At 41.9% G+C, this 121,896-nt stretch overlaps 1 long non-coding RNA gene across 1 annotated transcript; it reads left to right on the top strand.

The window, feature by feature from the left end:
- The first annotated feature begins 4,407 nt into the window (after positions 1–4,407).
- Positions 4,408–91,947, top strand: LOC141571809 (uncharacterized). Its single transcript, XR_012496865.1, has 3 exons — positions 4,408–4,511; positions 90,536–90,870; positions 91,761–91,947. It is a non-coding gene; the product is annotated as an uncharacterized LOC141571809 (long non-coding RNA).
- Positions 91,948–121,896: the final 29,949 nt, after the last annotated feature.

The raw sequence follows: 121,896 nt of genomic DNA, 5'->3' as shown, positions 1-121,896 counted from the left end.
GAACCGGTGACCTCAGACAAAAGCCTCTTTTGTCATCTCACCCTCCTGTATTGCAGGTAAGTGAGATTAGGTGCAGTAAGAGGTCACACAGCAAGCTTATGGCAGGTGATGTCAGGTCCTAGCCTTTTCAATCCAGTCCAGCTTCGGTCACCTGACACAAGCAAGGGTGCTGTGACAGTGGGCCTGCCACTGACTTGAAGATCCGTGAATAATCATTATGAAAGTCAGAATGTGATCATAGTCACAAGAAATAAAGAGTGTTAAGGGAACACATTCTGGGGTGGAGGAGGCAGTCAGGAAGGGATCGGGGAAGGACTGCATTCGAGTTGCGTCTGGAAGGAAGCATAGAGTGTAGGATAAGAACCACTGGCCATGAACTTCTAATGTGTCCACACATTGCCGGCACTGCTTCTTGTGTATTTCGCTTTTAGCTTTCTTGACTTCTCACTGCAATCGGTGATTTGCACCAAATTTACACAAAAGGAAATGAGACTTCGTTGTTTTCAGTCTAGTACTGTGTCTGGAAAAAACAATCCTTTGTTATTTGGTTCTGGCTTTGAACATGTGACTTGTTCCATGTTTCCCCAAAAATAAGACCGGGTCTTACAGTACTTTTTGGCTCCATTAGGGCTTATTTTCAGGGCATGTCTTATTTTTTCATGTACAACAATCTACATTTATTCAAATACAGTCATGTCATCTTCTGGAACATTGCCATAACGTACTAAATGCTTCTGTCCAGCTGACAATCTTAACTGGGGCTTATTTTGGGGGTAGGTCTTATTTTCGGGGAAAAACAGTATGAGCAGTGAAGTGCCTTCCTAAGTGTTTTCCTACAGCTCCAATCTTCCACATAGAAGGCAGCATTCCCTAAGGTGTGTCTCTGTGGTGGGGTGGCTAGCTGAACTAGTCACAATGGTGACAGCCAGGGACTGCAATCGCAGGAGGCTGGCCTACCTGGAGACCTCCCCCGACCCCTTCTCAATAGCTGTCAACAGAGGGAACAAATCCCCTCTGCCCCAGAGCAGCCAGGGCATTGAGTGGGCCAGAGATAGTAGTGAAAGGACACAGGAAGCAAATGCATTTGGTACAAGGCCAACATTTTAATGTCGTTAAACAGGAAGTTGGGGACAGGCATTGAAACCCACCTCTCAGGAGATATAATAACTATAGCCTCTACTTGAGGGATTCAAGCTACAATCAGTGACAGTAGGTTTGGGGGAGGGAGCACAGGAGGTCATCTGGAATATGACCGAGCTTATGATGTTTTCTTCTTGTCATTGATATTAAATAATGGGATTCCTCGGCTTTGTCATCTTGAGTTTGGCAAAAGGAAAGTATTTTGTTAGGTTTTTTTCTCTATGTGTTGAGGACTGAGGCTGGCATTTCAACATCAGAAAAACTGAAGAATAATGGACAGAGCATCTGACCCTTGAGACCCAGGACACCAGGCTGCTTATTTTGTTCTGCCCCGGATTTGCCAAGTTCCTTTGGGCACTCCAGGCCAGCTCCAGGCCTTCAGTTCCAGCTGACCTTCTCTCTGCGGGCTTCTAACTCCCAGATTCCACAATCCTCTATCGCAGAGCCAGGCAGCTGGCACAGGAGCAGTAGACAGTGAAGGTAGCCCTCCAGGAACAGCGTGTGCCTTTGAATTCGGGTTAACATTTGTGCTCCTGCAGCAGTTGGACCAGCTCATTCCCTCAATTAGAAAGACAGACTCCAGTGTCAGTGAGACGTGAGTGTGAATCCTGAGTTTGCCACCTGTTAGCAAGTTATTTGATCTCACGTATCTTTTTTCTCTCCTGTAAGAGGAAAAGTCTGTAAAACTGAGATAATAAGCGCCTACTGTTGAGACTTGCTTTTAGGATTAGATGAAACAGGTAAAAACAAATTGTGCTTGGCACCTGGCAGAACACCAGGTGTTCTATTAAGGGTACTTACTGCTACTGCTTGTAAAGCTGCTGCTGCTGCTAGGTCCTACTTCTCTTACCACTCCTCTTAACACGTTGCGTACGGATCACGAGAAGCTTCACGAGGGATTTAAACCCCGCCATATGCAACATGTTAATTCCGCTACTAGAGTCCCTACCATGTTCGAGAAATCAAATTAGGGAGCACGAATAAGAGGACGAGTTAGAAGTCTTCCCTGCTCTCAGGAAGCCACAATCGGACAGTGTTACACAAACAGGCACACCCATCTGTACAGAACCGACTGTCACTAAGGCTATGAATACAGAGGCCAAGAAAATGCCCTAGAAGGTGCTTCTGACTGGGGCATTAGACAAGCCTCCTTGGGGATGTTGCCTTTGGGCCCGGTGGGCTTTAGACTGGAATGATAAAGGCATGCCATGTGCTCAGCAGTCACTACCTCCACACGCCCTCCTGAACACACCTGAATTATGTGTAGTCTGTATTGCTTTCATTAGGATCAATGTCGTTTTCACCTTCCCAGATTTCAAGCACTTCAGCACGGTCACTTTTCCCACAAGGCATTCAGTTCAAGACACATAGAAGAGGTAAATAAATATGTTAGTGACATTATACAGATCGTGTTTATTTCCTTGCTGGCCAGGCTATTGGTTGGTTCATTATTCCCTAAGGAGGAGCCCACAGGGAGAAAGGCAGGGTCACCAATGAGAGTTGGGTCATCGGTCCAGCTCTTCAGCAGCCACTCGGTGGGACAGGTGGGTGCTGAGTGGCATTGGAGCAACAGGTGCCACCCTGGTTACAGATTCTCTGCTCAGGTTTCATAGTTACATGTCTGGGCGCTTTGATAATCTACTTTTGGAGATTTCACTTAGGTGGTGGATCCGTTTATTCAACATTTTTTGAATATAGCAACAAAGTCACACCATTTAATGGGGTGCAGTGCTTGTGCTCCAGTGCTTATATCTAGAGGAAAAAGAAAAAATTACAAATAATTATAAAACAATGTGACAGCAGACCGAGAAATGCCCATGTTTTTCTGAGTGTCCACAAGGGATCACCCAACCCAGCCTGATGAGGCAGTGGATGTGGGGAGGCTCAAGGAGATTCCAGCAGGTGGTAACTTCATCTGAAGCTCTCTTTCCTTTTTTAATTGATTAAAATTTTTTAAAAAATTTATTGCTGTGACATTGGTTAATAAAATCATATAGGTTTCAAGTGTATAATTCTATAATACATCATCTATATATCGCATTGTGTGTTCACCACCCAAAGTCAGTTGTCCTTCCATTACCATGTATTTGCCCCCCCCCCCCTTACCCTCTTCTGCCACCCCACTGACCCCTTATTCTCTGGTAACCAGGCACTGTTATCTGTGTCTATGAGATTTTGTTTGTTTGTCTTATTTGTTTGTTGCTTTCAGTTTTATATCCCACATATGACTGAAATCATACGATTCTCAGCTTTTTCTGTTTGACTTATTTCACATAGTGTGATAATCTCAAGCTCCATCTATGTTGTCGCAAATGGCAGTATTTTATCTTTTCTTATGGCTGAGTAATATTCCATTGTGTATAGGTACTGCATCTTCTTTATCCAATCATCTGTCAAAGAATATTGGCTGTTTCCATGTATTTGGCCACTGTGAGTAATGCTGCTATGAACATAAGGGTATATATATCTTTACAAATAAATGTTTTCAAAATTTTCAAGTAGAAACCCAGAAAAGGGATTGCTGTGTCATATGATAACTCTATTCTTAATCTTTTGAGGAATCTCTATGCGGTTTTCCATAGTGGCTTATGGACCTTGGTCTTACAGAGGATTTTATGAATTTGACCTCAAAAGCAAGGGAAGTAAAAGCAAAAATAAATGAATGGGACTATGTCAAACTATAAAACTTCTGCACAGCAGGAAAAACAATCAACAAAACTAAGAGGCAACCAACTGAATGAGAGAAGATAATTGCAAACAACACCTCTGATAAGGGATTAGTTTCTAAAATATATAAAGAACTCATACAAAAAAAAAAAAAATCCAAACAATTCAATCAAAAAATGGACAGATGACCCAAACAGACATTTCTCTCAAGAAGACATGCAAACGGCCAACACATATATGAAAATATGCTCTACTTCACTAGGGAATTGGATCTCCTCTTGCAACTGTTCTCTCTCTCTGCCTTTCTGGGCCCCCATGCTCCATGCTCCTGGGTTAGGCTATGCGATGTCTAGCATCCTTTCAGATGTGAGTGTCATCATGAGGCAGTCATTCCTCTTCTCTGAACCTTGAATTTCTCAGCAGTAAAAAGTCAACGGTGAGCTCCAATGTTGACCCCCCCACCCTGATTTCTTTAAAATAAAAAATGATTTTGATTATAATTTTGTTCTTATGAAAAGAGATGCATGAGTTTTTGTGCTGACATGACAGTTTTTTCCTCAAAATGTCTTTTTTTCTATCCCAGTGAGAAGCTGGCCTACAGAGTGGTGATTTTCACAGTGATATTAGAAGATCCCCACCCACCCCCAGATTACTTTCTCTTCTGGATTTCAACTAAGTGTCAATAACATGTTCTCCTTCTAGTGGTAAGTGTCACACTGGAGCAGCTTTTCCTAAAGTGGGAAATGTCCATTTTCTCACTTGGGGCTTGTCATCTGAACACCTTTTGGGAGAATAGTTTATACATATTTTTCATTTGGCTCTTGTTTACCAATTTCTGACTTTTAGTCTCAATATGTTTTTGTAAAACACATTTCACAAATCAAAAAAAAAAGTTTGGATTTAGGATTTTGCGATTTTGTGACATACTTCGAACTATGTAAACCGAGCTTAACCACCTTCTGTAGAGAGAATTGCTTGTACCCTCACGAGGCCTGACCACCATTAGAAAAGAACGTCTAAAACATTGTGATTGGCTATTCTAGGACACCCAGGATACCAAGATACCATGTACAGAAGGCCTTGGTTTGTTGTCTTACTCATTTATCCATCCATTTACTTGTTCAGAGAGAGCCTTGCTGACACAAACTGTCTTCCATTGAGATTGATCTTTGTCACTGGTTCTAACTGGCTTCCTTGCCTCTCTTCTTTTCCCCTGGCTTTCATCATGGTATCTTGACCTTGTGACTACCTGTTCCTTTGGTTCTCTGACATAACATTCCTACCTTATGTCTTTCCCCTAAAACAGCTAATTTGCTCCAATAGGAATACTGTTTGTTGATTTTTGTTGAGCCTCCATCCTCTCAGACTTTCTGGCTTTGAGATCATGCTTGTTTGATCCATCACTTGCCGATCCAACTTGGATTACCTTTCCTATAACCTCCCGGCGCTCTCTCTTCTATAGTGCTCCCCCTTCTCCAATTTCTCAGAAGCCTCAGTTGCAAGCAACTTTGATACTTGGGTAAGGGGGGGTCATCATTTTAATCAATAAGTAGGGCTCAGTGTTGGGGAGGACAAAATTCTCAGGTTGACAGTTATTCCAGTAAGGAATGCTTTAGAACATTTTCCAATGTTTGCATAGATATTATCCCACAAATGGGTTTATAGGTACATAGTTTCTGTCTTCCCCTCCTCTTCCCCCTCTCTCTCCTTCTCCTCCTATTCCCTCTTACAGAAAATATCAGACATAGTAAATGTTGAAAGAAGTAAGGGTTGGAAGGGAAAAGAGAAATTATTGCTGCACTAACCAAGCACTATCAATCTACAGCGGGAAATAGAAAACAGATTCAGAAAGATAGAAAGATTGGGGAACTAGCCTTGTAGCCGAGAATTTGAGTGACTTACATGAGCTCAGTGGCCATCTTACTGGTGAGGAGGGGGGAGGGAATTATCACAAGAATACAGCCAACTCCCTCCGGTATTTCCCTGCATGCCGTGGCTGCCCCAGCGTCCACTTTCCTTGGCATTGTCCCCGGGGCTACACCTGTGTACAGACCATCCTGCTGCACATTTAGTCTTTCCTAAGGGTCAGTGTCTTCAGAAGTTGTAACTAAAGGAGAGAACTAATCTGATGTGAATTCCTGGTGGAAACACACCTTGTAAAGGCTGTGAACTGTCTATTTAAAAATGATGAATTAAATTTAATGACTATTTCCTCACTAGATTTCTATCCCTATTAAGTATTTTTATTACTTACTAAGAATCTAAGTTATTTCTTCCCATTTTTCTCGCAAAGGATGAGTTCAATATTTCAGCTATCCTCGTTGTTAATTCTTTTTTTCTACTCATTTATTAGAAGACCCATTTTTCTCTGTGGTTTATCTATTTCTTCCCGAAAGTGTTCATGAAAATCCTCTCTAGCTCTTTTACCACTTAAACAATTTACTCATCTTTTTTTATTACCTGAATCTTTCTGGTTTGGCCTTTAGCTGAGGGATTATCAAATTCTCTCCTTTATTCTTACCCTTTTTCATTACAAAACTTTTTGAAACATAATTTTCTAACGCTGCTCAAGCTAGAATGACAGTTTGTATTTTTACTTTGGATGGGATGGAGTTGCCTTTCTATTTAATTTAATGGCATAAACTTTTATTGAGCACCTACTAACTAATGCATGTGAAGTGACAGTGCTGGGCACACAGTAAGCTCTCAGTATATGCCTGTGTGGTTATTGTTACTCCCAAGCGCTGTGCTTGTTGACCCTAAGTTACAAAGATGGACAGGAAATGATCCATGTCCCTGCTTAAAACTTGGCAGTGACCTTCCATCACCTCCACGGGAGGTTCAAGCCCTTGAGATGTAACCTAAGACAGTGTGTGATCAGATCTCTGTCTTCCCCTTGACCTCTAGCATCAGTTGCCTTCCCCATAGGTCCATGGAATCACAGACTTGGCGTGGATTTTCAGATCTTCAGGACTTTGCATGTGGTTGGTGTGGAAGTAGGGGATGCGTTCTTTCTGTTTCCTCAGTTCTGTACTGCCCCCCCCCCAAAGTCTTCTCCTGATGCTTATTTGTCTTCCAAGGTTCTTATTTCCTCTGGGCTCCTTTCCTCTGGGCTCCTTTCTGTACCTTATGTGTGCTTTTGTTCTTATCATACCATGTTGGGACTGTTTACAAGGTTCTCTCTCTCTCTTTACTAGATTTTGAGCTTGAGAATAAAATTTCACCTTATTCAGAGTTGTATCTCCCAGTTCCCAGTTTGCCATTCAGAAAGTTTTGTCAAATTAATGGTGGTACTGGACATAGAATTATTATTTTAGAAGGAATTCTTGACAAATGAAGAAATTTGGGAAGATTTCCTGGAAGACATGACATTTAAAATCCAACCATGAAGAATGACTAGAATTTCAATTGTGAAACTTCATGGGGTAGAACATACCAGAGGGAGAGACTACCCAGACCAAAAGAAAAAAAAAAAGGCAAAAATAGTAAAATTACGTCATTTTTTGTTTTTTGGAGTGAATTTTTTAGTAAGGCTGAAGCAGGCATGTTTAAGGGGAAATGGGATGGTGTCATTCATAGCTTTATTCCTTCTATGAATATTTGTTGGGGTGCTCCTATGTATCTTGCAATAGAAGGCTAGAAAGGTCGGGGGGATCATGGAAGGCCTCTTCACTATTAGGCTGAAAAGTCCCAAGGACTCAGGGTGGAGAGAGCACATGGGTGGGAAGTTGTCTTTTCTGAAGAACTGGCTGGGTTAACTTATAGTCAAAAATCCTTGTGAACTTGAGTTTAGAGCAGGTTCAGCTTTTGCGGGAGGCATTTGGGGGAAGGAAGGCTGTGACTGAAGATTTGCCTCAAAACTGTCATTTCTATGCTCTCTCTACATTTCAGGGCACCTTCATTCTAGTATTATCTCCCCCTCCCCTTTTATAATCTGCTGTCCTGGGGCAGTTAGCAGCAGTCACCGACATCTTGCTAAAGATTCCACCCACTCTGTCCTCCTTCTAAACCAGATCTTACTTGATGGAATGAAATATTTTGTCTCTTTTCCCAGGCCCCTGAAACCACAGGCTCTAAATGGCCTCTTTCTCAAGGTAAACCTTGGCCTAATACTTGGGACAGGAAAAAAACAAACAAACAAAAAAACCCCACAAAAAACAAAAACGTGTGGTCTTGCTTTTTTAAGGGCCCTGAAAGAATGAGCAGAGGTATTTTGAAAATAGTAATCACACATCCAGTTCCAAGTGAAATTGGTTATGATCACATCAAGGCATATTCACTCTTAAATATTGGATGGTAAAATCATTGTTTCTGTTGGAAGCTGCCGAATGGCCCATCAACATGGTTTCTCATTAGACGGGCAAAGGAAATAATCTGCTGAAGAGCCTGCGGGCGCAGAGCCTGACAGCATTCTAAATGGTAACTGCTGTGGGTGAGCCAGCCACAAATTTAACCCTTCTCAATTCTATTTAACCAAGAACTAAAACATTAATCTGGACTCAGGGAATTATGTGTTCTTTCAGTGATCGGAAATGTATTTAGTGACAATGTTCCATGCGCCAGACACTGAGCAAGGATGACGGAGGGACGTGAGCTCTCTGGGCCACGGCAGAGGCTGCCAAGGCCGTCTGGGGTGCTCTTTTGTCTCCACCCCTTGAATCTGGGCTGGGCCTGGGACTATTTTACCGTACAATATGGAGGAAGTGATGTCCTTGGGCTTTGAGTCCAGGCATTGAGGTCTAAAAGCTTCTGTGTCTTCCCTCTTGGACGACATGATTTTAGAAGCACTGAGCTGCCATGTAAAAAGTCCAACTTCCTGGCTGGAGAGCCCAGGTGGGCAGGAAAGGTCTAGAAACCCTGCGCAGAGGGAGGGGGCCAGCTGCCCCAATTTCCCAGATGATTCCCCATTACCTGCCACGTGACCGAGACCCTATACAAGACCCTAAACTACACCCATAGCACTTCTCCCTTGACCTCAGACTACAGAACCGTGAGAGAAATAACAAAGTTGGTGTTTTAAACTGCCAAGTTTTCAGGTGGTTTATTATGCAGCAGTAGGAAGGGAAAACAGCTCCCCTGGTCTGAAACCCTTCTTCTGCACTTTGGGCCACTGAATGGTTTTATTGGCGTAATTTCATAGATGGATCCATTTCCTAAGTACCACCCATAGAAGATTGATTTCTTAGTACCTCCTTAGCCTTCCCAGGAAAAACTACCCAGTTCTTCCTGAGGCACACGTATGTGGCTTTTCCTTTTTCTTCTCAAGGAAGGAAGAGACTTTACATTTCTTAAGGCTCTGTAGGCATATATTGGCATTTAATGTGAGTTATCTGTTTGAATTCTCACAGCATCAGTTAAAAGGTAGTCTTATCAACAGTTGACAGAGGGGAAAACTGAACAAAAGTTGTCATGGAGTCAGTAGGCAGTGGAATGGCCTTTGAGCCTAGGTTCTTCTGATTCCCAATCCAGAAAACGTATGTCACCAGATCAAAATGGATAGGAGATCTTAGAAAAGAAATGTGGACACTTCCCCCAGCACTGCTCCCCACCCCCATCAGATACAAGCAGGAAAGTGTCCAACGTCAGCCGAGAGATGTGATATGAGGAGCACAGAAGCCCAGTCTCTTCCAGGACCTGAATATGTACCCCTTTCAATGGAACCCCAATCCTCACTCCCAAAGATCAAACTGCTTTGAACCACTGCCATGTTATTGAACCTTTCATCTCTTGGGAATTGAAAGAGCCATTCAGAAGCCTGTAATTCAAGGTTCTTGCTTCTAAAGAGCTGTGATGCTCCAAGAGGGATGTCCCCAATAGGAGCTGGGGGGCTGAAATGCTGGTGCACAGTCCCCGGTCAATGTGATATGTTATCTTTAAGAAAATGTAGAAACCAGTGTCTGAATTAGTGCTTCTGCCACAAAAATTATTCTGGAGATGTAGGATCATTAGAACAGGAATAGTGTGGAGATGGGAGAGAGGGCAATCAATATTTCATTATAATATTTCCAGAGGCTTCCAAAGCAATGGATATAGGAGAAGGGAAGCTTTTAAGAAGAAAAATGGTGCATATAAATGACTCGGTGAAATAAGTGTTTTCACATTTTACTTAGAGAAAAACATAGTGTACATGTTAGCAGAGAAAAGTGGATATTTAAATAATTTATCAGACTTCTTTCCTTAGGGAACATACAGAGTAGTAACATCTCCATAGCTCTCTAGAAAGGGATACATTTTTAGTTTCTATAAGTAGAAAGCACCAAAAATAAGAAAGGCAGAAAAAGACGGAGGCAAAACATGGAACCGGGACTGTGAAGACCTGGGTTTGATTCCAGCTTCGCCACCTACTACTTGTAGATATCCGATGAGTTTCTTCCTCCTTTCAGGACGCCTTAATTGTTGCCATGTGTAAAATGATTGATAAGAGAGTGGCTGTGCAGTCTTCGGGAGGCTCACAGGTTGTGTAGTCCCACTACTCGTCTCTCCTGACTGCCGCAGAGGCCCCCGATACGTTTCCCTGAATGTCTAGGGTCCTCAGTGGAAGACTGGGAACTGTCTGCACGAGAGAGCCTTCCTGTTCTTTCACATTATGTGATCACATTTTATGTGCATTTCTATAAAACTTAGAGTATTTATATTAAATAGATTATAAATTATCAACAGACTCATCTTGGTAAATGAACCATCGTTGCTTACTGTGATCCATACCCCAGGTGTTTAAAAACGTCAACTTCATCTTGTTAAAGGCCTGCAGACTTTCATCTAAATGGTCTGTGGGTCTCAGGGTTCCCTGTCTCTTGCACCTTTAATGAGGTCCTGTGAAATCTAGAAAGAAGCTTCAACAGCCGCGATAATGACATATTGTCAGTGCTCCCTGTTTTGGGGAGCTATTATTAAAACATAAAATTAAAGTCAAAATAAACAGCGAGAGAACTTTGCAGTGTTTTTCTTAGCAGCTAATTGGTTTGTTGTGCCTCGGATGGGCTTCCAGATATATGCTATAAAATCATTTCCCCCTTAGCACGGAAGGAAGATTTGTTCAGTGTGAGGATATAGGAGGGAGAATGACTAAGGGAAAAATTAACTTGCTATGAAAAACAGTAAAACTGCTCTTAAGTTTCAAGCAGTAAATTATCAAATATGAAAATATTCAGTAATGCATATACTAGTTTGGTATTTACAATATAATGAACCTTGATATTATAAAACAGTGTGTCTTGGCTGAGTTGCAACAACGTCTTTAATATTTCTGAGGAGCAGCTACAATCTATGCCCTTTCCCCAAACATCCTAAAGAGCCTCCTCCTAGGAAATCTCAAATCAGTGGACTGCTCAGATTTAGACACAGGAGCTTATTAATGTAACTCATACTATAGTGTTAATGACTTCACTTTTCCCTGAATAATTTTGTTGTTTTGTTCCTGGTTGCCTGGGTGAGGAAAACCTGAGTACCTTAGCTTACTTATTGTTCTGCTTTAAACATTTAACTTCTTATCAAAGTAATATGTTTACAAAGTTTAAAAAGTCATATAGACTCAGAAGGTTTATAACAGTCATAATAACAATAAAATACCATTCTTTTTCCCTTGTAATCTACCCTCTTCAATCCTGCTTCTCAAAACTAACCTCTTTCATACTGGGAAGTAGTCTTGTTTACCTCTGGTTCCAAAATCGTATGCTTACTATGCAATTTATGTATTGTGACTTGACATTCTGTTGTGGAAGTAAGGATTTAGTGCTCTTGTAATTCCTCTCCATGCCTATACCTCTCATTCTGCCTCCCTCCCAACATGGCAATATTCCAGCTTGGGGTTAAATCAATATTCAGTGTCTATATTATTTTGGCCACATAAACATTGTTCACAGATGACCCATGTAACAATCTATGATAGTTCCTTTTTTTTTTGTACAGGTTTTCACTTTTCTTATTTCTTCCATTTGCTTAATTATCTAGGTACTTATCGTTGACCCTCCCCCCCAAAGTATTTAAAATACCTATAAATCTTTTCTCAAAACAGTCAAACAAGATATCAAATTCCAAATTTCCATTATTTGTTAGAAACCTCCTTCCGGTGATTCCAACACTCCCACTCCATTCTGGATTGCACCCCTGGCATCTCAGGACTGCTTTCCAATGATCAAGGAAGTTTCTTTTTCTTCTGCTTGTTAGATCCTGTTTTCTGGGTCCCCTATATTCTTTCCTGTTTTACTTTCTCATTTCGGTGGAACACAACCTCCAGTAGTTTACTAAGGAGACATGTATGTGAGATGCTTATTTTCTGAGTCTGTACCTTTCTAAAGTTTATTTAAAAATAGGTGATACCCATAGAGTCTTAACTTTTGAAAATTAAGAAATTCTCTAAATAATATCTGGGTACTGGATAAAAGAAAAAAAAAATTAACTGTCTAGAGAACAATTAATACTTTGTACTAGTCAGAGTTCCAGCACTCCATTCAGATGGTTGAACTGTAGCGATTTTTAGTAAACTGATGTTTTAAAAAAGCTGTTAGGAAAGAGAATCAAGCAAGATTGTGGTACCCAAAGTTGGGAAGCAGTTCTCACCCCTAGGCTTGAAGACACGAAGTGAGGAGATAATGTTAGAGGACTCCTGTGTGAGCTGATGCAGTGGGGGGACTCTGCCTGGGAGGAGTGTGGTTACCGCCACTGTAAGAGCTGCTAGGATGGAACAGGGAGGGAGTAGAGCAGAACTTCTCTTTCTTCCTCCTCTGATTTCCTGTTCATGGCTCCCACTGGCCAAACCCAGAAAGATAACCTGGGTGATACAACCCATGAGGGTAGGATTCCAGGATCAGAGTAAAACAGAGAAACGTGGACAATGAATCTGCCGAGTACAAATGAAGGATAACAGCACGTATTTCCTGCCAAAATTATAAGTCATGGCTAAAGCTGAACTCAAAGGAAAATTTATAGCCTCAAACATATTTGTTTTACAAAAGGAAAGGGACATAAATACAAAATTATTGCTTATCTTAAAAATTGGAATCTGTAACAAAAGAAACTAAGAGGAAGAAAATATTAAAGAATTAGAATAAGTGATATATAAAGCAAAACAATGGCAGAAAGGATGTGTAAATTCAAAAGCAGTTTTCTTGGAAAGGCAAAAAAATGGATAAAGACCTTATAAATTTGATGGAAGAAAAGGAAGAAATTAGTTAAAATTAGAAATGAAAAGGTGATAGCTACATGTATGGAAGAGAGTAAGAGGGATGAGTATATGCAACTATTTGTTCATACATGCAACTTTATTTTCTTACTAAATTCAAAATACCAAAACTGAGCCAAGGAGTAGAACACTTGAAGAACCCAACTACTGTTTTAAAAAAAAATTAGAAGATTAATGATCAACAATTAAGAAAAAATATCATTAGGAGCAGATGGTTTCCCGGCTGAGTTTTATCTAACCTTTAGAGGACAGATGATCCTAATGTTAATTAAATTATCCCAGGCCTTCGAAAAGGATCTCCTCAATTCATTTAAAGAGGTAACCACAGTCTTAATCCTGAGGGAAATGTTAGAGGAGCGTTAGGAATAAAATAGCTAGAAGTCTAAATAAAATGGGGAAAAACACACACACACACACAAGCTAGAATCCACACAGACTAAAAGAGAATGCACTATGGCAAGCAGGGTTTATCCCCAAAAGGCAAACATGGTTCAATGTCAGCCATAACATAATTTATTACATACCCCCCAAAAAGGAGAAAAGAGATCATATTGTTAAATCTATAGTCGCTGAAAAGAAATTTGCTAAAGAAGCGGCATGTCCTAATTAAAGCTAAGTTAACTAGGATTAGAAGAAGTCTACATAAATAAAATAACCATAAAGGCATTATAGTCCAAATGCGTCATTGTATAGAAGAGGAAATGGGGTTCTAAGGAAGAGAAGAGATTTAAAATTAGGCAGTGATTTAGAAGCAGAGCAGGGAGAACTCAGGGTCCCTTCATACTCTTCATGTATTCCCACTGTGACAGCCTGCTTCACCACGCTTGTGGGCCTAACTGTGTTCATGCTGAAGCCTCAGGTTGCCCCATTTTCTTGTGGTGACCTTGAAGTATTTTATTTATTTCCTTATTTTCACCATTGGAGGAGATGCAAAGTCTGTGATTCCCTCTGGGTAATGTGATAATGGCTGCCTCGTGCACCTTCTCTCTTTCCTGCTTCTTCCAAGTCTCTACGTGACCGTTCAAGGTGCTGAAGGCTTTACTGTGGAAAAGAAGGACTACATACAACAAGGTTCTGGACTTATGCATGAGGACCGACTACCGGTTCTGAGTTCATTATCTTGAAAAATGTTTTAATTGGGTATCTGCTGGGTTCTGTGTGGCATGTGAGGCAAGTCTAGCCCACACTAATTAGTCTGTCTCACAATGGCACTGGAAGGAAGTTATCAGTCCCATTTTATGAGAGAGGAAATGGTGGCTAAGTGATTTTGGCCAGAAAATAATGGTCAGAGCTTGGATTTGAATCTATATTACTTGATTCCAAACGAGCTGCTTTTCATACGACACCGTAGCTGCCTCTCTCCTCCCTGAGAATTACAGAAAATTGTAGAATGTGGAGAAGACAGAGTGGGTAAAGCCCCAAGTTCTCTCAGTTAACAGGGGCTCACGGTAGGGTCCACGGCCTCCTTGCAGAACTGGATTTTGGGACAGAATCATGGCGTCCACAGAGTGAGGGGCAGGGATGGGCTTCGGAATCAGGGAGTTCAGTTTACGTTACAGACTTCTGTTATTTACTAAGTAAATGCTTGGATCACGCCCTCTGCTGTTCCCCAACATCCTTATTTCTTAAACGGGATGACAGTATACATTTCATCGATAGTTCTGAGGATTGAGTAAGATCCTTTAGGTAAAGCGTCTGGAGAATGCCTGCATTTAGTGAATGTCTTCAATAAATGTTCATTCTCTGCCTTCACACCTGGGCGACCCACTCTTCCTACAAACATTTATTGAGGGGCTTTTCTGTGTCAGATCCAGTTTCCAGGTACCTATACATGGAAGGGCATATACGAAATTAAAATGCCCTTCATGTTAATCCAATTTCTTTTAATTTTAGGGGGAAAATCAAACAGTTTAAGTAGTTTTATCTCAGTGGTCTCATTTTTGTCTCTACATTTTATTTCTGTGATACCGGTTTGGTGGGAAGTTACTTGCCCTATTACTTGGATTTTATGCTCAAATCCAAGCTCTGACCATTATTTTTGTCTGGGTGTAGACTAGGGGCTCCTGCCCTCCACCCCAATCCTATGCTCCATCCACTAGGAGGTATAGCTTTTTTGCTCCTCTTTTCCAGTGGCCATGAAGAATTGACAAAATATTTAGACGGCACATATTTACACTACTATGGCTGTTTCAGACTCATTCATTTCCTTTCTCTTCAAATCTCTCAAGAAACAAGGTGTTAATTATTACAGAAATTAGTAAGTCTAATCCTTTAACTCTAAAAAAGATTTGTTACTAGTAATCTTTCATTTACAAATGGGTATTTTTGAAGGTAAAATCTAAGGCAATTCGCATTTTGATTTTAGTGCCTGATATTTTAGGAGGACATGACTACAAAGTGCTATTAATAAGTTTTAACTTCATAACTTTCAGCAAAATAATTTTCAAGTTTTTACAGATAATGTGTAGGTAATACCCTTATCAGTAAAAAGTGCTTAGGATTGCTAAAGAAAGTTAAAGATGGTGAAATATGCCGTATGCTAAGCATTATGTTTTTTTTTTCCTAAGGCCATTTGCTGGTATTGAGAGAGTTTTTTGCTGTGTGGAAGATATGGAAATTTATATCTTACATCATGATGCATTCCACTTCCTTGGCTAAAAAACCTTCATTATCTCTTTTGTAAAATGAATCTCTGGGCTCTAGAGAACAAAATCCTTAGGAACTGTGAATAAAGGATAAATTTTACTTTTCATAGTCCCTCCAAATGAGGGGAAATGATTCAGGAAAGACAGGTATCAGCATTTGCAAACAGTATGTCTTCTAAGGAAAAAAAAGTCTATGCTTTCTTTGGAAGACTGCATTAGGAATTTGTAAACTCTTACGTTTCAAGAAAATTAAGGTAGTTGATTAGTTCAAAGCACATATCCTGGTATGATTTTAGTTTATTTAGAACCCATATGCTCACACACAAATACATATGTATATTATGTTAACATAGAATTTTAAAGTATTAGTTTGATATCAATGGTAGCATATAGTTTCCTTAGTGAAATGAGGCAAATTTATTGGCCATCTACTTTGTCCAGGTGATTTGTTGCATATGTTTTCCTTACCACCTCACCTGTAAGACAGTTTCTGTGGTCTCTGTTTACAGATTTGGAATCTCTGGAGGACTATGTAACATAGTCAAATTCACACGTGTAACAATGGGAAGAATTGCATTTCTAGTCTCACCCATATCGCACAGCTCCTGCTCTGACCAGCTTGGACATTCCATGTGGAATGACTTTTTCTCCCAGGCCAGTGCATCTGTTCCTCAAAACTCTATGTGTTGTAAAACTGCGGGGGTGGGGGTCTGGATCTCTTTCTTGGATTTCAGGAACTCGTAGGAATACGTTCTGTGAGACGCTTATGGGGACTCATTTTGGTGTCAAGTAATTCTTTTAATTCCTGTGCTTCCACAGGATGTCCCCCTTGGATGTGGAGATTTTGAGCTTGGATTTTTATGCTCAAAGATGTGTGGAGTCAGTTAGTTCAGGCAAATGTTTCTGTTCAGGGTATTTATGGAAATATTAGCAAAACCTACTGCTTTCTTGATGACACTGTGTCTAAGTGGCAAATGAAACAAACGTTTGTTGAGCAGGTACAGTGTGTGAATTCGTAGGGAGAGGCTGTGTGGCTATGAATCTGGACGCCTCTGTTCGTACTCACCAGATATATAAGCTTAAACAAATTGCTATCAAACAGGTTATAAAACTGAGCCATGAGAAGGGCACAAAAATGTCCTGCAGTTGAAAGAGCAAGGGATGTATCTCTGTTTAGGAGGATAAGAAAATGCCTCCTTGAGTAGGGATATGTGATGATCCTAATGGAGCAAGTGATATTTGAACAGGACAAAGAGGAGGTCTGGTGACAGGACACTGCCCAGCACAGACATGTAAAGAAGAACGTGCTGGAATAGTCAGAGCAGAGCAAGCCCCTACCCCTCATGTGACTCTTGGTCTGATCAGAGCTACTCATTTTGCTCCCATACTCTACTTCCAAATCTTTCCTAGTTTTCCTGGCATCTAAGTGGTTTTCTCACTTATGGAATCAGTCTCCTCTGTGGACCTCACACTTAGCTACATTTATCTTTGACCTTAAGAATGAAACGTCCTTCTCAATCACTCACATGCCAGACTCTTTCTCTACATCTTTTTATATTGGCCGCCCAGGGAAAATAGCTCCTGGGGTCCAGCTCAGCACCTGGATCTTACTCCTCAGTACACGTCTTCCTGACATTGCTCTCCGGGAGCCTCACTGCAGTCCTGCTAGAGGAAACTCGGTGGGTACGTACAGAGATGGCATTCTGAGACAAAAATGGCGAATTTCGTACCTTTCAATCATACAGTTCTTTGAGAAAAGAAATAGCCAGCAACAAGGCAGGGCAGACTGTGGAAGCCTTTAATAGCAAATGAGAAGTTGGTTTTTGATTTTGTAGGCAAGAGAAGGCAATGAAGATTTGTGGGCAGAGGAAAATGTGATCGGTGCGGAGATGGTGTGACGAATTGAGGCTAGATGGAGACAAGCAGGATCCTTAATTATGGAGACGGGAGTGGAGAGAAAGTGATGGATTCCAGAGATGCGAGCCTAAAACAGACAAGATTTAGTGACCAATTAGATGTTGGGAAGGAGGCAGAGGGAAGATGGCAAGGTTCTCAGTCTTCTGGTGGGCGACAGCGCGGCTACGAGCAGGCAAAACAGATGCCGCTCCACAGCGCGCTCTGCGCTTCTCAGGGCCCTCTCCTCACGTGCCACCTTCACAAGCAGGGCGCATTCTAGAACATCTGCTATTTTAACAAGATTTTAATCCAGAGTACTTTATTTAAAAAGATTATGAAATTTCATGGGGTTTCTAAGTAAGTCTGGGCTATGACAAATCTGTTTTCTTGTCAGTCAACTCAAGAAGGTTAAATTTCCTTTGGGATCGTGTTTATCTACTCGATTTCACTTCACATAAAATGAAGACTATGTCCTCCACTCCTTTTACATGTTATAAAACTCTGAAAATTTCCAGGGAATATTGACTGCCTGATCATCTGAGTTTGTCGGAAACAGGAGAATGGCTGTGAGGTGCCAGAAATTAAAAAGAGCAAATATGAATGTACCTATTCTTGGGGGCTACTGAGTCCTCAGCACTTTGTTCCTTTGTTTAACACACTTTTTCCCATTGTACTCACCTTGGGCATTGTCCTTTAAAGAAGGCGGGGAGGAAAAGGCATGGTGTTAGAGTTTGCTTAAGCCAATCTGGATACTGGCTCAAGGCATGATGGGGTGGCATGGAGCTATTGCCTGCAGTTATTTCGATAATATCTATTGGTACATTTATTCATTTTATACATACCTATGGGCTGTAGGCCTATGCTGGGCACAAGTCATAAGGAAGAGAAAACAACATGGTCCCTGCCTTACGGAAATCCAGTCAATGAACAGACACATCCACAGGTAAAGGCTCCAGTTGAGTAGCACACAAGGCAGGTGTGCAACGGAAGCTGCAGGTTTGTTGGAAGCCTTCCCACAATAGATAATTTGAACTAAACCTCAATTATTGAAGGATTAGGAAGGGAAAGGACACTTGTGGCAAAAGTAATCACATGTATGATGGCATGAAGGCTGGAAAGAGAATGAAGTGATGGGAGAATGGTGAGTATTATGGTTTGAGTGTATTGAAGATGGTTTGGGAGGAACAGGAAGACAGGAAAAATGACGGGAAGAGGGGCAGAAATTGAGGAGGGATCGTTGTTTGAGGCCAGGATGCGAAGTCCTTGACTGCCAGCTAGAGGAGTCTGGGGCTTATCTTGAGGCCAATGAGCGTCATGGAATATGATAAAACCAGGGCTGACCTGCTTTGTATTTTAGACATTGATCAGCGCTGGGTTACTCCATCTCACACCCCCTTCCTTGCTTTTCTACAGAAGAAACTTCGCAAAGGAAGTTGCTGGTTCTTTTTATTTCTTTCCTGCCCATTCCATTTATTCCATTCCAAACTGGTTTCTTCTCCCTCCACTTCAGTAAACTGCTTTTGTTACGATTACCAAATGTCATTCTAACGGGCACTCCTTTGTTTTCCTTCCCTTAAACTTTGCAGCAGTATTCCAGTTTCCCTCTCCCTTCTGAATACACGTTCTCGTGGGCTGCTCTCTCTTCCTGTTCCGTGGCACAGGCTTCTGCTTTTCTTCTTCCTGACTTCTACGTGTACAAGCACTCCAGGGCTCGGTCTTGGACCCTCTCCTTTCATATCGAACATCTCTCTTAGGAGATTTCATCTGCAACCTGGATTTTAAATTCCGTGTGTATGGTGATGAATCCCAAATTCATGTCTCTAGTCTTTACATACTCATTGGATGCCAAACTCCTCACTTCCAAGGCTCTTTGGACATCTTCCTGTGATGTCTAGTAGACATTGAAACAGAGTTCTTGGTTCTGTCTTCTCTTCATTTACCGTTTTGTCTCTCCTAGCATTCTGTAGCTCAGGCAAGGACATTGCTATCATCAACCTTATTATTTCATTCCTAAACCTAGGAATTGTTGGTATAATCCTTGATTTTCTTCCCTACTCTCACTCTTTATAGCCTATCAGCGAATCTTATCATTCTACTTTAAAAAATAAATTACTATTTTTTTTAGAGCAGTTTTAGGTTCACAGCAAAATTGAGGAAGGTACAGAGATGTCCATATACTCCTGGCCCCCACACAGGCCCCGCCTCTCCCATAATCAAACTCCCTGACCTTAGTGCGCATTTGTTACAGCCGGCACCCAGTATCACCCAGGGTCCCTATTTTACACTGGGTTTCACTCCTGATGCTGTACATTCCGTGAACTTGGACAAGTGACAATGACAAGTAGTCACTATCATAGTATCATGCAGAGTGCTTCCACTGCCCTAAACATCCTGTGTTCCACCTATTTATCCCTAACTGCCGCCACACACCTCCATCAATTCCTGGAAACCCCTCATCTTTTCATTGTTTTTGTAGTTTTCCTCTTTCCAGCATGTCATATGGTTAGAATTGTACAGTATGTAGCCTTTTCAGATTGGCTTCTTTTACTTACCAATGCGCATTTAAGTCTCTTCCATGTCTTTTTATGGCAAGATAGCTAATTTCTTTTTAGTACTGAATAATACTCCATTGTCTGGATACACCATAGTTTATTAACCCACTCACCTAGTAAAGAACATCCTGGTTGCTTCCAAGTTTTGGCAATAAAGCTGCTATAAACATCTGTGTGCAGGTTTTGGTATGGACATGTTTTCAACTCCTTTGGGTACATACCAAACGGCATGGTTTCTGGATCACATGGTGAGAGTAGGTTTAGTTTTGTAATAAACTGCTCTTTTCCAAAATGGCTGCATCATTCTGCATCCCCACCAGCAGTGAATGAGAGTTCCTGTTGCTCCACGTTTTCACCAGCATTGGTTGTTGTCAGTGCTCTGGATTTGGGCCATTCTAATGGGTGTGTGGTGGTATTTCATTGTTGTTTTGATTCGCATTTTCCCGATGACATGTCATGTGGAGCTTCTTTTCTTATGCTTATTTGCCATCTGTACATCTTCTTTGGTGAGACATCTGTTGAGGACTTTGGCTCATTTTTTAATCACATTTTTTGTTTTCTTATTATTGAATTTTAAAAGTTCTTTTATGTTTTGGTAACAGTCTTTTATCAGCTGTGCCTTTTGTAAATGTTTTCTCCCAGTCTGTCTTCTCTTTCTGTTGACAATGACATTGTCTTTCACAGAGCAGACGTTTTTAATTTTCATGAAGTCTAGTTATCAATTATTTCTTTTATGGATTTTTCCTTTGGCATTCTATCTAAAAACTTACTGCCATATCCAAGGTCATCTAGGTTTTCTCCTATGTTATCTCCTAGGAATTTTGTAGTTTTGCATTTCACATTTAGGCTTTTGGTCCTTTTTTAGTTAATTTTTGTGAAGAGTATAAGGTCTGTGTCTAGACTCATTTATTTGCATGTGGATGTCCAGTTGTTCTAGCATCATTTGTTGAAAAACCGTCTTTGCTCCATTGTGTTGCTCTTCCTACTTTATCAAAGATCAGTTTACTACATTTATGTGGGTCTGTTTCTGGGCTCTCTATAAAAGCCAATTGATCCTTTTGTCTGTTCTTTTGCCAGGATCACATTATCTTGCTTACTGTATCTTTATAGTAAATCTTGAAATTGGGTAGTGTTATTCCTCCCTTTATTCTTTCCTTTCAATAGTTTGTTGGCTATTTTGAGTCTTTTGTCCTTCATATCAACTTTACCATCACTTTGTTGATACCCTCAAAATATCTTGCTGGGATTTTGATGAGGATGGCACTGAGTCTATAAATCAGGAAGAACAATATGTAACAATATTGAGTCCTCCTATCCATGAATGTGGGATATCTCTCTATTTATTTAGTTCCTTAAGTTTGTTCATCAGAGTTTTATAGTTTTCTTCATACAGAACTTGTATATACTATGTCAGATTTATACCTAAGTATTTCATTTTGTTAGGTGCTAATGCAAATGGTATTATATGTTCAATTTCAGTTTCCGCTGGCTCATTGCTGGTATAAAGAAAAAATATTGACTTTTGTGTATTAACTATGTATCCTGCAACCTTCCTATATAATCACTTATTTGTTCCAGGAGGGTTTTTTTTTTCATTGATTCTTTCAGATTTTCTACATAGATGATCATATCATCTGCAAACAAAAACAGTTTTATTTCCTTCCCAGCCTGTATACCTTTTATTTACTTTTCTTATTGTATTAGCTATTACTTCCAGTACATTGTTGAAAAGGAGTGGTGAGAGGGGACATGTTTGCCTCGTTCCTGATTCTAGTGGGAAAGCCGAGTTTCTCATCATTCAACTTTAAAAAGTACAGCTCAAATTGTCCCATTTCTTTCCATCTTTACTAGCAGCACTCTAGTAGTGTGCTACCATATCTTTGGCCTTAACGACTGATTTTTTCTGAGCTTCCAGGCTTGTTACTACCTTAACTCCGTTCTTCATACAGCAGTAAGAGTAATATGTTCATATATCAGTCATATTGTGTAATTTCTCTCTTTAAAGTAGTTCATGACTTCTCATTGAACTTAGAGTAAAACCCCAAATCAAAGACATGGCCTTCAAAGCCCTATATATTGGCCTCAGCCTCCTCTCTGGCCTTCTGTCCTCCCTCTTTTCTCTTCTTCTCATTCTCTCCATCCACCGAGACATTTTTTTCTCCCTCTTACTTCAGGGCCTTTGCATTTACTATTACGTTTGTCTGGAACTGTCTTCACTCTGGTTTCTACATGTCCAGATGCTCTCGTTTGGTTCAAATGACATGCCTTCTGAGAGACATTCCCCAATTACACTATTGAAAGTGATCTACTTTTTTCCCATTATGTCACCCTCTTTATTTCCCTCGCAGCATTGTTAGTATTCAAAATTTTATTTATTTTTTTATTGTATGCTTCCTCCGATTGGAATGTAAGCTCTTGAGGAAGAGCTCTGGGCTATCTTGCTCACCCCATTGTCTTTAGTATTAGCTCAGCGCATGCACAGAATAGGTACTAAATACATTCTTGTTTGTGTAAATACAAAATGACATCACAGCACTCAACTCTATGCGGTACATTTTTAGGAGAAACATTGACACAAAATAGAGCTTCTATCCTTTCCCTGATCCTTCATCCTGTCCTTTCCCTCACTCTTCCTGAGGTGAGTGACCATACTTCTGAAGTGGTCAGATTCTGAGACTTGTTTTCTGATGAGTGTGAATGTGAAGGGTCATGCCCACAGGAGTAACCCTTCTTGGTACTGCAGACTGAGCTTCTCAGAGTCTCTGCCCATCTGCTACGTTGCTCCAACCTCACATTCACATACTGGTGCTGGTGTGAGTTAGGTTTAGGGCAAGGGAGTGGCTCCCAGAGTCCTTTAGGGCCCTACACAGTCTGTGCTGAGGACTGAGTACAAGCCTAACTCTTTACAAAAAGTGGTACTTTGATTCATCTTTGGATGAAGCCGGCCATAATGGAGAGCATGCCTGGCGGGGCCAGCGCAGGTTTGGGCATCCTGGGCGCTAAGGGGATGTGTGTTTTCTGCTGCTAAGCGTCTTCCCAGCTGCCCTTGGGTGGATATCCAGTGCTCTATTCTCATGTCGTATTTAAATTCCTTCACCTCCTGGTTTCCAGCATTTTAGAGAGAGGGTGGAGACCTTCTGTGACGTTGATCTGTTCTTCCATGGATATGTTGCCCGTAATAGTGGAGCTGGTGTTAGAATTCTTGTTCCTTGACTCTGAATCTTAGTAACTTTTTCTCCGTTAACATTGCCTTTATGTCAGGAATCATTTCCTTTTTTTAAAACTAGGAATTAGTATTGTTTCAATTTCCAAGTTCAGAGCAGCTTTGACCCAAGCATCTATGCTGATGAATTCTCTTGTTTATCTTACATGTTAAAAGTAGGCACGAAAGAGTACAAACATAAAGAATTTAAATATTTGAAATATATTATTCAGGTTGAGTGAACGCAATGTAAACTGCAACAGTAGTACTAACTTTGTGATGTGTATATTTAATATCATCCTACCCTTCTAGTGTTAATTAGAATAATGAAGATTAGTTTGGTTTTTTTTTGGAGGAGATATGGACAAATTTGCAAAGGAAAAGAAAATGCTTATCAACAAGAGATGTGCATGCACCTTGTAGCTTCTTTTCATTTTCTTTATCCCAACTAAGCACAAAAGTACCATGCCTATTGAAGTAGAATCTTTAATATGTAGATGTGAAATTAGGCAACTGCTTAAGCTGGCATATTTCATGCTCATTTTTACCAGTTGTACGCATTGTCACTGCTGTGCTTATGCCTACTGTCTCCCCTTGTGAAATCTAATTTTAGATTTTATGTGGGCAGTTATCACCAGGAGATGTAGAGTGGTTCGTGTAAACAATAAAATAAAAGTGTGGACGGGCAGCCGAAGAGAAACAGATGACCCTAATATGGCTCTCTCTGGACAGAGTACTAGTGCATATTTTTGCATTTGTTAACAGTATCATTAACAAAAATCCGTCATGTTCCTCCTGGAAGCATGTTATTTGTTAATGGCTTGTTCTTTCTCTGGGAAAGGCACAGCTCTCTCCCACAACCTTCTGAGGGGGAATTAAAGACAAAATGTAGTCCTCAGGAGCATGTATTTAGGCCATAATGTGACATGATGAATAATTTGGTGGGAATAGTGATTGAAGTTCTCTCTTGTGCAGGAGAACCTGTTTGGGAATGTTTTGTTCCCTTGGTAATTTCTCTTAGAGGATCATGACACTCTTTCTTTATGGTAATGTCCTACTTGAGAGGACCTTTCCAGGGACCTCAGTTTGGAATGCTAAGTATGGAACCCTGAACAAGGAGGCGTGAATAACTCAGGCAAATTGTTTTCCTCTGCTTTGGGGAACAATCCTAGTTTTCCCCAGGTCCGTCTTTCCATGCCTTCTCTTATAATTATAATGGTGGAGATAAGTGTGTGGGTCTGGGGAAACGGTTTCAGGAGGCTGCTCAGTCATGCTTTTAGTCTACAATGGCAAAATGAGTCCTGGTCACTCAACTGTCGTTCAGCTCTTCTGACAGATAGGATTAATGAGTGCTATTAGAATGAAACTTTGGATTTAAGATCAGAGCTAATTAATCGCAACTAATACACTGTGCGTACACTGAGCTGGACACTGGGGCCTACTGAGTGGGGGGAGGAGGAGGATAGGGTTTAGGGGAAGTGCTAGGATAGTGGAGGGATCAACAATCAAGGAAATTATTCTGTCCCCTCTTTCTTCTTCTTCTCCCTTGTTACTTAGTCAGAACCTGTGACATCTACACATTCTTTTCCACCCTTGTCCTAATGTTTGTTCTTCTTTGCAAATTACATGTATTCTATAATATATTCCCCACCAGACATTTTGGCAAGTTCCCCAGTTGTCTCTTATCTGGATAAAGCCCATTCTCTAGCAGTGGACTTGGCAAACTTTTTCTATTAAAAGGCCAGCTAGTAAATATTTTGGACCTTATGGGCCATACAGTTTCTGGTGCAGCTACTCAACTGTGCCATTGCAATGCAAACACAGACAAAAAATAAAATACGCAGATGAAAAGGTATGGCTGTGTTCCAATAAAAGAAGACAGGTGGCAGTCTGGTTTTGGTCCACAGGACCTAGGTGGCCAAACTCAATTTAATAGATTCCATGGAAAATATCCAAAAATATGGTATTCCCTGAGTTTTTAAATGTTTAAAATTGTTCTGCTTTAGACTTCATGATTGCAGTACACCTGGGCTGGATATAGAATCTTTGGTTCAGACTTTTTCTTCCTTGAGTTATGGCTACTACTCCTCAGTTTTGACTCTATGTGTCCAAATCCCTGCAGACAAGGAAAGGAATCGCCATTCTCTCTGTGTTAATTGATCCTGACTGTTACAATTATACAGTGGGCACAGAGGAGAGTATATTTGACATCCATGTGATCACCTCGGGTATCTCTTGCTACTTTTTGGCCCCATTTTGGTGGAAAATGGTTAAGAGCAGCAGCCATAGCATGAGAAGGACACAGTGACCAGGAGTGCAGATATCTCAGGAATAAGGGTTGAGTCACCTCACCCATCAAACCTCCCAGACCAACAACAGTGCCAGCTGAGGGTGAGAGGAATCTAGAATGATTAGAGGTGGAGATCGGGTGTGTCACTGTGAGTACAGAGTAGGGACTCTAATTTGTCTTATTAATCAACCCAAATCCTAGAGCTCTTAAAACATACGGAGTGAGGGAAATGAGGTAGAATAGGGGTAAAGTCAGTGATGGGCACACTTATGAGCTGGGTACCACTGTGGCTCAATCCTGCTAGAGATTTCCTGAATGACCATTTGGAATATACCTAAGAATTATCAACTGAAGGGTGGGAATATGGAGTCTTTTCCACAGAGCGTCTGCCTGTTAAATCTCTAGCACTTCTGGGTAACTCTGCACAAGGACTGGGTACTGTTTCTGCTTCAGGGGAATGTTCTCAGTGAAGAGGCTGAAAGAGGCAGGTACTTGAGATAGGACATTGTTATCAGGCTTGGGAATCCGTAGTCACAGCATTTAACATACGATGTAATTTGCTTATTTATTTCATTTCCCATTTCCTTCCTTTGGCTGTAAGGATCATGAAGGCAGATACTGGTTCATGAGTACTACCTCCCCCAAATCTCTCCACCCCCTTCTCTCTGCTATAAGGTAAAGCATATTTTTTATAATTTGCAGACTTACGAGAAGAAAAAGGAATAGTTTTCCAAAGGAAGAAAAATGGAAAAGGATGTTGGGAAGGCAAAACCATGGAGATCAATTTTACAAGACAGTTTAGTAGCAAAGTCCCCATTTAATTGCTTAGACTAAGCTCCAGGAGAGGGAGAGGACACATCTAGTGAAATCCCTGAAGAAATCACAGAGGGCTTCTGAGTCCTGGTTTGTAACACAAGATGATATTCTGTCCATGCCTATAGTCTCAGCTGTAGAATAATGAGGTGAGTCTCAGGACAGAAACTTTAGTGAGAAAGGATTTTCAGGTAATATCACCCATCAGTTCTGTGAATTTATTTTTGTTGTTTCAGATGGACCCTTATTTTTAGGTTATAATTACTAATTTACATGTGGGTCTTCCCATAGTGAAATTTTAGTCATTTTCCAACGAATCCTATTATTGTCTTGTTAAAATCCAAAATGAAAATAACTGCTTCAAACCTTAAAAAGACAACATAGATACCCAATCAAGGTGCCCTGAAGTACAAGTGCCATCTTTAATCTGGATCCCTGACTATACCAACCAGATGGGACACAGTGTGGAGACACATCAAAAGGTTTGGAACCAGACCCATGTGGATTTAGCTTCTAGCTTTGCCATTTGTGAGTGATAAAGTAGGCAAGTTGCTTAACCTCTCTGACCTCCAATGTCCTGACTATAAAATAAAGTTAGCCATTGAGATACCTTCTGTAAAACTCACAGTGATGCCCAGTACCCAGCAGGAACTTCAGCAAATGTGCCAACGTCTAGTAACGAGCAGTGTGGAATGAGAAGTCGTGGGTCTGAATCCCAACTCGCTTGGCTGGTTACGAACATGCTTTTTCCCTTTGTCTTTGCCTCTGCATGGCTACCATGATGATTAGAGCAGAAAATATTTGATAATTCCAGGAACATAGTAAGCAGGAAATTATGAAATTTGCTTTTTATTTTTTAAAAATGTGTGCAAACACATTAAGAAAAATGTATAAAAGAAAGTATACATGGTTTTTCTTTATAATAGCAAAACAACAAACAAAGCTCTCGGAAGACAGAGAGGGACGATGATATCTAACTTTGTTTTAAAAATAGTTTCAGATGTACTCACTTTTAACACAATCGTGTATGATCTCAAAGTGTTCTAATTAATAATTAGTGGTTACTCCATACTTTAACCCACTTTTTGGTTTCCGAAGCACTTTCAAATGCATACCAGTGGTCATAGATGCTCACTGAACTTTTAAATGGAGGAGCCACGGCAGGTGTCTAAAAACATCAGAGTCAAAACACAGATCCTGCCAAATGAAGCTGTTTGCCCTTGGCTGGGTCTTGGGGTAGAGTCTGTATATATTTATTCTTCTGGGCCAGTTGCTCAGGTCTTCCCCAAGAGACACCAGGCTCCATGCCTCCTTGAATTTCTTTATATCGTTTGCAAACATAATATAATTAATCTACCAGTCTGTAACCCTCAACTCTCCAGAGCCATGCTGTAGAGACAAAGCTGTCAAGAAATGTTTTGAACTGCTGTCTATTCAGAAAACTGCCATGGCTCAATGCAGATGTTATTGACTCCTGGAATGTGACCGGTAAGGCTGGCGTCCTGACCTCTCCACCGACAAGTCTGTAAATTCCACTTAATGATATATCAACTTGTTTCATTTACCTGAGAGAAGCTTTTATTTGCTCCTCTTAAGCTCTTATACTTTATTCTGTTTGCTTTTCATTTCTCTGCATAGCTTATAAACCATTCAGGGATCTTTTTGGCATACAATTCTGTGATATTTCTACAACTAAAAGAGTCAAGCGTATATCATTATTATTGCTTAGAGTGTTGCAGTTATATCTGTGACTTGTTAGTAGTCTCTTAGCATCAGAGTTCTCCAAAACCATTTCTGAGTTGTGTGGATATTTTTGAAATGCTAAGCCAAGGCCCATCTCAGAAAATCTATTTTTCTTTCTTTACTTATTTTTTGAGGTTCAAAAAATATTGACTCTAGTTGTTGATTGTCATTAAATGTACTTAGCAGTATTTCTTAGAAAGATCCTGATATCTCACAAGGAAGTCCTCTGCCCTCAGTGGTCAGTTTTCAGCCACGTAACCTCATTTGACTGTTATGTTTTAATTAGCACATGATTAACTGAATGAGTGAGGAGAATATTGACTAGATTCACAAAAAACATGGGTTCCACTCGTATACCCTTGCCACGTCAGAGATAAGAGCTCTTTGGCAAGCCATTTAACATCTCTAGAATTGGACTCCTGCATTTAAAAACCACGTAGGGAAAATTCTAGACTAATATACATATGTATAATTTTGTTATTGCTATTGTAGTATATTCTTGGCTTACTTGCATTAGCAATGTAGAACGAACCAAACACTTTCAGCCCCACTGCAGAAGGAACCAATCAAGAAACAGACAGAAGAGACTGACAGCTGGAGATAAAACTCTTACTAGTATCAGTAGGTTGGAGATTGCGGGTTGCAGAGTCAGTCTTCCTATTACCGTCTACTTGCCTGAAGCACCTAGAACTGGTATTCACGCATGGCGAGGGCAGAGCCTGCTCGGTTACGCTGACTCATAGATTCCTTATGCCCTTGTACTCCTTTCACTCCAGACCCACCGCCACACTGGTTCTCTAACCTCCATTCACACTGTGAGGTAAGTCACTAAGAGCAGGTGGAAGGGGTATTGATATAAAGAATGTATAATTTTAGTATCATAGAAAACGGGAGGGGAAGCAGTTAGAGTTATTATTGTTCTCCTTCCCATCCTCATCATTGCACAGATGGGGAAACGGAAGCCCCACAGACTGGAATGCCGTCTAAGCGCTTGTACAGTAAGAAGCAGAAGAAACAGGGGGATGTTGTTTCTGTTTACTTTGCACACAGAAGCCCTTGTTAGAGGAAATCCATCTATGGAGGGATGACGACTAGGAAAGATAAAAACTGAATTGCTAATTGAAGTGGAGTGACACATGTAGTGTGCCCCCCTCTCAGAGGAGGTTCTTGAGGGGGTTTCCTGAACAGAGGGGTCTCCTTAGAGCAGTGGAGTTGATGGCATGACTATCATGATTATAATTGTTATGCTATGTAACAATTACACTATATATGTACTAGTAGTAATAAGAGTCAGCACTTTTTGAGTCCTTATATGTATTATCTTATTTAATCCTTCCAACAAACCACCCTGTGATATAGATGCTGTGATTATCCCCAATGTACAGATGCTTTAATAACTGAGTCAAGGAGATGTTAAAAGATGCCCGAAGTCACACAGGTAGTAAAGGACAGCTCAGGTAGCCGAGCAGTCCGTTGCCATGGCTCTTGTTCTCACAATGCTTAGGGTCTATCTGGTGCCAGGTGCTGTGTTTGCTTCTTTAGAGGATGTAATTTCGTTTTAATTCTCACCATAGCATCACAATGAAGGTGTCTTTTTCCAGTTAGTAGAAAAGGGATCTGAGTCTCAGGAAGGATAAGGAACTGACCAAGACCCTAAACATCTGTCAGCAGTGGGAGAATTGTATTAACAAGTAGGCTATTTTGTCACCTGTGCCACTACTGGATTTGAGCTTTTGAACACTGGGGTGGTGTCAACATCTGAGGATAAGGGAGACCTGGGTTCAAGTCTTGGTGCTATTGTGTAGTAACTCAGTGGTCTCAGTGAAGGCACCCTGTTGGAGCGTCAGCTTTCTCATTTGTAAGAAATTGGCCTTTGACCTCAAATGCCACTCCTCACCAGCAGGAGTACAGCTTTAAGACCAAGGAGACCACGGTTGTACCTCCAGCTTCTCCACTCACTGCTTGTCATCAGGTGACCTCCATGAGGGTCATAAACTTTATAAATCTCAATTCCCTTGTCTACAGAAATGGGCATTGTAAGTGGTGGGAGACAAGTCCCTTGAATCGCTCAGGTTTCCACACATTCAGGTGTTAATAGCCAAATACTATCTTTTCAAGAGTATTTATGTAAGCAAATGGCTTCGGGAAGATGTGGTGATCTTTTTGTACCAGTTCTCGTCCCATTTAGGATGATAAAGAGAGATGTCTTCCTCTCTTTCCCAGAGCAGATTTGGTCGCATTTCAGGGTAATGAGGATAATGGTTCACAGAGAGGAATATGGGAACAGAGCCCCTGTATGAGAACAGTTCCCTGATCTCAGGGTTCCTGAAACGTGCCACTGATGTGTCACTTCTGGGTCAAAAGGTACAAGAAGTGAGTATGCCTTCTTCATAGTCTCCCTTTACCTTCATGGACTGGACGAAGTGGACACTGATAACTCAGGACAGGGGGTTCTACAGGACAAGGAAGCCCGGGTGCCTCCATCCAGTGTGGAAACTTGTTGCCCAGCCACTGATGTTCACATTGGACTGCAATCTGCTAAGCAAAGAATTTTTATGATACTAAAATTAGAATTTTCACAATTAGAAGTCACGGTTTACTTACTGTAGCTTCTAACAGTAACTTATTACGTGCTGTAATGTAGAAATAGCACTTACTGCCTTGTCTACGCCCAACATTGTGGTAGGAAATTTCACCTGCACTATCTCATTAACTGTGGATACAACCATTAGATGTAGCTATGTTTTAATTTTACAGATGAAGAACCTGAAAATTAGAAAGATTACATATTTTTTGTTTGTTTCTTGCTTTTCTCACAAGATCAAGCTAGTGAGAGGACAAGAAAGGATCGAAACCCAGTCTCTTTGACTCCAGAAATTATACTGCCTCTCCTTCCAACACAATTATTTCATTAGATTCTTTACATAAGTCTGGCTCAGACTCAGAATTCCAGGAATAGTTGAAAACAAAAGCCAGTGAACTCCAGTATTCACCTGATTCCCTTTCTTAGTTGTGTTTTGATGTGTTGCTCCTTGATTCATGCATTTAACCATTCTTTGCTCCTTGATCTTGGCTCTGGATACGAACCCTAATCCCCACCAGTGACAGTGTTGTTTTCCTGATGGGTTAGTTATGCTCTTCTAGGCCTGCTCTGTGGTCCTAGCCTCTGGTAATGAGCACAGAGAGCAATGAATGTGAGAAGCCCCACATTCCACTCAGGCTTTCTAGGACTCGTACTTGCCAAGACAACCCTACTTCACCTTTCTTCTCACCAGGGAATGAGAGTGATGCTGATATCATGAAAGTATTTCCATGGTATTTCACATTGTCTGTTTTTCAGTACATTGCCAGGCTCTTAAAGAATGCAATATAAATTTTTAAGCCCAGTAGTAAAGTATAAGTTACCACATAATAGAACCCTTAAATTATTGAGGGGATAGCATCATCCTGAGATTTCCCAAAGGAGTACTTGTTGAAGAGTTATGTCTGCTCAGTGCAACCCTTGAAAGCAATAATGCGATCTAAAATCCGTGTTTTTCAAGAACAAGAAAGGAAAATGTTTCATTTTTCTAAACTAGCATGTGCCTTTTTGTCTCTTTTACCAGACTAGAAGCTCCTCCAGACTGATCACAAGGTTTCCTCTTCTTTTGTCTCTCACCTCACACCCAGATTACTGAGGTACATGTGCAAAAATGCTTATAAATTCCTGTGGCTCTTATTAGTCCTTAGAGAATATACCAACCTTTTCCACAGACGTCGGTGAGATACATAAAGACCATAAAACAAAATACATTCATTGCGATTGAGTATGCAGAATGACTCCCAAATGAATAATGTAGTTGTTTCAATTAGATTCATCATGCACTTACAATGCACAAGTTTCCAAGATGTGCATCGGAGTTGCAAGTGAGTAGTAGAAGAAGTTCTGGCCTTCAAGATTATCCACTGGCAGGGGAAGTAAATCTTCACAGCAGCAAAGGTTAGATACAGTGAAGAGGTACAAATTTGTATATGGCCTATAGTTGTTAATGGTACAGCTCTATCAACGAAAACTTTCCCACCAAGAAAACTCCAGGCTCACGTGGCTTCTTCAGCAAACTCTACAAAATGATTAAGGAAGAAATCTTACATAAAATCCTCCTGAGAAAAGAAAGAGAAATAACATTCCCTATTAATTTCATGAGTCCAGCATAAGTTGGATAGCAAAATCTGACACGCATACTACAAAAAGGAAACATTAAAGGTCAGTCTCACTCACAAACTTGCATTCCTGAAATATTCAATTTGGGCATACTATGTTACCCTTTTTGACATATTACAGAGTTCAGTTTATTCACATTTTGGTAAGGATTTTGTTTTTATATGTATTCATGACAAATATTTCCTACTTGAGACTGGGAACGAGAAGAACCCATTCTCACCTCTTTTACTTAATGCTGAGAGGTTTAGCCAGTGCAATAAGGCAAGAAGAACAAATGAAAGTTGTAAGAATGGAAATAAGGAAATAAAACTGTCACTATTTGCTAATGATATGATTTGTATGTAGCAAATCTAAGAGGATATACAGATAAATTAGTAAAATTAAAGAGGGAGTTTATATCAGTAAAAATATTACTAAGGGTAATGTCTGCAAACTTTCTTCCTGTATTTTCTTTTACAAAAGACAGTTTGGGGAGTATAATCAATAATGTTGTAAAGATTTTGTAGGGTATCCAATGGACACTTGTCTTATTAGGGAGACCACTTCAGAGATGATGTAGATGCCTGATCACTGCACCGTACACCTGAAGCTGAAGCTGAATAATAATGAATGTCAACTACAATTATATATATATGTATTTTACATGAATATATATATATTCACAAGAAGCGGAGTACAGCATAAGGAATAGAGACAGTGGAAATGTAATGGCTGTATGTGATGTCAGGGGGGTAGTAGATTGGTGGAGGGGGTTATCACTTTGTGAGGGGTATAAATGTCTAACTATTACATTGTTTTGTATACCTGAAACTAATTAAAAAAAAAGGGAATTTAGTGAGTTTGTTAGATATAAAACCAATAAAATAAAAGGCAATTCATTTTTTATATAAGCATCACATGGAAAATGAAGTTTAAAAGGTTTCTACTTACAATTAGAAAATAAATTTCTAGAATTAAATCTTATCAAAGATATGCAAGACATCTATATAGAAAATTTGGGAGAGATTAAAGGAAACGGAACTAAAAGGAAAAGTATTCCGTAGCCATAGATTGGAAAACTCAATGTAATAAAGCTATCAATGTCTCCTAAATGTATCTCTAAATTTAATGAGAGTCCCATCAAAATCCAATGGTTTGTGTGAATGTGTGCAGAAACGTTCTATTTATATGGCCCCAGAATAGCCAATACATCCTATAAAAAGAGAACTTAAATATAAGATTTTTCATAAGGAACAGTAATTAAGGTAGCAAGGTAGTAGTTAGACAAATAGACAAATAGATGTAACAGACTAGAGATCCCAGTAAACAGACACACGCACATACACACACGTGTGAAAGCACTTGGAAAAAAAAAAAAGAAAGCACTTGATTTATGGTGTGGCAACAATTGGATATATATATGTAAAAAAAGATCTTGATACCAACCTGAAGCCATATACAAAGTCAATTTCAGGTTAATTTGAGACCAAAATGTCAAAGCCTAAACAATCAAATTTCTTGAGGAAAGTTTATGTCTTTGGGGTAGATAACTTTTTTCAAAAGTAAGCAAAAAGAAAGGGAGAAAAAAAAAGCAGTAACCATTCTTATTAACCATAGGAAAAAACGTGATAAAGTACATTAAAATAAAATAAAAACCTTCCGTTTATCAAAATCTCCATTTATTCAGAAAAAATTAAAATAATAATAATAATAATCCAAAGTGAGAAAACATGTTTGCAACAGATGTATCTAATAAAGGGTTTTTTACCTAGAAAATATAAAGATCTCTAAGTCAATAACAAAAAGCCAGTGAAAAAAATAGGTAAGACACTGGAACAGACATTCCACAAAAGAGCATATCTAAATGATTAAAACAGCATTAATTCCATTTGCATGGAATGGTGTTCAACTTTATTGATTATTGGAGAAATGCCACAAGTGTTACCCCTATAGGTGCACTGTAATGGCCATTGTTAAAAAGGCACCTATTAGCAAGTATTGGAGAGTTGTGTAGCAACTGGAACTCTTATTTACTGCTGATGGTTGTGTAAATTGGTACAGTCACTAAGAACATAGCTTGGTATTTTCTGCTAAAGTTGAGGGTATCATGCAATTTCTTGACCTAGCAATTCCATCCCAAGTTATTTACCCGACAGAGACATCTACCAAGTGATAAGTATCAGTGTGCTTAAACAGCTTGATTCATAATAGCTAAAAACAACTCAAATATCCACCAGCAATAAATAAAAGTGAATACTATGTTCCCATGAAAACCAATGAACCATAGCAAGCAACATAGATATGTTTTGCGAATATATTGAAGACCAGATACTAGACAGAAAAGAATGCACTCATATCATTCTGTTCAATAAAGGTCAAAACAGGCAGAATTAAAGTAGAGTGATTAAGAATGCATAATTAGGTGCTAAAAATAAAAGGAAACAGGGAAGTGATTACCAGTAAATCAAGATCGTGGTTCTATTAGAAGGGAGGGACATGGTTGTGATTAGTTAGAGGTATATTCCTGGAATATGGAAATGTTCTATTTCTTGACCTGGGTGGTAGTCACATAGATATTTAATTTATAATAATTTATTAAGTTGTACACTTCTTTTTATATAGTGTTATATTTCATTTTAAAAACGTAAAAAGTTTACATCTTCAGTTCATATCACTTTCCTGAGCCTCTGATTTTACATATTTAAATGCATAATGATCATCTCTACTGATATGTTTTGCTGGCACTTCAAACTTAACATGCTTTAGGTTGAATTTATTCTACCCCCAAATCTTCTCTGCCCTCTGAATCCCCCAAATGAATGAATCGATTCCCTCGATTTTCCAAGCCATGAATCGAGATATCATCATTGACTCCTTCCTCTCCCTTAGTCACCGCATTCAATAAAGTTCTGCCAACTTTACCCTTTAATATCCTTTGAACTTTTCCCTCATGTTCACTTCTTACCACCGCCTTTGTATCACCACCATGGTATCTGATCTCTATCACTGCAACAGCCTCCTAACTGTTCTTCTTTTCTATCTGTCTGGCCTTTCTCTGTCCTGTCTTCCATGCTGTTGTCAATTCTCTTGTAAAATACTAATCTGATCAAGTCCACCACATCATTAAACTTGCACTAGCTTATGTCAGCTTAACACAAATCACCCCTCACCTTTCTCTATAGGCTTATTAATTATGTTCTTTTATAGGTCATGCTTCTGAAACACTGTTTTATTTACTAAAGATGCAGTAATTAAAGAACAAAGCAGTGGCATCCACTCTCCCTCTCTCCAACCTCCCACCCCTTCTCTTGTACCGTGTCCCCAAGTTTACTCATAGAACCTTACCTTCTTCTTTCAATGCATAAGTTGCTCTTATTGCGCCTTGTCTGTACCTTCGCATAGTTTTGTAATAATCTCCTCTGATTTGAGCGCCACGGAATATGACAGAATAAGTACTCAATAAATGTGCAATGAATATTTTTGATTGAATGAATTCAGAGGCTGGAAGTGTCACCTCTTGTGAGAAGATTCAAAAGACTTCATTGTCCATTTGCACTAGGCCTTGAAAGCTGATGGAGCATTGAGAAATAGAGAGAATGTCACAAATATGGGAGTAGACACAGAAATTTGAGTGCTTCCATGAGAAAGAGTGGGCTGTTCAGCATTTATATAAGTTTAGGTCTCCTGTTGGAAGATTGATTTAAAAAAAAAATTCTGCTATGCCTGCAGTTAGGCTATTCAATATTAAATTTGACTGGTGCTTGTGGGGAGGCATTATTTTCCATTGATTATTTGTATTCAATACATAACAGAAAGACTACATTCCTGAACTGGCTACAAAATCATAAATATTTAAATCCAAGTTATTTGCCATGCATAGAAATAATCAAGTCATGATAGCCAACTCATATGTTTGGTGACTTGATTATTGATTTTTACAGCTCCAATTTAAATTCTATAGCAACTCACTGAAATGGCTGTGAGGAGATTGTTGTTTTAATATTGCAGTAGATGGTCATCTTATATACATAGGTTCAAAGGACAAGACATTTAGAAAAGATCTGAGCTGTCAGGTAGCTCAATCTTCTAAATACTAGATGATGAAATAGTCTCAGAGGGTGAAGTGACATATTCACAGTCACATAGCTAATTAGGGTCAGTATTAGAACCCAGGTCTCCTAAATCCCAGTTCAAGGCTCTTTTCTTTTTCAAGATTGTAACGCACACATAAATGATTCAGGATCTTAGCTCATATATGGAAGAAGGGGCCAGCATCACGCTGTTGTTTGATTTATCTGGCACAGAGAAGCTGACTATTTATTCCAGTGAATAGTGATAATGACAGCAGGAGTTTTTACTTATTGATCACCTATGTTCAGGCTCCGTCATGGATACCTTACCTACCACATCTGTGGGCCCACAAACAAAAGCGTGAAGTATGAATATTTTATGAATGAGAACCGTGAGTGTCAGGCTTAAGCACCTCGTCCCAGGTTTGTCATACAGCTCATGTGATGTCTCTGATTTGTTGTCAGTTGTCTCAGAATAACCTCATACAAATTGCGACCTTCCGCTGAGAGTTCATTGCACACTGGTATGAACCCTGGGACTAAGTATGAGCTTCTGGCTTATTTATTTTGCTGGAGGACTAGAACCTAGAGAATTAAAACATGGAGAGTTATGATGTTTATTCACTTATTAATTAATTTAACAAACACTTCTGAAATGCCTACCATCTTAAAGATTCTGAGCTAGACTTGGCAGTCACACAGCAAGAGGCAGAATGATAATAAACACATGCTTCAGACAAGGCAGGCCATTCATTAGTTCTGGGACCTGGGACAACCTGCTGGTTACTGGTATTTCCGTTTCTTCTGTGCCACAGGCGTCATAACTGTCTCATGAGGTTACTGTACAGGTCAGTGGTTCTCACTCAGGGGTGATTTTGTCCCCTAGGGAATATTTGTCAATGTCTGGAGACATTTTTGGTTGTTACATGGGGATGGGGCTATCACAATACATAGGATAGCTCCAAATGACTATGAGTTACCTAGCCAAGATGTCAATAGCCTTAAGGTTGAGAAATCCTGGTGTAGAACACATGCACTAACATGTGTAATAGGATAATGTATCCACTAGAGGCAGGACTCATAGGGAATTTCCCAACTGGTCCTAACCAGTCCCTCTATGAAAAGAGTTATCCCCATGGAAGTTGTCCATCCATGTTCCCTCTGGAAGCTTACCATAGGGGCCAGGATCATTAAACGTGTGTTGTTCATAGATGATGGAGAGGTGGTAGGCACGGGCAGGTTCAGTGGTCCTTATTTGACAAAACAGCCCCAAGTCGGCTTGTTCTCAGCTCTCTGGCCCTCATTATGGAAGATCCTTCTTCTTCCCACTATTGAACTAAAGGCTCTCATCCTCCCCTTCCAATTTCACCTTCTACCTCTTCTGACTCCTTCTGTAGATGGTCTGCCAGGTCTTTGTGAGAAAAAGGACAAACAAACAAAAAAGTAAAAACAAAAAAACCACTCCTACCAGCAAAGCAAAAGCTCTGCATCCTGTAAACATACAATAGGAGTCTGTCCTTCTGCCATTTAGACCAGGCACTTCTTCTCTCTTTCAGTCCCAAGTGAGTGACTCAATACACAGTGAAAGGTTGGGTGGCAGAAATAAAAGCCCTCTGAGAACTAGAAAGAGTGAGGAGGAGGAAGAAGAAATACAGATCTAAAATCATACAGCTGTGACCAAGGGATACAACAAGAACACAGGAATGAGACTATCTTGCCCAGGTTCTGACTCAGACAATCAGTATCGCTTCCTGGTGCCCGTCAACCTAAGAGGAGAACGAACTCTCCGAGAAGCGTTTCAGGTGTAGCTGGCGTGATCTTTTGTTAGTAAGACAAAAGTCCACAGGCGATTGGTCAGCAGATCTGCCCATGTGACTGACATGAATTATTTCATCTACACTTCTTATCAACCCTATGATACAGGTACTGCTATTACTTTCATGTTACCCATGAGGAGACTGGTATTAGGAGAGGTGACCATGGACCAGGATTATGCCCCCAGCAGGTGGTAGAACTGGGGCTTCATCTGAGGTGGCTTGACACAGAGATGATACTTTTCACCTCGGGCTATAGCAGCAAATTTTTCTCAGGTTTGGTTCCCATTCCAATTAAAAAAAGGGGGGGGGATGCCAACATTAACATGAAACAAAATATAAAGGAAGTATGAAGCAAAGGAAATGTTTCATGCTTGTATAATAGATTGCTTAAGGTTCCTCTATTTTATTAAGTAAGAATTTTCTAAAGCGTTGTGCTTTCAACAAAATTCAGAGGTATAATCATTTCCTGTGACATTATTTATAAAAGTGGTTAATTCTTTACTTAGCCTTTTTTGAATTCTACTTTTTTAATGTAATGTTCTCTCCCACTAATGAGTAACCAGTTATAGTCATGATCATTGTGTTACTTAAAATACATGAAGTTTCTGTCATTCTCGTTATATTTGGGTTGTTTCTCCCCCTGAGGAGCAGGGTAGTCACAGGCAGGTCTGCGGCACTGGGCTGTGTGGTTTGTCCTCGTCACATGGGTTCTTCCATGGCCCACGTGTGTGGGCACTGACACACCTCTGGGGAGAGCTGATCATGACCATCTCTCCCCAACTCCATGTTCACTGATCTCAGACCAGTTACTTAAAATTGGCCATGGTGGGCATATTTACACCGCACAAATTCTCAAGCTCTACGCATCAGGGAGCTGGTTGTTAAACATTTACCAGCACCCCATGGGGCACAGCGAGGGGAGAGGGGTTGGGGGACTGAAATTTAGCCCTTGATCTGCTCATCAAGCAGGGCACCCAGCCCTCCTCCCTGATGTGGAGATGAGCTGGGAGGGGCTCCTTTTTCTCATTCAAACAAAGCTGCCCTCTGCTCCCAGCCATGTACTCAGAAGGCTACGTCTCCTGGAGAGGCATCTTCTGCTAATTTGCACAAGGGCAGCAAATGGGCGAGAAGACATCCTGAGCTTAGGACAGCGGCTCCCAAACCCGGCTGATCATCACAATCATCTTACAATTAAAAAAAAAATATAGAGAGATCTTATGACTTTTCAAAGATTTTGGTTTGGTTTATGTAGCATCCAATAGTGGTTGCTTACCACTCACCCTTCTTCCTACCCGGTAGAAACTAATTTTGTTTGGGGGTTTACTGAATTGTTTCTCTACCTCCAGGAGTTAATCATGAGTCCTATAAACCAATCGGGGTGATACTATACCCCTTGTGTAAGGGTAGGCGCGTGACCCCATTGTGGTTAATTACATGAGGCCTCGTCTGCTGTGAGGCTTCTGAGGAAGGTCCCAAGTTTGAGAAAGACATAGAAAATGTGGCTGCTCTGCCTCAGCACGTTGCTGGACATTGTATAACAGAAGTTATTTTAATACATGGAAGTCTTGCAACCATGTGTGAACAGGGAGGGGAGCTAGCCTGAAGGCAAAGCAGATACACTCAGAATGGGGACGTGGAAAATTAAAATTGGAGCCATTGATATACAACCAATGTTAAAACCGACCAACTTCTAAACTTCCTAATTGTTGTTTAAGACAACTTGAAAATGTATTTTCTGTTACTTGTGCAATGGAAAGCTGTTTAACCAATATGTCTTGGATGAAGTCTGGGAGTCTGCATTTAAAAATTCTTTCAAATTTTGGAAACTATGGGAACCACCAGAATAAAGCCACTATAAGCTAATGTATACTTCTCTTAAAGGCATGTCAAGATGTTTTACCCAGCTAGTTTCTGTGTGACCCTGTAAGCCCCAAGGCAGATGGAACCCCGGAGGGAGAGGTACCAAGCCACAAGCATCCTTGCCCAGCGTCCTGTAAACATTTCAGTTGCTACGTGTGGCATGGTGTGAAAAAGGTTGTGAAGCACTGAACTGCTGTGTTTAACACAGTGTGGTGGGAAGAAAAGAGGACCAAATCACCTGAGAGCTGGGTAGTCTCAGAAACGCACTTCGTCCATTTGTCTCTCAGTTCTGTCATCTATGCAGTCACAGAAATTGGCATTTTAAAGATCATGATTAATAATAGTGAGGGTAAAATGCACAGTTTGGTTGTGACTTCCTCGTCTTCTTGTTCTGTTTTCTTCCTCCTGCTTTGAGTGGTGGGTATTGGAGTGGATTAGAGTATTGGAGTAGCTACTAGCTGTGCATTTCAGTGGAGGAACACCTCGCCCCCATTCATTCTACAGGGCCCAGAGATAATAATACTGACAAGAGTTATCATTGCTCAGCATGAGCTCATAGGTATTGCTAACTCTTTAAAGCTGTCGTGCGGCGCAGGTAGTCCCTCGGAGCTGAGTTAAGTCCAATGTCCCTTTCTGACCCTGTGCCCTTACTTCCTGTGACATCCTTCATTGACCCGGGTCCCAATCCTTGGCTTCTGTTCTGGGTCTTTCCTTTTCAGACTTCTAACGAAGACTTCTGTCTTCCTCAGGTGACTTTGAGCCTTGACTCTGTGCCAAAATAATAATAATAATAATAATAATAATAATAATAATAATAATAGTATAAAAATAACAATAACAATAATAGATATTCACCTCCAGACAATTAAACAAAAAGTACGTTACATATTTTCATTTTAAAATAATTAATATTCATACGATAAAAGCAACCTTGTTTGCACCGTCTAGAGATATTCATTCAGTCTATTTTGTTATGTTTCCATCCAGAATTATTTTTATGTCTATGTCATTTTATTTAAAAATAACAAAAACAAACACACCTCAATCCAAAAACCTACAAATCATCTATGATTCTTCTCTTTCTCTCTCTCATCTGTTTTACATCCAATTCATCAGCAAGTCCTGTGGATTGTACCTCTAACTGGTACCTCTAACTGGATTGTACCTCTAACTGGTACCTCTAACTGGATTGTACCTGTGGATTGTACCTCTAACTGGATTGTACCTGTGGCTTGTACCTCTAACTGGATCTCAAATTCATCCACTTCTTCCTGTTTCCGCTGCTACCCCCTCACCCATATCATTTCTTACTTAAGCTACTCTAGTAGCCTCCAAGTTCATCTCCTTGTTTTCACTCTTATTTCATAGAGTTCATTTTATTTTTCACACAATCATTAGAGTGCTCTTTGTATATGTAGATTTGATTTGTCATTCCCCTGTAAAGAACTCTGCAATAGCTTCCCATTGCACCTAGAATAAAGTCTAGATTCCTTTCAAGTGACTTAAAAGACACGGAATGGTCTGAATTTGCCTAACTGTCCTCCCCTTCGTCTTCCTCATTTCTTTCCAGACATTTTACCCCAGGGCCTTTGCATTTCCTGTTTTCTCGGCCTGGAATATTCACCCGCTGGCTTTTGCACAGTGGCTGCTCCTTCCTGGGTCTCGACTCTAATGTCACTTCCACAGAAAGACTTTTCCTGCTCACCAAACCAGTCATTTGTCATCACATCACCCTGGTTTATTTCCTCCAGTACACACATCATCACATTCTAAAATTGTCTTTTAAAAACATTTTCTTTTTTATTCTCCCTCTTTTCTAGAAGGTAAGATTGAGGGAATCGTGATCTTGACTAAGGCATTTACTGTTCTACCCAGTGTTTCAAATGATTCCTGCCCATATGAAATTAGTATCTAATGAATATGTATCGAATGAGTGAATGAACAAATAAATGAATTAACTGAGATCATAGTGACTATTCCTTCTTGTATTTTTCTTTTTCACTTTCTAACATGTAAAGCTGGTCAGTATTCCTTAAATCTGAAAAAAATGCCCCCCACCCCCAAGTGTTGACTTATACATGAGCAAATGTGAAATGCATTGTTTCTTATGCTTCTCATTCCTCTGTGGATCTAAAATCAAAACATATTTACAAACTACATACAAAGCTACAAAACAAATACAATTAAAATTGACAATATTGATTCAATGCAATAGATGATATTTTGATGAAAGTAAATCACTGCTCATTGATTGACTAAGATAATGATTGCTATAATCCAAGTTCTTTTGAGTTCAGAGGACTCTCCTGTCCGTTGCTCTGTGATGGTTCAATTTTTTTTTCATGACTTTTCTCTCTTTGAACTACTACTGCAAAACCTTAATTTCTACTTCATGCTGTGAGTTGTAAATATTTATTTGGCATGAGTGTGATATACTGGAAACACACTTGCCTCTGATTTTTTCTCATTAACCTTTCTCAATTAAGCCTGCTACTGAGTGTGATGTGACCTAAAGTAAATGAGGCCAGTGGAATCATGTTTCAGGCTTGTTTTTAAGGAGATGCTCATCCAGAGATTCCAGCACTAATTTACAAGGAGTTGGAACGTGTTGTTCCCTAGAATTCCAGGGCGGCATCTCTTGGAGAAAAGTAGGCAGAAACAGGGATGAGACCAGACTTCCTAGGGGTCTACAAGTGAAGTGGCATAAGAGGTCACACTTTGGGACTAGGTGCTTTGGAGTGCGGTCAAATGGAGTGGGGTCAGATGGGCTCTGAGAGAAGGTTGACCAGATGGTGACGGAATGCCTGAGAGGGGTACCATGTGATCTCTTCCTCATGGCTCAGCCAGCCCCTCCAGAAACACTAGAAAATATGCATGTTTGGTGAGATTGGATTCCTTGAAGAAGATGGTGAGGGGCAAAGGTCTGCATAAAGGGGTCACAAAAAAGGGATGGAAAGGCATGTAAAAGAGTAGAGAATGCCTGGCATGACTCTGGATTCATCCACATCAAGGAAATGAAATTTATTTAATTCTTTAAATGATATCACATTTATATATAGTATCAAACACCCATCTCATTAAGCACAGCTTCACACATACCATATACCATGAAACACAATGTCTCATGTATGTGTGAAGGTGTGTGTTTGTTATTTACATATTTATTTTGCTATAAAAGTTAGTGTTTATTTAGAATGATAAATCACAACTAATTAACATTTGAAAATACTAACAAATCTCTCAAACATAAAAAACTCCAATATCTTTCATTTACATATTTACAAAAACTTGGGACCCTGTGAACACATTGCTAGGGAACTCCCTACCCTCCCCTTCCTCTTAGGGCTTTGGAAGAGCTCAGTGCCAGCGAGAAGCCCGGAAATGTAAGCTTCATTAGTTTCACAATGTTTTCATTATTCCTAGTGGTGTAAGAAATGATCTCTCCCACCACCAAATTTAGCTACTTTGAACAAATATTTGTTATCTCACATAGTTTCTGTGGATCTGTCTGTACTAAGTCACAAAGCCTATTTGAACCCTGGACTATTAGATTGCAACATCTGTATTTTTATCCATAACCTCCACAGCTTCAGCACTTCCAGTTGTCATCCCGCCCTTCCTGGCACGTGCCCGCCAACACTCAGCCTAATTCCTGCCTCTCTTGTGGAGCCTTGTTCAGTGCTCTGGGCCGACTGGGGTTTTCCTTCCTCTAAACACTTGCTAATCAGCCCCCTCCACTGTACCCCGTTAGCAAACTTCTCACAGGATCTTAATTTTTAGCTGTCCACAAGGTAGACTGTAAGGTGCTTGAATGTGGGACCATTTTTTTTCTATCCCCAAATCCACAGTAGATGTCAAAGGCCTGACATGAGGTTGACCCCAGTAAATGTCTGTTGCATGAGCAAGTGGATTCAGAGAGGCAGGGCTCATTTCTAAGGTCATGTACCCACTGGATTTCCAGATGATTGGCATTTAGTTCATGATCACAGCAAATCACTAGGGCAGAGCACTCAGCTTCCTTCTGGTAAAATTTATTATGCCCAGAGGAAAGTTCTGGGACATGTTAACCTTCGGTGAACCAGTGACCACATGCCGCCTACATTATGCGGCTGGCAACCACATTCAGCACGTTGATTCTGCACTCAGAACCTCTCAATGCCAATAAAACACATAACATCTCAAAGCTTTATCAAGTGTGTTGAGCAGCAGGCAGCCAGAGCCCCAACCTGTGGCTGCCCACTGCGTCATGGCGCTCACGGACACACATGGCAGACGGGCCTCAGGTGTCAGAATGAGCACACGTATTAGGAGAACCCAGCTGTCTGCAACTCCCCAAGAGCACCCACCTTTTCCAGATACCAAATGTACAAACTTTATTATTTTTTTAATTAAAGTTTATTGGGGTGACAATCGTTAGTAAAGTTACATAGGTTTCAGGTGTACAATTTTATAATACATCATCTATATATCACATTGTGTATTCACCACCCAGAGTCAGTTCTCCTTCCGTCACCAAAGGTACTTTATTTTAACAATTTTCTCTCTTTCTGTAGCTAGAAACACTCTTAGTGGGAATATAAAGGGTGCAGAAAGAACACAAAAGGAAAATTGTAAACATTCTTCTCCAGGTTCCCTTTGCTTTGGACAGAATGATCTTCTCCTGCAGCAAACCTACTCTTTCCTGTACATTACTCTTGCTCCTTGCTGCTCAGGGAAATTTAAACATCTGATAGGAATTCTACCTATAATCTCATAGAAGATAAACTCAAATTCAATGGTCTCCAAGTTGCCCTCTCCGATCCCCACTGCTGCCTCCACATTTGGAATCTGGTGGTGTTTGCTGTTTGGCGCTTGGTGTAGGCTATGCCTCTCAGACTGTCATGTGCATTCAAATCCTGGGGGATTTGCTAGATTATAGATTCTGATTCGCAGGTTTGGACCAGGCCCTACAGTCTTCATTTTTATTTTTTTCATTTAATTTTTTTTATATTAATTTCAGGTGTACAAAACAACATAATGCCTGAGTCTGCCTTTCTAACAAGCTTCAGATGAATTCCTTGCTGCTGACCCATGGGCCATGCTTTGCATAATAAGCTTGTAGACTCCTTGGCTTTAAGTGTCTTCCTCCCTTGCTCTGTTCTTTCCTCCCTCTTCCTTTCTTTACACTTTCTGTGTGTGTTTACTGGGCTCCTTCTATAACTTATACTTAGCGTTATGTGCTGTCATTTTAGAGGTGAAAATCCCCTCTCAATAACTTTAGATTTATAGAATTTCCCACTCAACCAAATGTAATGATCGTGAAGGCAGACAATAGCCCATGATTCCTAGGTGGCATTTTTTAGCGCAAAGAGCACACCACTGAAATCAGCAAAGCTGAGCTCCGGCCCCAATTTTATCTTCCATTTACAACACGTGAGATTTGGGCAAGTCCTTTCCCCTCTGCACCTCAGTGTGATCACCTGAGAAGTTGGCACGATAGTCGCCGCGTGTGTGGAATGAGATGCTGCTTGCGAAGTGTGTGGCCCAGGGTCTGTCTCCTCTGGCCCAGAGCCGTGTTCATTCCCTCTCGAGCTGAGACTGTGGACTCCGGACATCCAGTGGGTTTCAAGTTCTGGGTAGGTTGGGCAGGTTGTCAGAGCAGTAACTGAGGGAGATTTTGTTTCTTTCTGCTCTGGTTCTGATTTTGAACTTTAGTTGTAAGATTTCATGGTATGCTGGCAAATGTTTATGTTCTTGTTGTTTTGAAATTTTATTTAAGATAATGCTTTGAAATTCTCAATTTACACTTATGAGGAAAGATGATTGACGTGATAACTAGGCTTTAAGAGAAACTATGCATTTCATTTCATCTACTGTAAAAGAAAAAGTGAAAGATGATATATATTTTTAATTGCCAGTGGTTTCACCACTCAAATCAGCTGCAATTTCAACTCCTTTAAAAATTCTAATGTTAGTTGAGTTTGCTTTTCTTTTGAAAACAATAAAGTATACATTGGGAAAAAATTGCAACCTCAGAGAGCTGTAGTCTGACGTGGGATAGTGCCGTGGCTGGCTCTAGAAAAGCCGAACTGAGTTTTAGTTCTGCACTTCTAACAACTTGCGATGAGACCTTCATAAAGATGACTTTTAATGTATCTAGGCTGTTTCCTCATTGTAAAATTAGGGGTCAGACTAATGGATTCTTACGATCCTTTTTTGCTCTTAAAAAAAGCCAACTATGATTCATATTAATTTAGTTACAAGTATTGGAGAAATGAAAACGTCAGTCAAGGAAAACAATTTCTGTATACGTTTTACAAATGAATAGTGTAAATGAGACCATAGGGAGGATGTTTAAAATGCTGGAGAGAACACTTTCAAGTCATTTGAAGCCCTTGAAGAGCATGGATTTAGATACAAAAAATTGATTGGCTAATTGCAAACCATTCTTAACTACTAATTAATACATGCTAGAGAACATGCCTTGCTTAAATGGAGTCCCTGTAGATTCTTGACAGGAATTAAAGTATAAATCGTTAAAAAAGAATCCTATCTACAATTTATGTGTGTTTTGCTAATTCATCTTGTGACAGAGCAGGATCACACAGTGGTTCCAGGCATATATGATGGTGTTAGATTCGGGGGTCAAACCCTGGCTCTGTCACTTACAGCCTGTGTAAAAATCATTGAGCCCCTTGGTAGAAGTTTCATAACTGTAGCAGGGTGGTATTATATATATTTTGAATGTTGCTTGGTATATAGTTATGATAGCTGTTATTGTTATATTATTAAGATAGCTTCATTTTAATGATTTAAGTATGATCTATAACCTTCTATCATAAAGCCTTATATTCATAACTGAGGTTTTATCCTTAAAATGCCCATTGCCTATTCAAATTGCTCTGATCATTGTGGTTTTCATTGGGAGGTCACACCACGTGATGAAAAGAAAGTGGACAGGGAGACAAGCAAGTGTCACTTTGGCAAGTCACCTCTATCATGGATCTTGCTATCTTCATAAATAAGACAGTGGGTTGGATCAGATTATTAGATTCAATCTGTTTGATTGGAGGCGGGGTGCTTGGAGGACTGATATGTATGCAACAGTTACATACAAAATATCATGTGTAGGTGCAGTGTTGTAGGGTGAATGTCTATGCCATTCATCAGACTCTCAGGTGGGTCTATGAAGAGTCAAGTCCTCCTGTTTCAAGGGTCTTCAGCTTCCCTTTTGGCTCTGACTTCCCATAGCTACAGGATATTGGAATTGTGGTGAAATCACTCAGAGGAACAACTTTTTCTGGGGAAATTGATAACTCAAGCCATTTCCTGGTGACATAGAAAACTGATATTTTGACAGTTCCTTCTGGCAATATCAAGAACAAGGAAAAAGAGAGTACACATTTTCAAGTGCCAGATGACCCAGCTTGTCCTTGTGTTTCAATGAGACAGTCGCTACCAACCTAGTGCTTTGGGAACATTTGCATTACTGTGAGGGTTCTTATTCAAGATTTACACCTGCTTTATATATAAATCATGATTACATTTGTATTTTTTGGTGTCAGTCTTGATTTTTCTGACAAGACAGAAGAGTGCATACATTTTGCTGATATCCTACCACTAGCCGCTCTCTATTAGTCAGGTCAAGTTCTCTTGGTTGGCTGCGCTATGACCGAATCCTTTCCCTGTGGAAGGATCTGGGCAGAGGGATCTGGGCAGAATCAGGGCTGGGTTCTGGGTCAGGGAAAAGCGCAGGGAATTTGAGACTCCATGAACTTGGGGCTGGGAGACAGGATAAGACTATTTTAAGGGAAAGAGGGGAAAGTACTCCTGAGCTGAGAAGACTGATAACACCAAATCTAGAGGTGGCAGGGTTGACGTTAGGATCAAGAAGTCAAGAAATTGAAGTCAGGGGACAGTACCCATCAGGAGGAAATCATATCTCTGCAAAATGGGAATGAGAGCCACCTTTCATGCTGTGAAAATAATCAGGCCTTTGATGTTGCACGTTTTCTTTCTGGCAACCAAGTTAGCACCTCTGTATGGCAGCTCCAGGCAGTTAAAGAGTATCCAGATTCCAGGTGCCAGCAAAGCAGCTCATATCACTGACCTGGCCTGGCTGCCTGTGTCACAGGGCACTGCTGTAAGTGGTGCCCATTCCAATGGGGGCTGACTCTGTTCAGCCTCCATCCTTTAAGAGATGATGCTTGTTTCTGCTACTTCCTCTGAGTAACAAGAGAATGACTGGCCTCATCAGAGTTAACCGCTCCATGCCTTTCTTCTTCAAAGTTCCTGAAGAGCTTCTTGACTTGAGGTTTTAAAAAGGCAATAAGAAATACGTAGAGAAGAACTTACACAACATAATGGCATGCATCATCTATAATTATCAAAGTATCTTATGATACCTATTTAAAGAGCATTACAAATAATGCCATGTATGGTGATACTGTTAATGATTAATACTTTACTAGGGAATTGGTGGGACAGATATTTGCCTGTGACCTGATCCTATCACGGTCGTCTACTTCTTTATCTGGTTGAAGTCTTTGAAACCCTCTAAATTATGTCTGTGTCTTATGCTTTTGCATGACCCATACCCAACTATTTTCAACAAGCCAGTCACTTCAGACTTTTTTCCATTTTTCTGTCTCAATTTCTAAGTCTATCTCAGTCTAGTATAGATACATACTTCATTGGCAGGCGTATTTATTTTTGGTTAACCTTTTGCTATTGACAGTGTTGTTTTCTGTTGCACAATCATGGAGAACATCCTAGCCTCTGATTTTGCAACTATGTCAGCTGCAAAACTCTTTCTCCTCCTCTACCGGGGTTGAAAGGAGTCTATAGGCAGAGTAGGATTTGCAGAGAAAGAAAACAACTCTTGTGGGATCTAACTAGAAAAATCTTCTATTAGTTCATTCATTTATTCAGAAACATTCTGAGCACCTAATATGTCCCAGGCATTCATATGGCATCTGGGGAAACAGAATTGAATATGAAATCACCCCTTCTCTCAAGGGGCACAGAGTCCAGTGGGGGGTGGGGGAACATAACAATAGACATCTATCTTATGATAGAGGAAGGCACAAGAAGTTATGGGAGCTGTGATGTTGTGATTTAGCATAAGAAATATATCTTTGGACTTTGTCCCCATTCCTGTCACAGTTCCTAAAACCCTTGTAATTTCCTAAGAGATGAGAGAGAGAAAGGTGTCTTGAGCTTAGAAGTATGCTCATGAGATGACTTTTGGAAACCTCCTAGGTAACCTAAGGATGGGGGCTGATTGCCAGTGGAACAAACCATATGATTAGAGGGTTGGAACTATCAGTCCCACCACTGAACTCGGGGGAAAAAAAGAGGGGCTGGAGATTGAGTTCAATCACCAATGGCCAATGATTTAATCAATCATGTCTGTGTAATGAAGCCTCTATAAAAACCCAAAAGGATGGGGTTCAGAGAGCTTCCAGGTTGGTGAACATAGGAGATGCATGTAGGGAGAGTGCTATACCCAGAGAGCATGGGCGCTCCATGGCCTTTCCACCTCCACACCCTCATACCTTACCTTATGATCTCTTCTATCTGGCTATTCTTGAGTTATGTCCTTTTACAATAAACCAGTGATCTAGAAAGTAAAGTGTTTCTCTGAGTTCTGTGAGCCATTCTAGAAAATTAAACCCTAGGAGAGGGTTGTGGGAACGTCTCATCTGTGGCCAGTTGGTCAGAAGCACAGGTGAGAACGTTGAAGATTGGTATCTGAAGGGGGTGGTAATCTTGCAGGACTGAGTGCTTAACCTGTGGGATCTCACACTATTTCTAGGTAGACAGCATCAGCATTGAAGTAATTGCTTGGTGGTATGGAAACAAGCAAACAAACAAACAAACAAACAAATCCATTAGAGGAGCCCTGAGGAATGGCACAGGGCCCAGCCAAGGATGTTCAGGGAAAATAGTAGAGGAGTTAACTTGACCTTGGTTTTGAAGAGTTAATAGAAATATTTCAGATAAAAAAAGAAGGGGGTGGGTAGGGTCAGAAAGGGCATTTCTGGCAGAAGATGTAGCTGTTCAAAGAGCTAAGAAGAGATAAATATTTTAGGTTCACAATAATGCAAGACTGTGTTTCAGTACCACGGGAGCTGGGAGCTCTTTACTCACGGCTCCTTCCTGGGTGACACCTCCAAGCATCCTCACCAGCTGGCATCACTACGTTAGGCCTCTTTTCTCCGTTGGCTGCTTTGAGAAATTGGGCAGTTCATATGTCTTGTGCCTTTTACATAGGGCTTACCTCGATGCTATAAAGACTGTCACATATTAATCAAATGATTGAACAGCATTTACTGCTCACTATATGTAAAGGTTTTGCTTTCAGTTCTGTATATATAATTTCTGTTGTGAGAGACATGCTGGAAAGAGTGGAAATAATACAAAAACTGGGGCCAGAAGCCCTGAGAACACATCCTTACTCCTCCATAATCTAACTGTGATTCTGGGCAACCTACTTGAGCTCTTTGACTCAGTTTCCTGCAAAATTATGATTAATAATATTAACTGCATTATAGGATTATTGAGAAAAGTAAATGAGGTGATAGATGCAGATAGAAATGGAAAGGTTAGGATGTACTAATTAATGGTGAGATATTATTACACATCACATTCATATGGAGAGTGATTCAGGATAAATATGAATTTCTAGGAGGAAAATATTTTGAGGAAGACAGCTCATTGGATTTAAAGTAGGAGGTTATTGCAAGACAGTACCGTAGACTCATGGTGCCACTGAACGGGTGGGTGGGGTTTGAGATATGGCCAATCAATCAGATGGAGCAGAGACAAGTGGGAAGGGTCGGAGGAGGTGTGTGCGGGGATGTGGTGACAGAGTGTGACGGCTGGGCTGTGTGGGCTAAATCGGTGGGAAATGACATGGTGAAAAGAACAGTAAGATCATGGGCTTACAGATGGTGGAGCAGGAAAGAATTCTGGTGATACTAAACCTCACACACTCATCCCACTGGTGAGGAAATTAGGTCCCTGAGAAGTTAAGTGATTTGCTCCTAGTCACAGCCATCGCCAGTTACAGAAATGAAATTCCAGCTTAGGAAGAGTCACTTCCAGTTTTATTTATTTATTTATTTTTTATTAAATGTGTTGGGGTGACATTTGTTAGTAAAATTACATAGGTTTCAAGTGTACAGTTCTATAATACATCATCTATATATTGCATTGTATTCTGACCACCCAGAGTCAGTTCTCACTCCATCACCATATATTTGACCCCCTTTTCCCTCTGATAACCACTAAACTGTTGCCTGTGCCTATGAGTTTTTGTTTGTTTGTCTTATTCCTTTGTTGCTTTCAGTTTTGTATCCCACATGAGTAAAGTCATATTGTTCTCGACGTCTTCCATCTGACTTATTTCACTTAGCATGATAATCTCAAGATCCATCTGTGTTGTTGCAAATGGCAGTATTTCACTTTTCTTATGGCCGAGTAGTATTCCATTGTGTATATATACCACCTCTTCTCTATCCGATCATCTATTGAAGGACACTTTGGTTGTTTCCATGTCTTGTCCCCTGTGAATAATGCAGCAAACAACATAGGGGTACATATACCGGGGGTGCCAGGGAAATGTATACACATGACTTGTGCTCATCTTTTGTTATCAGTATTGAGTATTAATACTGAGTAATATTGAGTATTACAATTTTAATATAGCTGTATCCTTTCTTAAAATGTTTATACATATTTTAGCACCCCCTGTATCTTTACAGATAAATGTTTTCAGGTTTTTTGGGTAGATACCCAGAAGAGGGATTTCTGGGTCATATGGTAATTCTATTGTTAATTTTTCAAAGAACCTCCATACTGTTTTCCATAGTGGCTGTACCAATTTACATTCTCAGCAGCAGTGTACAGGGGTTCCTTTTTCTCCACAGCCTCTCCAACACTTGTTACTTGTCTTGATGATTGCCATTCTAACAGGTATGAGGTAGTATCATTTTTACCATTTCTTAACACTCACTTGAAGGAAATAATGAGTCTCTATTTAATCATAATCATAATAACTTCAGAGAATAAATTTAACACATGAATATATTTAACACATGAATAAATATGTTATTGTTTATATTAATTCCTGTTTGTTTCAACCCTCCAACATTTACATATAACCGGAATCTTTCTCTCCACCTCCTTCATCAAACTGTTTATTCTCAGATTCATTTATTTGTTCATTCTAACACACGTTTATTAGGGTTTCCTATATTCTGGGCACCACATAAAGCAGTGGGGATCCAAAGATGAACAGGACCCTGTCCTTAGCCTCAAAGAGCCCATTGCCTCATATAGAAAACAGATAGACTGAGGCATACAACACAGTGTAGTGAGGGTACACATTGGAAGGAACAATCTAGTCAGGTTTGAAAGGTGAGGCGGGCAGCTCAGAGTCAATGATCCTTGAACTGGGTCTTGGAGAAAACCTTGTTTACCAGTTGGAGGTAGGCAGTGCAGGTAGGTGAAGAGTAATGAATACTCCAGGGAGGTGAGTGGAGAAGTCTTCATGGCTGCAAGGCAGAAAAACTCTTTCTCCCAAAACATTTGATAACACGTGATGACTCGATGAAGGGCAGCACTGATGAGAGTTTTGGAAAAAAAAAAATTAAATCTCAACCAAGTAAAAGGTGACTTAATGAAAAGGATAAATGACCAATGTTTTTAAATCCAGAAAAAAATCATCCCTTCTACCCTCAGGAAGAGGCAAATTATTGTGTGGCGTCAACGCCCCTTTATGAAACTCTGCCAGGTGGGATTCTGCGGTGAGTCTTTCTGCTCCAGGCAGTGGAGGATGGATGTCATAGAATGAGTTCTTTTCCCACTTGTTAAACTTTGACTGTGATGACTGGCTCCACACTTGCAGAGTTCAGTGTCATAACAATGACATTGTTTCTGAAGTGATATTTATTGAGCTAACAGGACACAGAGATGAATACGACACGATCTCTGCCCCCAGGAAATGCACAGCCGGGTGGGAAAGACACACAAGTAGTAAAACATACACAACACAGTTGACTGTGTGCTGGTGAGCTTAGAAGACAGCAGGGTTCTAATGTGGCTTGTGTTCCCAAGGTTGATTCTTAAAGAATGAGTTGGAAGGAGTAAGTTAGATAAGAGAAGGAAACCCTTTCTCATGGAAGGAAACAAAACAAAATAAAACAAAAACTCTTGGAACTCTGGGCCAATGTGACATTTTCAGAGACTGTGGATGGGAGAGTAAAGTATGAGGGGAAACTGAAGCAAGTAGAGGCCAAGCTCAAGAAACCTTCTAGGCCTCGAGGAGTTTAAACTATCTTGTGAGATTGGGAGAGCCATTGGAAAATTTAAGCAGAGAGAAATCCGAATAGGTTTTAGTTTTAGAAGAATCATTCTGTCTACAAGCAGGAGGAGAAATGGAGAAGGGACAGATTAAAGGCAGGAGACCAGTTGTCTGGCTGTTGCAACAACCTTGGCAGGAGATCAAGATGAACTGCGTGAAGATGTAAAACTTGTAGGATTTAAGTAACAGTTGTGTGAGGGCTGGGAGGAGTTTGGTATAGCTCACTGATTTCTAGTTTAGTTATCTGGGTAGATAGTCATGCTGCTAAACAAGATTAGTAATACAGAAGAAGGAACTAGTGTGGGATGCTGGTGTGTGTGTGTGTGTGTGTGTGTGTGTGTGTGTGTGTGTGTGTGTGTGATGAACTGAGTTCTAGCTTTGCTGGATTTGAGATGCCTGTGGGTCCTTTAGGTTAATATGTCCTGTAGAAAGTCAGATAGGATAGGTCTGGAACTGAGAAGAGATATCTGGGCTTGAGATAAAGATTTGAGTTTCACTAGCATGTAAGAAATAGTGGGAAGTGGAGAGGAAGGGTGATTGAACTTTCCAAGAACAAGTGATAGCAGAGAAAGGCTGAGGGTTGGATTAAGTGGCTTCTCTATTTGAAATTATAAGTCATAAACTTCAGATCTTATTCACTGTTGACACAGCCTTCGGGTGTTTTCCCAATGGGCAGACTTTGGCTGACAACAAAGTATAAGTGCCAGGAGCTAGATTTATTCTGTAAAGAAATTCTTCCCAAAGCAAGACATTTTTGGCTCTCACTCCCGGACTGTGTGTGCTCAGCCTCCAACACTCTTGGTAGTTGGTAGTTTGGATCACATTTGGGCCAATATTTTCAAACTAGTATTTTGAGTGAAGTAATTTTGGATCATAGAAGTGAACGAATAAATATTCTCTAAGACTCACAGGTAATCACCTGCTTTGATCTGAACCAGTTTGACACTTTGAACTTAGGTTTTCTTATGGCACAAATTGGGATTTTATCTTTTAAAAAGGAAGGAAATAGAGACAAAATAACTTGTCCTTTCTTTCTACCTCAATGCATTAGAGTTTTCTAGAGAAGCAGAGTAATAAGATATATATGGAGAAAGGAAGATATTTATTTATAAGGAATTAACTAACACAATTATGGAGGCTGAGAAGTTCCATGATCTATTGTCTGTCTGTAAGCTGGAGACTCAGGAAAGTCAGTGGTATAATTCAGTCCAAGTCCAAAGGTCTGAGGACCAGAAGCCCTGAGGCAGGAGAAGATTGATGTCCCAGCCCAGGCAGCCAGGCAGGGAGGGCTGAATTCTTCCCCCATTGTTGCAAAAAGCCCTCAAGAAATTGGATGGTTCCTACCCACACTGAGAGCTAACTGCTTTCTGAGTCCACTGTTTCAAATGCTAACTTCATCTGGAAACATCCTAGCAGACACACCTAGAAGTAATGTTTAGCCAAGTATCTGGTTGCTCAATGATTCTGTCAGGTTAACACATAAATTAATCATCACACGCAGAAATAAAAGCCATGGGAATATTTGAGATTTCCAGCCTGTCTTCCTCGCTTTTTTAATTTCTTCCTCCCTCCTTTTCTATGATTTACTGAATGACTATAGAACACCTAATTTTCCCCCCGGTACTATGGAGAGGATCTGATAAATACAATTTAGCCTTGGCCCTTGGGGAGGGTGGTCTACTAGAGAATATGGTAATGTAAGCAAATACAGTTGGGAACTGTGAAGGGTGACATGACAGAGATGAAAACAAGACGCGCGAGGGGCTTGTGGTAGACTGATACTTTGATGTCTTCAGTGAGCTGTCTCTGCTAGTACTGCTTATGTGACCCCTCTCACGTTGACTCTGACCTTGTCCATGCCGTTAGCTTTGACCAATAGACCGTTGACTAGGATGATGCAAGCAGCAGTTTGATGAGCACTTGCACATTGGGTCTGGTCTTCTTGGAATGTTCCTTTTCATAACCTGGTCATAGCCTGTGAGAAAGGTCAAATAGCCACATGGAGAAGACCTCTCGGGGAAAGTGGAGGCCTCTGCGTGAGAGACACAGCCGAGCTCCCCCGCAGTGGCTAGTACCAACTACAGGACTTGTGAATGAGGACGTTGTATTATCCAGCAAACTCGTTGTCGCAGCCACTGTCCCTTCTGTGTGAGCAGAAGCATCACTTGGCCAACAAACAGAATCATCAGAAATAATAAATGGATGTTTTCAGCTGCGGAGTTTTGGATTGGTTTGTTATTATAGGGTAACTGAAACAGGGCTTGTAATTTCTTGACAATGGTTCCTTTAGTCAAAAAACAAAACAAAACAAAAACAAAAACAAATGAAAAACATTTTGACTGCTCTTCCTTTCTTATCTGATGTTATGGGTTGAATTGTGCCCACCCGCCCCCCAAATTCATAAGGTTGAAGCCCTAACTCCTAGTACCTCAGAATGTGACTAGGTTGGAGATAGGGCCTTAACAGTGATGAGTAAGTTAACATAAGGCCATTAGGGTGGGCCCTAATGCAATCTCAATGGTGTCCTTATGAGAAGAGGAAATTCGGACAGATAGAGACGCGCTAGGATGCTCGTAAACAGAAAAGACCATGTGAGGACACAGTGAGAAGGTAACCATCTGCAAGCCGAGGAGAGAGGCCTCAGAGGAAAGTTAACCTGATACTTTGATGTTGGACTTCCAGCCTCCAGAACTGTGAGAAAGTAAATTTCTGTTGTTCAAGCCACCCAGTCTTTGGTATTTTCTCAGGGCAGCCCTTGTCAACTATTACACCTGCGACAGCTAACTATTCACCAAGTCATGCCATTGCTGTTTTGTTAGCTTCTCTCCTGTTCACGTCCTTCCCGCGTTTTGTCATCTCTAGTCCTAGGTTCATCATTTGCTTCCTGGGTTCCTGCAACACCACATTACTGGGTTCCCTTCCTCTTTTCTTTGCCCGTCCATGAAGCCGCCCTTCCTACGTCTTTTAGATCAGGGCTTCTTGACCTTGTCACCTTGACATCTTGGACTGGATAGTTCTTTGTTGTTGTGGGGGGCCGTCCTGTGCTCTGTAGGACATTTAGCAGCATCCCTGGCCTCTACCCACTAGATGCCAGTAGCTCCACCACTGTCACGACAACCAGAACTATCTCCAGAAGTTGCCAAGTGCTCCCTGGGGTCAAAAAATGCCTCCAGTTGAGCACCCCGTCTAAAACTCTAAAACCCAATTTTTTATTTCTTTGTTCAAAATCTCTTTGATGATTACCATTAACTTTTGTATGTTACCCATATAACTCCCACCTCACAATGGGGAGATGAAAAGGAGGGGAAGTAGAATAATGAGGATAACTTCCCTTAGTTTTGACCGGAAATCAGGAGCTCAATGAGGTTCTTTGCTTCTGGTAAGAGGGTGTCAGATATCTAAGGAAAGGTGTTTCATATAAAAATATGAGTTTTTTTAATTTTTTAAAAATCTGAGTCACATTCACTCTGACCTTCAGAAGACATGACCCATCTTTCCACTTTGTAAAATCGCTAATAGATATTACTTATCAGACCCTTGCTATGTGCTATATACCCTTGTGCTCAAAGCTTTAGAGGAATTAACACATTTAATCCTCACAAAAGCCCTGGGGGCGTGACCCTATTTTTAATCTTCTTTTTCTAGTGAAGAAATTTACATTACATTACTTTTTCTAATAGCACAACTAACCCAGCCCAGAGCCCAGACTTGAACCCAGGCCTCGGGAGCCATGATTTGCACCCTGCTACACGTTGTCATGGAAATAGCGGTGCAGGCAGGAAATGTGTCCTTGGGCAAACTCTGCCACCTATGAGCTCTGTCTTCTTGGCTGAGTTAATTTACTTCTCTGAATTTAGTTTCTTTTTCAATGAAAATAGGAGAAATAATCTCTATCCTATCCTATCCTTCAGATGTTATAGGATTAAATTAAGTCTAATGTCTAATACAAGGTAGACACACAATAAGAAATCTTTCATTCTGTTTATATTTCTGTAATAGCTAAAATACTTGATCCAACTATGACATCCATGAGTTAAAGATAGAAGTCGCGCATGATAACAGTTGTTAAAAATGTAAAACAATGTATAAATTTTAGTGTTTCAAAAATGTATGTGTGTGGAGGGGTGGGGGAGAGAGAGGAGAGAAAGAAACAGCATTAGTTTCTTCTGGAACATCTAGTTTCTGCCCAGTGCGTATATGAATTATCTCGTTTAATTATCTTCAGAGTTGTTGTTGTCTCATTTTAATGTCTAAGAAAACTGAGGCGCAAAGAGAAGTTGTGGCTTACCTAATCTCACACAGCTAGTGAATGACAGCTGTCATTCGAATGAGGGTCCATTTGGCTTTGAAATCTAGGTTCAGAGGCATGACTTTGTGTGACATTTTAAAGTTTTACGTTTCATTGCTGTATTATATGTTTCAAAACAGGTAAGTGTGAAACCCTAATTATGTAAAAAGAAAATCTATAGGTGTTCATGTTCTTTCTGAAATGAAGTCCCACAGGGATGATACACATAACAGCTTAGCGTCCACATAGTGCAGCTGCCCCTGAGGCTTAACATGCCAAAAAGAGAAGCAGATACCAGGGCCTGTGGGATTCACCATGTTTCTCTCTCTCTCTCTCTCTCTCTCTCTCTCTCTCTCTCTCTCTCTCTCTCTCTCTCTCTCACACACACACAGACACCCTCGGGCACATGTACTCAATCGAGGTCTGAAAAGTCTTCAAGATAATGTAAAGGGCTATGGAAAATTACCTTGTGTTAGAAATACCCGGAGGAAGCAAATTTGGACATTTATGAAAACAACTCTACAAGAAAACCCCTGGGTAATAAATAGAAATTACCTTGAGATAATTGCTAACTTTATAATCATTTTAAAGCTCAATGAAAAATCCAGAAATAAAGGAGAGCATGTCATGATTGAGATATTTTAAAAAATTAAATTTGAATCCATGACAGTAGCAAGCATATCTAAAGCCTCACTCCTATTTATATAGATGGGCCTCTGGGATGCTCATTGGATCCGAGTAAAGAAAAGGATGACGGAAATCATTTCTGTTCGTGTAGGGTTTTTATTACTGCTTTTTTTTTTTTTTTTTTTTTTAATAGAGAAACCGAAGATATCAGGAGACTACAAAGAAAACAAAAGAAAATGTGATGCAGAATTTCACAAAATAAATGAACTGAGTAGAACATGTACCCTCAGGGAGGCCTGACAACAAACTGAAAATGAAATGGAATAGATATTATAAAGAAAAACTGCTTTGGCGATGCAATGGGGTGATCAGCGGTGGCTCATATGGACCAAGCAATTTTTGAGATGATTCTTGGTCCTTAGATTCTTGGTCTTAGAGGCATTGCCTGGAGAAGGCCATTTCTTCCTTCTAACCTTCTCTTGTTCCCCTGAGATTGTCAGCCTTTGCACATTTTAGTAATCCAGACAATAGCTTAGATTTTAAAAATAGGTTGATGCATTTCATTGATTATTTTGGCTAAAAATTGTGCTTTTTTGTGTGATTAGTGCCATTTGCAATGGAGGAAAATAATTCTAGGGCATATACTACAGGCAGACCTCAGAGACATTATGGGTCCACTTCCAGAGCACTGCAATAAACTGAGTCAATTTGTTTTCTGATGGAGGGTGTTGTCTTTCATTTGTAAAAAGCACATCTGTGAAGCGCAATAACGCAGAGCACAATAAAACGAGGTCTGCCTGTAACAGGTGGGAAACTCACAGTGGCCTTGAGTATAGGTGGGTGAGTGGTAGGAGGGTTATGGAATAGGCAGAGATTGGCAGAGTGGATAAAAGATATACAACTCAACCATGTGTTGCTTTAAAAAAACAGTTCAAATTCACTGACACAGGTAAACTAAAAGTAGGATAGAAAACAGCATGCTATGCAAAGAGTATTTTTTTTTTTTTTACAAGTAGGAGTGGCTATATAAGTATCTGCTAAAGTAGACGTCAGAGCAAAGAAAGCGACTAACTACAAGGAGGGACTACAAGGATAAATTGGACTAAAAAAGGGACTAACTACAAGGATAAATTTACCAGGACAACATAAAGATCCTAGATGTGTACACACCAAACAACAGAGGCTCAAAATTAGAGACCTCTGTCTTTTGATTGATGTAGTTGGACATTTATGATAACTATCAATATGCTAGCACTTAAGTCTGCCATTTTATTTTATTTTTAAAAGTTTCTTTCCTCTGATTATGATTCTTATGTTTCTCTTTTCTTGCCTTCCTGTGGGATCCTTGGAAATTCTGTAGGAGTCCTCTCTGATTTTATTATTGTGTTCTTGAGTATATCTTTGTGTGTAGATTTCATTGTTGTTGCTGTGGGTATTACACTACATGGATGTGACTCGTAACAGTCTACTGCTTTTAACGCTTCACCACTTGGAAGGAAGTGTGGAGCTTTACTTTCATTTGGGTTTCTGTCTTTTGCGCTTTAAATATCATTGCCTTTGGTGTCACATGGTGTTATTTTGGTTCTAATCATCATATAAGATTTGTAAAGCTCATCAGGAAAAGAATATTCTATTGTACTTCCCCGTATTGTTGACCTTTCTATTGTTCCTTCCTAATATACTATGGTTCTTTCTTTTGTCACCTCTTTTCTGTTTGAAGAACTTCCTTTTAGCAAGTCTTCAAGCGTGGATCCGCTGGTGACAAATTCTTTTAGATTTTCATCATCTGAGAATGTTGATATTTGTCCTCCCTTCCTGAGAGATAATTTCTCCAGATGTAGAATTCATATTTGACAGTTCTTTTCTCTCAACACTTGAAAAATAATGTGTCACTTCCTTCTGTCCATAGTTTCAGATAAGAAATCCATTGTTATTTGAATTGGTGTTCTTCTATCAGTAATGTGTCATTTATCTGCTTTCAAGACTTTTTTTCTATAGTTTTTGAAAGTGTAATTATGATTTGTCTTGGCGTAGATTTCTTTGACTTTATCCCCTTTGATGTTTGCTCAGCTTCTTGAATGTAAAGGAAGCTGTCTTTACCAAATTTTGGAAAATTTCAACCATTGTTTCTTCTAATACTCTTTCTACTTCACTCTTTCTGCCCCTTCTGGAACTCTGATGATTCAAATATTGGATTTTTTTTTATTCAACTGATCTTCAAGACTTTTTTTTGTTAGTCTAATTCCTCTGTTGTTCAGATGGGTGAATTCTATTCTTCTGTCCTCAAGTTCACTAAAGCCATCATATTCTGTCATCTCTATTTACTATAGAACCCATTTGATTTTTAAAGTTTTCCTTTTTGCATTTTCATTTTCATTTTCTTCTGGTTATTTTTGTTATTTCCTTGTCTTTGCTGAGATTGTTTTACTCTTTCATTTGTTTCAAGAGAATTTGTAATAGATGATTGAAGCATTTTTTTTTGATGACTGCTTATCTTAGTCTGCTCAGGCTTTCAGAACAAAATACTATAGACCGGGTGGCTTAAACAACAGAAATTAACTCCCTAGCACTTCTAGAGGTTGGGAACTCCAAGACCAAAGTGCTGGCTGATTCGATTTCTGGTGAGGGCCTTCTTCCTAGCTTGCAAATGGCTTACTTCTTTCTGTGTCCTCACTTGGCAGAGAGAAAGAGAGACAGAATGAGAGAGCAGCTTCTCTGCTAACTTTCTTATAAGGACTCTAATTCTATTGGATCAAGGTCATACCCGTATAGTCTCATTTAACTTTTATTACTTCTATAAAGGGCCTATCTCCAAATACAGTTACATAGGTCTTCAACATATGAATTTGGCTAAACACAATTCAGTCCATAGTACTACTTTGAAATCTTTGATAATTCCAACATCTGGTTTATCTTGGTTGTTGGTGTTAGCTGATTAGCTTTTCTCATTCAAGTGTGATTTTTCTTGGTTCTTGGTATGACGGATGACTTTCTATCATATTCTGGACATTCTGTTTATATTTGGGGAGTCTGGATTCTATTTAAATTTTTAGTTTTCATAGTCACTCTGATTAGATTTCACATGTGAGTTTTGGTCTACTTATATGCTGTGGTCCCAATGGGCAATTGATTTTCAGAATCTGTTCAGTGTTATCTCGATCTCATTAGGTCAGTAGGTAACACTGGGACCCCCCTTGGTACCAGCTGGTCCTGCCTAAGGGGGTGGAAGGGATTTCCCACCCAGGCCAATAGATAGCTCTCCATTGGACAAGGATGTGGTAGGATGTCCCTTCTGATGCCTGCACCAACCCTCCTTCCCTCAGGCTTTCCCAGTATCTTCAGGTAGAGGAGGAGAGTCTCAGACCCAAGAGGCCAAAGAGGTGTTCTGGCCCAGGTTGCTTCCTGGGGCTGGGTCCTGTTTTCTGGTTCTTCCCACTTCCCCTACTTGTACCCATTTTATTTTCTTCTCCTTGCCCACTTTTTACCACTCAGTACAACATTTTATATATAGTAGGTGCTCGATTGTTACTTCACTTGAATTACTCATCCAGTTATTTAGTCACTTGTCACGGGTGTTGGTGGAAATGGTTTATTTTTATTCCACTCTCATGGGTTTGTCTAGACAACTGGGCACTAGGGATAAGCCTGTCAAAAATGGTTAGACCCTGGGCATGAGTTCTTTCTGTGGGAAGGGTCTACCTTCGTGGGAGCTAGAGAGTGTCTTAGAGAAAGCACCCTATTCTTTAGAGATGCTTTCATTTCTCTCGCACAGAGTCCTTTTAGAGGCACGCAAGAAAAATCACTGCCTCCCCTTTTGTGCAAGAAATCAAAAGGATTTCAGAAAGAGGTTTCAAGCTTTTACACTGCAAAACAGGCTATTTGGTTGGTATGGGAGGAATCCATAAATGGGTAACTATTTTATCCTCTGTCACAGAAGCTTGCTTAAAAGCAAATGTTTTTTTAATTTTGATTGATAGGATTGTAGAATATCACAACTGAATGAGATATTAGAGAACAGCTGGTTGAAACCCTTCTATGTTGCCAGTGTGGAAAATGAGACTTATTTAAAGTAATGATATGTCTAAGGCCACAAAGAAGTTAGCAGGAAAGTGGCCAGTGAGATGTAATGTTGAAGTGTTTGTGCTTTTGATTCAGAGAGCCCTGGGTGTGAATTCTGACTCAGCCACTTGCTGGCTGTATGATCTTGGATAAGCATTTTATGTTGTCTAATTTTATTTTTTCAGTGATGCTGTGAGGACTCATTAAGAGAATCCATTTTCAGTGCTGGGAAAATAGTAAGAGCTCAATAAACATAGTTCCAGCCATTCCACAGGCCACCCCGCTTTAGCCCGGAGAGTTTCCTGCTCTATCGTGGCAAATCAATTATGCTTTCCCTATTAGGTCCAATTTCTGGTTTCAATCATTTATTCCTAAGCACTTACTGAGCACCTGCTGTGTACACTAGCAGTGGAGATACAAAGATGAATGAAAAAGTCCCTATTGCCCTCCTGGAGCTGCTTTCTCGAGGGGAGATGGCCCTATAAACAAGAGGATCAAAACAGAAGTGCACAGGGCACAGAGGCTGGGGGAGAGGAGGGTACCCTTCTAACTTGGGAACTTGGGAATTTACTTTTTGCATCATTTTATTTTCATCTGTTTACTCTAAGATGGCTGAACCTAATAATATTGGCTCCAAGGAACAAATGGTTGCAATGGTTTCCAAAATTAAGATTTTTTTTAACATTAAAAATGTTTCTATCAGTATATCAGCCTTGGATACCCCTAGAAGATCAGGATTCTGGAAGCTGGAGGAACTGGTTCTGAGGCATCAGTAATCTGACTAGGCTGAAGTCAGGTGAAATCACCTTTTATAGCAAGTTTAGTCACAACCAGGTGACTAGGAGTTTATTCAGTCAGTTTGCTCTTTAATTATCGGACTGAATGTGAAAACCCAGTTTTAAGGACAAGTTGTAATTAATGGATAATTAACTCAGGAAGCAGAAGCATGTATTGAAGAGAAACACAGACTCCATAGGAGAACAGGAAATGGAGAAGTGAATTTTATTTAACTGTGGAAGACTTTTGACCTGGGCTTGAAAGGTGAAAATGGGGGATGGTCTTTATAATGGACAAGGGTATCCCAATCAAAGGCTGGCATGTTGTCAGTGGGAGGTGGGTGTCGGGGACATGGGGTCATGAGCTTGAGGAGGGGGACACAGACTGGCTTGAGGGTGAAATCTTAAGATCATGAATGTTATACTAAGGTGGGTCAACTGTGGACTTCATGCTGCAGGAAATGGAGAGGTAATGGGCGTTAAGAGTGAGAACTGCAAAAGCAAGCTTGCAATTATTATATTGTCAATAAAAGATCTGCTCTTGGCATCTCTACCTTTTAAAGAACAGAGTTATTAAACATATTTAAACAATGACAGCTTTTTTTTTTTTTTTTTACCCTAATAGCCATTAGACATACATACTTAAAAAGAGACATACATACTTTATAAAAGCCTTTAGAAAGGTCTTACAGATGTACACATAAGTGACCCCGGTCTGATCATGGCTCTCGGGAATGTCGTTTGAAGCATGTTGCTGCTATTCCGGGTCGATTGATCACCAAGTTGACCTGGCTGCTTAGGATCTTGCATTGTGATTGAACGATGATGTCCTCTGCCATTTTCAGGAAAACAAATGACCAAGACCCGCCCCACTGCTTTAGATTTTTTCCCCCCTGTAGATTCTCTTGAGCAGCTCAGGTGGCAAAAGGGGAGTGTTTATCTAGCTTAGGCTGAAGTCCATGCATGAAAACGTCATGATAAGATGAAAACAGAGTAGTCACTTTCGGGGATTAACTTTTTGTGGGCTCTATTTGCGTAAGCAAATCAATGAGCTGGAAAGTCCCATTTTTACAAGTGCTAAAAAGATATTACAGGGACAGACACTTCAGTGTTATTGATGTCTGCTCACACGAGGGAAGGAAATTTCATGGAATACCAAGGAAGCCTCCTAATTTAAAATATCTCTGCTTTTAGCAATATCACTTCAGTGTCAGCAGAGGGGGGCACGGCAGAGAATATTTTTCATGTTTTCTGTTGCAGCTTTTCCAAAATGCATGTATAAGTTACAAACTATGAAAAATAGCTCATGACGTTTTTCTCTCCAAGATGGCTAAATTAAAATTTTTAAAGTAGAATCCTTCTTCTCTAACTTCCTTTCCTTTTTTTTTTTTCTTTCTTTTCTCCGTCCCACCCTCCCTCCCTTCTGCTTTTCTTTCCTCTCTCCCCTCCTCTGGTTCTCTCTTCCTCTTTTCTTTCCTTCTGTCCTTTTCTTCCTCAAGAATTTATTGGGCAGCTACAATATGTCAAACACAATTAGGGACAAAATGTATGAAGATGGAAAATCCAAATCCTCTTCTTAAGAAATCATAGTGTATTGGAGGAAATAGATACATAAAACACGTAAGCAGATAAATCACAAGGCAACACAAGAAATGATTTGATTCCAGTTATTTTCAGCCCAGGGGAGTTTCCCTGAGTTTCCTGGTGGTGGTGTTCTTTGGAGACGTCCAGGAGCCTAAAACAGAGCACTTTATTCCCGGGTAAATGTTTGTTGAAAGCAAGCTTTCTGAAGAAGGTCCAAAGAGCCATTCTTCCAAAAAGCATGGCTAATTTGGTAATTTAGGAGAGCAAATGATTACCAAATCTTCATATCTGACTGTTTAATAGACCTTTTCTGATTATGTTTGCATGTGGCAGTGCGATCCTAGAAATTCTTCAAATTAAATGAAGTCGTAATTTAGAAGAGTCTGGGCAAGATCCCGATCACAGAATTTCATTTCCTGAAGGAATGCAGAGTATCAATTTCCAGACTGAATCCAAAACCCAGGCTAAGTGCTGCTGCATATATAGCACTCTATAATTAAGAGTTTTGCCTTAAAAGACATTTTGTGTGTTTGTTTAATTTAAAGTACAGGCCTCATAGGTTACACTAATTGTAAATATAATTTCTCCGATCACATCTAAGTGTACAACCATTCAATTCTCAAGCCCATGGGGAAGCTGCTGTCATCCTTATGTTACTGATAGGGTCTCAGATTTGGTGACGTATATGCTTAAGTGAAGACAGCAAGTAGGAAACGAAGTCTGAATATAGAGTTAGTGCGTGTCCCTTCTTTAAGTCCTGCTTCACCCAGATGGCATGCAGAGTGGGTAGGAGGAGACAGAAGTGGGTTAATTTTAGGGATCACAGTGAATAGATCCTGGCAGGTCACAGAGTACTGGTGAGTGACATAGTGACAAAGAGCTGAGCTTTCTGGCCACCCAAGAGTTATACTAATTCAATATTAAGACAAACAAACAAAATGCTTCACAATGCTGTAGATTCTGTCCATCTAGTCATTCAACAAATACTTTTTTGAGTTTCTAATATATGCAAGAAACTCTTCTGGGTACTGGGGACATCGTGGTGAACAGCAAAAACAAAAAGTCTACTTTCATTCAGGGGATATTCTAGAATTGGGTGTTGGACAACAACCCAGGGAGGGGGGAGACAAAAAATGTATGCACATGGCTTGTATTCATCTTTTGTTATTGGTATATATCGAGTATTACAATTTTAATACAGTTTTGTCTTTTCTTAAAATGTGTACACATTTTTTGGCACCCTCTGTATAAAGTACAATATGTAAGATGGATAAATTTTTTTGGAGAAAAGTAAAACTGATAAGGGTCACAGGGCTGTTGTTATTTTAAAGCGAGCAGCCAGGGGAAGGCCGATAAGGTGATTGCTGTGAAAAAGCGAGTCTTATGAACAACCAGGGGAAAGTGCTTTGGGCAGAGGCAATGGCTGGAGCAAAGCTCTGAGGTGGGGACTGGCCAGGTGGGTTTGAGTCAGAGGAGGTTGGTTTGCGGGGTGGAGTGAGCGCAGAGGGGAGCGAAGGAGATGAGGTTGGAGGGAGACACAGGGCAGACGACACGCTGACCTCAGACTCTGGACTGTACCCAGAGGGACGGTGAAGGGGTTTGGAGCAGAGGACTGACAGGAGATAACATGTTTCAGCAGACTTGCTTTGGCTACTTACTGCATTGAGGGTGGGCTGAAGGGGACGTGGGCTGAAGCAGGGAGGCCTGTTAGGAGGCCTCTGTCCAAATCAGGGGAAGGAGACATGATGCAATGGACCAAAATATTAATTCTCAAGACAAAATGTGTGGTGACTATGGACTTCAGCTTTGCTGGGCAGGAGATGACGAGTGCCTTTTAGTCCATCTCAGTCCCTGGGTTTCGCGTTCTGTTACCTTATACTTATTTCACAGGATTGATTACTTGAGCTCTCTAAGAGATTTCACATCAAAAGCTCCATTAACGTTGGGTTCTTGAGAGCTCATTTCAGAATGAGAGTAACATCTAATTTGCTCATCTTTCAGAAACATTCCAAGAGATGTGTAGGACAGACACTGGTTAATAGAAAACCACTACACAAATTAGGGGGTCTCATAGACTTTCTAGCATTGCTATTATTTTGTGAATGTTTCTGCAATAATCCTCATTCCATGAGCATCGATATGAAATGTTTACAACGGTTGCCTTTCCTTTGTCCTCCAGTCCCTCTTGTTTCATGATTCTATCCAAGTTTTCTTTCACAATGTCTTTCCCATGTGTCCTTCTTTTTTAGCCCCCTGGAGCCCAGGTCCTTGTAGGGCAATATTGAGGCCACTGAAATCAGCTTTTTGGGCATTTCCCTGCCTCCACTTAACTTTGCATCTCACAGACCACACTCTTCCTCTACATCGGAAGTTCTTAGCTGAAGGGTTGGCCACCTTCCCAATGCATCTCACCCTCATTTTCCATCTCTTTTCTGTTATATGGACCTGATGGTTCCTGAATTTCCTTAGATTTTTAAGGAAATCTTGTCTCATTGTTCTTCTTTCTCTGGTTTGGATTAGCCACTTCTATTCAAAATAGTTTTCCCTTTTTGTTTCTACCCTAAACTTTCCAATCTTTCCAAACACCTTTCCCGCTACTCCCACCCACTCTAATTCCTCACTCACTGAGAAATGAAGTATGTGTGCCGTGTGAGATTACTTACCTCCATATATATGCATGTCTTAGCTCCTAACACGACCATCTTTAGGTAATCCTTGGTGCTGAGCACAGGACAAGACTTGTGGTTGCTGTAAGGGTCTGCAAAGTCAGCATGTCTCTTAAAAGTCAAAAGGAGAGCTACGCTCAACAGGCTAGGCTTTAAATCCCAGATCCTCTGATAATTTGCCGCATGATCCTGGACACATTATTTAACATTTCTGAGCCTCCCTCTCAGCTTGGAAATCGTTGTAATAGTAGCTACCATGTGGAATTGCTCTGAGGATTAGAAATAGTTCTGTAAAGTGCCTACTCAGACTGGCCATAGACGTAAATGCTCAATAAATGATAACTATTAGAACCATTACTGGTGTCATCATAACCACAGGTGACCATTACTGGTGTTGTGAAGTAATTATCACTTACTATCCATGTGAACTTAATGACTCATTCTTTTCTGTATCAGCTTCCCCACTGTTAGCTGAGGGGTTCTTCCAGATTGGTGTTTCTCAAATGTTTGAAAACTATGTCGCTTCTACTTTTATAAACTTCACATTTTTCCTTAGTGTCACTTAAAATGAAAATTTGATATTGTGTTTAAAAAGAGATGCAACAAACAAACAAGACAAACAACCAAAAACTCTCAGACACACAGACAACAGTTTAGTGGTTACCAGAGGGTGAGGCGGGGGGAGATGTGGTAGAAAAGGGTAAAAGGGGCCAAATACATGGTGATGGAAGGAGAACTGACTCTGGGTGGAGAACACACAATGCAATATATGGATGATGTATGATAGAAATGTACACTTGAAACCAATATAATTTTACTAACCAATGTTACCCCAATAATTTAATAAAAATAAAAATATAAAAAGATGCAAAATGACTCTCTATGTTCAAACCACATCCCAAAGATGGAACTCAGAGAACCAGATATTCTCTCATATCCCCTCCAGATTTAATATTTGGCCCAATTCAGAGGCTTTTAAGGGGGAGAAAAGCTTACCTATGAGTATGTCGATTTTTTTCTGTCAGAAAATACTGGACGTTGGTTGACTGGCATCTTTAACCTCTCCAAATTTTTTTTTTTTTTACATGAAAATCATATTTCCATCATTTAAATATACATGGGAGCCCTTGAGCATCTTTCTTTCTCCCTATTATTTGTTGGAGTGGTACAGCCCTTGTCCTCCGGAGAATCACACATTTGGACAGTCAGAAATCCCCTCTGACAGTGTGTGCTGTGAATGGCATCGCTCTTCAAGTTCAAAGCAGTGAGAACTGCTGGCTCTAGAGGATAGGAACATTTACACACAATGAATACTATTGATTTCCCTTGTCCAGAGATTAATTTAGAAAAAAAGAATCTGTTATTAGTATGACGGTGATGTGCGATGATGGAGAAAGGAAGGGGGGGAATCAATACCCGGGAGCCACCATTAATGCACTGCCGTCGCTATCGTTTTGACAGGTTTACAATCAAATGCTATTGATTTTTCATCAGCTTTTTCAGCTGGCTTCAGAAGGTGAGGTTTCTGGGTCTTGAAAAATAAAGTGTTTTCTAACAGACATTTTTATTCTAGCTTTTGTACCCAGGAAAGAGCGTTTGATTTTTTGCTGGGTCAGCTTTCGATTTCTGTTATGTTATTGTGCATTGCACCTTTGGCTCGCTGGCTTGGAAGGGAGTTAGTATAAAGGGAGGCATCTGTGTGGACCCACGGTAAATGCCCTTGGTGGGAGGAAACATGTTGCTTAGGGAAGGGACATCCCAGAACAACAGTATGAGAGGCCGAGAGGGGGATTAGACACTCAGGATGCACATAGGATTTTGCAGCAGCAATGAGAAGCAGGAGATTAATAGTCACTAAGCACCTGGCTTGTGCAGAAGCTTCACATACGTCATCTCATTTAAATCTTATAATTTCCAAGTTGCAAAGAATTGATATTGACAGAATTCAAATCACTTGCCCAGATTGACACAGCTGGAAAATGCTGTGTCATTTTAAAATGGGATTAAAATGATTTAATCCCAGGATTGTTTGAAACCAGGTCCATTTCCCTTTGGATGTTTCAGTTCATGCATATGTTTGCCCTCCGTGGGTGATGGTGCTAAATTGCCAGGTGCTCCAATCCAGGGACTCCGATGAATTATAAAAGACATGAATACTGGCCTTTGTCCTGAAGTGACCCCTAACGCTGCCTCCTTCTTCTTGAGCCTACCTGTTTATACCTGTAGCTCCTGCGATGGGTGCTGGGTGTCCAGCTGGGTGAGTGCTTCATCCAGTGGTGAGGGTGGTTCTCACTGGTGACCCACATATACACATAATAACAATAACGACCACAACATTTATGGATTTGTTCTGTGTATAGTCCTTCTAGGCACTAATGGGAATTTTCTGCCACTTGGACTTTTTTTTTTCACTTATGTGTCGCTTGAAAGAACTTGTTCTGTTTAACCACCTTTCCCTCCAGGTAGCTTTTTCAGAACTCATAATTAGATATTTTTAGCGCTCAAAAATAACTACGAGAACCCAGTGCTGGGCCTTAGCACAAACAAACTGTTTCTGTGTTGTAGGAGTGAAGAGGACTGGACTTTGATTCAAGAGAATGGATTCGCTGAGTTCTAATCTTGTCCCAGACACACTATGAGCCGTATGAACAGTCCCTTCTCCTCTTAAGCATCCCTTTCTGTGTCTGTAAATGGAGGGCATGGAGCATAGCACTGTTCTCAACTTTGTTTAGAGGGGAGTGCAACAGGAAGTTTGGGCTCTCTTCTTTCACATGCAAGGAAATTTTAATTCCTATACCTTTTTAAGCAGAGAGTATTCTTTATATTTATTCTTCTAAATCTCAAATGGGAATACCACATAAAACAGTCTTAAGGAAACACATATGAGCAAGATAAAAATAATCTACGTCTACTTACCACATATATAGTAAAGGGTGAAACTGCCAGGCTGAGTAAAGATACTTGATATCAAGTGTGATATTTATCAACTGTTTTTTTTTTTTCTTTTTTTAAATTGCTTGTCAGCAGAAAAGGAATCGAAGGAGTGAAAGTTGATGAGAATTAGTGCAAAGAAATGTTATAATTAAGCAGCTATATTCAGTAGCTTTTCTGTTTGCCATGAGGACTGGGGAAAAGGCCTCATGGGTTTGTTTATAGAATATAATGGGATAATGTGTGAGAGTATCTCATTTATTGCTTGACATGTAATAGAAGCTCCCTTAGAGGTATCCCATTTAATTTTAGTGGCTGATCATCTCTGTTTAGCTCTGAATTCCTCAGAACTAAAATTGGGAACCAGAACATTACAGATATTTTACAATCCCTGCCAGAATTGACATTCTCTGATTCAAAGAATGCTTTCCTCTATGGCAATAATCTATGAGTTTGGGGAGTTTGGAGTAGGGATGGGAGTGAGGGTGGTGGATCTGAAGATGGGGGTGGGACATGCCAGGTAAGCAACTGTCACAATTTTACCCATGAAGGTCTGACTCAGTCCACTGATGATGCGAAGGCAATTCTCCCTGACATTCCAAATTCTGTGCTGTCTGGTGATTATACACAATGCCATCTGTCAGCTCAGTGGCTGGGACCTAATTGATGTGATATGACTTAAAGAGGAAAAAAATAAAATAAGAGCTTTGTGTTGAAATATACCTAGACAGATGCTGCTAGACAGACATCTTGCTAGGTAGGCACTGGAATGATAAAAAGTTGAAGATTTGCAGATTTTTTACCTTCAAAGAGATACAATCTAGTGACCCATACTCATGTGAATACACACACACACACACACACACACATCTAAAGCCGAATGGGGTAACTACTCTAATGCAGGCACAAAACACACAGGGCAGGGCATGCTTATTTTGATACAAGAAGATCATCGGTGTCTTTCTCAGGTTGAAGCTTTTAATTGCTTTTTTGACTCCACGTTCTCTGTCCCTACTTGGAGAACATGGATGCATCTATTGAGATGGAGGTTCAGAGGGCCAGGGTGCCTGTGTACAACCAGCAGATTCTCCTGCAGACCCATGCTAGACAAGAGGCATAAATGAAAAATAAATCTGTTGGAGTAAACCACTGACACTTTGGGGTTGTTTGTTATACAGTGTAACCTAGACTATGCTAACTGATACAGCTGGAAAAAAATTCTCTTAATTTGCCCTCAAGTTCTTCTACTTCCCTGCCTATCATTCCTCAATCTTCTGTAACGTCGATCTTACTCTCTTCATTCCTTTGAAATGTCTCACAGGAAGGATATTAATGATCTCCTATTTTCCATTTCCTGGAGAATTTTTCAGGAATTATCTTACTTGAGCTCTCCATGGTATTTGATTTTGCAAACTGGGGAATACTTGTTTTTGCTTGGCCTCTATGACACCACACTTCAAAAGCATTTTGAATAGAGAGTAGGGAATAAACCCTTGGGTATTTTCCTTTTAATATGAAAAATATTTATAAGTTGTTGCACAGCCTCTAACATTTTCTGAAATCAATAAATAGTTGTTAATAGCCATGTTGACTGAGTCAAATGGTTAGGATCAAGCTATCTCTGGTAATAGATAGTAAGTACTTTAAAAAGATACTCAAGAGGTTAAGTTAAAAAAAAATCTTAAACTAAGCCGCATTGACAACTAATAAAAATGCTCATTTTTATTTCTTAAAAATATTAAATTCAGATAAGAATTTTATTTGCTAATTACATAGTAATGAATATAGACCATTTTAAAGATAATAAAACGATTTATTTTATCACCATCATATTTATAACACCATTGATCATATTTATAACCCCAGTAGAATCACCAGTATTTTCACTGTACATAAAAGGATGTGTTAGAGAAATGAAGAATGATTTTCTCATTGTGAATACTCCCCCAAAATAGAGAAGCTGGGCCAGAAGCAATTAGCCCATTACCTACAGAAATGTCTTAGATAAAATATCACTGTTCCCTCAAATTGAACAAATACTGCCCCCCCAAAAAAAACCCAAAACAAAACAACAACAACAAAAAAAAACCCAGGAATGTAACATATTCATGTTTGTATGCTGCAAGAGAGAGCCCCAATTTTGTCATTTGTTCTTCCCTGTTAGAAACACCATCCGTTCTATTTCTGTTTGATTGTTCCGGTTTACTTTACCAAGTTGTTCCAGTGCACAAGTGTGTCCAGACACTGGGCCTGTGCAAACCCCAACCCAAAGAAAAACAGAATTATTTCAGACAAATACCCAATCTACTCTGCGAGATATTCAGTATCTGCACGTATGAGAACAGGAAATGTGTTGACCACACGTATATGTAAGTTTTTAATGCTTATTTTTAATTTGCGTTTTATGTACATTTTAAAATCCTTTCTACTTTTTGTTTTTAAATACTGGGTCTATTCACCGAAATATTCAAGGAGCTGCGCCTACCTTGGCAAGACACGTTGAGTTTTGTATGCAAGGAACACCCCTATTGCTCCTCGGCATTTACCAGCTTGATTCTGAACCTTCAGATCTGACTCGTTCAGTATTTTAATCCTGTCTCCATCCTGTCATGTCCATCAACACTTGATCTGATTTTTCACCTACTATTCATAGCTCCCTTTTACTCTTCCATAGGAGTCTTTACCTGCCTTTATCTTTCCTCTTGTAGTTGCATCTTCTTTTGGTCCTTGTGCCTTAATAGCCCTCCGAGCCATGCACTCCTTGTGTGTGACCCAACAGCCCTCCAAGTGATAGGCAATGTAGAATAGAGTTAGAGCATCACGCGGAGGAAATACAGTGGTACCTCGGTTTTCTAACGTAATCCATTCCGGAAGACTGTTCGAGTTCTGAAACGTTCGAAAACAGCTGACAGTTAGGCCTCAGGATTTTGTACTCAGTGGAAGCCACGTGACATGGTCAACTTCCAAGGCGTGTTCGAAAACCGAAGCATTTTCTTCCAGGTTTACGACGTTGGTAAACTGAAATGTTCGTCAATGGAGACGTTCGAAAACCAAGGTACTATGTAACTGAGATCTCACAAGGGTTGACCCAACCTGGCAATCTTTTGCCTAAAACCTAGGTATTTGCAAATGGTTTCTGACTATTCAGAGTCCGTAGTTCTCTGGAGGACCCAGGCCTATCAGTAAAGGGGGCAACTAGGGCTGGATTTCTGCAGCCAGAGTAGAAAACTGGGGTTAGGGGGTGCCAGCTTTGAGGACACCAGAAGGTTCTGCTTCGGCCAGTGCTGCCTGGGCTAATGTCTGGGGTCTTAAATCATCAACACTGTAATTGATACCCAAACTTCCAAGTACGTGGGGTGTGTATTCTGTATAATCCATATGTATATATGTGTACATTGTATGTATGCATGAATGTGTACACACATACTTCCCCATGGGAGGGCATGGAAGTGTGTGTGCATGCGTGTGCAGATGTGAGGGTATATTACAGGTTTGGGCGAAAGTATTGTGTATGCTGAAAGCCAACACTCAGTAAATGTTTCTAGAGTGAATAAATTATTCCATTTGTTCAATTCCATAAATATTTATGGGATAAATAATTTGGTGATCATTAGAATCGTAATAAGCAGTAATAAGATAAACAAGGGAAAATTTCCATTAGAGTATTTATGAAAAGAGGGGTTTGCCCCAATATCTGCTCAGGAATTATCCATGAGGCAGATGCTTCTTTTAGAAATACAAATCCATCTTGCTCTTGTCACTAGGAGCGTATGCTCACTTTCTACTGCTCACTAGCTGGAACTCTGGGTTGTTTTCTTTCCATTAGATGTTGCCACTATTGCACTGGCCTCATTAAAGATGTTTTATGTGGACCACCCATACAGCCTGTGCCCTTAATTTTATATAACTCTATTAATATCATTCTCTTGTATTTTCTAAGAATTTTTATAAGGTTTGGGGGTAATAAAAAAGAATGAACAGCATTGGGAGTAAGCCTCTTAAGAGTGGATGCTAAAAAGATTGCTTTCACCAACTGAGGGATGAAAATAAGCTATATTATTAATACTTACAGGGGTCCTATCATGGGTGGGTATCTCAGAGTGACAGCCAGTCCCTTAACTCTTCAGGGTGTGGGTTTCAGTCTCCCCATAGGGAAACCCCGTATCCATCTTCAGGGGTTGGTCTCACTTTGGATCCATCCTCTTCCCTCCACCTTAGCAAACGTTAGCCACAATTATGCACGACAGTGTGCATTTCCCAAATTCTGAGTTGTTCTCTTAAGAACATATAGAACTTCTGTTGAACAGTTCAAGACAGGTGATTGAATGCGAAGGCCAGGCGCTTTTCACATCTGTCCACCAGAATGAAAAAATATACATGTCCTCATTTTTTGGGGGGCCTTTGATCCCATGTGGATAAACCATGGGCTGAACACCCCCTTCCCCCCCAGGACCCCTTCACCCATGCATGTACACACATTGCTCCCAGGACTGATAATAATTCTCAGAGACAATACAGCCTACATAAATTGAAGAAAACCATTTTTCTAAAGTATATACAGTCTACAAGGATTTTTTTCTGTGCCTGGTGGGATGGTGTTTTACATTAGGAAGCAGTTTTCCTTTCCTTTTTCTCATTTCCACTGTGCATTGGTCGATGGCAAGGGTCCCACTTAGACATATAAAATGGGCTTCATAACTGTCATTCCAAAGGGCTCTCATTTAGCTCCAGTCACCCCCAATTAGCTATGCAAAGAGCAGGAGCATGCTTTCCATTTATCCTTCCATCTTTTTGAGGGCCAGACCAAATTCTCAGTGTGGACTTTCTCCCTTCACACGTCTCGGAGAAGGGAAGGGAGAGGTGCAAAGATATATTTCCCCATCTATAGAACCTCTCTATGGTTCTAGGGAACAGTAGGGAGAAGAAACACTCTTCTTATTATACCAATAATTTCACCTTAATTCATAGAACAGTTTATATTTTACATATAACACTTATGACTCTCTGCACCTGGTTTTTTTTTTTTTTTGGTTTTTTTTTAAACTTCTTAAAATAAAAAAGTGGTCTCATATACATGGTCTCATTTACTGAATGAACTGAGACCTATATAGCCCTAGCAGCTCTCCGTCCAAAACAACTGAAGATTCATCTAAGCCTTTTGGAGTGTGTTGTGGTGGAGTGGCACTTGCAGGGTTACTGCCTTTCCCATCCGCTTCTGAGGACAGTCACATCATTTCTCATCAAGTTGTCTGTCTCTGTATTGGCAGCTTGGACTTGACCTTACAGCTGTGCATCTCAATTATCTCTAATCCATACACTGTTAAGATGCTAATCAGGAGGGAAAAAATGTCTTTACCTGAAGAAAATAGCCTTCTGCAATCCCCCCTTTTCATCTGTGCAGTGGGCTTGCTTGCTGTCTTGAGCCAGATGGAACAGGGAAAGGGAGCTGGCAGTCTGATTTTATTTCTGAGAAGGTCACCAGTTAGATCCATAAAAGGATACATTTCTCACGTTAAAAAGAGGCTTTAAAGATACTGAAATCACCCAGGTTGCCTTCTGCATGGGTCCATTACGTAAAACGGCATCAGTGGTTGTGTGGTAGGAAGAGGAAGGTGGCAAGTTAGATACAAAGGAAGCAGAAACGAGAAGGTCCTTATGAGGTTTATAAATTTTGCATCTTTATATGTTTAATTAAAAAAAAAAACACCTTGTGTCTAAACTACAAGTGTTTTCTTGAGAGTGAGGCATGGGTTTGGGGAACCTTTAATGTCTGAGAGTATTTTAACCACAAAATAATAACTTCACTGAAACTTCTTTGAACAGGTAAGTAGTAAAAATGACAAGGGGCATTCAGAGAGGCTTTCATTGTATCCATTCATCACCTGAAACTTTAATACAGTCAGGACTTACTGAAAGAATAACATACCCCTATATATTAAATGCTGGGAGTGTTATAACTTTGAATGTTCTTGGAAGCTATCTATCCAATTACATATGTTCCTCCAGAAATTCAGCTGAGATTTCTGGCATTGCACTTGATAGAAGTGATTTCAGACTATTCCCTTTTGCAGATAACGACTTCTACGTTTACTTTCACTTTCTTTCTAGCACAGCTGATGGCTTAGTTATAAATCTGAATCATGGTAATGTGGGATTTTCTGAGGCGGATGAAAACTCCCGTCAAATTGCCTGTGAGAATAAAAATCAGAAGCCTTTCTTTGGGCGGGCCATGTGTCTGAATAACATGCCCGTCAAAACTAGTCCATGAATTAATCATTGTATAGTGAGAAGACTATCAAGTTTAAATTCAAAGCAACAACAACAACAAAGGAAAAACAAGGCAAAATAACATGTGCATTTGAGTTTTGGTGGTGTCATTAGTTTTATAGACTTGGCAAGCCGTAGTACTTCTCTGAGTCTTAGGGTGTTGAGTAGAAATAAGGCAAATTATGTAACAACATTTTTTTTTGAAGCTGATTAAGGGGGTGGATATGTAAGTTCTCTATGCATTATAAATTACTATACAACTTTTAATTATGGCCACAATTTATTAGCTCAAACAACATTAATTGAGGTCTTTCTGGGTACCAGGTGTTGTGTTAAGCACTGAATCAGAATTAAAAGATGAAAAAAGACACAGCTTCTGCTTTCAAGGAGCTTGCAGTCCATAATAACATTAATGGTTAGCATTTGCAGGGTACTATGTGCGCAACACTGTATAGAGCATACTTTAAAAAATAAGCAGGAATAAAAAGAAATCACATGCAAGAGAACCTCTGTGTAGGCTAATTATAAGAGCCGAGTTTGAGTTTGGACCTTCCAGGGTCATGGCTAAGTTTGGTGGAAGCTTCAGGAAGCCCCAAAAACATAAGAATCCCACTTCTCCTTTCGTTAAGGAGAACAGTCTAGCAAGGACCTATGACATGCCCCCCTTAAGATCTGTATTACTGCTGCTCCTGTACATTTCAGAGCCCCACCATAGCTCCATCTGGGTCTGCATGAATGTGCCCAGATCTTAGATCAGCAGAAGTTGCTCCACAGGAGCATATGCATGGTCTGCTAAGCATTATACTGCCTGCAAAACCCCCAGGCAAAGGTGGCCATGATAGGGGCTGGAAAGTCTTGTGCCTAGCAGGAGAGAGATTGCAATGGCTCCTTGAAAATAATTTCTCATCTAAGATTCTTTAGAAACTGGATATCTTAATCTAGAATCCACATACGTTAGGATGGGGGTTAAATGCTGTGGAGTTGGTGACTGGTTCAGACTAACATCCTGGGAAAAACGTGTTCAGGGGTGGGTATTATCATTTACTTTTTTTTTTTTTATAACAAATGGTGTGTTGGGCACCACTATTATCCTCATTTTACAGACCACACCTAGAGGCTTAGAGAAGTTAAGTGAGGTGTGTAAAGTCCTACGGTTCGTGCAACTGGGGTTCCCGTACAGACATTGCTCTTGACCACAATGGAAATACTTAAAGTTGAGGATGGAGTCAAGAGCACCAAACTCTGCTTTGGGAAGGTCCGCTGGGGAGGTGACTTGCTGAAACAAACTCTGAAGAGTGAGGAGGCATCCTGCAGGAATGGGAATGGTCTTTCAGGGATAAGGTGCCTTTTGGCACTGAGATGACAGCCAACAGGTGGGGAACACAAATGACTCCAGGTGATGCCAAGAGTTGAGGCTTCACAGGGCATCAAGGCCAGCCTAGGCAGGCCTCGGTTTGCTATTTTAAGGAGTCTGCCCTCTATCCTGTGGCAGATGGGGATTTGTCAGAGGTTTTTAGGTAGGGCAGTGGCGAACCTGGATTTTAAAGTCAGAAGGATGAACCATGAGGACGGTAAAGGAGTAAGGCTTAAAGTAGAGAGTCCCTTGGGGTAGTTGAAACACGAGAGGATAAATGAAGAGATGACTGAAGACTTTTAATCTCCTCCTTCCTAACTTTGACCTCATGGCATAGCCGGAAGGACGTTGTGTATAAAATGTTTAAACAGAAACCCCGAGCTGCTGCCACTGGGAAGGGGAATGACAGGGTCACGTAGGAGGGGAGAGGGACTGAGCTTTTGACAATCAGGAATTGGAATCAACTGTGATGTTATTCTTCCTATCAGAATGAATTTGATTTACCATTGCATCCTGCCATGCATATGGGTGTGCACATGTACACACACACACACACACACACACACACACACACTCACTCCCTCACACATGCTCACTCTACCCCCCCCATCCCCAGAGGCAGAATGCAGTGTCAGCACACACACAAACACAGAAACCTCCAAGGCCTTTCTGAAGAAATAAATGCACCTAGCCTTTCAAAGAATCATATTTAAATAACTGTCCTTGATGAAAACTCTACATTAAAGTGAGAACTTGAAACAATCACAGCAAGAAACAAAATCCTTTCTGTTGTTACGCAGTGAGCCTCAAAGAGATATCACCATTGCAGTGTAGGTTGCGTGGGACAAGAATGGTGTGTAACACACACGATCAGCTGCTGGATGTGAACAACCGAAAGGGGAGAATGTTTTTTATTCTAGTTAAGAGTTTTCAACATAAACTAGGAGAATTATTAAGCTAATATTAAGACCACAATGTAATATCAGTTAGCTGGAGGTCTTAACACCAGGCCTATCAAACAATGGAATTGTTTTCATTAATGAACAGTCTTTTAAAAAATAATGCCATTGTTATTATAATCAAAATGCTTATAATGCTTAAAAATAACTTGCTAATAATGCTAATCTCAAGATATGGGAGCCCTAGGTGATCTCACTTGTAGACTTTGCTGAGTAGTTTACTACTTACCTTGAAATGATCAATTGGCCCCACTCCAATTCGAGGACAGCAAATGACCCATAGAGCAATTTGCTAAAGGATCGATTCACCTAATATTTAGATAACAACTCCCAAAACAAACTTTTTTATTTACTTACAGAGTTTATGGCAATTATTGGTGTTTCACTGAGGCTGGCCTAATGTTCTGTGCATTTTTGTAATATGTTTTGTGAATTTTGAATTTCACTGTAACGCATAGCATGAATGTCAAGATTTTAATGAATGCATGGACTCTCTCCCCAAGTGCGTTTTAAAGCCAATGTCCTGTCTTTCCTACTTTCCTCAGTCCATGAATTTACTTTCTTGAACAGGAGGAAAATGAGAGAGTTGTACAGAGAACACCAGGATTTTTGTGCTTGGGAAGGATTTAGCACCACTGCCTTTGCACACGTGCCTTACTATCATTCACACACGTGAACGTGCATGTCCATACAGACACAGAAGCTTTGTTTTATTCTTGAATGCTCTTTGTAAATCATCCATTATACAGAGTATAGCAACACTGTGTTTCTCATCTCAAATGACACCCACTTATCAAGATAGTGAAAGAGACACAACACATTAATACCCTATTTCTATTGGTGCTGTATAATTTCTATATGGGCTATTCCTTTTGCAGGGTCTACAGTGTCATAATACATACCTGTCAGCCTGACTAAACAAGTCAAGTCTGTGTGGATAGGGGCTTGAGTGTGTAACATGTATGTAAGTGTACTGATTGGGTGGATGTGTGATATGGACAGATAAATGAGTGAAATAGTCCCAGTCTTGGTGCCCTACTCAAGTACCAGTTCTTTTCCCTCAATCATGAAAACAAGTCAGTAAATGGCAGTAATGTGGATTGAAAACACATTGGGTAAAATAAACCTATCCTACAGTTATAAAATGTTTAACATTCATCACCTGTCTGACAGGTGAATTTCAAAATACAAAATATTGCAAACTTAAAGTATACTTAACATTAGCCATCCTCAGAGGAACCAGAACTGGTATACGTTTTATAATTGGTTAATAGAAACCTTGGTGTTTTTTCATTGTTGTTGTTTTTGTGTGTGAATCAATAATTCAGATTGATCATTTGATGAACCACTGAGTTAATGATTATTAGTGAATCAGTTGGCATGGAGATTTTGATGGATGATCACTATAAGCAATGTTACAGTGGTCTTTCTGGTAACAATTTAGTTGTCTATATACATTAGTAGGTTAATACTACTTGAAAGCATTTGTGGATCCCATAGATTGGAAATTTATAAATATGTTTTATGCAGGAAAAAAAAAAAAAAAACCAAAACCCTGAGAAACAATAAGGAGAAAGAAGTAACATCTACATTACAAAAGCAAAACTTTCCTAGAAAATTTCTGCTGACTTCTTCTTATGTCTCATTGGCCAGAATTTTGTCATATGGTCAATCTTAGCTGCAAGAGAGTCTGTGAAATATACTTTTTACCTTGACCCGTTGCTCCCTCAAACACAACCGGAGTTCTGATCAGAAGGAAGAAACAGAACTTGGGTATTAGAATACAGCTAGCAGTGTCTATCTGCCAGAATCAAAGTTTTTCTTTCTCACTGTCTTTTCTGCTCACTTTTTAATTAATTACTCTGGTGTCTTTTTTTTTTTTTTTTAAGTTGCTGTACCATTTCTTCTCCACTGAGTTATGTTTTACTGAGAACTGTAGCAGTCCTGGATAGGAAGGTAGGGATCATCTAATTCTAACTGTTTATTTCACTGATGAGAAAACTGAGGCTCAAAATTGCAGTTACTTGCTCAAAGGTCACACAGTGAGTTACAGAAGCCTCAAGTAGAGCCCAGTCCAATACTCTTCCCCCAGGGCAATGCTGCCTCTCGGGATGAGAAAACAAAGAAGTCAAAGGGACAAATTTTCACTTTTATTTTTCCTAAGTGAAAACCCCAGTCACCAACTTCTTTAAATTTTAAATTATTTGCACTTGTGGAATTTAATTTCTAGCCAGCCAAGCATAATTGTAACACATTGCCAGTTTTTCTCATTAAGCTTTCTGCACACTTTGTTGTAGGATCCTGCAGCTGACAGAATGGGAGTTCATAGGGGTTTCTCTTCACTCGTTAATCAAAAAGATTAAAGGCCAATGGATGAGAATAACCTCACAGAATGCCACCCAAAACCATTGCTGGAGAAATACTCCAAATAAGATTTGCAGCTTCTGCCATTTTTTTGAACTGTACTTTTGAAGACTGGTGCACTAAAGGCTGTGTAACAGTTTGGGAAGGCTCTTTCAGTCTCTTCCATGAAATGAGAGATCTTGTGCAGGTGTCTTTCTTGCTCTGGCTCTGTTTCTTCTACAGTCAGGAGAGGTTGCTCTGGAATTAGGATCTCTATTCTGGTTGCACATTGGAATCACTGAACGGTGCTTCAAACAATGTCTATGTTCAATGTCTGTGTTCCCCCAGCTATTTTGATTTTATTGGTTTTCTGTGTAAGGCGTAGGTATTGACAGTTTTTTTTTTTAAAGCTCTCTAGTTGATGCTAATACGTAACCAGAGTTGAAACTCACTGGGCTTTAATGAGCACTAATCTTGCTACTCAAAGTGTGGTCCACTGACCAATAGCGTCCTATAACCTGGGATCTGATCAGAAATGCAGAATTTCTGCTCCCACTCCAGATCTGCTGAATCAGAATCTGCAAAAAACTCACGTGATTCAATATACTATGAAATGTGAGAAGCACTGCTAAGATTCCTTTCAGCTTTCATTTCATGATTCTATAATAGTAGGTTGGTGCAAAAGTAATTGTGCTTTCTGCAATTATTTTTAACCTTTTAAACTGCAACTACTTTTGCACCAACCTAGTTGCTTCCTTGTTCAAAAACCATCAATGGCCCCCCATGCAATCTAAATTCTTCCACCCGGTACTTAAAGCTCATCATAATCTAACCCAACCTTCTCTCCAATCATTTCCTCCTTTATACAGAAGGTGCCAAAACAAATGTATACACATTTTAAGAAAGGAAAAAACGGTATTAAAATTGTCATACTCAATATATACCGATAATAAAAGATGAGTACATGTCACGTGTATATGTTTTTTTTGGCATCCTCGCTATGTTCAGATCTCTAGTGACCTCTGTTCTCTCACTGCTTCCTAAGCAGCGCTTGTTTGGTTGTGTCTGGCTGGCATGGCCCCCAGTCCCTGCCCAGAGGGGCAGTTCCAAGTCCAGCTAAACATTGGCTTGCCCAGCTCGCCCTGCATCACTAGCGCTTAATCTTTCTGCACCGATTTGTGAGTTGCTCGAGGTACCTGGAGTTGTTACCATTGGACTTTTCTTCTCTCTCTGCTTAGACAGTAAAGTTGTTTAAGACAAGGACTATATCCTATTGTCACGCAGGGTGACAGGTGGGGTTTCAGCTCTCGCTCCTCACATAAGAACTGTCATGCTGGAGACCCTGCTCGCTGCGCCATTTGTCGTGCTGGGCGTCCGGCGGGGTCTCTGCTCCCGCTCCCCATACAAGAACGCAGGATATGGCTAGGCCAAAAAGGAACACCCACGGAGCCATAGGTAGGGGAGTCATACCACTATATTCTCTCTGGCGGCACTATACTCTCACTGGAGGCTGGATCCACACTGTCCGCAACCAGCCATCCTAACTGCAATCCACGCTTGCCAGCCCAGCCGCCATCTTCTTGCTAGCACCATTCTCTCTCTCTTCCTCTCTTCGTAGCCACAGCAGTTATATTGTGGCCAATGGCTCACTGGTTACAGCTGACGGCCAAGTAGCCACAGCTGATGGCCATGCAATCACAGTTGGCCATTTACTACCTGAGCCAGCACCTGTCTATGTGAGGCCGAGAGCCTGGAAACTACTCTCCGGGGCTCCGCCCCCACACTCCACCCCTACAGGCTCTCGCCTCACAATCTACGCGACAAGCGTCTTCCGCGAGGGGACCTGTGCGAGGAGCCTGGGGGTGAATGCAATATCCTGGACACAGCCAGGCTCTCTGGGCACAGCCAGGGTTTCTCAGGGCACCACCAGTGCTTCTGGGCACTGCCAGACTTCCTGGACTTCTTAGGGTACCACCTGTCTTCCCGGACACAGCCAGGGTTTCTCAGGGCACCACCAGTACTCCTGGGCACTGCCAGACTTCCTGGACTTCTTAGGGTACCACCTGTCTTCCCGGACACAGCCAGGGTTTCTCAGGGCACCACCAGTACTCCTGGGCACAGCCAGACTTCCTGGACTTCTTAGGGTACCACCTGTCTTCCCGGACACAGCCAGGGTTTCTCAGGGCACCACCAGTACTCCTGGGCACAGCCAGACTTCCTGGACTTCTTAGGGTACCACCTGTCTTCCCGGACACAGCCAGGGTTTCTCAGGGCACCACCAGTACTCCTGGGCACGGCCAGACTTCCTGGACTTCTTAGGGTACCACTAGTTTCCCCGGGCACAGCTAGGATTTCTCAGGGCGCTACCACTTTCTCTGGGCACAGCCACACTTCCTGGACACAGCCAGGGCTTTCAGGGCACTGCCACTCTCTGTGGGCACAGCCACACTTCCTGGACACAGCCAGGGCTCTCAGGGCACTGCCACAGCCACACTTCCTGGACACAGCCAGGGCTCTCAGGGCACTGCCACTCTCTCTGGGAACAGCCCGACTTCCTGGGCACAGCCAGGGTATCTTCAGGGCTCAGCCAAACTTCCTGGACTCAGCCAGGGCTCTACTCTCTCTGGGAACAGCCCGACTTCCTGGGCACAGCCAGGGTATCTTCAGGGCTCAGCCAAACTTCCTGGACTCAGCCAGGGCTCTACTCTCTCTGGGAACAGCCCGACTTCCTGGGCACAGCCAGGGTATCTTCAGGGCTCAGCCAAACTTCCTGGACTCAGCCAGGGCTCTACTCTCTCTGGGAACAGCCAGACTTCCTGGACTCAGCCAGGGCTCTCAGGGCACTGCCACTCTCTCTGTGCCTCTCAGGGTACCCTGCTGGAACAACAGCGACTCACAACCAAGGTGCTTACATATTCTCAATGGCGGCCAGTCAAGAGACAAAAGCAAATATCCCCCAGTTCCACTAACAACAGTTCCCAAACAAACAGTCAAGCGGTCCATTAAATTAGGGATGGAAGGCAATTCCCCATAGTCCATAGTCATTCACCAGGGCTGTCCTGGGGGTGAGGGACGACCTTGACCTCACCCTCATCTCCCACGGAGGACTCAGCAAGCGTTACCTCCTGGGACTATAAGTCCTGCATCCGGGCTGCCTGAGCAGGAACTTCCCCGGCCCACAGGGCCGCAACGACCTTCGCTTTCTCTGGCCTGTGCTGGTTGGGGAACCGTCCACATCTTTCCACCTCTCCACGGGGCTCCATCTCTCCAGCAGCTGCATGGCTTTTCCTGTGCTGGTGGGAGAACCGTCCACGTCCTCCCACCCCTCCACGGGGGTCCAGCTCTCCGGCAGCTGCTCCTCCTGGTCTTCCTGAGACTGAGTGTTCATACACACAAACTGCTCTACCGTCCTTTGGAGAGCTTTGGCTGGCACCATATCCTGCCGACTACGCCATGTGTCGTGCTGGAGACCCTGCTCGCTGCGCCATTTGTCGTGCGGGGAGGCCTGCGGGGTCTCTGTTCCCGCTCCCCATACAAGAACGCAGGATATGGCTAGGCCAAAAAGGAACACCCACGGAGCCATAGGTAGGGGAGTCATATCACTATATTCTCTCTGGCGGCACTATACTCTCACTGGAGGCTGGATCCACACTGTCCGCAACCAGCCATCCTAACTGCAATCCACGCTTGCCAGCCCAGCCGCCATCTTCTTGCTAGCACCATTCTCTCTCTCTTCCTCTCCTCGTAGCCACAGCAGTTATATTGTGGCCAATGGCTCACTGGTTACAGCTGACGGCCAACTAGCCACAGCTGATGGCCATGCAATCACAGTTGGCCATTTACTACCTGAGCCAGCACCTGTCTATGTGAGGCCGAGAGCCTGGAAACTACTCTCCGGGGCTCCGCCCCCACAAGAACGCAGGACATGGTGAGGCCAAAAAGGAACATCCACGGAGCCATAGATAGGGGAGTCATAGCACTATATTCTCGCTGGCGGCTGGGTTGGAGACACAGGAAGCAGTAGCCACATTATCTGCAACCTGCCGTTCACTTCTCTCTGCCAACCAACCAACCCCACTTACTAACTGCAATCTGCGTTTGCTAGCTCCTCCACCATCTTCTTGCTAGGCCCCCATTTGCTTCTAGCATAGCCACGGCAGTTATATTAGTGGCCAATGGCTCACTGGTTACAGCTGATGGCCAGCTAACTACAGCTGATGGCTATCCAATCACAGTTGAGGCCATTAACCACCTGAGCCAGTACCTTTCCACGTGAGGCCGAGAGCCTGGAAACTGCTTTCTGGGGCTCTGTCCCCACACCTATCCATCCTTGAATCCCAAGTGCGTACTTAAAAAATATGGTGGACATCCAATACATGTTTATTATCAGGGTTTGCTGTAGTGAGAAGACCAGTGACTTGGGAGTCGAATAAGGTGGATTTTGTAACCCCTGATGGTGTGACCTTTTCTGGGTCTCCGTTTTCTAGTGTATAAAAGACTTTAGATGCCTTCCAGCTCTGATAGCCTGAGTCTAGGGCTGCATTAGGACCCAGTTTTAATCCAAATCATGGTCTTTGAAGACTGAGTCCTCAGCTCTCATGTATTTTTACCAGCAACAGTTCGCACATGTGAAACATTTTAAATTTATTCATCTTTCATGTGGGCTTTAAATGTGTATCTTATCTCGTCCTTGAAAATAAACATTGTGCCATAGGCTTGAAGCTGAGAGGAATCATGGTGAATTCAGTGAGAATCAGGCAGTTGAATGAATGAGAAACTGAATAAGCTTGGCTTGCTCTTTCCATTACCTTGTTTGGTTTTCAAGGGAATTGTGGTCTTTTGTCTCGTAAGGGTATGGTTTGGGATCAATGGGAAACATGTGGTTTTTTTTTTGCCCTGCAGATTTGTCTGCTCTGAGTTACACAGCTGTCTGGTTAGCCACAATAAGCACCCTGCACAGCCTTTTGCAATTTACACATTGCCATCCTCATTTTTCAGCCCCACAAAAACCCTGTGAGGGAGACAAACAGGTTCTATTCTAGAATTGCCCCAGTTTGCAGTTAATGGCTCAAGCTCAGAGGTGAAGTGAATAGCCAGTAATTTGCAGTGTTTTTCAAAGCGCAGGTTTCTGTTCCACCTGTCTCAGAAGCACCTGGGGCACTTACCAGCCTTGAGGAATCCTTGGCCCTACTTTACCTGGAATTTCTGGAGGGTGAGGCCCAGGAGCCTGCCAGTTCGATAACCCCCTGGGGGAAATACTTAAGAACCACCTTGCAAAGAAATGTCCTCTGTCCCTAAGGAGGACGATCTAAAGTCTCAAGATGACTGCATTGTCTGCCTTCCCCGGGCAGATGCTTGGAAACTGGATGTGTTAGCACACTTACCTGAGGAGCTTTTAAGAAAGGTCACATCACTAAGTGCCATGCTAAGCCAAGAGGCACACTCTCCATGGAGTAGCCTGGGAATCTTTAAATAGTTGTGCAGATGACCTTGATACTCAGCAAGTGTTGGAAACTATTGTCCTATGGCTAAGTTGAAACCAGACTGGCATACTTGTAAAAGGCTGTAGTCAGCAGAGAGAAAATTTCTAATTGGATGATCTGATGCATTGAATGTGGGGTCTCTTACAGGGCTATCTGCCTACTTTACAACTTGTCTCCTCTGGAAAGGCCTCTTTCCCCTCATCAACAGAGGCCCTGAAGTCTCAGGGAGACTTTTCCAGATTCTGGTTTCCTGTCTTAGGCCCTGTCACTTGTCATGCTCCCGCTCTTGGGGACCCTGCGCTACATGCAGGCTGTGGCCTCAGCCCGTAGCTTCTGTCCGCCAGGAACAGTGTCCCCTTCCCGCATAGGGTTAGATAAAAGTAGAAATAATAAGCCCTCACATTTTACAGCACTTTTCCATTCACCAAGCACATTCACGTCTTCTTCTCTCATCAATTCTCACAACTTGTGAGGTAGACGTCATTACCCGCATGTTACAGGTGATGAGATTGAAGCCAAAAGAGACAAAGTGCTCCATCCGGTGAACGATCACCGAGCTCAGCAGATGACCAGGCTTCTGATGTCAGGCCCAGCGCTCTCTCCATTGCGCGGGTCAGCCCATCACATGCTCACAACAGCCCTGAAGAAGCCAGTGTTTTATTCTCATCGTCAGGCGGCGGAGCTGAAGTTAGAAGCCCAAAGTCGCACAGCTGGTCAGTGGGAAGGTCGGGATTCAGACCCAGTTCTCTGCAACTCTAAAGCCAACTACTCGTTCGATTTCATGACTTTGCCATTTTCCCCGAAGGTCTGAATCATCAATTATGTTTATCAAGCAGTTTTGATATCAACCCATGGTAAGAAATCGTAGGTCAGTGTGTGTGTCTGCACACGCGTGCTCGTGTACACGCATACAAGCCAGATGCCTTTTTTTTAAAGTAATTGTCTATTGTCATGCATCTATTTTCTATTTTATTCTAAAATGGTCATGAGCCATTAAATTCATTTTTGTAACCCGCCTAAGGGCTGTGACCTGCAGTTTGAAAAACAGGCCACAGAGTGCTCAAACATTCACTCCTGTATTTATTTACATCTTTTCTACTAGGTCAAAACACACATAGAGAGATTGAAACACATTCCTTGGTGGTCAGCCTTGGACCTGTTCAGCCTGGGCATCTCTGCCCAGGTCCTCCCTGGTTTTCGCTGGTCCCTCAGGCCGGCCTCAGGCTCTTGGCCGCCTTCCAGGCTGCAGAGTTGGGGTTCTTGGAGCTGGCGGGGGGCTCCTGGCTAATGAGCACATTCCTCACAGCTTACTCTTTCCTGATGACTGTGAGCAGTAATAAAAATGTGAGCAAACAGGGAGAGTTTAGTGTGTTTATTGCCACTATTGAGAAAATAATGTGATAATAAACAGGGCCGGTAATGGAAATTGCTTCTAAGAATAAAATTATGTTATTATGAGTTACATGCAGCCATCAGAACGTGCTTTGTCTCTCCGAGTGGGAGCTGCCCGACCGGTTGGCGCTGTGCCGCCCGCCTCCTGCCGGGGAGCCTTGCTCCTCACTCCACTCGCCATTTGAACTTCTAGCCTCATTGACTTCTTGGCACTGCTGACCTTTGGAAGCTGGGTGGCTCGGGTGGCATCACATTTTAATTCGTGCATTTCATCCCCTGGCCTGTGTGCTGGTGCCTGGCACCTTTCTTGGCAGAGTCTCACTCACTCTGGATGAGGAAACTCTTCTTTAGTATATGATGAAGGAATTAACCCTGAGCACAGTGTAAATGATCCACATGGAAGAGCATTGCCTTTGATATCAGCTAATAGCCCATCCCATCATTAACACAGGCCGAGGAGGAAACTGAAGGTTTGAGAGCTTAGCTTCTGTGCTAATTAGAAGGAAAATGACAGAAAAACTGTCAGGCTTGAAGAGCTGAGTTGGCTTTGATGACACCCAGACTTTCACAGGCTAAGAACAAAATGCCCTTTAAACATTTTCATTCAAGCTTTGAGGATAATTTTGCCTTACGCCCTGTCTTTTTACCATGTTTATTTACATTTCTCTTTCTGCTGGGAATCATTTCAACTTCCAGCTTCATCTGCCAAAGTCTTATCCACCCCTCAGTGTCGCTCCCAATTGATATCCTACAAGAAGTCACACCAAAACCCCTGGAGCTCTTCTTTCCCTATGTAATTCCCATATACCTCTGACCCCTCTATTTTATTTATTTAAAATTTCTTTTAAAATTAAATTTATTGGGGTACATTGGTTAATAAAATTATATAGATTTCAAGTATGCATTTCTATAATATATTACCTATATATTGCATTCTGTGTTCACCACCCAGAGTCAGTTCTCCTTCCATCACCATATATTTAACCTCCTTTTCCCTCTGGTAACCACTAAACTATTCTCTGTTTCTATGAGTTTGTTTGTTTATTTGTCTTTTTCATTTGTTGCTTTCAGTTTTATATCCCACATATGACTAAAATTATATGGGTCTCGATTTTTTTCTGTCTGGTTTATTTCGCTTAGCATAATAATCTCAATATACATCCATGTTGTCACAAATGGCAATATTTCATCTTTTCTTATGGTTGAGTAATATTCCATTGTGTATATATACCACATCTTCTTTATCCAATTATCTATAGAAGGACACTTTGGTTGTTTCCATGTCTTGGCCACCATGAATAATTCTGCAATGAGCAGAGGGGTACATTTAGATTTATGGATCAATGTTTTCAAATTTTGGGGGTAGATACCCAGAAGAGGGAGGGATTGCTGTGACCTCTCTGTTAGAGAACTCATCAGGGTCTCCTGAGTATTAAGCTAATTGCATCATATTCTTTATTAGATCAGAAGCTTGTTGATTCATACTATGGTTCTCAGTCACCTCTGTTCCCTCCACAAAGTCTGGCCCAGGGTACTTCAGAAGCCAGCGAGGTGCCTTATGGGGCACTAGATCCAAATGAAGTGGAATTGACTTCAGGAGCTTCATCATGCATGATGGGCCTGGGGCTAGGGTGAGACAAGAGAGGTCCTCTAGGCTGCGTGGTTTAAAGAGGCACTTACAGGACCCTGCAGTGTGTCTCTCTGAATGTTGGTGCCCTGGGCACCGCTCTTGTGCACCCCAGTCCTGGCCTTTGTGAATGGACTGGGAAAATAATGGAGGTCTCTCTTGAAGAGGCATCTGCTGGATTGTTTTGTGATGGCAGTTTAGTCTTCTATGATCAGGACTTTTATCATCAGTACGTTAGTCTTCTTTAATGCCCTAACTCTACAGCTTCCCTCCTTACCCCAATCCAACAGGGCTCCAGTCCTCTGTTGATGTACCCGTTGTTATTATTGGCGTGTCCCCATGCTCATTCATCCTTGGCATCCTGTCTGGCCCTTCATTAGTCCCTCACTTTAGATACTGCAAAGCCTCGTTCACTTTCTCTGCCATCAGAGTCACTCCACCTTTGGCTCCAATCCATTCTACATGTCATGATTGGATCAAGAAGCTGCTCTGGGTCCCATCTTCTCGGCCATCCTTGTTCTCGTCTTCTTCACCCCATGGCAAGTGAAGATCAGGTATGAAGAGACTACATGAAGAAGAGATTACTAGGACATTTGTGAATTTCACATAGATTGCCTATTTAAGTTGCAATGGCAGATTGGAGTGTTTAACTAGAATTATAAGTCATGTTCTTTAAAGATTAGAATGCTTATACCATGATAACATGTTAGAATACTTGATAGACTTTTGTCTTTGAGGGTAAATTTGTTTTCTCATTTGTTTATTCATTCAACAGTGCCAGGATCTGGTCTAGATACATCAGGAAATGAGGCTGACATGGCCCCTGTCTTCATACCCCTTACATTCTACAGAGAGGCGGAGAGAACCAGGACATAGTCCTTGAACAAGATCATGGTACGCTGTGTAAGAGCCATGGAGACAGCAAGCAGGGAAGGATACTGAAAGGCTGATGATGGGGCTGTTGCGATGGGAAGACCCTCAGAGGCGGCAGCATCCATGTGGAGACCTGAGGATTGGATGAAGCTGCCAAGGAAATTGCCAGGGCACAGCAAGGGGTTATGTGCCGGCTGGATTCCTAAGGACCAGAATTCCGCATAGCCCCCTGCTCAGGTAACTTTCCTTTCAGAAAAAAACACAAAGGTCTTTAACACATAGAATGCTCTTTGTTTGGATCAAATGTTTATGGTACTCTAAATATTATACTAGCTGTAAATTATCTTGTCCTCCTTCCTTGTCACCAAGTCTGTGATATCCCCATGCTGTTCGACATGTGTACAATATGTGCTGGATTTTTGCCCGTACCCTTTCCCAAGAAAATTGAATGTAAGGCAAGTGCCTGAAAGGAGCAGATACCATTTCTTTGAATTTGTCACAGAGAAGAACATATTATTTACTGATGTCCAATTTTATTTGGTGTTTGGAATAGCAAACATCTTTAGGGACAAGAACACACATTCACAGACTTTGAACATCATCTAATATGAGATACTCTCTTGGCAAAAGTAATCTTTGGCTCCTACTCTAGTCACCAGTGGGGAGGTAGAAAAGATGGCCCTTTGGTGCCCAGTCAAGTGCGTTCCCTCTTTGTAATAACCTCCTCTAAATCTCTGCTTTGTCCTTTGGTCTGAGAAAGTGGGTTTAAGGAAACAAAGATGAGGTATTTGGGGAATAAGAAGGGAGTTAGGTAAAAAAGAATTTTAATTTTTTATTTTTTCCTGTAAAGGGCATGAGTATATCAGAGGGTGATGCCTCCACTGCAAGTTAGTGGTTCTCTAACTAGGCTGATAACCTCACCTGAGCAATTGTTTGAAAGTACAGTCCCAGCCTGTTATGCGTTGAATTGTATCCCTCCCAAACTCCTGTGTTGAGGTCTTTATCCCTAGTACCTCACATGTGACCTTATTTGGAAATAGGGTCCTTGCAGATATCATTAGTTAAGTTAGGATAGGATCATGCTTGATTAGGGTGGCCTCTAATCCAATATGACTGGTGTCATAAAGGGAAGATTTGGACGCACCCGGGGAGAATACCAGGTGAAGATGAAGGCATAGATGCAGCAGAAGCCAAAGATCGCCAACAAACCCCCAGCAGCAAGGAGAGAGCCCTGGAAAGGACTTTCCCTCATAGCCTCAGAAAGGACCAACCCTGCTGACACCTTGATGTTGGACTTCCGGCCTCCACAACTGTGAGACGGTAAGTTTCTATTGTTTAAGGCACACCGTGGTATTTTGTTACCGCCACTCTGGGAAACTAATACACAGTCCCATCCAGCTCCTACTTAATGCCATCTCTGGGGGATGGCGCAGGTGTCTGGACTTTCCACGAGCCCTTCAGGTCTTCCAATGGGTGGTGCTGGAGAGCACAGTTCCATCTCCCTGGCTGTCCGTGGGCGGCCACAGACACTTTCGCATCTGAGCTCCTGCCACCCCCGTTGATGAGCTCAGTGGTTCTCAGGGCTCTTGTGGGAAGTGTAGACATGTTGCAACCACGAATGAGTCAGTCAAGGTGGGACTGTTCACTTATTAAAACAGACATTTGTTGACATTCCTCTGGCTAAAAAAAACAATGCTGGTATATCATCCTAGTTAGTATATAGTATCACGTATAAAAGAGCCAAACTTTCAACTTCATCCTTAGCACCTAGCCTTGCACTGGCCACACACTAGTGCAAAGGTGATTAAAGATGACTATTTCCAGTTTCAAATAATTTGAATAATCTACTTTGGAAACTATGGTTCCTGGGCTGTTAGCTCACTAGGAAGAGATTACTCTTCATTCTCAAATGTCTATGGGGCTCAACATTCTCTCTGAGAAAGAAACTTCTTCCCAGACAAGCCTAGATAGCAATGTATATAGAGAAACCCAAAAGCTGGAAGGAACTTTTTTCTTTCAGCCACTCTGACCTGCCAGACCAGCCTGCTTGTCTGACGGCACTGCCTGCACTGTAGTTATCATCACAGATGATATTACAGGTCATTTTTATTACTAGTCTGTGTCTCAGGAACCTGTAGCATTCTTTACCTCACCCTTTGGGTTGAAATTTATTAGGCTTGTTCTGAGCTCATAGGTAATTTCTTTTTTCCTCATGAAAGTTTGGTAAATTTCTGCTGAGCCATTTTTATACTGTTGAAGCATAAAGCGTAGTTATCATACTCTGGAAATTGTTTAGATGCTTTCCACCCACCTCCAGGCAAATAACAGAAGCTTTTTTTTTTTTTTTTTTAAGTAAAAATTTTCCATGGTCTCTTTTGAGCGCAAGAACTGATTCTTTGTCACAGTGGGAGATTTTCTCCTTAGCCTGAAGCAATACAGGGGAAGGAGCGGGGGCTGGAAAAAGGCTCAAGTTTGAGATTCAAACTGCTGTATGATCTTGAGCAAGATAGTTACCCTTCCCAAGCCTTGTTTTCCTCGCCTATAAAATGGGACCTTTCAAGTTCACGGTGAGAATTGGTATTTACATGTAAACCAGCTGGGGGTGTGGTCTAGGCTGGTGGTTCTCAAACCTGGATGCTCACTAGAATTACCTGGAAGTTTTTAAAATGAAACTGGCCCTCACCCTGGATAAAATGAATTTGATTATCTGGGGGATGAGGCTACATATCCGAATAATTTTGAAATGCTCCAAGAGATTCAGAAGCCCAGTGAGGGTTACGAACTAGAGGGCCTAACAAAGATGGACTCCGAAGCATGATGCTACATGAAAGAAGCCGACACAAAAGACCACATGTGGCATGACTCCATTTATGTGACGTTCTAGAAATGGCAAAACTGTGGTGACAGGAATCAGATTAGTGATTGTCAGGGCCACAGAGTTGGGGAAAGGGGTCTCTGCAACAAGGCACAGAGGAACGTTTTGGGGTGAAAATGTTTGCTGTATTGATTCATCAACACTCATTCACCTGTATGCTTCAAAAACTAAATTTTATTGCATGTAAATTCTACCTCAATAAAAAAGAACTGATAGGATAGGTCCTCAGTAGCCCTCTTTTGATGATGATGATGTAGCAGATGGAAGGGAGCAGGAATTTGAATCAATTTCCAAAGGTTGTAATTTTTGATGAGGACCAGCTTGAGACATTACAGGATAGATCGCCGTAAATCCATACTTTGAAATGTGCACATTAAAATGAACGCATTCGACAAGCCTTTCGTTCCAGATGTTCAGGTAAGCATACCGAATGGGGCCTGCTGACTCTTTCATTACTAATGAAGAATTCTTATCAGACGACTGGAAAGAGTGTTAATGTGGGGATGAAGGCTGGGAGCGTTTTCGCGCCGAGTTACCCAAACTCTGAGGCTTTCGAGAAAACAATCACAGAGAAGCAGAGACTCTCGGGAAATTCTTCCCGAGGCCCTTTTATGCTGGGGCTGGAAGAATAGTCCTTTTTTTTTTTTTTTTTTAAACTCAGATTTGCAAGAGAAGCCTTGAGAATATGAAATGTCTGCAGAGCAAAAATACAGGACATGGGGTTTTGGTCTGAGACGGCTCATGCTCATGCTCAAGGGACCTCACGTGAACACACTGTCCCGTTCGCTGGTAATCAGAACTCGAGGGCTCGTCTCAGCTTCTTTGAAATTGGGGTTCTCGTGCATAGAACAGGTGAAGTTGTTCTTCCCTTTTTGTCCCAGCCGTGTAACTTTTCACAAGTGATTTAAATCACTTCCTCACCTGAAACGTAAGGGCGATGCCACCTTTTCTGCAGTATTGTTAGACGAAGTACAGCTACCGTATGTTAGCTGCTGGCACTGTGTCTGCTGCCTGGTAAAGCATCCTGTGTTTACTGATCTGAGCCATGTCCCAGGCACCGTTTTCCTAGGTCGACCTGTTTTAATTTCTTTATATCTTACCACAACTCTCCGTGAGGTTGAGATCATGGTTGTCCCGTTTTATGAACGAGGAGACAGAGCACAGGGAGGCTGGTAATTTGACCGAGGATGAATGGAACAGCCGGGGATGAAATCCTGTGCTCTCCGTCCCTCGGCTTGCCATAAATCGTGGGAATCTGCAGAAAGTCCAGCGTCATTCATATGTTCTTGGGTGGGGTTGATTCACTGTGAATTGCTAGAGACTCTGCTTATCTGTCTGTGCACGTACACGCGGACTTGGGTGGGGGAAGGTTGTATCCATGCAGGTCGGTGTCGCATATAGGCCTAGAGACCTCAGTTTCAATTCCTGTCTGTCCTTTCCTGGGTGTGACGCTCGGCAGGCCACTTGATCTCCTTGGGCTTTTAGTTCACATCCACAAATTAGGAATACTTCTGTCTATCTTACCAAAGACTTGTGAGGGTGAAATAAAATTATGGACGCAAATGTACCTAGCATATTGTATGATCCAATATAAATAGGATCTTGGTAAATATATTTTTGTTAAGATTAAAAACGTGTGCATAGAAACTAATAAGTGAAACACCATGAAATCATGTAGGTGATTGTGTTTTAAAAAGGGGGAACAACAACTAGTGTCTGGATATTACATTCTGGATCGAGTTCCAGGCATACATGCTGAAGCTTAAAAGAGGCCTGTTTCTTAAGCGGAGCAGCTGACCCACCGCAGGGCTGTCACCACTCTCTTCTTCCCCACAGCCTTAGTATATTTCGCCAAAGGGCCCAGAGTTGAGTAAAGGGGAGGGTGTGAGCACAGGATCCCGGCATAAGGGCCGCTGTCTGTTGAGTTGTGATAGGTGGGCATTCAGGGAAATACATTTCGAAAATGAAGGAAGTCTCCAGAGGAGTTTGCAGCTTAACAAGCCTCAAGGAGCTTGTCTTTCTGACCTGGTCTCACAGTTTCCATTTAATTGATGATGCTTCCTAGTCATAGAGCTGGTCTCTGTCCTGCTTGTTGTCCTGCCGAGTGATGGAGGATGGTGCTGCTCAGTCCTGAGGGGACAACCTTGGGCTTGCAGATACAGAGTGACCTGGTGATGGGCACTCAGAACCCCGAGCCCACTGCGGTGTGCCCAGGATGGTGCCTGGCCCCGAGGACATTCCCAGGAGGGCAGAGGCATGATTCCTCTTCTCAAGGAACTCGTCACCCCGCTGTGGGTGGTAAGGCTACCAGTGCATTTTAGGATGGTTAGGTGGGACCTGTAGTTGTCCTCTTTGTATCTTCAGCACCCAGACAAGGGCCCAACACATAGCAAAGGTTTCACGAATGCTGAACCAAGGTCTGGTTGCTGTGAGGGCAGGCCGTCAAGTGTTCAGACATGTTGCAAAGTGAAGGTGCCGTGACGTAAGGTGTGCTAGACAACCGAGTGTCTGGGTCTGTGGGCTTGGGGACATCTCTCCTTTGGACATCAGTCAAGCCTCTCTCTCCTTGCCAGATGCTCTGAGATGCTGCTTGCAGCCCTGGGAAGTATTGACAATTTTTTTTTTTTTAAATTGAGGCTTCATTAAAAATGGAAAGAGTGCTCCCTTTGTAGGCTGGAAGAGTAGCTGTCAGTGAATAGAGACGTGCTCCCCAGGTTGGTGATGTCAGATTTCACATCAGCCCGGAAGACTATGCCTGTGGTGTCTGGGGAAGGCCACTGCACAGAGGACTGACCTGTGCTCAGAAAACCTGTGTCATGTCACTCTTTGCTATGCTTCAGATTCCCTACCTCATCCGGTACTGTGACCAGCTACCACATACCACGTGCTTACTATGGTCTAGGTCCTGTCCCAGGGGATAAAACTTGCTGTTTAGACGACTCCAGGGACCAGCTGAGGAAACAACTGGGGGGCACTGGGGAGAGGCCCAAGGGAGAGGCTCTGGCTTCAGCACATCTTGCTGGGTGACTCTGGGTCTATCACCCTCCTCCAGGCCTCCGTTTCCTCATCTGTAACGTGGTGGTGATGAGTCTTCCTTAGTCGTTGGGACTACAAAGTTAGAAAAATTGGGACAGTGGTTTGAAAGGCCTTAGGTTCTAAGTTGTGTCACGGGAATTTGTTAGTGATGCAAAAAAGAGTCACCATGTCCCCAAATATCCCCCTCCCTCAGGTTCCTTATAGGCTGAAATCTCCTCGCACAGCACCTCAGCCTTCTCTCCCCAGGAGGAGTCAGGCTACAGATGCCTGCCTTGCTGCCCCCACACAGAACGCGGCATCCCTGGAGGATGTGACTCTTGAACTGGGACTCAAGGCAGCTGGTGTGGCCTGGCGCAGGGAGCATGGGTGTTTCCCACACACTGGATTTGAAAATTCCTAAAAGAAAGCCATTTATCTGTGATCTGGTGACATGTCTGTCTCTCTTGATTAGGATTTGAACTCCTGGAGGGTTCGAATGGATGTGTCATCCATTTTTGTCTCCTCAGCCCCAAGATTAGTGCCCTGCACAGCGTAGGGGCTTTATGGAAATCTGCTGAACCAAATTAAGTGGAACCGAATCACTAAAATGTCGAGACAGCTGCTGGAGTGAACATGAACAAAAGCCCTGCCAAGCTTGGGTAGAGGTCATTCTTGAAAGTTGCTGTGCATGGGGTGGGAAGTGCAGGCAGGCTCATTCTCTCTGACAAATAGATGGAGACTGTTTTCCTATACCCTTGGGGTTTAATCTTTTCTTTTGAATCTTGAAAGCCCATGGCGTTGAGTGCTGAAACCCATTACAGAGCAATTGTCCTTGGAGCTCAGGTTCCCTTACAATTCTTTTCATGGGAGGCTCGTATGACGGGCTTTGACATTACTCCATGAATCACAGACACTTGTGCTTCAGGCTCCTAGAAATGTTTTTCACCTGCCTGGGTCTGCCAAGCAGTGGAACTTTATTTCGCTTTCTGCACTCTGAATGCCCTCGTCTTCAAGGAAAGCGCTTTCTCCAAAGCCTTCCCTCTGCCGCCACCTTAGAAGAACGTGTAATCAAATATAGAAGAGGCCATAGGCCTGAAATAGAAACACTGAGGGGACTGATCTCCTCCAAGTAGGGCAAGAATATGATTCTAAGAATCACAGATTCAAGAAACGAGAGGAATGGGGGCCCGAGGAGGTGAAAGGATCCCTCCCGGGCAGGTCTAACTAGTTGTTCACAAGCCGTAACCACTGCCATCTTGGAATTGTGGGAATGGAGATGGTGCAGGCACCTGGCTTCCTTCCCAGGTGCACTGTTTACCTTTGTCCCCATTGGCCCTAAGTGCAGGGGGTCCCCTGCATGTGGTACTCCCAGCCCCGGGCCCCTTCCACTGGCTGAGCCCTGGTTAGAACACCCTTCCCAGTTGGTTGTCCTTGGCCTGGAGGTCCTTTGCCTAATAATTCTCTATTATTCAGACCAGACACCCATTTGACTGGAAATCCTCCGGGACTTCCACTCTGCATGTTCTACTTTTGTTCCTTCTGCTATCAGAACACATTAAATTATTAATTAGTTATTTGTGTTCTATAGGGAACCCTGAAAAGGCTTGGAGTTGGGAAATGACACAACCAAGACTGATTTTCAGAAAGGTCACTCCGTTGGCTTCTGTAGGAAGTGTGGCTGCCAGCGTGGACAGCCGGGGCAGGGAAGGGAGGTGAGACACGGCGGGAGTGGTCCAGGGGGAGTGGATGAAGGCTTGAGTGAGGATGTAAGATGAAGACTGGCATCAGTTCAGAGATGCTGCAGATGAAGGAAGTATCCAAAGCCCTGCTTACATGAGGGCTGGCCAGATGCTGGCAGGAAGCCTGTGATGAGCAGAATGGAATGGGATGGGGACCTTCAGGGGTTTTCTGCTGAGAGAGAGTCTGGCTGTCAAAGCTCTCAACCAACAAGGCAAAAAACACTTGATCCTATTTTTGCTGAAGAGTTTCTTGAGCCAGGTGTAACCTGCTGGCATGGTGAATGTCTGCTCTCTCTGAAGGCAGCGTGTCTCACTTTCTCAGCATTCTTCTGTGTCCAAACCAGAGAAATTGCCATTCTTCAGGAGCAGGCAGGCACACTCAGCACATTGTACCCAGGAGCCTTTGCACGCCCCCATCCCCTGGCCTCCAGGGATCCACAACCGTCTCTGCCTGTCATTAAAGGCGCAGTCCTAAAGACCCACCCCTTTTCACGAAAGTCACAAGTGCTCTCTCTCCCTTTTTGGTATCCTCAAAGCTCATTTTAAGACACGTATCATGTTCTTTCATGTGTTTGCGTTCAGTAGGCATATAGGTTATCTGTTACTTGCTGCTGGATAATCATTTTTGTAGCCCACTATCTGTGGCTCCAGTCTGATCGATAACGTGTACATAGCAGATGCTCTAAATTGTCTGTGAGATGAACAAGAGAGAAATATCAAGCCTAACCTCTCTAGGCGCCAGAGACCATGGCCACCCTTCTTCAATGAAACAATCAAGGGGATCATTCTTTTCATTCCTTTTTGCTAAGAAAAGCTCAGAGGATTTGGAGTGTGATGTGTATGCTCAGACAGACTCAAGGACAACATACTTGTAACGTTAACAAAATTAAAGTGTGTGCTTGTGAGTGTTTGTGGAAGAGGGAGAGGAGGAATGGCACATACAGACACAGTCAGCGGTGCAGTGCCGGGCACTAAACAAGCACCAAATATTTCTACCACCTACCTCCTTCTTCCTCCCTTTTCTGGGTGGGATCTTTCAGGACTGCAAACCAAAATGTCCTGAAGATGCCTTCATTGCAAGAGCTGACACAAGAGAGATGCAGACTAAAATAAAACCTGGCAGGGGTAGAAGACAAGCCACTTGGCAGAATTCCTCCTATTCCTGCTACCCACATTTTTTCCAGAATTGGCCTTGTGTCTGAACCTAAGATTTCTGACTCCCTCAGAAATGACCTCCAACAACCTGCTGTTTGAGCATCATTATCCATTGTTAGTGCCAACCCCAAGTTTCAAAGATCTGTTGTAGGCCTGGCCCCCACAGCATTCTGATCCTGCCAAATCATATTCCTATTTTCTTTTCATCTGGGACTCCTCCAGACTGGTCCCTGAGGAAAATCATCTTGGAGGAGCTGCCTCATTTCACTTGGCTTTAGTTTTTTTTTCCCAGAGTTCCTCCTGTTCTGATAATCTGGGGCTGTACTTTCATCATCACTACATGAAGGCCTCTCTAGACTCAGAGCTCCTTCTAGAAGCTCTTCATGCTGTGGAGGCCTCCCACTCTCCTGGGCTGGTGCTGAGGCTGGACTGCCCACCCAGGGTCTTGCTCATTGTCTGTTCACAGATCCTTGTCTGGAAATCCCATGCTCCTGTCTCCAGCCATCCATAATGAGAAAGTGTTGCTTTCTATTATAGGAAAGAGTCTTTCCTTTAACCTTTATACTAAAATGAGTTGATGAATGTGGGATGATTCTGGGATTGTCCCCTGGCTCTGTGAAAAACAGTGTATGGCACACACCAAACGTGGGCTCTTCAACATGGGCCGTCATCAGAGGCCAATCAACCAGCAAACAAATAGAGCAGCTTACGGCTAATTCAGTTATGCTCCTGGTCTGCTCACAACATTGCTTGGATCAAATATCCCAGATATGTTTGAGAACAGGGGAGTACAGTAGAAGGGAATATCCTGAGGGGAGGTCCAGCATCCCAAGACCCTCCGGTCAGGGGCTAGAGCCTGGATCTTGCGGAGACTTTGCACCCAGAAGTCACCTTTGCCACTCATGTCAAGGTCAGAGCAATAGTACATGTTCCCAGTGACATGTTGTGCTCATGTCACCAAGCAACGATCAACTGATATCCACTCTGCATTCCTCCCTTTATAGGGCAGCCATGAAATTTCAAGGATTGCCTCCATTCTCAGCCCCAGGAATGGGCTTCGATTTACCTTATTAATCAAGGAAGTCTTATTGCTTTGCCACCGTAATTGGTGTGGGCTACACAGACGTACATTGATTAATGCATGGCTGATTGTGGCCCATGGGGATTGGTTTCATAATGATCTTATGGTCCATTTCAGGTCAGTGAGACATGAGGTAAAATGTGTTGGAAAATTTGGGGAGTAGCTTCCCACTCTCTCTGATCCTCTGAAAAATAGTGTAGCTCTTTTGCCTCTATGAGCATTAAAATGAACTCAATACATGGAGGAGATCACGGCCGAGTGACTAGCAGAGCAGCAACCTGACACACTGGATCCAGGTAAGCAGGAAGCCTGCTCTTCCTCTGAGCTTACAATTCTGTGAACCAAATCATCGATTCATTATTTGAATGAGCTATATTGGCTTTTCTATTATGTGCAGCATAAAACTAACTGATACGAGGAGGGGGTTATACACTTGGCTGCAGAGCAGGTAAAGTACAAGACGTCCCAGTGATGAGGCTGCCTGAAGACTTGTAGGAACTCCCAGCAGAGACAAAAGCATGTGGAAAGGCAAGGAGGGCAACAGGCCCAGTGTGCTTCGGGAAATGGCCAGTGGTTCTGCAGGCCTGGGCAGCTCCAGAACCCCCGGGAGGAGGGATCTGTACGTGGGACACTGAGCTCCTTGAGGACTCATGTCTTCTTCACCTGAGTCCCTAGTGCCCAACACAGCGCCTGGCACATACTTTGTGGGAGACTAAATCAATGAATGAATAAATCAGTGAATGAATGGATCCCTTGCTGCTCCAGACCATGCAGATCTGCAGGTACAGGAAGGGTGGAGAATAAGCAGCAGCAAGAGACATTGGAGCAACCAGTTGCCAAGCTCAAGACAGTAGTGGCCAGAGCGAGATGACTCAGGTCCCCTCTCCTAACAGCGTGAGCTGGAGAGACCCTGAAGCAGCAGGGACGTGATGGGGCCTGCATTTTGAAGAGCAACCTTGGACTTCATGTTTGTAGCAGCAGTGCCTGTTAATCGAATCCTTTTTAGAAGTGCTCCATTAACAGACTTGCAGGCTTCAGGGACGGTGGATCTGTCTGGTGAGCATGTTTTCCTGGAGGTGGTGTGATGGCTGAAGCCCTGTGAAGAGTGACAGTCCCCTAAGATTACTCAGAAGTCTGTTCCAGAGGCTCTGGCCCAAGGACTCCCAGAGTAATTATAGCATCAGCTGCATTATCAGTGCCAGCCAGGCCTCCTGAGAAGCCTGAAATCAATCTCTATCATTTTGCTTTTATTTCATCACCAAGTGCAGTACAGAAATCAGCTGGGGATAGCCTAGAATTTAACATGTGCTTATCTCTTCCTGGGCATCATTGAAATCAGAGAGCTCAATTAAGTCATCCAGTTGCCAATATACAATTCACTGGTTCCTGGAGAGAGGATTTGAGATCCTACACTCCCCTTCCACAACCTCTGGCATTTCACTCCCTTAATCACCCATTTTCTCTCCTGTTTCTGAGCCTCATTCTCTATACTGGCGCTTTGCTCTCAGCACATAAACACACTCAGGTCTCCATTTTAGCAAACACAAAAGGCCCACTCGTCCTTTGACCACATTCCCCTCTAGTTTGTGTCTCATTTTCCTCCTGTCTGTCTCTTCCCAAGTCAGTGGAGGTCGTCTGGACCTAGCCTCTCGGTTCTATCTCCAGCTCTGTACCTTTACTGTGACATTATCTGCACTTGGCTTCTGTCCCCACCACTCTCAAAAAAGCTCTCTTCCAGGGACAACCGTGAGCGCCTGGTTGCCTGATTCACTGGCATTAACATGCTAACATAGTTAGATGACAGTTCAGTTATCAACAAACCAGGACACTTTGCAGAAACTCTTGCAGAGCAAATGGACACGGGCATTGGAACAACACCCATAAGACTCTCCCAGAAGAACTGGGATGAGGTGCTCTAACCATGAGACAGTTTGCAAATAATTGCTCACTTACAGACAATGAACATGTAGCCTGGAGAGACAAAACAACTTTCTCAAGGTCGTACAGAATATTCGGACTTGAACTCAGGCCTTTTGACTCTGAACATTCATTTAGGACTCACTGTACCCAGGCAGTGGCCTACATATTTTACAACTGGAATTGTCATAACTTTATAAAGAAGATACTATGACTCTCGTTCTCACTTTACAAGTAGTGAAACAGGTACAGAATGGAAAGTAACTTGCCCAAGGCCCCAAAGCTGGAAACGGCAGAGGTTAGATGAGACTGCAGAACTCACTGCATTACCACCTGCCATGCTGGCTGGCCATTATCTTACCTTTTACTGTTTATCCCAGGTCTTCCCAACCAGGCTGTGTGTGGCATGCCCCAGGTGGTTAGAACTGGTCCAAAACATTAATCTCCTCAGCCCAGGGACAGCTGGGGGGCGCGTGGGGCCACCATAGCTCTGGAGTGGTGCCCTTTTTCTGGTGGGCTGTTTTGACTCTACTCCAGTGGGTCAAGTTTAAAATTACAAGAGTAATTTTTCATGTTCAACATGACGTGATAGTTTATAAGTATTGCCCATGTAGTGACAGTATGACAATACGCACTCTGCCCATTTGTGTTGATTTATTCAAACACTGTGTTAATATGCTAAAAAATCGTATAATAGTCACTATAAAGTTTGCAAATGCAGTGGGATGGGGTAGGGTTAGGGATCAGGGGTTGGGGTGGGAGGAAGGCAGAGGTTCTGAAAGAGTGTTCATTACAAAGGAATTCGAGTTCAGTTTGTTTCTATTTAAATGCCTTCTGAATTTCCCATAAGACCAACCCTCCTCTTAATATTCTAAAATGTTCCCTTGAAGTCAGTTGCAATTAATTATATAGAATCCCTGTATAAAGTGAGGTGGACTTGCTTTTAAGGCAGAATGACTGCGTACAGAACAGGGGTATGCCATGCAGCCTTGTGCGAGCTCTTTGCCCCCAAGACAGAGATTTTAATAATTAAGGGTATTAGTAAAAGCATCAATTGTTCTAATTAATATAATACACGAGCCCCTTAATTCCCCTACATTCTATGCTGCTATTATAATAATACCACTTAATAGTAGTTAAGCCTTTAACAATACAGACAACGCCTACATTTGCATGGCAATTTGTATCATATTCTCCTATCTAATATCTGAAACGAGGGTTTGGCATTAATGGGAATATCCTCAAGTGTCCTCTGAATCTTCAGTAAGCAGATTCTCGATGAGCCTTTCCGTGATGTGGGAGTCCCCAGGCACAGAACTCAAACTCACCCCAGGAACACTCCCACTGCTCAGGGTCCCAGAATTCGTGCCACCTACTCTGAGAGGGTGACTCAAACAAGTAAGGGCAGCCTCCAGAGGAGGCCAAAGGAGAGTTCCTGAGGCGTCGGCGGGGAGAAGGGGGCAAGGAATAGGTCAAGTGCTCGTTCTTGTGAGTGCAAGCTTCTGTCCCTCAAGGGTTCACCTCATCAAGAACTCTGCTGCTCTTAGAAGGTCTACTGTTTGCTCATTTAAGAGAATAACTCTCTGATGACCTATTCCTGGGTTTGCTGAGGGTGCACAGCCCCGGAGTTGGGGTTGGCTGGGATACAGTTCAGTCTGATTATTGATGAGTGTATTAGTTTCCTATGGCTTCTGTAACATATTACCACAAGTTTATTGCCTCAAAGCAACACAAAATTATTACCTTACAGTTCTGGAAGTCAGAAGTCCAAAATGGGTCTCACCGGTCTCGAACCAAGATGTCAGTTGGACTGAGTTCCTTTACAGAGGCTTTAGGGCATAAACCATCCCTTACATTTTCCAGCTTCTAGAGGCTTCCTGCTTTCCTTGGCTCGTGGCCCCTTCCCTCTTCAAAGCCAGCAAACACTGATCAAGTCTTTCTCACATTGCATCACTCTGACATTGACTTTTATGCCTCCTTCTTCCATATTTAAGGAACCCTATTATTACCTTGGGCCCACCTGGATAATCCAGGATACTCTCTCTCTTTTGAGATCAGATGATTCTCAACCTTAATTCCATGTATTCCCTTCTTTGCCATAGAATGTAACACACACAAGTTCCTGGAATGGAATGAGGACATGGGCATCTGAGGGAGGCCATTATTCTGCTCCCACCGTGGATGATGGGTCTGGCAGCTGCAGCGTGATTTTTAGACCACATGGCCCCGACCATTCAGACTTTCACTTGGGACAATTGGCTCAGTTGAAAGAATGATTGGCTGGCTTGTCGATCAGTTGACTGACATTTTTGATATGTCCAGAGACTTCAACAGAAAAACCAAAGCTGAGTCCAATTTGTTACTGCTGCTACATTCTTTTCTTCTAGCCATGTCTCACTGGCGTCCGAAGGTAACTTAGAGACTTCGAACTACTTTGTTCTTCTCCTGCATTACCTCCTTTTCCCCCTGACACCTAATTTTTATCGAACACACACCATGTGTCGGGAACCATGTTAACTTCTTTAACAGAATTAACTCATATCATCTTCACAACAATCCTATGAGATCGGCGTTATTTACCCATTTTATATATGAGGAAACTGAGGCAACAACAAATGCACTGAACACAGGATTGATATTATCATCTGGGTCCACATCTCTGCTCAAAGAGATTTGGGGTTGGGAAAAACGAACATGTGAGCCTAAAAGAAAGGAACACAACCTAACCGGCTTGCTTCTGCCTGCCCCTCACAGAGTGTTGCTAAAAGGTTTACTTGCTATCTCCGTGGGGCGTTTCAGCCGTATAGCTTGCATCTGTGTACATTCTCAGCCTGTCAAGGTCTGATCCAGGTAAATGTGTCTCCCCTAAACAGGACTTTGCTATTCATAAGGGTATTAACAAAGGGATCCCAAATATGCAGATAGATGGTACTACAATTCTCAGGAAGTCTGTAAGATCTGCTTGGCATAAACTGCTGTAGGGAATATAGGCAAGGGTAGGCAAACCATCCCACAAAATAGTTTGAAGGGCACTTCTCTAAATAGAGATGATTCACAGTTTAGACTGAATAGGCATGCAAGGCATTGCCAAAATTTATTTTCTGTAATAGCAATATTACAGGTGCCCTGGGCTCCTAACTCTAATGCTTTTGGCTGCAGTGTTATATAAATTTAGGTTTCTAAATTTATATCAGACAGACAGTTCAGGTGGTAATGAAATGCTGTGGGTAAGTATAATTTACTTCTCCAAAAGAAAGTGACAAAGAATTGCCAAGGTTTGGGGGCATAATAACATACTTTATATTTAGCTGGTGACAGTCCTCCCAGAAGCTCCAAGTTTTTAGACACGCATTACAGGGAGACAGATCTTCATGACGCTCTTGAGAGGTTAGAGGTAGGTCATACTGTCCTGGTTCCCTTCTGGTGAAGGGAAGTGTGAGGAGGTCGCCATTCTGAGGCAGACAGGACTTGGAAGAGTGTAGGTCTCCCAACCTCAGAGAGCTCGTATATCATTACTACTATTAGTATTGTTATGTTTACCAGATAGTGCAGCTATGTAAACATTCATGGTCTTGGAAAAAGTAAAACCTGTCCAATCTCAGGCACTTCCAGTTTTGTTTTGTTTTTTCCATTGACACATCTCTCTGGTTATACTTAGGGGGCTTTTAAGGGCCTATGGCTTGCCAGGGTTGCTGTGACAAAGAAGCACAAACTGAATGGCTTAACACACTGAAATCTACTTTCTCAGGAGATTTTTCACTCAGCTCAGGGATCTAGAAGTCTGAAATGAAGGTGTCTGCAAAGCCATGCTTCCTCCAAGGGCTCTAGGGGAGGGTCCTTCTTTCCTCATTCTGGCTTCTTGTGGTTGCAAGCAATCCTTGGTATGCCTTGTCTTACAGATGCATCACTCCAATCTTTGCCTCCATCTTGACATGGCGTCCTCCCTGCGTGTCTCTGTGTCCAAATTTCCCTCTTCTTACAAGGACACCAGGATTGCATTAAAGTTTACCTTAATTCAGTCTGATCTCATTTTGACTTGATTATATCTGCAAAGACCGTGTCTCTAAATAAGGTCACCTTCACAGGAACCATGGGTTGGGAAACTAACGAATCTTTTTAAGGAACACAATTCCCCATTGCAGGGTCTGTCTGATCCACTGAGACTTAAACATTGCAAATTTCTCTGTGTGAGAATTTGAGAGAGTCTGTGATTGTAAAAATGTGATAAACTTGATTTCTTTGGCCCAGTAACCCAAGTTAACAGTCTGTAAGAATAGAGCCAGGTCAGGCCCTGGAGCATTCCAGCTTTGGAGCAAGATTTCAGCATCCATGACGGTGATCTCCTTTTCTTGGTGATCCATTCAAGAGTCATTTTGTGCCTAAACAAAGGAGAGGCTGAAAACAATGATGCTGGAAGAGTTCAAAAGCTAAAAGAGGGAAAAAGAAGAGAAAGAAGTTAGTGGAGTGAGTACTGCCCATGAGAAGGCCCAGCCCAGATCCCCACCTGAGCCCTCTGTCTAGAACTGCTGTGAACCAACTCCTGTCACCAGCCCTGCCAAGAAAGCAAACGATCTTTAAGATGGTCAGTGTGGCCAGTGTGGCCTTGTCCCTTCCACTTCATTATAAGCAAGCTAATCCCGTATCAAGTCAGATCGCCAAAAGCGGTCAGTCCCCTACCATTACTGTCACACTTGTAAAAATGTCTTCAGAATGGCTATTTAAGAGGATGCCCATTTCTTTTATCGAGGGGCCATATAAGAAATGACTGAATAAAGGATGTTTCTATATGGTATATTCTATAAAAATGCTACTGAAGAGAGTATCCCTTCCATTGTTCCATGTTCCTTACATCAGCCTCTCTGTAATGATTGCCTGTTAAAGCTTGCTGATAGAAAAAGGTTTGTCTTTTCCATCACCCTGTTTTTCTTGTTAGCAGGGAATGATAGCACAGACGATTTGGGGGTTTATGGTTGTTTGATTTTTGCTTTTGTTGTCAGAAAACCATGAAGGTCTAAGTTTCTCCTTTCTCCCAGATGTGAGGCTAGTTGCTTTTGTATTGCAGCCCACCTGTCAGAATAAAAACATCATCTTATAAGAGAACTGGGTTGAGCAGATTCCCCCACCCAGCACCCCAGAACTTAACTGTAACAGCTAAGAAGGGGCTACCACGTCCAGACACCTCAGTACAAAAACACCCAGAGTGGTTCTTCACTATGACTAGAATTGGTTGAAAATGGCAAAACCCACATTGTGAAATGAGAAGTATGTACTGCTTTGGCACATACATAATTACATGAATTATAAAGGGTTTTCAAAAAGATGTATAAATAATAAATATGTCTGAATAGGCCAGACGGATTTTGGCTAGATGCCCTTATGACACCAGATGCCAAATGACCACTCTTTTGTTATTTCTCCCCATATGTAATGCTTTCAGGCAGTGCCCTGCCATTTAATGCTTCTGTTTATTCTCATAGAAACATTGTCTCCACACAGGCTGGGGTCCACATTTCAGGACAGCCCCTTATGATGATATACTGTGTGTAAAGGAGGCCACAGACAGAGGCCCCAGGTTGCAGAAAGACCACCCTGTGCCTGAGGCGGGACATAAATCTGGCATCTATACTCACCCTCCCCTTTATAAATTATAGAGGAAGTCTGTGTGTGTGTGTGTGCGCGTGCTTGTGCGCACGTGTGTGCATGCACTCAGGATCCATTCTAGTCCCTGCCAGGAGGCATCTTCAGAATTTACTGTATACAAATTTATTACCTCCACCTCAGCTCACACATCCCATAGTATGTAAACAAAGTGTTACTCTGTCTAGAGAATGAATGAATATGTACCCCCGTTCTCTGGGTTTGAAAGCATACATTTTTAAAAGAGGTCTTAGGAAAATATCAGTGAAGAGCTTGAAGAAGGAATGCTGAAGGAAAGAAAAACATCCAGTGACTTTAGAATTGAAGCAATGAAGACAAGATAGAGTACATTTGTTCATTCTTCATTCATTCATTCATTCATTCATTCATTCATTCATTCGCTCAACCACAGTTCTATTGAGCATGTACTAGGCACCAAGCTCTGTGTTAACCATTGGTATATAATAGTGAGCTTAGACATTCAGTGGGGCTAAGAGAACTTAATTAATAAGCTGTGATTAATTAATCACACAAATATAAAACTGCAACTGTGACTAGTGCCATAAAGAAGAAAGTGGTGCTAACAGGAGCCACTCGGGGGAGAGGTGACCTACAAAGTGAATAAAGGCTGGTAGGAAGGCAGTTCACTCACAAGAGAGTGTCTTGTGAAAGCACTTAAGAGTGAGGCAGTCCGTATGCCAGTGGAGTGTGTTATAGTCTCAGAACGCCAGTGACGAAAGGTACTTGGAACAAGCCTCTCATTTGACAGAGGGGGAGGTGGAGGCCCAAGACGTCACCAGCATGGGACGTGTCTAAATGGACTTCTTATCTCCCTTCCTGACTCATTTTCTCCCCAGTGTTGTCACTCTTTGCGCCCTCTAATATGAATGTGTGTGTGTGCATTCATCTATGTATGTGGACATACAACTTTTTTGGTTGTTTATTGTCTACCTTTGTTTACTCCCCTGATTAGAAAGTGAGCTACATGAGGACAAAGATTGTTTTTTTGTTTCATGTGTTGCCTGTAATGCCCTCGGCTATAGGAATGCTTGGCACATACATGGCACTGCATGAAGATACCAAACCCAGAGTGTCGTAGGTGTTTAAGAGTTGTTATTTCCTTGTCCTTTGTCACACCTTTGCTGAGATGTTAAGATGATGCCTTGTGTTCTATGTTTGCTTATCTGGTGATCCCAGGACACTGAGGGTTGACACTTGTGATGAATCACCTGGGCAGTGCTGCTCCTTCCACCTTCTGGGCTGCAAACCAGTTTAACCAGCCGTGTTTTGAGGCGGGAAGTAGGACTCTCACCATTGTTGAGTCAGAAAATACAAAATGCAGTGTCTGAGGGAGGAGTGTCTTTACACAAGTAAGAAAACTTCAAGGAAACCGAATGCTCGGAACCCAGAACCAGCTCTCCCGGTCAGTCCTGGTTCTGGGAATGGACATGTGGGCTGATCGTAGCTGGGCATTCAAAGTAATCACTATTTCGGCTCCATTTAGACATGCATTGGGCTGCAAGGTACAAAAACAAACAAACAAGACACTAAAGTGACATAAAAATGTTCATTTTCCTCACACAGCATGGAATCTAGGCCTGGGACACTGTCCAACGAGTCCTTGAAGAGTCAGGCTGCTTTCACGTTTTCCTCTCTGCCATTTTGAGAATATTGGCCTTTCTCCTCACTGGCTGCCGCACCTCATGACACACCATGTGCATTCCCAGGAGGAAGAAAGGAAGGGGAAATGGGTGAAAGAGCCATATCAGACAAATCCATCCCCCTTTGGAAGGAAGGCAAAGCTTTTCCAGAAGGTCTACCCAGTCAACTTCTGGTTACATATCACTGACCAGAATTTGGTACCTGGCCACCCTCAAACTAATCATAACCAAGGGGAATGATAAATCCACCATTGGTGTAACTAATCATGAGTCATTGCCCCTGGGGAGAGAGCAGGTCCATCTTCCTGAAGATCAATGACCCTTTCCCATTTTGAGCAGATACCATCAAGACCCCGCATCCCCCACGCTGTCTTTTGCCCCGATCCAGTTGCAACCGTGTGCCATAGCGGTCACTGCTACCACTTCCCTCTCTGAAAGCCTTCAGCTCCCTCTGGTAGGTTCTGTCTTGTTCTCATATTTGTCTCAGCTAGAGAGTCACACTCAGTGAATCCAACATTAGCATGTTGTTGCTAATGACAGTAAAATGTATCCTTCTGCCCCCCATTCCTCTGATCTTTGTTTCCCTTCGGCTTTTGAATTGTCCACATTTGAGTAACTTCTGTTCCTTCGATAGCAGCAGATGCAGTCTTCCCAGACACTACTTGTCCTGCCATGTTTCATTTTTCTTTGTTTTGCTCCTGTTCCTTTCAAGAGGCTTTGTGGAGTTTTATAAATGTGGACCTATTTTGTTAATTGCCCACGTTCTTCTTCTGCCACATATAGAACTGGACTTCCTTTTTGAGCCCGATGTCTGGTTTCCTAACATATCCCTCTAGATTCTGTTTGTGGTTGAGCAGGTTCCCCTGCAATGAGATAAGTGAATGAATTCTGGGTCTAGTAAACATCTACTCTTCAGATCAATCTTATTTACTCTCACCTTCTACTTGGTATAGCTCTTCTAGTTTTAAAGGATCGGTTGCCCAGTTGTCCTTGCTACGGAGCTTCTTTGCCAGCTTTCAGGGCCATCTGGATGTGGGCTCCCTCTGGAATTGAGTCTTGAATTCTTTTCTCCTGTTAGGGGAAGAGTATTTCCCTCTCCCCATGTATCCATGAGGGAATGCTCCCAGACACCTTGTTAGAACAGCACTTACAGCCCCTTTTGTCATCCCCCTACACCGCTCTGAGTGGGAAAGAGTGATTTAGCTCACGGGTGGCATGTCGGGAGTCTGACATTATTGGTCCATCTTTCTCATTTAGGAAAGATTAATATAACAAATAACACTGTTCCCAATGTCCAAGCTTTGTTCTTCCTCAGGCTTGTTCTTTGTTCTTTTTCTAGCTTGACTGCAATGAATTTTCAGCTTTTCTCTGTTCTTCCATGTAACAAACTTTCAAGCAGCAGATTCTGTCCCTGCAAGGGAAGGGAGGGACAGGAAGAAGGACACCTGAATTTATGTATCTTCTCCACCTGTGCCCGGGCAGGTAACTTCCACTACTTAGGGTGGAAAGGTGGGGATGTAACAGTAACTGTATGTGGTCAAGATTAAAGCCATGTTCTCCAAACCACAGCCTCTGGCAACAACTGCTCATCGTTTGTTTTCGTTTTTTTTATCCTGAACTGACACACGTTTCAGTTTCTCAGTCAGGTTTGGAACTCAGAAAATGAGAGAGGTGTGATGTATTTCCCTCTTCAACTTCAGACAGCCTTTGCTCTGCAAGGTCTCCATGGATCTATGTCTCCCGTGCTGATGGAGTAATGGTTGAAAGGCCTCCTTTCCTGTCTTTAAGAGAAGTGCCATCCAGACATGTCTCTTCTCTCTTTTTATGTCCATTCAGCCTGGCCTCAAAGCTCACAACCTTTCTCCTAATGAAAGTGCATTCTTATTCCAGCTCAATCAAGATGTCATTCTTTATTTTTCATTTGCTCTCCCACAGCAATTCTTCTGAAGGAAAGAGTCAATGCCAGTCTTCCTTGAGTCACTTATTAGATCTGATTTCTAGAGACTGAAAACTCCAAATATTTACTTCCATTGAGTTTTCTTATATGTTAGCCCAATGGGAGGGGTTTTAATTATCTTGTATAATAAAGTTCCTTATAATGTTTAGAATGCTGTTGGGTAAAAGCCACATAAAATCTAACTTCATTTGGATTAAATACATTGATTGGTTTCCATATCTGGAAGTCCAGAGGAAAATCAGCCTTAGAATTAACATAACCAGGGATTCCGGCTTCACTCTTTCTCTCTCGGCTCTGCCTTTCTCTTTGGGTTGCTTTCCTTGCAGCAGTTTTGGCCTTCCTATCCATATACAGAAATGTCTAGAAAAAGAATAGATGGCCTCTCCTGGATATTTTCCAGAACAAAAAGGAACTTTTCTAGAGAGCCCTCTATAAACCTTTTCTCACATAAATTGACCCTGTATCAAGTCTCATGTCTATTCCTAAGTCAATCATGACAAGAACCATTCCTGGGGCTGGGCTGGGTTTTCCTTCTCTAGGATGTCAGTGGCGGAAGGGTAGATGACTAAACTACAGGGGACGCTGCTTGGAAGGCAGGGGGAAGGACTGGATATGAGCAGACAACCAAAAATTCCTGCCTCAGCCCCATTCCTTGGAAGCAATTCAGTGGCAAAATCTATACCTCTGTGGCTGAACCCGCAGTCTGAATCTCTGAAATCCATGACCATGGCCAAAGGTTATGTCTAGGGATGACTTGACACTAGGTAGTGGTCAGTGTGCATGCGCGCGCGCACGCACGCACGCACACACACACACACACACACACACACACACACACACACACACACACCCTTCAGGACTTGGGTCCCAACACAGGAATGCCTCCTCGTACATGAAGGAGGAAAGGCAGACTACTGACCTGATGGGGCGGGCAGGTCGCCAGACCATGCTTGGGTACTTTATCCCAATCTTGTCATTCAGAGAAAAAGAAATCCTTCTCTTTTATGTTGGTCTGTGTTCTCTAGGAAGCACACGCCAAGGCAGGATTAAATACACAGGGATTTTATTATGCAGAAAGCATGTATAAAAATGGATTGAGCCAGGGCAGGCCAAGAAAATAGCCTTCTATGTAAGTAGAGAAGAGACATTTGGGTGGGAATGTCCGAGACTGCTGAGCTGTCCAGAGAAGTTTCGGCAAAGCTAACAGCAAGTCCTTTAACCGAAGTCAGGTGACAAATGTGTCCCACATCTCCCAGGAGCTATGTGGAAGCTTCCATGGGGAACTCTCACTCTGTCACTGGAGACACACCTTGCTGAGCCATATGTGAGCCTGAGGCAAAAGGAAAATCAGTAATACCAATTCTGACTTCATTGAAAACTTCGATATTTTGTTCATCATGGAAGTTTTTGTATTCATTTTTAATCAAATATCACTTAGTTTCGTTACTGAGGTGTTCAATGCCTGTTAAATTTTGCACCCAAGACAAACGCCTTACTTGCTTTGTGCTGGTCCTTAAGATGCAGCTGGCTTGGTGGCACTTCCCTTCAGATGAGCTGAGGCAGAAATGCAGGAAGGGGCAGAGAAGGGCAGGTCGGAGGTGACTTGATAGACCTTTGAAGGACCCTAACAGGGAGATAAAATAAATGAGGTGAGAATAATACTTAACATAGATTTGGCTTTGGGATTCATGGGAAGTGAGTTATGACTCAAACAAGGTGCCTAAATAAATAGAGCCCATAGTCAAGGATTAATTCCTCATGGTAAGAAGTTGTATTTGAGAATGGGCCAGTTGTCTTTTCCCCAGAAGCAACAGATGACCCTGACGGTGATTATTTTACTCAGAGACTCAAAAAGTGGCTCAATCAGTCTGAGTCGGATAATTGGCAACAATAAGTGTTTGGAGAGTGCTGCAAATTTGGTGTGTGCCGGACTTCACATGAGAGAACAATGACTTCTTCCTGGGACCCAGGGAAGGGCACGGCCCTTCCTGTGGGAAACCTCGTTACCTTCCTCTAGCTCCTTAGTGTACTGATCGTGTCTTGTTTCTGAGTAATATCTGTGTTACCAGTGCCCAGAACATCAGAGAGCGGCTCACATTAGACTATCAGTAAACATTTGCTGAATGAACGTGGGAGTGAATGGGCCTTCGAATTGGATGGTAAAAGAGTTTGGTCTGAAGTTCCAGGCAGATGCAGGATTAGGTGCAAAGGCACTGGGGTACAAGAACACCTACTCATGTGGAAAACAATGAATGGTTCTGGGCAGAAGCAAAGAGAAAGGCAGGAAAGGCTGGGCCAGGTGGTGAAGGGTCTAGAATGCCAGGTTGAGGAGTACGGACTTTGTCCTGCAGAGAGTGGGAGCAGGAGGAACTCGGTAGATTTGGGCCATTCATTCTCAGGGGTAACTTCTCATTGTTGATACTATGTCTTGCCACATGATGTTAACAAGGAATCCAGGGTGACTATAGTAAGGTCAAGTCAGTTCTCTTCCTAGGCCTACAGGAGACACACACCTGCTGCAATGCCCCTTCCCTTCCTGAAGCGTGGGTCTTAGCTTCTGATGTACCTCAGCGAGCTCAGCCTGTAGGAGTCTATGGATTGAGCAACTGGCTGGGTCTGAGCATTTGGAGTAGGATTACAGAGCAGAATGTGAACCGAGAGCTGATGTCATGTTTCTGGGTGTTGTGCTGCGGTCAGTTATTCATAGTCGGGCGTCTGGAGGTATCTTTACCCCTCAAGAGAAGGAAGAAAAGACTGGCACATTTCTGAGTAGTATGAATACATGTTCTTTCTTTCTTTCTTTCTTTCTTTCTTTCTTTCTTTCTTTCTTTCTTTCTTTCTTTCTTTCTTTCTTTCTTTCTTTCTTCTTTCTTTCTTTTCCCTTGGTAACATAAAGAATGAAGTAATTATTTTCATTCTGTTTGAAAAACTAAATATTGAAAGGAAGCCCATAGCAAATAAATCTTTTTGGTCCATGTCACGTGAGGATCATTAGCTGCTACCTTCACACTCTCACTGAAGGTGAGAAACTATCACAGGTACCTGAAATAAAGTCCCTGAAGCTTCTTCTCATCTCAGCTCCTGACTCTTATTTAACCCCCAGTTCACACACTTCTCCCTATCTTATCTCTTCTCTCCATACGGTTGACATCTAACACCCTCAGCTTGGTGATCTCTTTAGATGGTGTGTTTGGTGTTTTCGTTTGGCCCTCTCCATGGCACATGGAGCTCTTTGGTTCTATTCAGATCACTCCCTTGGCTTTGTAATCCCATAGTCTGTAGGCAGGCAGCGTGTCTCAGACATGACAGGCTAGTTTAGTCTTCAAGGTCCCCACACTGTTCTCATCAGGGAAGAAGATTAAAAAATAAATAAATAATACGAAGCATCCTTGGTTACACAGACCCTTATTTCCAGAATAATAAAGAACTTAAACCTTTTCTTTGTGCATGATACCCAAGTGCATCGGGTGGTATGAACAACCTTCCTGATGACCCTACCTATCGATGCCTAGAGAAGATGACCCATTGATCCCAGCTAAGATGATTGGTGTATACAGACAGTGGGCAACAGGGCACATACTGATTCTGATCTTTCCAACAGCTATGGACTATAGATGTTATTGCCTGCAGTTCATGAATATGAAAACTGAGGTTTAGGGAGGACTTGTAACTTGCTTCAGGCCACTCTGCTGGTAAATAGTGGTTCTAGAATCCTAAGTCAAGTGTGTTGGACTTCTGTGTCTGGCCCTTTGCTATCCTCTGTATTTCTTCCCACAGGTTGACAGTGTGGGGTTGATTTCTAGGGGAAGCATTGCTATATATCAATTTCAGGACAGCTGTCTTTTGATTTGATTAATCACTAAGCATTCAGAGCAGTGACTGCCCAGAAGAGCTCACCCAGGTAGTGTTGGGGGTGGTTTCTGCCATGACACAGCAGAATTTGCTCCAACTCTATTGACCAGACTGCGCAATCAAACTTTATAATTAGGTCTAAGTAGCACTCCAATCGCTGCTAATTCTTCTGGGTTTTTTTCTTTTTCTTCTTCTTCTTCTTCTTTTATAACCTCCCCCTGAATTGGCATCTCAAAAGAGGCAAAGGCTTCAAAGACTTTGAAAGAAACAAACAAAAAAGAAATTTCCAAATTGATTGTTGCTATGAAAACCCTACTAAAGATGCAAAGCAGGAAACTAACCCTAGGGATCACATGGAAAATTTATGTTTCCGTGACATAAACTGAGTCTGTACAGCTTCTTGCGGCAAGGGATAATAGTTCATTGTGAATTAAAACTATTTAACTCTGGAATCTTTCAGAATGAATTTTATTTTTCCATTGCAGAATTCTACTCTTATGATTATTTCAGGTGCAGGAGATGATATCTTTCCTAGGGCTTCATGTAATTAGTGGGTACAGTCATTTATAGAAGCTGATCACTGTGTAATATCTTGTGCTATTAAAAACTATGTGCTCTTAAATATTTATAATGAGAAAAGTAATATTCAGCATCTTACATGCATTATTAACAGTCTCTAAATACATCTTCTAAATCAATTACAGTATGTATTGTACCTCTGCCATTGAAATTTACTTTCCTATTTCAGTTATTATGTTTGTGGCCAAGGAATGATGGGTCCCCAAGGAGTATTGTGACCCAGATTCGTTTTCCATATGTTCAGTGCTTCCCAGGGTTTTCATATCTGTTCATATGCTGACTGCTCATGTGTATATTCATATTCATATGAAATTAAAATGTTTCTTTATTGAAATTGCAAGAACATATTAAAAGAAAGAGTACTTTGGACTTTGGACAACCTGAGTTCTAGTCCTGGCTTTGCCGCTCACTTGCTGGATTCCTTCGGCAAACACATTCTAGCTTCATTTTTCTCATTTGTGCAATGGGAATTTTGGAATAGGAGGCCTGTTTTCTGCTGAGTGCAGGGATACTTGGGCCACACACCTCTCAGGCTGGAGGAGACAAGTGCAGGAACTTGAGAGTTCAGCTGATGAGACAGGCTACTGGGAAAGAACAATCCAAACTTTAGCAAATATACCAAAAACAAGTGTAATATTTTCAATTTAAGGTGAGGATGATGGTCAGATTGCACTTTTATGGCTTAGAAGGAAATGGTGCTGTCATCCCACTGTCACTCATCCTAGAGCAAGAAATGTCATGATTCTTAGAAGTAGGGAGGATAGAAATGTCAAGATTCTTAGAAGTAGGCAGGTTTTCTTATTGGTACAGCCTGAATGTCTGTGTCCTCCCCCCACACAAATTTATACATTGAGATCCTAGCCCCCAGTGTGATGGGATCAAAAGTGAGACTTCGAGGTGATTAGGTCGTGATGGTGGAGCCCTCAGGAACTGTATTTGTGACAACACAGTGAGAAGACCAGCATCCATGAATCAGGAAGCAGATCCTCACTAGACACTCAGGCATTGATCTTGAATTTCCTAGCTTTTAGACCTGGGGGAAATAAATGGTTTATAAGCCACCATTCTGTGGTATTCTGTTACAACAGCATGAGCAGATCAAGGCACAAATCTACCTGAGGTCTAAACTCATAGGTGTGGTCATGCCTGGAAAATGTGATGAGGAAAGGTAGAATTGCTCTGACAAGAGGAAGTTAGGCAGGACTTGAGTGGGGATTTTGGGATCGGATTTGTATCAGTGGGCCTTAGACTTACCATGTCTAGAAGCTGCTAAATTATTCTCTCCATTTACTTAGATTGTTGGGTCTTCAATATGTCCTCTTGACATCTGAGCTCTGAGTTCTGCTATGGGAAATTAAGGAGAATGATGCCTCTCCCTGTGATACAAGCTGGGGTATCAGGTAAGTCAATGCTGCTCGGACAGAAGTCACAGCTGCAGAGAAGCAGCATGGAGACCAGCCCCAGAGACCAGGTGGGAGGGCTGGAGGAGCCTGGTCCACGGTCCACACGAGGCAGTCCTCTGGGAAGCTCTGAGGCGTCACGAGGGAGGGCAGGCAATGTGTCTGCAGAAGGCTAGAGAGGGCAGATCATCTTACTTGCCATGCTGAAGATCTTAGATTTATCTGGGAAATGGGAAGCAGTTCAAGTCTTTTGAGCCAGGTGGCAATATATCATATTTATATCTCATAAAGGAAACCCTGGAGACAGTGTGGGGATGTATTGGGGAAGAGAAATGGCCAGCGGTCTGCCGTTACTCTTAGTATGCTATGTCAGCCTTCATTAATGCCAGGGACTCCATTTGGGGCTTCCGATGTTTGTAGTAATTGGTCTATGTATCTCCGGCTCTCATTTTGGACTCCAGGTTCTCCAGGGGCCCTATTCCCTTTAAACCACTCCATAGAGCAGAGAACAGTTAAGTCATGACTTTACGTGTTCATTTAACATATTGCTCATGACCATTATTTGAAACCTTCTAAAAGATAAGGAAGGAAGATACAACTATGTGTGTGTGTGTGTGTGTGCGCCTGTGTGTACTGCATGGGTGCATATGTGCCTGCCCGGTGTATGCATGCCCAAGCATGTGCACGCTGGTTGGATTTTGCAACATGATATCCAAATGCATGATGAAGAAAGCCCCAGCCCAGGAGTCAGATACCAGTGACCTTGTTTTTGCCTTGAGCCCATGAACTCTTTAATTGTCAATAGGTCACAATTTACCTAGAACTCTGTTTCCTTCTGTGTCAAATGGAGATGGGGAGTTAACTAGACTTTTAAGAACCTTATCAGCTATAACATTTTTATTTTATTAAATAGTCCCTTCCATCCTATCTTAGAGCTGGTACACAGTTTACAGCTATTGTGAATTGTTTAAATTCGTAGCATGCTAGATATTTTATGTAGAAAAAAATAAGAGAAAAAGAGGTAAGAATATATTAGATTTGACCTTGGCAGTTTCATTTTTTAAAATGTTTCCAAAATGGCATGAACAAGCAAAAAATAATCGAAGCAAACAATAGATGGACCTTTTACCATGGAAACCATGAGACAATAGATGTTGTGCTGTGGAAATGAGTAAAACCGACAGTATGAACATGTAATACACTGATGGGAAAATTTCTGCTTTGCAGAAGCCTTGGAAAAAATAAGATCTTTTGGTATCTGCACAGCAGTAAGAATGAAGGTCTGAATTCAGAAATATGATGATATTACATTCATTTATATTAAAATAAGACAAATTTTGATAAACGCTAGAGCAGGATTTTTCAATAGCACTATTGAGATTTTGGACCAGGTAATTCTTTGTTGTGTGGGGCTGTCTTCTGCATTGTTGCATGTTTAGCAGCCCTGGCCTCTACCCACTGGATGTCATTGTGGAAATTAAGAATTAAAAATATCTCCAGACATTGTTGAATGACCCCTGCAGGACGAAATTGTCCCCATTTGAGAATCACTGTGCTAGAGTGAAGATTTCTAAAAAGAGTAAGAATGGGCTTTAGAGCCAGGCAGACCTGGATTTGATTCTTGGCTCTGCCGTTTTCCAGCTTTGGAGCGCAGACAAGCTCCCTGTGCTTTGTAAGCCTTGGTTTCTTCATCTGTAAAATGGAGATCATATTGACAATCTCACAGTGTAGTTTAAGGATCAGATTAAAGAGGATAACACGTGTAACGTGCCTGGAATGTAGGTGACCTGTGTGGGAAAGCCATGCTTGTGATGAATATGAGAAAGGAGAATGCAAGCCTTTCTCTGGGATAGGAAAAGACACAAACCATGAACAGTTGTTTGCATTTATATAAGGATGAAGGAATCAACATCATGATCCAAAAATGTCTGTTGCACCTTTGATCACAGAGTAAAACACGAGCAGCCAAGGTGATATTTGAGGACTTCGCAGGCACCAGACACTAAGCTAGCTCCTTTAAATTCATCACTTCCTTTAATCTCTCGATACCCATTTGGGTATTCATTTCTGACCAGTTTCCTATGAGACAACTGAGGTTCAGGGAGAGAAAGTATCCCATCTACAGCCGTATAGTAATGTCAGGTATGCTCAATTTCAGAGCCTATGATTCCAGTATCCCCAAAAGACAAGATTGGTGGTCAGGGACACCAGAACTGAAACCATTGCGTTTGAGAAGAAGAGAATTAACGTGAATTTGAAAGGGAATGGCTGCTGGCAACAGATCTTACTTAAGCATAAATAATTACAGCTAAGTGAGTCTGTTTCAAGACACAGAGTTATGGGGACCATTACAAGTGTTCAGAGAGGCTTGTGACTCAGTTTGCAGAATACAGAGCCTGTTTTCCAGCAGGTACTCGCTGCACGAGGAAAGCTAATACAATGCCTTTAATTTATTCTAATACACAATTAAGAAAAATCCAGCCAACTAGATTCTCCTTTGTCAGCTTTCTTCTGCAAAAGCTGTGCCTGAGAGAAATCTTCCTTCCAGTCCTTCCTGGCCCCAATCTTTCATGCTGGTAGAGGGGAAAACCCTGATTCATGGGTCAGAGAATTGGGTTGTATTGCTTTTGAAATATTGGTGCATGGTAGGAATGGTTTCCAATTACAGCCGACTGAGTGCCCAATCCCCACACTGTTCTATTTAAATAACTGCTGAATCGCCAGGGTTGCTTTCCTGTTTCTAGCTCCCTGAACAAGTAAATAATGGAGAGAGAGAAAAAAAAAATCAGCATTTGTAATAAATAACCATATAACCTGGTGTTGGTACTTCAGTCTTTGATCATAATTCACCAACCCCCCACCACCCTTTTTCCTAATGGCAGCTTTGAAATAAAAGTTACGTTTTACATGTAAAATGTAGAATGGAAACTTTTGTTTGCACAGTTGGGAATGTTTGTGGCAGCATGCTGCAGTGGGTCACAGCTCCAGCTCTGGGATTGGAGAGACTTAGGGCTGAATCCCAGCTCTATTATCTGCCAGCATGGTCGATGGAAATATCACTTACTTTTTGGAATTTGAATTGCATGGCATCTGAAGTGAGACCACCCTGGTGAGAGGAGGTGAGCCTTTGTGAATCTCTGCGAGCATCTGTAAAATGGGCAGGTCACCATGTGACTTTCAGAGTGAGAACCAGGACAATGAATGTGAAGTCTAGCATCCTTCCTGATATATAGCAGGCTTTTAATGAAAGGATAGCTATTATTGCATCATTAATATCAATTTCCTTTTTCTACATAGACATTCAGTTTACGTTATAAAAGGTACAGAGCTGGTAAAATGCAAGTTACTCCCAAAGCAGATATAACAGATGAGTTTTAAAAAGCAGGAGAATTCCATGTGAACTGGAGCTTGACATGTTTTAGAAATGACGTATGGAGCTTGTGAGCTTTATTATGACATGAGGGTGATGGGGCTTGTTGGTACCAATCATCCAATCATCCAACACTTAATTACGTGGGGGAGAGATAGAAGGCGTGTGTGTGTGTGTGTGTGTGTGTGTGTGTGTGTGTGTGAGAGAGAGAGAGAGAGAGAGAGAGAGAGAGAGAGAGAGAGAGAGAATACATTAGAATGTGCACATGGGAGCACAGGCTTGCTGCCCACCTGCCCCTGTGTCACCAAGACGAGGGGAATGCTTTCTGATGGCATCTCCTCTGACTGACAGACCCAGGGGCGCAGAGGAGGTGAGCATACTAAGCAAGCAATAGGATTTAAGCAAAGGACCACACAAGCCCACTAGACAACTGGATTTAAAAGGAGCCATCCGGTGCAGACTTGGCTGATGCCTGGTTTTCTGCTCTAGTTGCCAGCAGGACATCTCTCAGTCACTGCCGCAGTCACTCCAGTGGTGGTGAGCTCGGCCACTTCTGAAAGTGGTCAGTTGGAAACGTCAGAGCAGAATAGAATTCTTCTCCAGGTGGAGCCTGGCCTTATCCACCTGTCGCTCATTCCTGGGTCCTTGTTCTGACACATTCCTCACCTTCATGTGAGGCCTTCTAAATCTTAATGACATCTGTCATTTTTCCTGGATCTCAGCAACCCCACTTCTCCACGATGGCTTGTCAGGGACTGCAGTGGGAGTGAAACGGAAACGCAGGGTTACGATGAAGCGTTAGAGACGCTGTAGCACTGGGCAGAATTGAATATCACTGGAAACTGATGGTCTTTGTGCTTCTTATGTGCACCCCTGTGCACAGAGGTGTCCTACTTGGCAGAAAGAGCGTGACCTTGTACCCATCACTTTACCCATCTGTGTCACTTCCTATGAAGTGGGGATAATAATAGTTCCTCAATTTGCAAGACTAAAATGAAAAAGTTCGTGTGAAAATGTCAATTGTG

This window comes from Rhinolophus sinicus, linkage group LG05 (genome assembly GCF_036562045.2).
Source record: "Rhinolophus sinicus isolate RSC01 linkage group LG05, ASM3656204v1, whole genome shotgun sequence".
Classification (NCBI taxonomy): Eukaryota; Metazoa; Chordata; class Mammalia; order Chiroptera; family Rhinolophidae; genus Rhinolophus; species Rhinolophus sinicus.
This window is presented reverse-complemented; position numbering and strand designations above follow the sequence as displayed.